Below are 114,058 nucleotides of genomic sequence, written 5' to 3'. Positions count from 1 at the left end.
TAGGTCTTTTTCACACCACCCTCTTCCCTGTTCTCAGCTCTAGGATGCCTTCCCTCCCCCTTGTCTCACACACCGACACACACACACACACACACACACACACACACAAAAGCACACTCATGCGCCTGCGCACACTTTGCGTATAGGTACCAAGCATCAACCACTTATCTGTTTGGAGGCTGAAGGGAATTGCACTGTGGTGGGTGTAGTGGGAGGGGCATGGGCTTTGGAATGCGGTTTCGATTTCAATTTCAATCCTACTTGCTTTTCATGAGCTCTGAAAACCTCATCTTTGTCTCCTGAGGTTCAGTTTCCTGATGGTGACCTGACTTCACCCACCTACTTACACAGCTACAAGGAGAAAATCAGGCCTGGGAATGCTCCTAACAATGGTGGAGACTTACTGGTTATTTAATCTTCATTTGTGTTAACAGTATCAAATGATCCAAAAGAAAAATGAGTCCCTGCTTGGCGAAGGAAAAGGGTCGGTGCGTCTCTTCCCAGCCTGAAGAGTGGGGCAGTGGCAGCGCTGAGGACTGCGGAGGGGAAGGCTGTGCTTCCCAGCCACCCGGAGCTCAGAGGCTCAGGTGGATAGGAGGCAAGTCTGTCCACAGAAAGCCATTGTGTGAGCCTTGGCATGGATGTGCTTGCACAGGGCAGCTGGGCTGTGGTGCTGGTGACTTAGGGCCCTGAGGGATACTCCTCGTCTGCCTCCTCCTCCTCCTCCTCCATGGAAGGCTGGAAGAAGACATCCGAGGAAGCTTTGCTGGCTGCTGGCATCTTGGGGGCTCTGCCAGGGGCTGGAGTCATAGGCAAAGGGGCCACTGTGGCTCGAACTCGATTTGTTTGCAGTGGCCCAGCCTGCAAAGAAAGCAAGAAGAGCTTCCTGTGAAGACCAGACCGTTCCCGATCTGTCCAATTCCCTGCCGGGCCTTCTGTCCTAACTCCTTCATGTGTCCTGTGAGTGACAGCCTCGAGGCCCAGGGCAGTGGAGTCCCCTAGGCTCCAGCCTCCACAGTGCCTGTCTCCTGGCTAAGTGTCCTCCTCTGTTTGCTTGTCCACCAGCTAACTTATGGTCGGTTCTGTTCCCACCTCTAGACTGACTGTAGTTTGGAAACATCTTTCTCTTGTAACTTCAGGTAAGACAAAGTGGGGGTTTTCCTATAGGCTCTGTTATTGAGAAACAAGGAAAAGATTAATAAGGGCACAAAAGGAAGCCCAAATACTATAGAACATGGATTTCATAAAAATAAACACCCCCTGGGACTTCCCTGGTGGTCCAGTGGTAAAGAATCTGCCTTACAATGCAGGGGATGGGTTTGATCCCTGGTCAGGGAACTAAGATCCCACATGCCGCAGGGCAACTAAGCCCGCGTGCCACAATTACTGAGCTCGCACGCCTCAACCAGAGAGCCTGTGTGCTGCAAACTACAGAGCCCACGTTCTCTGGAGCCCATACGCCACAACTAGAGAGAGAAAACCCACATGCCACAACTAGAGAGAAGCCCGTCCGCCACAATGAAAGATCCCACGTGCCTCAGTGAAGATCCCGCATGCCACAACTAAGACCCAACACAGCCAAAAATAAATAAATAATAAGATAAATCTTAAAAAAAAAAAAGATAAATCCCCCCTTCAATTACTCTTCTCTCTCAACCCCTGTCACTAGAGCCCTGTCTCTAAGCTACTAACCTTGATCAGCCTCCCTTTACTCATCTGTAAAATAAGCATAACACTTACCTTGCGGGGATGCTGTGAGGATTAAATGAGAAAAATATATGTGAGAACACATGTCACAGAACCTGGCAAATGACTGCTGCTCAGTAAATGCTAATTCCCCTTCCCTTAGGCATTTCTTTTCCCACCTTCCCTTAAGCCTTTTCTTTCAACAGAGGCTTGTGGTTGTAGTTCCAGTGCCACCAGTTTGCTTAGTGGGACAATGGTCTGTTAAATGACTAATGATTTATCACAAACACTGCAATTAAGATACCTAAACATATGTAAATGCCCAAGCAAAAAAAAAAAAAAAAAAAAGCCCCCTTACCGGGTAGGGGTTGTAATTTTCTTTGTTTAGGGCAAAAGGCTGCTCTTTTTCTTCCTCCCCTGTATGCCCTCTTTCTGCCAGAGGGGATCCAGGGAGGATACTCCCTTGGATGGGGGGGAGTTGGGCACAGGGGAAGAGGACTCTCTGGGATTCTGGGCATAAAGGGGAGGGAGGGAAGTACCTTTCTCAGAGCCCGGCTCTCCCACCTTGGGTGGAGCGGGCCCTGAGGCTTGGCAAAGGTGCTGCTCAGGTGTGAGTACAGGTGGCTCCAAACCTGCAAGGGGTTGTAGGTGGGTTCTAGCTCCAGGTCATCCAGCATGCTCTGAGGAAGAGAGAGGAGGAGCCTCACCTGGGGGTCTTGAGGTCACAGAACCCAAGATGTCAGGCAGAGACCTGAGTGTGAGAAGCTGGAGGAGGTATGATGACCCAGGGCTTCACTGAAGGATGTGAAATAGATGCGTGTCCTGCTGGGTGTTCTGCCCCAGGTCTGAGTGCTTGTGAGGTAAGTGTCAGGCAAGGGTACAAGAAGTAGCAGCAACTGAGTGGTTAGGGACACTGAACACTCTGGCCCTGAGAACAATGTCACAGGATTCTGAGAGGGGCCAGAGCGCTGTGAAGGTTACAAGGGATCCAGTGTGCGAAGCTGTGAGGGAGGGTGTGTCCCGGCTGGGGTGCTCACAGTCTGCAAAGCAAGTACACTGAGTTCTCGGAGGCCTTTGAGGTGAGTATAACCAGAGGACATGCCAGCAGAGCATTCCTGAGCAGTCAGGTTTTCCGGCCACAACATCCTGTGCCAGGAACCACTGGCCCTGAAGTGAGACACTGAGTGAGCCATGGCCACTTGTGCCCACCTCTCTGCATCCCCGTGGCTGCCAAGCCAAGAGTACAATCCCAGGCTCTGTCCTCTCTGCACATAAGTCAGCAACCTAGCAGCAACGATGTGGTTCCAGTTCTCTGTACCCAGAGGACCCCCTCCCCCGCCTCAGCCTGGGGAGGCTGACAGAGGAAATCCAGAATACAGATCCAAGAAGAGAGGAGGGGGAGGAGAAAATGGCCTTCAGAACTGTTCCCTCCTTCTCATCAGAGTCTTATTTTAAAGCTCTTCCTATTCTCGGTGCCTACATTGGCTACCTTTCCCTCTTTTTCTCAGAAATAGATGCACACAAACACAGGTACACACACATGTATACACATATTGCAGAGAAAGACCCATGAGAATACACCGTCACACAGATGCTTGCTTACATCCTTCTGTCTGGCCTCAGTTCCTTGCTTTCTTCTCTGCTCCTCTTACCACACCCTTGGAACCACTTCTGCCTCTGCTCCCGTCCTTTCCTTCAGGGGCTCACTCCTTTCCCTCATCCCTTTCTTCAACTCTCTTCTCTTTTCTCCCCTCTATCTATTCCATGAGATCTGGGCTCACTTGCCTCCACAGTCTTACGGCTGTCATCAGGCATGTCCTCAGGTAGCAGGGGGAAAGGGCTGGGCAGCATCAGTTCCCGAGTGGCCACTGCCTTCACCAGCAGAGTGGGAGAGCGAGATGGCAGGATCACGTAGAAGGTGCTGGCGGGCTCTCTCAGGCTGTGTCCTTGGCTCAGGGGCTCCCCTTTGGCCAATAGCACCCATTCTCTTTTCTAAAACAAAGACATACATAAACGCTGGTTTATCTTTAGTCTTTGGCGTGTTTGGAGGATTAGTCCCAATTGAGGCTTCCCCAAGTTCCTCTGGGGGTGTCAGGGATGGCTGAGCCATTTCACCCTGGCCCTGGGGAGAGAGGGACTTTCTGCCTGAATCACCAGTGCCCCAAGGTACTACTGTTTTTCCCTGATTAGGGACATACACAAAGGGTTATCAATGCAGAGACAAGTTCAGAGACGAAGTAGGTGTTCACCTTAGAGGGGGCTAATATATTACTCAATGATAAATGTGGAGTTTCAAGAACTGAAATCCTTAAAAACAGAGCCTTAAAACAGAGACTTCTGTGGGACACTGTGAAAATAGAGTGATAAATTTTGCTTGTGTTGCACAACTGGGGTTAGAGTGGGCTGATTGGGGAATGTCCCTGGAATGTCCAGAGAGGGCTTAAAAAGAAGGTGGTCAAAGTCACCTGGGAAGAGAGAGGAGGAGGAGAGATCAGGGAGAGGAAAGCTTTGGTACAAGGAGGTGGGTGGGGACAGGGCCCTTGATATCAACTCAGCCCATCACAGGACAAAAAGAAGGGTCAAAATTCTGGGGGTGGCAACTCTTTGAGTGAAGGGTACTGCAGAACAGAGGGGTGATACTTTGTCGTCTGCCATGGAGATTAAATAAGTTAGCATATGGGTAAGAAGAAGAGACAAGCAGACATATTAGCAGATTTTCTGCATGTACCCTTTTAAACCAGGAATGGAAATGAGACAATTTTCTGTGGTAGTTTTTCAAGGAAAACCACAACTCCCGGAACCATGGAGTCAGGACTGTTACAATCATCTTTAAATCTTTAAATTGTGTTCTCTTCCTTGAGGTGATCATCATAACAGGTACATAACAGTCTGCTTGCTACATAAGATGAAAGAAAGCACACTAGTTCTACCCACTCTAACATATATGAAAAGTTGGAAGAAATAATACAAGAGGAAAGGCAAAAAGGAGAAAAAAGATTTTAAGGGAATAGAGGAATTATCAGTGTCTTGTGGAAGACAAGTGGAAAGTGACACAGTGAAGCAGAAAAAACCTGCTGTGGCATTAGAATTATACCCCAGAGCAAATGTGCTGAGGTGGGGGTGGGGCTGGAATTCTAGAAACTTCTTTTTTCCTGTTTTTCTTTTTTTTTTAATTCTTTTGTCCCCTTCTTTCCTCTTCCCCACCCCCACTCCTAATACACACTTTTTTTAAGTAAGGGGAATACCATGATGTCTCTTTAGCCCAGCCCCTGTAGACGTGACCCCAGGGCCTGCTGTTAAAACCACTGTAGAATTGAGAGGGGGAACTGTTGTAGTCGGGGGTCCGGGCTCGGAATCGGACTTGTGGGAAACCCTGGTCTGCTGTGCTCATGCCTGGTCTGTTGGTTCGCTTTGGGATCACCTTGATTTGTCTTCCTCTAAATAGGGAGTCATCTAAGGCCAGGGAAGCCCTCACTGACTGTTTGTCTGAGAACTCTATATAAGCAAACTCTTTGGGATGGCCACTAAATTTGTCACAGAGTATGGTAACGTGGTTGACTGAACCACAGCCATGAAAGTGTGCTTCCAGCTCTTCCACTGCTGCACCACAGTCCACTTTGCCAACGTAGGTGGAGTGGGCATCGGCCTCCATCTTCTCCTCAATGGACATGATCAGTGGGCCTGCATTGCTGGAGGTGGACTCATATTCATTTGCTTCTGTACTTCATTCTGCAGCCCCTTTAGCCTCTCAGCTTCTTCTTCCATCTCCCGACTCAAGCTTTGATTGCTTCCAGTTCCTTCTCTAGAACAACACATCAATCCTGGGCCCCTTCTGGTGGTCGAGGCTGCATCACGTTATTCTCCGCAACCCTGCCCCGCCGGCCAGTCGGTCGCTGGCCTGCTTGCTCGCCCTCCTCTCACCCAGTTCTAGACACTTTAAAGCAGTGTCATCATTTTGTACAGCACAGAACTCTGAGGGGGTCTGGTAAGCCAGGCAGGTGGTAGGTGCCTTCAGAAGTTCATGCTTAACATTTTGCTTATATCTGGAGACGCACTGTCTTCCTGAAGAACAGATACAAAATGTATGGAAAGTCTACCTGATGCTTCCCAAGTCCATCAGATTGGAAATAAATGATATAGAAATCATGGTGTATGTGTGCATGGGGAGAATTTGCTCCTGCTCTGAGGACATGGCCTTTTTTTTTTTAACATCTTTATTGGAGTATAATTGCTTTACAATGGTGTGTTAGTTTCTGCTGTATAACAAAGTGAATCAACTATACATATACATATATCCCCATATCCCCTCCCTCTTGCGTCTCCCTGCCACCCTCCCTATCTCACCCCTCTAGGTGGACACAAAGCACCGAGCTGATCTCCCCGTGCTATGCGGCTGCTTCCCACTAGCTATCTATTTTACATTTGGTAGTGTATATATGTCCATGCCACTCTCTCACTTTGTCCCAGCTTACCCTTCCCCCTCCCCGTGTCCTCAAGTCCATTCTCTACATCTGCGTCTTTATTCCTATCCTGCCCTTAGGTTTTTCAGAACCATTTTTTTTTTTTTAGATTCCATATACATGTGTTAGCATATGGTATTTGTTTTTCTCTTTCTGACTTACTTCACTCTGTATGACAGTCTCTAGTCCATCCACCTCACTACTAATAACTCAATTTCATTTCTTTTTATGGTTGAGTAACATTCCATTGTATATATGTGCCACATCTTCTTTATCCATCCATCTGTCGATGGACACTTAGGTTGCTTCCATGTCCTGGCTATTGTAAATAGAGCTGCAATGAACATTGTGGTACATGACTCTTTTTGAATTATGGTTTTCTCAGGGTATATGGACATAGCCTTTTTAAGCCTGGAAGGGATGTTCTCTGGAAGGGATATTAGGAAATTGTAGGGCACTCCATTTAATTTGGCTCAAGTAACTTCCAATGTGGCTCAGGCTTTGAATTATTATCATTATTTTAATCTTCTTTTTTTCATGCTGTTTCATGAATTTGTTTGTAGATTAGTTTGTTTATTTATTAAGAATTTACTGAATGCCCATTATGTCCCAAGCACTAGGCATGGGTATATAGAAATTCATTAGACATGTTCGTTGCCCTCTTAGAGCTTGTAATACAGTAAGCAGAAGGTTTGTAAATTAATGTTTGTCCAAGATTTAGGATGACCAGCTGTTTCAGTTTGCCCATCTTTAGCACTGAAAGTCCTGTGTCCCAGAAAACACTTCAGTCCTGGGCAAACTGGGGCAGTTGGTTACCTTTCCAAGACTCCATGGAGAATAGAATATCTTGCCACTGTGGCAAGTCCCTGGGGGCTAAAACTATGGCAATATGACATTTCTTGCACCTCAGAGTTATGAAACAAATTCAAAACCACTACACCCTGGGATTACTAAGAAACTTTGAATGTGGCACACAAAAAAATTATGATCTTTAGAATTTGAGTCTATTGACTTTGAGACAATAGCTAAGATTCTGTTAGAGAACTGGTATGCAGAAATACGTGAGGTCTCTCAAAAGTAACTCCTGATGTGGGAACTATCAGAGGACTGGAAAGAGGCTGATTTGAAAGGATTTTACAGAATGCTTTAAAAGTTCTGGGATAATTTACAGAGAGGTTGACGGAAGGCTCTGGAAGGAAGACAGGCAAATGTACTTATTAGAATTTGATAAAGACATTAATTTATCTGCAGTTTCCAGGAGCATTCTGAGACAGTGAGAGATAGGGAAATTGAACTTTATGGCTTCTATTTTGACTCTGAATTTCTAACCTCTTCCTGGACAGTGATAACTTGAAGTCCAGGACCCAAGCTTGAACGAGGTCATGGGTTGACTTGTTTGTACAGGCATTGTACCTGTGATGGAAATGGTTAACTGACAAACCAGGTATCTGAGGCTGAGAAAAGGCAGTGGCATGGTGATGCCCCAGAAGACTAACCTTAGGGGTCCTCAAATTGAACAATGCTTAATGACTGTGGATGACTGCTGAGTACTTTAGAATATGTTTTTTCTAATTCTAAAAAAAGGAGCATGAGTTGGATGCTGAAATTACTGGAAGGCAGGTGAAAATGTGTCTATATTTATGTTGTGCTTAGGGACTTTTCTACAGAAGGTGCCAGGAAGTTTAGATTTTAGGAAGTGGGGATAGATTCTTATTAGAACAGGTGTGACAGGGACAGAATTGAATGCAATGTCATACTCCAAGCTCAGCCTGATTAAAGTCATCCTCCCCCACTTCTAACTACTAAAGCTGTGAAGGAAGGTGTGGCAGCCACTGTTGGTTTCCTGGCCACTGCTCCTCTCTCCCTTGCCCTCTCCCTTCTCTTTACCCATTTTTCAGTCTTTCAGTGATTGGTGTGGGGTGATATGTGACCTACACTTAAATAATGAGACATCATCAGAAGTTGCTGGGTGGGGCTTCTGGAAAAGCTTTGTAATACGCTGGCAGGCTTTTTGCCTCTGCACCCTACCCCTCTTTCTCCCTAGGACAAGACTTGGTCTTAAGGTGCAGCAGCCATCTTGTGGCCATGAGGCAGCAGGCATAAGGATGAAAAGTACACCTGCTGTGGATGCTGCAGTGGGAAAATGGAAAGAGTCTGGGTCCTTGATGGTGTTGATCAACTGTGTCAGCCCCAGAATTGTCTGTCCCTGCACTTCTTGTTACATGAGAAAAATAAACTCTTAATTATTCAAAGTAGAGTTGGGTTGGTTTTCTGTTAGTTACAGACAAATGGATCCTTTACAGATTTCAAAGAAAATGAAGAGGATGTGGTTACTCACTTCCGGGTATATGGGGAAACAGGAGTAGAAGGGACAATTTTAATGGCACTGTCAGAAGGGCAGATGGGAGTTTATTATATCAGGTAAAAGCTCTAATCTCACCAAACCAGCACTCCCTTGGTTTGCCATCAATATGATGATGTGGGACCAAATCCATCCATTAAAGAAGCGTTGACCAACTCCTGAGTGGGAGTGTTCCTGAGGCAGCCGCTGAGAGTGGGGAAGGGCAAGAGCACTCATTTTGCATTGCTTGTGGGAAGAGAAACACTTCATTGTCATAATGCATCTAGGAAGAGAAATCACAGCTAGTTACAGAAAAGCCATGCATACCTGGGGGTTTTGGGGATCTGGAAGGACATCAGGAAGAAGTTGTTAATTTGGCATTATTTGCTTATTCTCTCACTCCAGAAGGCAGGACCCAGGAGGGGAAGAAAAAGAAGCGACAATATCCACTACTCCGCTACTCTCACACTGGCTTCCACAAAGGAGACCAGGGGAAGATGGTAAAAGAGATTTCAAACCCCCAAACAGCAGATTATACATTCTTCTCAAGTGAACATGGAACATTCTCCAGAATAGGCCATGTGATAGGCCATAAAACAAACTACAATACATTTTAAAAGATTAAAATCATCCAGGGCTTCCCTGGTGGTGCAGTGGTTGGGAATCCACCTGCCAATGCAGGCGACATGGGTTCGAGCCCTGGTCTGGGAAGATCCCACATGCCATGGAGAAACTAAGCCCCTGAGCCACAACTACTGAGCCCACGTGCCACAACTAACTGAGCTCGTGCACCTAGAGCCCGAGCTCCACACCAAGAGAAGCCACCTTAATGAGAAGCCCAAGTACCACAACGAAGACCCAACACAGCCCAAACTAACTAAATAAATAAAATTTAAAAAAAAAGATACTGGATTGTATCTGAAGAACTTTAAAAAAAATCATATCATCCAAAGTATCTTCTCTGACCACGGTGGAATGCAATTAGAAATCAATAATGAAAAGAAATTTGGGGAATTCATAAGTATGTGAAAATTAAATAACATACTCCTAAGTAATCAGTGGATCAAAGAAGAAATCACCGGGGAAATTAGAAAATAATTTGATATGAGTTTAGGTAAAAACACAACATACCAAAACTTATGAAATACAGCTAAAGCAGTGCTTAGAGGGACATTTATAGCTGAAAACTCCTCTATTAAAATAAAAAGAAGAAAGATCTCAAATCAATAACTAAACCTTCCACCTTAAGAAACTAGAAAGAGAAGACCAAACCAAACCTAAAGCAAGTAGAAGGAAGGAAATTAAAAAATACGGGAGTAGAAAGAAATGAAATAGAGAATATAAAAACAAAAGAGAAAATCATGGAACCAAAGTTGATTCTTTGAAAAGATCAAAACAAAACAAAACAAAAACAAACAAACAAACAAAATTTGTTAGCTAGATTGATCAATGGAAAAAAGAGAAAATATCTTAGTTACTAAAATAAAAAAAGAGGTGGCATCACTACTCACCTTACAGAAATGAAAAGGATTACAAGACAATATTGTAAACAATTATATGACAACAAATTAGATAACCTAGATGAAAAGGACAGATTCCTAGAAAGACACAAACTGCTGAGATTGACTCAAAAGGAAATAGAAAATCTGAATAAATCTGTGTCAGGGGTCCCCAAGACCACTTCCAGGTTCAGTGATTCATTAAGAAGACTCACAGGACTTAGCATATAGTCATACTCATAAATATTACTTATTACATCCAGAGACTACAAAGGAAAATCAGCATGGAGAAAATCTCATGGGATGAAGTCCAGAGGAAACAAGGTGCAAGCTTTTAAAAGTCCTCTACCTATGGAGTCACACAGAATGTACTTAATTCCTCTAGTGTTGAATTGTGACAACATGTGTAAAATGTTGCCTACCAGGAGAAGTCATTAGAGAGTCAGTGTCCAACATTTTTTTGGAGGCTGGTCACATAGGCACTCTGTACCTAGCACATACCAAAATTCTAGACTCCTAGAAGGAAAGCAGATGTCAGCATATACTTTTGCACAGTTTAGGCACAGTAAGCCACTCTTATTATTTAGGGGATGGTGGAAACACTCCCTAAATCCAAGTTCCCAGATGCCAGCCAAGGGTCAATCTTGCAAGCAGGACTTTCTAAGGAAAGGAATTTCAGGTCTGCTATATTAACTTTTTTGTACAACCTATAACAAGTAAAGACATAGAATTAGCAATCAGAAAATTTTCCACAAAAATGTCAAGGCCCAGATGGCTTCACTGGTGAATTGTACCAAACCTTTAAAGAAATAACACTAATCCTTCAGAAATTCTTCCAAAAAAACAGAAGATAAAGGAACACTTTGCAACTCATCTATAAGGCTAGTATTACCCTGATACTAAAACTAGAAAAAGACATCACAAGAAAATTACAGACAAATCTCCCTTATGAATATAGATGCAAAAATCCTCAACAACATACCAGCCAACCAAATCCAGTAATATATAAAAAGGATTATACATAACAAGAGGGATTTATTCTAGGAATACAAGGTTAGCTTCATATCCAAAAATCAAACAATGTAATAATATATCATGTTAATAGACTAATGGACGAAACTACATAATCATCTCAATAGATGCAGAAAAAGCATTTGATAAAATTCATGATAAAAACGTTCAACAGGATGGAACTTCTTCACCCTAACAAAGGCCTCTACAAAAAACCTACAGCTAACATCATAAGTAGTGGTGAAAGACTGGGTGCCTTGTCCCTAAGATTAGGAGCAAGACAAAGATGTCTGCCCTTGTCACTTCTATTCAACAATACTGGAGGTGTATTGAAGACCAAAGGGGCATTTTCCACATTTTCTGGACTGTTAGCCCCCCTAGGATTATGAGGATGACTGTAGGGAAGGGGAGAGGCACTCATAAAGATATTGAGTGTGTCAGCATCCTAGCACTTGGGGACTAATATTTTTAAAATTTGATTTAGAAAAATATAGTAATGTGACATTTCTCACATCAGAGAGCCAAGGTGCATATTCCTACCATTTATCAGTTCTGTGAAGTTCAAAATAGATGTGGCAATAGGTACATGGGTGGGGAAGGGTCAAAAAGGATGAGTGGGGGCAGGCTATGGTGGGGGGCAGGAAAAGCTTCAGAGTGAAAGTATTTAAGCAGAATCTGGAAAAAAAATTAAAAATTTGTCAGGTTCATAGAGGCAAGGGGAAGGGCTCAGCATGAAAAAGGGTGTGGCTGTGTGAAGCAGTTTAGCATCTTTGAGGAACATTTAGTAATTTATTAGTGTGGCTGGAGTGAATCATAGAAGGGGCATGGTGAAAGATGAAGCAAGAGAAACAGACAAGGCTGGGTCACAAGAAGCCCACTGACGTCGTGCTATCCTGCTATTCTAGCCCCTGTCTGTATCCCCTGGAGGCTGTATATGCTAACTTCATTCTGATCACTTTTTAAAAAATAGCTCCTGGGACTTCCCTGGTGGCACAGTGGTTAAGAATCCGCCTGCCAATGCAGGGGACACGGGTTCAACCCCTGGTCTAGGAAGATATCACATGCTGCAGAGCAACTAAGCCTGTGCTCTACAACTACTGAGCCTGTGCTCTAGAGCCTGTGAGCCACAACTACTGAGCCTGCATGCTGCAACTACTGAAGCCCACATGCCTAGAGCCTGTGCTCCGCAACAAGAGAAGCAACTGCAAAGAGAAGCAACTGCAATGAGAAGCCTACGCACCGCAACGAAGAGTAGCCCCCACTCACCGCAACTAGAGAAAGCCCGCATGCAACTAAGACCCAATGCAGCCATAAATAAATAAATAAATAAATTTATTTTAAAAAAATGGCTCCTGACCTGCCATCACCCCACTCTCAGCTTGGATTCTTGCTCTTGACTCTTCGCCTAATATAACCAAGGAATTTCCATTTCCCCACCCATTTACAGCCCAACCAGGTCATTGCCTATGTACTTAGACTCCTGCTGGGCATATCTTGGCTTGAATCCTGTCACTTCTGTGTCCAATTAGGGCAGACATGGCCCGTAAAACTCTGGAACGTGTCTCCAGAAACTCTGACATTTTAAGTATGAAACTGAAAGATCTAGGTGGTATTTTCATTTCTTTTCCTAGTTCAGACAGACATGACTTTGTAAGAGAAATGAGGATGTGAAAAGTGAGTCACTAGCTACATAACTGGGACTATGTAGTAGGATTTGGTAATTGAAATGATGTTTTCCTGGTGATGAATAAATTCATCTAATAAATACTTAGAAAAATTATATATATAATTCCCTACCACATTCCACAAAGTAGTTATCCAAGTTTAGAAAAAGGCAACAAAAAAAATATAAAATAAACAATTAGGGGGATTAGGCAAAGGAAAAATAAGGGTAGGGTGATAATAGAGCCAAGATTAGATAAGATCATAAAAATGCAAACCACCCATTTTTGCCAGAAGCTATGCTTATACATACTTGTAAGAAAACCCAGGAACCTGAAAATGAGAACATGGTGGAACCAGCCAACTAACTGAGGGTAAACCAGAAAAATGTATTATAGGCCGTCTAGCCAGATAAAGGATGCAAAAGGGAATAAATGAACATTTAATAACCATCAACCTCTACATTTGAGTGGGTTGGAATGGCCAGAGGCAGACTGGTTTTCCTGCCTAGAATAACTAGCAAAGCTGAAAAATATACAGAAACCATTTGTCTGAAGGCAGTGAGAAGGTGCTGAAACAATAAAACTGAGAGATGGCTCCGTCTCTGGAGAAGGAAGAATTCAGAGAGGTGAGGGAGGTCTTGCAATTGCTTTTATCCTGAGGGCATATGTTTATTCTGAGTTGGAGGGAGTGGGGGTGGGAGGTGAGAATCTAGGATTTGTACCTCCTGAGGCACTTGTAAGGGAACAGAGAAACTACCAGAACTTTCTGGTGGAGACTTGGATGGGGTAAGATAGGTGCTCAAGCCAACTTCTTACTCAGCACATTTGCCAAATACTGGGGCTGCATGGAGCAGAGGACAAAAACACCCAAGGAGAAAACCTCTAGAAGTAGAGCATTTTAGCAGACTTGGGAAAGACTGATTAGAGTTGGGATCGTCCAAGGGGAGGGGATACACATTATAGACCAGGTTTTCAGTGGAAAATCCTAGAGGGCAAAGAGCAAACCAGGGGTAGGTTGAGCCTTAGCAGGACTGCAGTCCAACCTCGACTCAGCATAGCTCCTGAGTGGAAAAGGATGATTTGCCAACACTCTATCTGCTTAGTGCAGGGCAGGATGAACCCTCTCAGAAGAGGCCAACACCAACTGGAGCCTCTACAATTTATTTAGACACAATGAGTATCTTTCACCAAAATATTACTGGGTTCATCAAAAGACAGGACCACATGTCTGAAAAGCAAATGAAGACAGAGACAATAGAAACAAGGCCACAGGTGATCCAAGTCCTGAGGTTAGCAAAGTACCTTAAAATAACTATGATTAGTTTGTTCACGAAAATAGGTGAAAATACGGAGAATTTCTCCAGAGAATTAGAATCCATAAAAAATAAACAAATGGAATTTGTAGAACTACTAACCAACCATTATGTACAAATCATATGCCAGATGTATGCTACGTGCTTTACACATGTAATATTACTTAATCATCTTAAAGACAACGTGAGGTATATTTTACGTGAGGTATATCTGTTTTATATGTGAAAGGGACAAGGGTCACTAATATGTTTGTCATGCACCTTCTCCCTTTTTTTCCTTCTCTCCCACTCCACTTCTACTCATGAAAGGAGAAGCTGTGTGGGTTCTATTGCTGGATATTTTAAATAGGTGGAGAGAGACAGGACCTAAGAGGGAGGGGATTATGTCAGAGAGGCTAAGTCAATCTATAGAATATATATATATATATATATATAGCTGAGAGAGGAAGAAGATAGAGGAACAAGGACTGGGGATACAGACAGAGTTTTAGTTTTTGGGTGTGCGTGTGTGTGAAAGGCTCTTGGAACATCTCCAGGTTAGATATGATCGAGGAGTAGAGGAAGAAAATTTGAAAAATGTCATTGTGGGTAATGAACTATTTCCTCTTTGGCATTCTTGGAAAGCACACATAAGTTAATTTTAAAATTGCTTTTTGTCCTCTGGGCAGTGCTTCTTTACATGCCATTTATATAGAGACAAAACCACATGGGACCACTAGATTTGTTAGGGTTACAAATAGATAAAGACACTGAGGCTTAGAGAGGTTAAGTATATGGCCTAACTTCACACAATTGGGAAATAATGAAGCTGTCAGGAACCTAGGACCATCTGAGCCCAAAGCCCATGCTTTTCTCAGACAATACGAATTATACTTTACCACAACAGATTAGAAAACTGCCTGGCCTTGACTCCCAACAAAGAGAGATAACAAAGGGACAGTTTCTACTCTAAACCTAAATTTGACTAAGCCTGAGGAATTAGTTGGTAAAATGGGGAAGTGGTAGAAATTTCAGGAAAAGGCAACCACGTTTTCCTGGATTCTGTGTAGGCAAATTTATATCATAGACTTTAACCAAAATCATAGGATCATATATTTAAAAACTAATTGAAATATGCTTGTCTCCAAAAAGAAACAGAACACACAAAGCTCTAGTGATAAATATAGGCATCCAGAAAGGCCTCATTGCAGAAGCACCATGTGAGCTGGGTCCTTCAGAATGAGGTAGGATTTGAACAGATGGAGATAGGAGAAGGGACAACATGAAAAAAAGTTCAAAGGTAGGGCAATTTAAAGTTTGTGTATTAATTTGGTTGCACTGTATGATACAGGAAGGGGAATAATGGGAGACAAGGATGGAGTCTGAATACCTGCCTAAGGAATATCCACTTTAAGTATGATTAATAGTAAGCCACAAAATAGCTTTAAACTGAAGAGTGCTGTGTTTCAAGAATATTAATCTGGTTGCAGACTGGAAAATGGATTGGGAAGGGGAAACACTAAAAGCATTGAGACAAGTTAAGAGATTATTGCAATATTAAAGGAAAGAGGGAAAATGAGGGAAATATAAATTAAAGGAAAGAGCGGAAAAAATACATACAGTAGATGCTATGGGGTTAGAGCGGGCAAGACTTAAGTCACTGGGTGAACAACATGTGATAGGGTAATGCTTCAAGAAGATTAATCTGGTCTAATGAACAGGGCAAATTAGAAGAGGGAGAGATTGGAGGTAAGGAAGCTAATTAGGAGTTTCTGAAGAAGTCTTGGTGAGAGCAAGCAGCAGGAATGGGAAGGAAAGGACAGTTACAACTTATGAGAAAAAATTTGATATGACTTAGTAACGAAGTGGGCGTAAAAGGAGAGAAGGCTGAAAGTGACTGAGGTTACAAGCCTGGGTGAGTAGACAATGGTGGTGCTGCTATTAACAGAAAGACAGAAGTTAGAATGAGAAGTTAGCTGGAGGGGAAACAGGACAATGAGAAACAGAAGTCAAGAGTCAACTGATTACATCAGATTTTCACAGAACATGTGAAAGAGGTGTAAGAAAGAATATAAAACCAAGGATGGACTTAAAGAAGTGCTGAAAACTTGTAAAAATAGGATCTGGAAGGTTAAAACACTAAATAAGTCTTATCACATAGTAGGGACTCCAAAAATATTTGTTGTTGAATGAATGAACTGAAGCTTGTGAAGAATTCTTCCCTCCATAAGACACCACCTTTCAGGCTTTTTGCTGCTTGGAGATGTCAAGTGGGAAGCAAGAAGGAAGAGCCATTCAAACACGATTTTGCTTCTTCCTTTTCTAGGAAAGGAGAGTGGTCTTTGATCTGGTTGAGGTGAAACACAAGAAGCACAAGATGGGTAAGGAGCTACTACAAGTACCTAGTACTAGTTTAAGTGAATTCAAGTCCAGTGGTGTACAGAAGCTTGGGGTGCTAAGGGAGAAGAATTAGCCTCAGTGCTGTGATCTGTGTTTATCTGGCTACACCTGGAGTAGGAATTTAGCCAAGGAGTTAAAAGTATGAGATATACAGTCAACAGAACTACATTCAACTACATTCTGACTTGGCCACTTCAGTGGCTGTGTGACCACTGGTAAGTCACTTGATCTCTTTAGACTTCAGTCTTCTCCATCTGTAAAAATGGGGACAACAATCTATCTCACAGAATTATTGTGAGAATTAAATGAGGTAAAGTATGCAAAGCACTTGGTTAAGTGACCAGCTCTTAGTAAGTGCTACTGAAAATGGGTATCTTATTAGACATGGGTCAACCACATACTCGTGAGTTTCCATGAGAGAGGAGTGGTAAAGAAGAGGTCTCTTTGGCCCCTACAGCTGTACCTGGCCTGTAGTGCTCAATAAATTTTTGTTGAATAAATAAATAAATACAGATTCTCAAACCCCAAGTTCAGAGACAGAGAGACTCTGATCTCATATAATACAAGCCAGGATGGAACAGAATACTCTTTCCCATCCTTACTATAAACTATTATGGCTACATAATATATAGCCATAATAGTTTATAGTACATACTGTAAACTATTATGGTTCATTGTTTGGCTGAATTATTGTTCCTCTAACTTTCCCCCTATTTCAATTTAACCATTCCTCTATTTAGGACATTTAAATTGTTTCCAGTTTCTTACCATTGTAAATAACACTGAGATAAACATGCTGGTGCCTATATCTTTGCTCCCTTTTCTCATTGTTTTCTTGGGCTATATTCCCAGTAGTGGAATTGAAGTGTTGAAGGGTACCACTTTCCAGAAAACTTACACTCCCTCTAGCAGTGTATTAAAATGCAACTGTCTGTTTAAAATATCATGTACTATAAGAATGCACTGGGCTTCCCTGGTGGCGCAGTGGTTGAGAGTCTGCCTGCCGATGCAGGGGACGCGGGTTCGTGCCTCAGTCCGGGAGGATCCCGCATGCCACGGAGCAGCTGGGCCCGTGGGCCATGGCCGCTGAGCCTGCGCGTCCGGAGCCTGTGCTCCGCAATGGGATGAGAGGCCCGTGTACCGCAAAAAAAAAAAAAAAAAAAAAAAAGAATGTACTGAAGCCCCATGAGAGCAATTTCTCCCAAGTAGGTCTCCAAGATCCTGAGGAATTGGGTAGAGTATAGTAAATGGAGCTCTTGGGCTTTAACAGTTAGGAGGTATCTGTTGTCTCTGCTCTGCAAAGACAGGAGATGGGTGTTCTTCAGATAGAAAACAGGAACTCAGTGGGTGGACCTAAAGGGGAGTGTGGGCTTTGAAACAGGAAAAAAGAAGTGTGCTTCTGATAGTGAAAGGGACACATTACTGTGCTGTCTTGATCTCTCATATCCTACTGGGTCAAACTGCTATTCTATATCCACTTAGCAGTTATACACATCCTTGAATTGTATTTGCAATTGTTTTATTTTGCTTTCTAGGTGTTGTATTACTGTTTCATGTATATGCTCTTTTAGTTTTTTCATTTCAGGAAATGGTAAATCAGAAACCAGGCAGTTATTTGATACTTCGCTATTCCTCACTCCCTACATCCAATCCTTCACATGCTCTCTTTCTCTAAAATACTTCTTTAATTGGTTTACTTTTCTCATCTTGACTTCCAACATCCAAGTCCAAGCCACAATCATCTCTTGCCTAGACTACTGCAGTGCCCTCCTACCTCATTTTCTTGTTTTCATTTTTCTTCTGAAAGTTCATTTCCAAATTTTGGCACAATTAATTGTTTAAAAACTTAAATAGATGATGTCATTTCTAATGATTTCTTTTTGTATGTAAAGTCCCACGTCATTTTTGGACTACAAATCTTTGTATGATTTGACCCCTGCTCACGTTTGGCTCCTCACCTTTTGGCTCTCTTGGTCTTTGCTCTTTTTGTTTCAGTCACAATGGTCATTCCACTCTTGATTTGAGGATCAGCTCTTTCCGGCCTTTGGGTCTTTGCACATGCCTTTCCCTGCACCTGGAATGCTCTTCCTGCCACCCTTCACCTAGCTAATTCCCATTCACGTGGCAGATCTCAGTTTAATTGTCGCTTTCACAGAGAGGCTCTCTTACAGCAACCTCTTATTTTCCCTCATAAAATTCTCACAATTAAGAATATACATATTTAATTCTGTCTCTTTCATTAGAAAGTTTCTTGAGACCATAGATAATGTCTATCATAATAGACTGAATATCTAGGGTTTAGCACAATGTCTGGCACAGACTAAGTGCTCTTCATTGAAATAAACCATAATGTCCAGCACAGTGACAGGAAGAAAATAGGGTTTAAAATATAGTTACTTAAGGAAAATTCCCTGTTGCCATTTAAATGTACAAAATCAGGGATTTTCAGGTTTAGTGTCATATAACTGAGTTCAGGAATTATTCTCTATAGTGTGAAACCAACAAAGGCAAGTCATATTTAATCCACATTTCAGAGTATGTCCAGTTTTCCCCTGTGCTCTGGAAGACGGGGACAGGTTTGGGATCAGGGTAGGATTAATTAGCTGCTTCTCTGTGTTGGGTACTTTAACACTCTTCCTCTTCTTCACTGGGTGACATGGGTACTCACCAGTAGGCTGTGACACAAAGCATGGAAATGCTGCTGATTTGTTTCCAGCTCATCCCATTCCAGCTGCCAACAGCTTGTGGGTCTGAGGATGAAGGGGAGTCCATATGTCAATGATTCACAGACCCCACTGGATTTTAGAGCCCTGGGAAGAGACAATGGCAGTGAAAATCCCCTCAGAGATATCCAGAGCCTTGACGCAGATCCACTTAAATTTAGCTTAAGTATAAGACCCTATTGTGAAATCCTTTAGGTTAGGGCCTGTGAATTATTCACCTTAGTATGGCTAGCACCTATCAGGGTATGTTGCACACAGCAGAGTCTCAAAGCCTGTTAATCAATGAATGGAGCAGCCATCATGAGGCCTCAAGACTGATGGATATTTCCTCTCCTGAGCTCATTCTGTCCCATTCATTCCTGCTGCAGCGACCACATTACACAAGAGTACACTAAAAATCTGCATCCCAGGCCTAGTTCTTCTGTGGCAAGGTGCTGACAGAAGACACATTTAAGAAGAGGGTACGTTTAAGAAGGTTCCCCAGCAGTATCCATGGTCACAAATCCATGGACAAGCTTACTCAGATAACTGTACATGGCTACTGTGATAGGAACTAGGAAGCAGTAAAAATGGTCTTTGCCATCATTGCTAATTCCACCCTGGAACTGATTCTTCTGGAAACAGGAATTCTAGTACTTAAAGAAATGGGAAGGTGGAGTAGATCCTCTGTGTCACTTGCTCCTTGAAGGTCAGATCTCTGTCACGATGGTATTCAATAAACATTTACTGAATGGATAAACATCATTCTGCTGATCTTTTTTTTTTTTCCTCTGCATTCTCAGAGACTATATGGATATCCAGTCCTCATCCAGACTTCAGAATACCCTACTGAGGCACATCTTCCACAATCTCCTCATTCATCTCCACATACTGAGTAGCCTGACCTTACTCTTTTATGCTCATACCTGTAGTTGCTGCTTTGGAACTGACTCTCTGCTGCCTGACACTTGGGGATGCCCTTTACCTCTGTTCTTCCTAGCTGTGAAACCAATAAGAATAAATATTTGCATGGATGGGAGAGGTTCTCTTGGGCCATACTTGATCACCCGGAGCTTGTAACGAGAGGCTGATGACTGGGAAACCATCTGGTAGAGGGTGCTGAAGTCTCCTTTGGGGTCATCCATTCTCAAGGAGCCATCAGCTGTTCCAGGGAGCAGGGATGGGCTGAGAAGTCGCTCTTGGAGATCACATTTCAGGCACACTACGACAAAAACGGCATTGGGGGAGGGATTGTTTTTCACAGGTTACTTCAGGTTATACAGTTAAGAGAGAACATCTGCCACCCAATTCCACCTCCACCCAGCAAGTAGGGCTGGGAGGAGGCCAGGGAGTGACAGAGGAAAGTACAGTTGGTTTGGGAAGGGAGAGCAAGTCTGGAACAGTATTGCTCTACACAACAGGTAACTTATTTTCTGGTTGTGGCATGATCTTTTTCTTATTTTACTTCTGGGCTGGCTGAGCAGTTGTCTCATAGTGAGAGATCTGGCTTGTGATCGAGTCTGAGAGGAACGTGTGTCCTCTGCGGAGGAGGCGGCTAACACTGAAATATGCAGGGCCTTTTGGCAATCACAGAAGGAAATTTTGCCCCTCCTGCTTCCCTGTGGCTAAGCTTTGGCAAGACTGCAGGTCAGATGAAGGAAGAACAGGAAAGCAGAAGTCAGGCAGTCAGCTGACAGCTACTGCTTCTCTGTGAGCTCTTCTAGGGACATTCGAGGGAGGGAGAGGAATAACTTCCTGAAATAGTTTATTTTTTAATTCCCCAAGTGAATAGAATCTTCTGGGCCTTGGAACATGATTGCAGTGCCAGACAACAGTTCTGAGGGGGCTTCAACTAACTGTGTATGGGTTATTCATCTGCTTCTGTATTAAACTTTTGCTCCAGCAGGTACATTCACATGTCACAGTGTACAATGTTCTGTTGCACTAGATTTGAATCCTTGATATTATGAAGGTTTTAAATAAAATGTATATTGGGTTTAAATACTGTTAACAAACTATGAATGTATGAGTGCTGCACACTTGTGAGAAGGCTAGTAGTTGATGTCAGTGATTTATGAAATGACTGTAGTAACTGCAACATGAGGTAAAAATGAAAGTAGAAATAATGTAGAAAAAATAGGATGCCAGAATAGATGTCAGATCTAGCTGGCCCTCCTGGGCCTAGCAATCAGACCTAGACATCAGTTCTGGGTGAGACAGCTCTTGGCCAGGTGTGTCCTAGAGCCCAGGAAGTGCAGGAGGGACTTTGCCTAGGACTTCAGCTTCCCCTCGTTTCCTCTGTGCCTGACTGCTCCATTATTGGGTCCCAGGGCTTTAGGACTAGATGGCTGTGCTCATCTGGCTTAGGTTCTCAACTCTGGTTGTAGTAAGAATCACCTAGTGAACTCGCAAATGGTACTGATGTCTGGCCCCTACCTCACACCAATGAAATTGGGATCTCTGGGGATGGAGCTGATATTGGTATTTTAAAAAGTTCCTCAGGCTTCCCTGGTGGCGCAGTGGTTGAGAGTCCGTCTGCCGATGGAGGGGACGCGGGTTCGTGCCCCAGTCCAGGAAGATCCCACATGCCCCTCATGTGATTCTTACTGTAGCCAGGGATGAGAACTACTGGAGTTGTAGTCTCAGCAATGTTCCAAAGCTGGGAAAAACGTTTTACCAGGGCTAGAGTCTAGAACCAGGTATGCTTCTCACCACTCAGACTCAGGTGCAGAGGTGGCAGACCCCCAAACCCAAGATATGGGAAAAGACACTCAGCTGAGGTAGACTATGCACTGTGAGAAAGATGCCTCTGAGGGAAGCACCTAGAGAGTGGGTGAAGGGCCCGAGGCAGCTACAGAAGCAGGTGGTGTTGGGTGGAGAACCTTGTAAGGAGCAGTCAAAGTGGATATCTGAGGAGCAGTCCTCAAAAGATTCTATAATAGGAGAGCTCAGTGTTTTTGTTTTGTTTTATTTTTTTGTGGGGAACCACATTTCCAGAAATCTACATATGGGGCAATGCATCAGTTTTGTAAATAATGGATAACTATGATATGGTCTTTATTGTGCTTGTTTAAACTCTCATGTGGGTCACACCCACCCCAGAGGAGGCCTACTTTCTCTGGACCTCATTCCAACTTATGCCTGAGCATCTGGATTCCAGTGAAGACCTCTTCAGCACAAGAGTCTGGATCTAAGTTCTACCACCCATCCTTAAGACCTGTGGTTTCCAAAAAATAATTGCAGATGGAGATAAACATTCTGGCTCTGACCCTGGTGCTGAAAGCCATGGAACAAGGGAGGGCAAAGCAGAGAAATTCTCAACACTACCATGGGCAAATGCCATGCAACAGTAGAAGAAAGGCTGGCTGTAGGAGCTCCTGGCTTTGGATGGCCCCAGCCCTCCTAATGAGAGATGTGCCCAGCATGAGGCAGCCCCTTTGCTCAAAATTGCCCAACATGAGGCAGGTTGCACAGTAGGTAAGGGCCCAGGCTCTGGAAGTGATAGACTTGAGTTTGATGAATGTCCTCTAGGCTGAGAGTAGTCAAATGTATAAAATATAGATTTCTAATCCTAAGGGTTAAGAATGGGATATGGAGTTGCCTGGCTTCAAATTCTGGCTTGAATATTAATTTTCTGTGCAGAAATGTTTAATTTCTCTGTCTCAGTTTTCTCATCTGTAAAACAGGGATAATATTATATTTATTCATTTTAAGACACATTTTTTTTCACTTACTAACAGCTCTATATATGTCTTGCAATCACCATCGACCAGACAGGTACTCTTAACCCTTACTTACTACTCTAATCTAAAAGAACTCTCTCAGTAAGAATAAAATAATATTTCTAAGTGATAAAAAAGCAATGTGTCACATTTAATTGGCATTGTTTTTCTTTCTCAGTGGTATATAAAATAATGGTGTATCTTATAATGGACAGCATCTTAGATTCAATGACATATGATAATAGTACTTGCACCATGTTGTTGTTATGAAGGTGAAAGGGGATGATGCAATGAAAGGAGTTAACATAGTGCTTGGGGAAAATAGATAAGAAGTGAGTAATTGGTACTGTTAGTCTCGGACAAAGTGCGTGGAATGGAGGTCCTGGGAAGAAAATTTTACACACAAAAGAAAGACAGTAAAATCAAGTTAAGTTGTTAAAGGCATCCCAGGCCCTAGATTGAAATGTGGGGGAGGGGGAGAGAGATTAAGTACCCAGTGGCTATCCCCAGAAAGAAAGGACCAATGTGTGTCCTCCCCTTTGGGGATGGAAGGAAGTCTGTACCCATTTTTCTCATTGAGTTCCCACCCCTAAAGGGGAAGACAAAATTTAGTCTGTTCCCTTTGGAGCTGTGGCTGACTATACTGATGGGTCCATTTGCGGGCCCTGCCACCCAGGTCCTAGGCCAAGTTTCAAAGGGGATGGAGACTAGAAATGGCTTTAACCCTACAATCTAGTGGGACCTGAATTAAGTAACACTGTCAGCCATAACAATATCCAGGACCTTGCTGACATGCCTGGAACACTGGTTTGACCTCTTGGTTTCTACAGTTGCCAGAACATACTTTGTGAACATGGTATAGGGCCACTAGTTGTACTCCCTGGGGCTTGCCTCTGTAGTTGCTTTAGTTCCCCTCAGTTTGGTGTCTCCCTATTGAGAAGACCTCTATTTAATCATTTAATTTTGGTTCTTTTCCTCTCCTCACAGGCCCTATTGATATTGTCAAGGTACCAGCTTACCTGAAATTATAATGTCAATGATATCTGCTGCATCAAAAATGAAAACTTGAGAAAACATATGATTCACTGTGCTCTTATGTAGTGTAGCTGATGCCCTATTATTGAGGTGTTTAAGTCTTCACACTGAAACTAACTGGCCCTTGCTGTCTGGGCTTAATCAGGCTCAATTTTCTAACTGTGGTGGTTACTTTTTAGAAATTCTTTTCTTACTCCTCATGCTTACATGGAGAGCCTCATCCAATCCTCCTCCAATCCCTAAACCTCAGCTACTCTGTATTCTGATGAGTTTCCAATCTAGAGTCCTAATCCTAGACTAGGATAATTATTATCTATATAATATGTCTTTTGGGGGGTGTGTACTTGGATTATCTCTGGCTCTGGAAATGTCGCTGAAACTCCGTGAAGGAAGAAGAAGGTGGACATGTTCTTGGTCTGTTCCATTGTTATGCAGCCAGGCTTTGAAGAAAATCTCCATGCTGACAATATCATTGTCTATAGTCTGAAGGTCAATATCAGTTCCCAGGATAGAACTCTCTGCAGAAGAAAGGGGAACAGTGGTTAAAGTGTTTAATTCTTTAATTACAAATTTTGAAAAATATAAAATATTAAATGCACCCATTTTTTGATCCATCAATTCCACCTCTAGATATCTAGCCTAGAGACATTCTTGGACAGTACACAAAGAAACATATGCGAAGATGTTCAGTACAGCACTGTTGTGATAACAAATAATCAAAACCCCAAACAGGAAGCAATTCAAATGCCCATCAATAGGGGAATGTTTAAATAAATTATGGCACAGACTGTGGAGTATTATACAGCTGTTAACAAAGTAAAGCTAAATGTACTGACATGGAAAGCTAGGAGATAGTAAGTGAATAAAGAAAGTTCTAGAACAGATGTATGGTATGGACCCATTTATATAAAAATAAAACTGTTAGCCTAAGTGCATACATATGTATGGAAATGTCTCTTACAAAGCTCTGGAAGGCTATTATCAAACTCTTAATAGTGGACAGGAAATAGGGCAGAGTTCTGAGATACATTCACTTTTTATTATTCATACTTCTATAGTGTTTGTATTTTATTGTATTCATGTATTTCTTGTATTGAATATTTTTAAAAACTCTAGAATACAAGAACAGCCAAAAATAATATAGCAATGCAAGTTAAATACTTAGTTAACAAGGGGGACTTCAGTTTTATGTTGTTGTTTCACAGTGAAAATGTATTCAGTTATTATCTCTGTTATAAAAAAAATAAATTTAAAAAAGACTAAAAGAAAAAAAGATGAATTCCTGACCTCCACCTTCTGACACAGATTATACAAGTTTGCTATTGACATACTATATCTCACAAGTGTGATTAGCAGCCAAGAAGACAGGGATGGTCTGGTGGAGTGTGGTTTGACTCCAAATCTGAATCTCCAAATGAGAGTAGGTAGGTGGGGTAATGAGGCTTTGATGGTCTACTTCCTTCTTTAGGCAACACGAGCTCAGGAATTGGGATCTAGGTCTGGAGGTAAAGTTTGTCAGTAAAAGCCAAGTATAAGGTGATGGAGGAAGCACTGAGAGAGGAAATGAGACAAGAGCTGGAAAGAAACTGAAGAGGAGCATGACTTTTTTTGCCTCACCATGAGGGACTCTCTGAAATACTTTTACAAAGGGCCTAAGAAAAGCCAGTTGCTCCAATGAATTAACTTCTATGTATGACTCATGGACCCCAAGGAGAAAGCTGGTTTATTTCTAGAACAACATTCCTGAGGACAAGTCTGCAGAGGTGGCAGACTCTCCACAGGAAACAAAGGGCTTCAGTCCAATGTATTGGCACCCAAGCAGGGAAAGTGTGGTGAGACTTAAGTGACTTCATATTATATTTAACGACTTATTCTGTGGCTGAAAAGGGGCACCAAATGCATTTCTCTTCGACCAGTATAATTAAAACTGTACCATCAGCTGCTCTCGCCCTCTGTGACGGACCACATTCTGCCTATGGAATGTGTATCTCTCTAAATAAACTCGCTTTCACTTAAAAAAAAAAAACTCTACTATCTTCTGTGGATAGTTATGAGGGTTCATTAGCTTACTAGCTATTTCATTCACTGCATCAAGCAATAATATTAATTATGTACTACATGGAAGATGAAATAATATACAAAGGTATATGATATTCTTTGCCTTAAGGAGTTTATAAAGCAACATTATTCTTGACCATTTCTCCTTAAAATCTCATCTGCTCTACTATGTTTTCAGGTACTACAGTGATAAATGTGAAGTCATTGTCAAAGAAACATTCCTCATGAGTGAAGAGAAATGTTCTTTTTAATAATGTGAAACTTATTGTGTCATAGGAAAAACAAGAAGTAATTTTTCTGAGCCTGGACTTCAACTTGAGTAAGAAGTATGGAAATGACTGAACAGCTTCTCTTCAGAGAGGCAAAATGGTTATTAAAGCATAAGGAGGCAGATAAAGAACTAAATAAATGAAATTGAACAAAGGATCTCAAAAAGTAGAGAGGATAATATTGCCCCAAGTTCAAACAACAGAATTTTGGATAAGACAAATAAGTGTTTTTTTTCTCCCCAGGGAAAGGGTTGAAGATTAGAAATTCCTACCATGGGCAGTACATGGGGACAATAGCAAAGTTGAGAATCTGGAAATAAGAACAATAGGTATTTCCTCAAATAATTAAACAATAAAATCAATACAGAGTGATGAGGTCTATGAAAAACAGTCACCTTAAAAAAGGAGAATGGGGATTTCCCTGGTGGCACAGTGGTTAAGAATCCGGCTGCCAATGCTGGGGACACGGGTTCGAGCCCTGGTCTGGGAAGATCCCACATGCTGTGGAGCAGCTAAGCCCGTGCGCCACAACTACTGAAGCCCACGTGCCTAAAGCTCACGTACCGCAAGGAGGAGTAGTCCCCGCTCGCCACAACTGGAGAGAAAGCCTGAGCACAGCAACGAAGACCCAACGCAGCCAAAAATAAATTAATTAAATAAAACAAAACATATAAAGATTAAATAAATTTAAAGAAAAGGAGAATGGCTTACAGACCAGAGCAAGATTTGACTAGAGCCTATGGATGGTACTGGCTTATCTAAAGAATGAATGTGTCCATTAGAAGGGGTTGGCCAGAAATGGAGCACAGAGGAAGGGAGCAACAGTGGCAGTTGCTGGCAGCCATCATCCAAGTGTGGCTCAGAGGAGAGGGAGTGCTGGCTCAGTGAGGCATCCTGATGGCAGGATGTGTTTGTCAAGTTTCTGTTCTTCTTGATGATTATAGTGGTTATGGTTCTTCCTCTAAAATATTCTGGCTAATACTTTAGTCTTGAGCTTGATAAGGTGACTCTATCTCCGAGAAGATGTTGAGAAAATCAACTTTCTGATTCTGTAAAGCTGAAGAACCAGGCCTGAAACATGTTGCCTCTGTGAAGGAAAATGCCAGTCTTCCCTACAGACACTCCATCAATGTTGCTAAAGTTCGTTCCAACTTCTTTTTTCTCTTCCAGTTTTATTGGGATATAATCGACATAGAGCACTGTGTAAGTTTAAAGTGTGCAGTATAATGACTTGGCTTATGCACATCATGAGATGATTACCACAATAAGTTTAGTGAACATCTATCATCTCACAGATATAAAATTAAAGAAATACAAAAAAATTTTTTCTTGTAATGAGAACTCAGGATTTACTCTATAACAACTTCCATATATAATGTACAGCAGTGTTAATTATATTTATTATGTTGTACCTTACATCCCTAGTACTTATTTATCTTATAATTGGAATTTTGTACCTTTTGACCACCTTAATTCAATTCACCCTCCCCCACCCCCTGCCTCTGGTAACCACAAATCTGATCTCTTTTTCTATGAGTTTGTTGGTTTTTGAAGTGAAATTGACTTACAACAGTATGTTAGTTCCTGGTACACAACATAGTGATTTGATATTTCTATACATCCCCAAATGAACATCATGGTAAGTCTAGTTACCATCTGTCATCATACAAAGATACTACATAATTATTGACTATATTCCCCATACTGTACATTTGATACCTGTGACTCATTTATTTTGTAATTGAAAGTTTGTACCTCTTACCCTCCCTCAGCTATTTCTCTGCTCTCCCTACTCTCCTCCCCTCTAGCAACCACCTGTTTGTTCTCTATATCTATGACTTTGTTTCTGTTTAGTTAGGTTTGTTCATTTGTTTTGTTTTTTAGATTTCACATATACGTGAAATTTGACAGTATTTGTCTTTCTCTGTCTGACTTATTTCACTTAGAATAATACCCTCTGGGTCCATCCATGCTGTTGCAAATGGCAAGATATCATTCTTTTTTTTCCTATGGCTGAGTAATATTCCATTGTGTATATATACCACATCTTCTTTATCCATTCATCTATTGATGGGCACTTAGGTTTCTTCCGTATCTAGGCTACTGTAAATAGTGCTACAATGAACATAGGGGTGCATATATCTTTTCAAATTAGTGTTTTTTCTTTGAATAAGCACTCAGGAGTGGAACTGATGGATCATATGGTAGCTCTATTTTTAATTTTTTGAGGAAACTCCATACTGTTTTTCATAGTAGCTACACAAATTTACATTCCCACTAACAGTGCATGAGGGTTCCCTTTTCGCCACATCCTTGTCAACATTTATTATTTGCTGTCTTTTTGATAATAGCCATTCTGACAGGTGTGAAGTGATTGTGATGTTGATTCGCATTTCCCTGATGATTAGTGATGCTGAGCATCTTTTCATGTGCCTGTTGACCTTCTGTATGTCTTCTTTGGAAAAATGTCTATCTAGGTCCCTTACCCATTTTTAAATTGGGTTGTTCATTTAAAAAAAATTATTTATTTTATTTATTTATTTTTGGCTGTGTTGGGTCTTCATTGCTGTGCGCGGGCTTTCTCTAGTTGTGGCGAGTGGGGGCTACTCTTTGTTGCGGTGCACGGGCTTCTCATCTAGGTGGCTTCTCTTATTGTGGAGCATGGGCTCTAGGCACACGGGCTTCAGTAGTTGTGGCTCGTGGGCTCTAGAGTGGAGGCTCAGTTTTGGTGCACGTGGTTAGTTGCTCTATGGCATGTGGGATCTTCCCGGACGAGGGTTCGAGCCCATGTGCCCTGCATTGGCAGACGGATTCTTAACCACTGCGCCACCAGGGAAGCCCCGGGTTGTTCGTTTTTTGATGTTGAGTTGTATAGGTTCACTGTATATTTTGGATATTAACCCTTTTTCAGATACATCGTTTGCAAATATCTTCTCCCATTCAGTGGGCTGGCTTTCCATTTTGTCGATAGTTCCCTTCACTGTGCAAAAGCTTTTCAGTTTGTCGTAGTCCCGTTTGTTTATTTTTGCTTTGTTTCCCTTGCCTTAGGAGACATGTTCAAAAAAATATTGCTAAGATTGATGCCAAAGAGCTTACTGCCTGTATTTTCTTCTGGAAGTTTTGTGGTCTCAGGTCTTACATTTAAGCCTTTAATCCATTTTGAGTTTATTTTTGTATATGGTATGAGAGTTCTTTCCAACTTCTTAACCTACAGGTTCTTGGAAGAGCCACAGAGTGGAGCTTCTTCCTTTGAAAAAGTTCTCAGGTAATCGCCATAGAGGCGCTTTGCTTCAGATTTGAGGGGACCTTCTCACATCATCCAAGCTAAAGACTAATGTGTAAACCAGAACACTTTAGAGAGAGAACTTCTTTTCCGTATTCTCTGCCACTGGTCCAGGCAGCCATTTCCTTGTGCCTGGATTATGGCAGTAGCCTCTTAGCTGTCCCATCAAACTCCATTCTTTCCCCTCTGGTACTTCTTACTACCAGTTAATTTTTCTAAAACATAGTTTCATCAGATCCTTCCTTTCCTAAAGAGCACATACTGCCTTCCTGCTGTCATCTTTATTCCCTTCACTCATTTTGTACCACTTGCTGCTACTCATTATTCCTCATAATACCCCCATTCTTCCCTTACTCTGTATGGCTCATATCAATACATTCCTCCTCTTCTCTGCCTGTTGAGAACCTATCAACACCCCCACCCCTCCATCCCTCAGCTCAGCAGCTTGCAGAGAGCTGAAGATTAGCAAGTGCCTGTTGAGTTAAACAATTGCTCCCTCCTCCTCAGCTCTCATTACTTTTTCCTGTAACTCTTGGGCTTCAACTGAGCTAGTCTCCCTGCCACGTGACTTCCTTCCTTAGTGCTTTTATTACTCTTGTCAATCCATGGCCTGCAGCTCCTCCAGGTTCCAACTCAGAACTGACTTTGTCCAATAAGCTATGCTTAATTATATCCTCCCTATTGGTTTTAATCAGTACCTCCTGGGTATCTGTGGACTCCATACAGGCAATACTAATTATACTTGTTACTTTGTTTCTCCTGAAGGGTTTTCTTAATTTTTTTTGAGTTTATGAAAGGTGGTGGAATGTAGTGGAAAGACCAGGGTTTGAATTGTGGCTTGAAAGTTGTTAGCTATGTGACTTTGGGCAAAGTGGGGATAGCACAACATATTTCATAGTTATAGGAGGCATAAGAAGTGAGATGATTACCTGCATGAATGGCATGCAGTAGGTCTAACAAATGGCATTTTCTTCCTTTTCTCTCATCAACAAAATGATTTGCTCTTATAGGAAAAGAATGTGCTTTCCTTTTTTAAAATTCTTTTTTTCCAATCACTTATCTCGGTGACTTTCTCCCTGCCACCAACATACGTAAGAACATCAACACCTGGTCCTGTGTTCTTCACAAATATAACTAAATGTACTAAACCTGGGGAATGGGAAGGAGACTTCTCAGACGTTGAAGAACAGCTTCCATATTGACTATCTAGCAGGGACTGGTCACACTGTTATGAACTAGAAAGGTTACTGGAGTGAAGGTGGCGGCTCTAAGTGTCTGGGTGTTCCTGACAAAAGAAGGCCTAGTCTGTTGCAGTCTAGCTGCAGCTGGCATTCACATTCAGTTTTTGGACCTACCCTGCCTCCCTGTGGCCATAAGCAGTGACATCCTTCACTGGGCTAAGCTTTTCTGGAAGAGGCACAATAATGGGAAAGACTAAGAAAGCCTAAAGGTAGTAAGGTAATGCCTAAAGCAATCCTTTTCAGAAGTCAACCCTAAAATAGTGTTACAAAATTGAAATGTGTTTAAAATGGGAGAATTTAACACTTTAACACATACTTACATATATAATGGCTATATTTCTCTCTTGACAGAGAATGTCTAAAGTAGAAGCCCAGGAAAATGATGCTCCTGCACATCCTCCCCAGTCCCACAAAGGTCTTGACCTATAGGCCAAACCTATTTCTTTCTATTTTTTATTTTTTTTGTGGTATGCGGGCCTCTCGCTGTTGTGGCCTCTCCCGTTGCAGAGCACAGGCTCTGGACGCGCAGGCTCAGCGGCCATGGCTCACAGGCCCAGCCGCTCCGCGGCATGTGGGATCTTCCCGGACCGGGGCACGAACCCGTATCCCCTGCATCGGCAGGCAGACTCTCAACCACTGCGCCACCAGGGAAGCCCCCTATTTCTTTCTAAATGACCATCATGTCACCCGTCCTTGGGTGTTATGGATGGGCTTCAGGGGTTCTGGGAACCCCTGAAATTGTATACAATTTTGTCTATATGTGTATAGGTGTATTTTGGAGGGGTGGAGGAAGGGGATAGGACCTTAGCTTTTATCAGATTCTCAGAAGAGCTCTGTGACCCCAAAAATGTCAAGAACCACTACAGAAACTGTATAATCATGGTACCTTAGCCTTCCTGGGTCAGTTTACAATCAGTGCTGTGTACCCTGTGAATACAGGAGTGGCTTCAGGATGTTAACAACTAGGATAAGTAATCAGAGCAGACAAAGTTGGCTCAGGAACAACTGTGCAGAGGCATTCAACCACTGTCTTAAAATCAATAACTGCAAGGGGATAGTCTCTGACAGCTCAAAATGTTAGGGGCAGTCTAGCTTGTCTTTCTGAGCTCATTTGCCTCATTTGTGGTGGTAATGATTGGACCCTGGGAAAAAGGAGAAGCCCCTTGAAAGGAGGTGGCAGGGGTAGTGGGGGTTAAGGCAGCGTGTCCTCTGCAGAGAAGTAAGCACAGGACTGACCAAGTGGTGATCATCTTCCTAGGGCCCCAGTCTATAAGTAGAAGTGTAATGAGATAGAGAAAATTTATTTCCCAGAACTATACCCTCCCAGGGAGACTACTGCTGCCATTCATTCATTCATTCACTTATTCATTCATTTAATTTGTCATTCAAATAATTATTTATTTAGTGCCTTCTATGAGCTAGGCACTGCTTGGTGTCAACAAAGAAAAAGACAAATTCTCTGCTTTCATGGTTTACCATTCTAGTGGGAGAACAGAAAATAAACAAAACAGAAAAAAATTACAGATAATAATAATGAAGAAAAATAAATCAGGATAAGTGTGTGTGTGTGTGTGTGTGTGTGTGTGTGTGTGTGTGTGTGTGTGAACCTTTACCTTGGCTGGCCAGGGAAGAAGTATGCTCTAAGAAGGTAATAGTTGAGCAGAGACTTGAACCAAGTGAACAACTGAATCATGAAAACATCTGTGGGAAGACTGTTCTTTATAAAGGAATCAGCAAGGTCAAAGGTCTTGAAGTGAGAATGAGGTTGGTATACTGGAGGAATAGCAAGAAGGCTAAAGCAGAAGGGAGGAAGTGAGGACTGACACAAACTGCTGGGGTGAAGGATGAGACCCCCACAAAGGAACACACTCATGTAACAACAGGTAGTCACTACACCTATTTCTAAGAAGGGTGGGCTTTGGCTCTGCTTAGGGAAGTGTGCAAGACTGGGCAGAACAGAGCCAGTACTCATTTCCTTTCTCTTCCTCTTTGTAGCCTTTGGCTCCTAAACAATTGTTGAATTAGTATTTTAAAAATATTTGTTTGAAGGTGTGCCAAACTATTAGCTTGTGTGGGATGCCCATGTCTCAGCCCAGGCCTCCCACACATGCTTTCCTGTTCTGTGGTGGTAGTGGGCAGTGGTGGAAAGACGGGAGAGGAATCTGGGAGTCCCATGAGCAGAACACAAGCAGAGATCCCTCAGCTTGTAGTGGACATGCCTCTTTTCCAGCCCTAGTCAGCTACCCAGAGAGTTTTATGATGGAGGGTCAAGGCGGTGCAGGCTAAGGTGGGCTAAAAAAAAAAAAGGCTTGACTGTTAACTAAAGAATGAAATACTAATGATTCACGATGGATGATTTACATTATTGGAGACAAAATAGGGACCTGTGGGCACCTCTAGCTCTGAGACATGTCCTAACCTAATTCCAAATATTTCGGCCCTTAGTAAGAAGATGAATTAGGAAAGAAAATGTTTCCAGAGCAATTACTTTGGCTGGGAAAGTAATCTTCTCAGAATTGCTTTTTCTCAGGCCTGTGTGTTTCTAAGGGTGAAGAAGCCTGTGATTGGTGGTAGGGACTTCTCTAAGGGAGAAGCTGCACTGCATCCCCACACATCTGGAGCTGTGGGAGCAACATCCTGTGACAAGGAGTTGACAATATTCCCTGCCATCCAATCTTGCTTTTTTTTTTTGGCCGAGCTGCATGGCTTCTTAGTTCCTGACCAGTGATTCAACCCGGGCCCCCTGCAGTGGAAGTGCAGAGTCCTAACCACTGGACCACCAGGGAATTCCCATCCAATCCTGCTTTGAGGTGCCTGACTTGCCCTGCCCTGGCTAGCCCAAATAGAAAGGAGATCCTGCAGGTGCAGTAAAGAGGGTCTTGCTTATGGAAGGGTGTCTCTATGCCTGTGGATACCAGATGTAGCACCTTATCCACCTCTGCACCCTCAGCACTAGCACAGTGTCTGGAATACAACAGGAGCTCAGTAAATGCTGCACTGCACAGAATGAACTAATCTTAGCCATTCTGCTCCTAACTTGCTCTGTGACCTTAGACCAGTCACTTCATCTCTCTAAGCTCAATTTCTTCATCTGTGAAGTGGGAATGATAATAATACCTAGGCTTAGTGTTCATTTGAGTAGGAAATGATGGCACCTGAAAGCACTTTGTAGACTTTAAAGCATCATGCAACTATAATGGATGAAAGATTAGAAAGCTGCCTCCCAGCTGTCTACACATGAACATTTTAGTTACTAAATGCCAGTGCCATTTCTTTCTTTCTTCTTTTTTTGGTGACATTTTTCTCTTAAATAACGTATATGGGGCTTCCCTGGTGGCGCAGTGGTTGAGAGTCCGCCTGCCGATGCAGGGGATACGGGTTCGTGCCCCGGTCGGGGAAGATCCCACATGCCGTGGAGCGGCTGGGCCCGTGAGCCATGGCCACTGAGCCTGCGCGCCCGGAGCCTGTACTCCGCAACGGGAGAGGCCACAACAGTGAGAGGCCCGCATACCGCAAAAAAAAAAAAAAAAAAAAAAAAGTATATGATTCAAGGTGTAAGAAAAAATATTTTATTTATGGGTCTCAATTAGCTCTATTTTCATTTTACTGAGGAAAAAATGCAACCCACCTGCGAAAGGGGTTGATCTCTACTGATTGAGATTTACCAAAATCTAAAGCATAGTTTGACCTGGGAAACACTATACATAGAAGGTATTTTAAAAGCCTTTTCCTGCACAAACTAATTTACATATTCTATAAACAAAAAGCATTTAATGTAAATTGCAATGCAAATTAGAAAAGTGGACTGGGAAGAAGTGTTTTGATAGGCACTGAGGTGGGGAAGGAGAGTAGGGAAATGGTTATTTAGGAAAAGGAGGAAGTGGGGCTAGGAAGGCATTAAATCTGTTGGTGAGGGCCTGAGAACTAGACCAAGGAATTTTGCCTCTTCAATGCCCAAATGAGCTGAGAGATCTACTCTGAGATGAAAACAAAAGTAGGAGGAACCAAGAAAGAATATAACACTTACTGGGGAGTTAGGTAGAGTAAGGAAATGTTAAAAAAAAAAAAAAGGCACAGAAACTGAAGAAAGTCCTAAAACATATCCTAAACAACAAAAATAAAAATCTAGAAAGACTGTATAACAGCTTTGTAATCCTGTATATATGTATGCATTTTTATATTGTTAGAGGTATATCTTCAGGGTATTGGAGTTTTAGAAGTGGGAATGGTGAGTCAAAAGTAAATGCCTAAGTAGCTTTGTTAGATACCGCCAAATTCACCTCCAAATGTGTTGTACCACTGTGCCTTCTACCGGCAATAAATGGAAATGTAGCCTCACCAACAGAATGTGTTGTCATACTTTTTAACTTTTGTTGATCTAAAGGTGGGAGATGTTGGTGTAGTCTTAGTTTTCATTTTTCTAATTATGAGTGAAGTTGAGCATATTTTTATATGTTTAAGGACCATTTAAAATATGTTTTGAATTATCTGTTTATGTCTTTTGTCCATTTTTCTATAGGGTTTTTGGTCTTTTTTTTCCCCTTGAATTTTTTAAAAAATAGATCTTTACTGGAGTATAACTGCTTCACAATACTGTGTTAGTTTCTGTTGTACACCAAAGTGAATCAGCCATATGCATACATATGTCCCAATATCCCCTCCCTCTTGAGCCTCCCTCCCATCCTCCCTATCCCACCCCTCTAGGTCATTGCAAAGCATGGAACTGATCTCCCTGTGCTGTGCTGCTGCTTCCCACTAGTTAACTATTTTACATTCGGTAGTGTATATATGTCGATGCTACTCTCACTTCGCCCCAGCTTCCCCCTCCCACCCCGTGTCCTCAAGTCCATTCTCTATGCCTATGTCTTTATTCCTGCCCTGGAACTAGGTTCATCAGTACCATTTTTTTTTCTTTTAGATTCCATATATATGCGTTAGCAGGAGGGTTCCCTTTTCACCACACCCTTTCCAGCATTTACTGTTTCTAGATTTTTTTGATAATGGCCATTCTGACCAGTGTGAGGTGATACCTCATCGTAGTTTTGATTTGCATTTCTCTAATAATTAGTAATGTTGAGCATATTTTCATGTGCCTATTGGCCACCTGTATGTCTTCCTTGGTGAAATATCTATTTAGGTCTTCCACCCAATTTTTAATTGGATTGTTTGTTTTTTTGATATTGAGCTCCATGTGATGTTTGTATATTTTGGAGATAAATCCTTTGTTCATTGTTTCATTTGCAAATATTTTCTCCCATTCTGAGGGTTCTCTTTTTGTCTTGTTTATTGTTTCCCTTGCTGTGCAAAAGCTTTTAAGTTTAATTAAGTCCCATTTTGATTATTTTTCTTTTAATTTCCATTACTCTAGGAGGTGGGTGAAAAAAGATCTTGCTGCGGTTTATGTCAAAGTGTGCTTTTCCTATGTTTTCCTCTAAGAGTTTTATAGTGTCTGGTCTTATATTTAGGACTTTAATCCATTTGGAGTTTATTTTTGTGTATGGTGTTAGGTAGTGTTCTAATTTCATTCATTTACATGTAGCTGTCCAGCTTTCCCAGCACCACTTATTGAAGAGGCTGTCTTTTCTCCATTGTATGTTCTTGCCTCCTTTGTTATAAATTAGGTGATATGTGCGTGGGTTTATGTCTGGGCATTCTATCCTCTACCATTGATCTGTATTTCTGTTTTTGTGCCAGTACCATACTGTCTTGATTACTGTAGCTTTGTGGTATAGTTTGAAGTCAGGAGTCTGATTCCTCCAGCTCTGTTTTTCTTTCTCAAGATTGTTTGGCTGCTCGGGGTCTTTTGTGTTTCCATATGAATTGTAAAATTTTTTGTTCTAATTCTGTGAAGAATGCCATTGGTAGTTTGATAGGGATTGCATTGAATCTGTAGATTGCTTTGGGTAGTACAGTCTTTTTCACAATATTTATTCTTCCAATCCAAGAACATGGTATATTTCTCCGTCTGTTTATGTCATCTTTGATTTCTTTCATCAGTGTTTTATAGTTTTCTGAGTACAAGTCTTTTACCTCTTTAGGCAGGTTTATTCCTAGGTATTTTATTCTTTTAGTTGCAATGGTAAATGGGATTGTTTCCTTAATTTCTCTTTCTGATTTTTCATTGTTAGTGTATAGGAATGCAAGAGATTTCTGTGCATTAATTTTGTATCCTGCAACTTTACCAAATTCATTGATTAGCTCTAGTAGTTTTCTGGTGGCATCTTTAGGATTTTCTATATATATATTTGTCTTTTTTCCCCCTGAGATATAAATTGCAAACACTTTCTCCTAGTTTTGCAGTTGTCTTTTGACTTTGTTTATGGTGATCTTTGCCATGCCTAAGATTTTTACTTTTACATAATGAATTTTTTGTAGTTAAATAAATTATTGCACCTGGATTTTGAGTCATAGGTAGAAAACCTTTCCCTATGCTGAGATTATAAAAAACTTCACCAAGGTTTTCTTTAACTACTTTAAAAATGTCATTCTTTACATTTATGTCCCTGATCCATTTAGAATATTTTCTAGATGGCTAACCACTTGACCCAGACAATTTGTGAACCATCTTTGCTCTAGTGATTTGTCACCTTCATTCTACACTAAATTTATATATGTACTTATGTCTATTTTTGGCTACAATCAATATTTGTACTGTGCTAACTAGTGCTCTAGTGCTAGGTATATGATAGGCATGATTTCAGATAGAGAAGCAGCCAGATTGTCCTAAGGTTGGGTGGGGAGCAATATAAGTCATCTGCCTAGTAAAGCAGGGGTGTGTTTGTTTCTGAGTGTCAGGGGATGAGGGGGAAAGAAGAGGAGGAATGAAGAGTTGGGATTTAATTAGAAGAACTTCTTTTAAATCATAATCTCCTAAAGACACAGAGAGAAATGATGAAAAACTTGACCTTATTAACCTGAACAGAAGATGGAAGAAGAGGTAAAAAGAAAGAACCAAACTGATCAAGAGTGAATAAGGGCCTTCCAATCTGGTTAGGTTCCAGTACCTAACAAACTGATCTTCCTGTAAATAACAGACAAACTCTGGATAGTATTAAAAAACAAAACAAAACAAAATAATTACCCGAGGGCTCTTGAGACTGAACAAAGATAGGTTTGTGAGGGGAGCTGAAACTTGGAGTAAGTGACCAGCAAGGAATGAGTTCCCCATTTTTTGCACCTTTGCCCTGAGGGTAGCCTCGATCACAGCTGTGCAGGGGCAACAAAAGCTTCAACAGAAACCCCTCTGTCTTTCACTGGCATTACCAGGGGAAGCAGCCTGGGGCAACCAGAGCCCCTGGAGAGCGAGGAATAAATCCAAGGAAGGAGAAAGCCAGAGCCAGAGAGCCTGAAATTATGTATTTAAACTCAGTCCAGGCACCTAGCTGAACCTAGGTGGGACAAACTGAAAGCAGTTCATAGTTTAGGCTTAAAGAATGGAACTGAGATTTGAGTGAGGGGCCTACTACAGGCCATGAAATGTTGCAGTTTGAGTCTAACAAAGTTAATTGTCTGCTAAAACAAATAATTTTCAGAGTAATACAATAGATTCCAGAGTCTATACAATATAATATTCAGAAAATACAATCCAAATGTTTTTGGCATACAGAGTCAGAAAATATGGCCCAATTTCAGAGGAAAAATACAGTCCACAGATGCAAACCCCAAGATGACAAAGATGTTAGAGTTAACAGACAAGAACTTTAAAGCAGCATAATTAAAATTATGGTCATAAGGAATGGAAAATATGTTCATAATGAATGAAAAGATAGGAAATATCAACAGAGAAATAGAAAATATAAAAAAGTACCAAATGGAAATTTTAGAACTGAAAAGTACAATATCTGAACAAAAAATTCACCACATGAGCTTAACAGCAGACTGGAGATGAGAGATGAGAGTCAGTGAATTTAAAGGTAGATCAATAGAGATCATCTGATCTGAAGAAGAGAGAGAAAAAAGTTTGGACAAAACAAACAAGCAGAATACCACAGAGCCTTGGGGAACTGTGGAAAAATTTAAAAAGGTTTAACATGTGGTAATTGGAGTCCCAAAGGAGTGAAGAGAGGGAATGAGACAGAAAAAAATTTGACTAAATAATGGCAGCAAATTTCCCAAATTGGGTTGAGAATATAAATTTACAGACTAAAAAAGCTCAGTGAACCCAAACAAGAAATCTGTGCCTAGTCACAGCATTGTAAACCTGCTTAAAAACAAACATAAAGAGAAAATTCTTGAAAGCAGCCAGAAAACCGATCCTTTACACAAAGGGGAAAGTGATTTAAGGACTATGACTTTTATTGAGCAACCATGGAAGGCCAGAAGACAGTGGAGCAACATCTTTAATGTGCTGAAAGAAAAGAGAATCCTGTCAACCCATAAGTCTATATATAAGAAAAACCTCCTTCAAGAATGAAAGTGAAATATACATTTTCAGAAAATAACAGCTAAGAAATTTGTCGTTACCAGAACCAAACTACAAGAAATACTAAAGTTCTTTGAGCTGAAGGAAATGATACTGAAGGGAAAGCTGGATCTTTAGGAATGAATGAAGAACACTGGAAACAGTAAATATAAAAACTATTTTTCTCTTAATTTCTTTAAAATACACATGATTGTTTAAAGCAAAAATTTATAATATTGCCTTGTGAAGTTTATAATGTGTATGTAATACACACAACAAATACAACAAAAAGACAATGTGTGTGTATGTGTGTGTGTGTGTGTGTGTGTGTGTGTGTAGGGGATAAATGGACCTACATAGTTGCAAAGTTTGTATATTTTCCATGACATGGTACTATGTTAAGTCTAAGTAGGCTATAAACAAGTTTAAAAATATATTTTAATCCCTACAAGGTTTCTATATTTTATGTGAAGTACTGTAATCTTGAGGTTTCTACATTTTATGTGAAGTTTACTATATTGGCTCTAAGTAGACTTTGAAAAGTTAAGATTGTATAATGTAATCCCTATAGAAACCACTAAAAATAATGCAAGAAAATTAGCTAATGACAATAGATAAAATAGAATTCTGAAAATGTTTAATAATCCAAAGAAAGCAGGGAAAAGATGAAGAAAAATCAGAGAGGACAAAAAAATAAAATAAAATGACTGACCTAAATCCAACCATATCAATACTTATGGTAAATGTTAATGGAGTATACACTCCAAAAAAAAGCAGAGAAGAGCATAATGGATAAAAAGCAAGACCCAATTTTATGCTGTCTATAAGAGATACACTTTAAGTATAAAGACACAAATGCATTGAAAGTAAGTGGATGGAAGAAGATTAACCATAAACACAGTAAGACCCATGAAAAATAAAAACGTATGTCCAGGGCTTCCCTGGTGGCACAGTGGTTGAGAGTCCGCCTGCCGATGCAGGGGACACAGGTTTGTGCCCCGGTCCGGGAAGATACCACATGCCGCAGAGCGGCTGGGCCCGTGAGCCATGGCCGCTGAGCCTGCGCGTCCGGAGCCTGTGCTCCACAACGGGAGAGGCCACAGCAGTGAGAGGCCCGCGTACCGCAAAAAAAAAAAAAAAAAGAAAAAAAAGCAAAAACGTATGTCCATACAGAGATTTGTGTACAGACATTTGTAGGAACTTTAGACACTACAGTCAAAAACTAGAAACAACTGAAACATCCATTAACAGCAGAATGGGTAAACAATACGTGGCATAGTCATACAATATACTACTACTCAGAAATAAAAAAAAAGCTAACAACTACTTGTTGATATAAACAACATGGATGAATCTCAAAATCTAAATGAAAAAAGCCAGACACAGAAGAAGTATATACCATTTATATGATCCCATTTATATAAAATACAAACTAATTTACAGACACAAAACAGATCAGTGGTGTATGCCAAGGATGGAGAGAGGGATTGAGTGTAAAGGGACAAGAGGAATCTTTTGGGATTGATGGAAGTGTTCTGTATCTTGATTGTGGTGATGGGCATATACAACTGTCAAAACTCATTGAATTGTACACTGTGGATGCAACTTACAGTATGCAAATTATTCCTCAAAAGAGGTGAGGAAAAAATTTAAAAGACCTAATTTTCAAATAACTTTAGATTTTCTATGGAACTCTAAAAAAAATTCTTCAATTCAATTTTTGCCATTTTTCTGAGACCATGGTTTCTGTTAATAAACGTCTCTCTGTGTTAAAAATCTTTAGGTATTAAATAAAACAGTGGTTCTAATTTAGTCTTAAAGCCATAGGGACATGACTTTAATGTAGTTTTCAAAGACAAGCTCAATAAACAGCTGCATTTTCTGGTCTATTTTTGAAGACAATGAAAGGAGAAAAAATCAATAAGTGGAGTCTGACAACTGTACTGAAGCATGAATCATAGAAAAAGTTTTTTTTTTTTCTGGAACACTTTAGGAAGCAATGAATCTTTATCTTCTATGTTTGGGTTGTTAACATTTGGTGTTTCCTGAGAACACATATGGATAAAATACCTTTCCAAAAGAGCTTGACATCAATCCCTAGCAAAGACTGGGAGGAAATATTAAACAGATGGTTTGAGCACTTAGAAAGGGAACCTGATATCCTTGTGTACCAAGGCTGAGAAATGGAGGCTGGTTGACAGCATCATTAAGATGATTTGTAAATGGTTGAAAGACTTACATACCCAATGAGTGCAGACTGCTGTCAACCTGGACAGATGCCCTCTGGATGCCAAAATGCATTGATCACAGTGGCCGTTTTAGTTTTGTCATATGTATTACTTAGTCATTCTTTGGAAAGCCATTATAAAATTTTTTATATGAAAATGAATACATGCAACATATATTTAAGCTATGAAGCATAACAGCAAAATGAACACTCATGAAGCCTTTATTCAACTTAAGATGTAGATCATCGACGCTAGTAAGATATCTATATGCTTTGCCCTGATCTTCTCTAAGGGAAACCTTGCTACACTGAATTTTTAAAAATCATTCTTTTCCTTTTAAAACTAGTTTTTTTATTTTAAACAAACACGTTAGTATTTTGTTTTGCTTGAGCTTTATAAAGAGATATCTTATTGTCTATATCCTTGGTTATCTGCTTTTTTCCTCAATATTGAAAAGATTTATCTACATTGTTGTAGGTAGCTGTGGTTCACTCATTTCCACTTTGTGAATAAACCTTGTAATACTTATTCATGCCTCATTCAATGGACATTTGAGTAGTCTAATTTCTGGCCTTTTAAATAATGTCACTATTCACATTCTTGTACATGTCTCCAAGTGCACATTTGTAAAAGTTTTTCTAGAGATATTCTTCTAGGAATTCTTCTAGGGTATTGTGACTGTTACTTTACAATAAAATGACAAGTTGTGAACCAATTACATTCTTTCTGTCAGTCTATAAGAGTTTCCATGCTCTGCTATTGCCAACACTATAGTGAGACTTCTTAATTTCTTGCAAACTAGTGGGCATAAAATGGGATATCATTGTTTTGTGTTTCCCTGATTACTAATGAGGGTAATGAGTAAACATTACTAATGTTTATTTTGAGATTTCCTCTTCTGTGAAATACCTGTTCAGATTTTTTGTTTATTTAAAAATTAGATTGTCTTTTTAAAAAAAATTGGGTTTCAGGCATTCCTTATTCTGGATACCAACTCATTATTGGTCATATGAGTTGTAAATATAGTTATGACTTGTCATCACTTTCTTCATGGTGTCTCTGATGGACAGACATTCTTAATTTTGAAGTAACCATACTTACCAATCTTTTACTTTATGGTTAGCAAACTTTATTCCTCTTCTTTCCTACCTTTGGTGATAAAATTTTCTCCTATATTTTCCTGCAAAAGTTTTAACTTTCATATTTAAATCTTTAATACATTTAAAATATAGTATTGTAAATGGCATGCAGAGGGATCAAATTTCATTTTTCCCATACGGAATACTGATAGTTCCAGTATGATTTAATGACTAGATCCATCCTTTCCATGCTTTGCCATGTCAACTCAGCCACATATCAAGTTTTCATATAATATGGCTGTCTGTTTCTGGGCTCTCTCATCTGTTCTAGACTGGACAATTTGCCTTTCCCTGTGTCAATATAACACTGTCTTAATTAGAACAGCCTTTTAATCATCTTAATATCAGGCAAGGTAAACCTTTAGCCTTAATATATATCTTCGCATCTAATATATATATTAGGATCAGCTTGTCAGGTTCATTAAAAAACTGATAGCATTTTGATTGGAATTGCATTGATAGATCAATTTGGGGAGAACTGAATCCTTATGATATTGAATGTTTCTATCCATTAACATGCTCCACTTAATTATATCTTCTTTAAGGTGCATCAGTAAAGCTTTAAACTATTCCCAATAACTATTCTATGCATCTTTTGTTAAAATTCATTTCTAAATACTTTACTTTTTTATTACTGTAAAAGGTATTTCTTTAAAAATTGAAGTTTCTAAGAGTTTGTTTCTAATTATAGAAATGCTATTGACTTTTTTTAAAAACATTTTTATTGGAGTATAATTGCTTTACAATGTTGTGTTAGTTTCTGCTGTGTAACAAAGTGAATCAGCTATACATATATCCCCTCCCTCTTGTGTCTCCCTCCCACACTCCCTATCCCATCCCTCAAGGTGGTCACAAAGCACGGAGCTGATCTCCCTGTGCTGTGTGGCTGCTTCCCACTAGTTAACTATTTTACATTTGGTAGTGTATGTGTCCATGCCACTCTCTCTCTTCGTCCCAGCTTACCCTTCCCCCTCCCACATCCTCAAGTCCATTATCTACATCTGTGTCTTTATTCCTGTCCTGCCCTTAGGTTCTTCAGAACCATTTTTTTGTTTGCTTTTTAGATTCCATATATATGTGTTAGCATACAGTATTTGTTTTTCTCTTTCTGACTTACTTCACTCTGTATGACAGACTCTAGGTCCATCTACCTCACTACAAATAACTCAATTTCCAGGAAATGCTATTGACTTTTGTATGTTTATCTTATATCCAGCCAACTTGTTAAACTCTTACTAATTTGGTTATTAATGTAGTCAATTAAATATGTTTCAAATAAAAACAGTTTTGTTTCTTTCTATTCAATCTTCACACCCTTTAGCATTTTTCTTATCTTACTAGGCTAGGACAACTATGCTGAATCAAAGTGGTGATGGGGCATCCATGTATTATTCCTGATTTTTGAAGGCAATCCTTCTGGGTATTCTTGGTTATAGGTTATTCCCTTTCACCACTTTAAATATATTGTGCCACTCCCTTCTGGCCTGAAGAGTTTCTGCTGAAAAATCAGCTGATAGCCTTATGGGAGTTTCCTTGTATGGTATTTGTTGCCTTTCCCTTGCTGCTTTTTAATATTCTCTCTTTATCTTTAATTTTTTTCATTTTAATTACAATGTGTCTTGGTGTGTTCCTCTTTGGGTTAATCCTGTATGGGACTCTCTGCACTTCCTGGACTTGGGTGACTGTTCCTTTCCCAGGTTAGGGAAGTTTTCAGCTATTATGTTTTCAAATATGTTCTCCGCCCCTTTCCCTCTCTTCTCCTTCTGGGACCCCTATAATGCGAATATTAGTGCACTTGATGTTGTCCCAGAGGTCTCTCAAACTGTCCTCATTTCTTTTCATTCTTTTTCTTTTTTCTATTCAGCGGCAGTGATTTCCACTACCCTGTCTTCCAGATCACTGGTTCATTCTTCTGTAGCATTTAGTTTACTGCTGATTCCTTCTAGTGTATTTTTCATTTCAGTTATTGTATTCTTCATCTCTGTTTGGTTGTTCTTTATATTTTCTAACTCTTTGTTAAAAACTTCTAACTTCTCACTTGGACATCCATTCTTCTCCCAAGTTCTCTGATCATCTTTACAATCATTACTCTGAACTCTCTTGGGTAGATTGCCTATCTTCACTTCGCTTAGTTCTTCTGGGGTTTTATCTTGTCACTTTGTCTGGAAAATGTTCCCCTGTTGCCTCATTTTGTCTAAGTTGCTATTTGTATTTTTATGTATGTGTTAGGTTACTTTTCTTGACCTTGGAGAAGTGGCCTTCTGTAGGAGATGTCCTATGCATCCCCTCAGCATACATTCCTCTTGTCACCCATGTTATATGCTCTATGGGTTCCCCCCACGAGGGCTGTGTGGGTGCTTCTGTTGTGGTGGGGTATGTGGGCAGTCTGGTAGGCTTTGTTGGTCCCTAGCCAGGTTGGTTGCCAGGCCCTGCCTTGTGTGGATGCTACTAGCTGCTGGTTAGTGGGTTCTGGTCACAAGGTGGCTAATTATAGAACCTCAGGTGGCCCCGGGGCTAGTGCTGGCTCACTGGTGGACAGAGTCAGGGTCCAGAAGACCCTAGGTCTGTTGCCTGCCCACTGGTGGGTGAAGCCAGGTCCTGGGGTTAGTGCAAGTCTATTGGCAAGCAGATCCAGGTCCTGGAGTCTAGCTGCAGGGCCCAGGGATCCCAGAGCTGGTATCATATTGCTGGGGAGTGGGTGGGGAGGGTGATTCCTGTCACAGTTGGGTATGGGGTCTGGGGTGTCACAAAGCTTGTGTTGGCCTGCTAGTAGGCAGGGCTGGGGCCCAGCTGATCCTAGGGTAGGGTCTGGCCTGTTGTCAGTGGGCTGGGTCTGCAGGCTACAGGATTGTGGTTTTCTTGCGTTTAGTGTCTGCCCCCTGGTGGGTGAGGCTGGTCTAGAGGTTACTGCAAGCTTCCCAGAGGGCAGGGCGGGAGCTGGGTTTTGGCCCTCTGGTGAGCAGGGTTGTGTCTAAAGGCATATCTGGAGGTGGCTGTGAGCTCAGGTAGTCTTTAGGCAGCCTGACTGCTGATGGGTGGGGCTATGTCTCTGCTTAGTTAGTTGTTTGGTCTGAGGTGTCCCAGCATTGGTGCCTACAGGTTGTTGGGTGGGGCCAAGTCTTGGTGCTAATGAGCCAGAGGGAAGATCCCATGATGGTGCCTGCCTGCACCAGTGTCCATATGATAGAAAGCTCCCAAATATGGCTGCTGCCAGTGCCTATGTCCCCAGGGTGAGCTGCAGCTGCCCCCCATCTCTCTGGGAGACTCTCCAAGACAAGCAGCTAGGTCTGGCCCAGGCTCCTATCAAATTACTGCTTTTGCCCTGGGTCCCAGTGTGTGTGAGATTTTGTGTGTGTCCTTTAAGAATGAAGTCTCTATTTCCCCCAGACCTTTGGGATTCCTGAAATTAAGCCTGCAAAGCCAAATGCTCTGGGGCTCATCTTTCTGGTGCAGGACTCTGGGCTGGGGAGCCCAATATGGGACTCAGAACTCTCACTACAGTGGGAGAACCTCTACAATATAATTATTCTCTGTTTTGAGGGTTGCCCACCCAGGGCGTATGGGACTTGATTATATTGTGAGTCTGCCCCTCCTACCAATCTTGTTGTGGTCCCTTCTTTATGTCTTTAGTCATAGAAGATCTTTTCTGGTAGGTTCTGGTCTTTTTCATTGATGGCTATTCTACAGATAGTTGTGATTCTGGTGTGCTCGCAAGAGGAGGTGAGCTCAGGGTCTTTCTACTCTGCCATCTTGGCCACTCTCCTTTTTTTTTTCTCCTTTGTGCTTAGTCTAGTTTCACTTGCTCATATGGTGCTGCATGTAAAGGCCTGAAGGCAATCTTTCACCAGTAAAGAACCGTATTGTAGATTTTTGATAGAAACATTTTGCCAAGTTACAGAAGTTATTTTCTATCCCTAGTTTACCAAGATTTTTTTCTTAAATAATGAATGGATGTTAATTTTATCATATGTTTTTCTGTATCTATTAAGATAACATAATTTTTACCTTTATCTGTTGATGTAAATTATATTTATACATTTCTTTCTTTTTTATTGAAGTATCGTTGATTTACAATGTTATATTAGTTTCAGGTGTACAACATAGTAATTCAATCTTTTTACAGATTATACTCCATTTAAAGTTATTATAAAATATTGGCTATTTCCCTGTGCTCTACATTACATCCTTGTACCTTTATACATAGTAGTTTGTACCTCTTAATTGCTTTCCCCTATCTTGCCCCTCCCTCTAAGCCCTCTCCCCACTGGTAACCACTAATTTGTTCTCTGTATCTATAAGTCTGTTTCTGTTTTATTATATTCATTCATTTATTTTTTAGATTCCACATATAATGATAATGTACAGTATTTATCTTTCTCTGTCTGACTTACTTCACTAAGTATAATACCTTCTGGATCCATCCATGTTGTGCAAATGGCAAAATTTCAATCCTTTTTATGGCTGAGTAATATTCCATTGTATATATATATACCGCATCTCCTTTATCCACGCATCTGGTGATGGACATAAGTTGCTTCCATATCGTGGTTTTGTAAATAATGCTGCTATGAACATTGGGGTGCATATGTCTTTTCAAATTAGTGTTTTTGTTTTCTTTTTTTTTTTTTTGCAGTACATGGGCCTCTCACTGTTGTGGCCTCTCCCGTTGCGGAGCACAGGCTCTGGACACGCAGGCCCAGCGGCCATGGCTCACGGGCCCAGCCGCTCTGCGGCATGTGGGATCTTCCCGGACTGGGGCACAAACCTGTGTCCCCTGCATCAGCAGGCAGACTCTCAACCACTGCGCCACCAGGGAAGCCCCCATTTTTGTTTTCTTCAGATATACACACAGGAGTGGAATTGCTGGATCATATGGTAATTCTATTCTTAATTTTTTGAGGAACCTCTATACTGTTTTCCATAGTGGCTACACCAATTTACATTCCTACTAACAGTGTACTAGGGTTCCCTTTTCTCCACATCCTTGCCAACATTTATTATTTGTTGTCTTTTTGATGATAGCTATTCTGACAGGTGTGAGGTGATAGCTCATCGTGGTTTTGATTTGCATTTCTGACGATTAGTGATGTTGAGCATCCTTTCATGTACCTGTTGGTCATATATATGTCTTCTTTGGAAAAAATGTCTATTCAGGTCTTCTGCCCATTTTAATTGGGTTGTTTGATTTTCTGATATTCAGTTGTATGATCTCTTTATATATTTTGGATATTAATCCCTTATCAAATGATATCACTTGCAAATATCTTCTCCCATTAACTAGGTTGTCTTTTCATATTGTCAATGATTTCTTTCACTGTGCAAAAGCTTTTAAGTTTAATTAGGCCCCATTAATTTATTTTTGCTTTTGTTTCCATTGACTTAAGAGACAGAGCTAAAAAAATATTGCTATGATTTATGTCAAAGAGTGTTTTGCCTATATTTTCTTCTAGGAGTTTTATGGTTTCTAGTCTTACAGTTAGGTCTTTAATCCATTTTGAGTTTATTTTTGTATATGGTGTGAGATAATATTCTAATTTAATTATTTTATACATAGCTGTGCTGTTTTCCCAACACCACTTTATTGAAGAGACTGTCTTTTCTCCACTGTGTATTTTTGCCTCCTTTGTCATAGATTAATTGGCCATAAGTATGTGGGTTTATTTCTGGTATCTCTATTCTGTTCCATTGATCTATGTGTCTGTTTTTGTGGTGGTACCATACTTTTTTGATTACTGTAGCTTGGTAGCATAGTCTGAAGTAAGGGAGCATGATACCCCCAAATTTTTTCTTTTTTCTCAAGATTGCTTTGGCTCTTTAGTGTCTTTTGTGGTCCTATGTAAATTTTAGGATTATTTGTTCTAGTTCTGTGACAAATGTCATGGGTATTTTATACAGATTGCATTAAATCTGTAGATTGCTTTGGGTAATATGGACATTTTAACAATATTAATTCTTGCAATCCATGAACACAGGATATCTTTCCATTTATTTGTACAATCTTTAATCTCCTTCATCGATGTCTTATAGTTTTCAGAGTATAGGTCTTTTCCTCCTTGGTTAAATTTATATTTATATATTTCTAATGCAAAATCACCTTGTATTACAGGGATAAATCCAACTTGATCAGTTATATAGTCTCTTTTTGTACATGATAAGATCATTTAAGATGGTTTTATCTATTTTCATGAGCAGACTGGCCTGCAATTTTCTTTTCTCACATTGTTCTTGTCTGGTTTTCTATCATGACTTGGCGGTGGGGGGGTATTTTCTTTTTCTTTCTTTCTTTTTTAATTTCTAGAAGAGTTTGTATAAGATTGGAGTGATCTGTCCCTTGAAAGTTTGATGGAATTTGACTATAAAACCATCTAGGATTGATAATTGGTTAGGGGAACCATTTAGATTTTTATTTCTGAGTCAAAATTTGTATCTTTTAAGTAATATATTGGTTTTTGTCTAAATGTTTGATTCCAATGTTTTGATTCTGCAGTTATGCTCCTTTTTCACAACCCTAACATAGTTTATTGTGTCCTCTTTCTTTGTCTTTTCTTCATTGATTTCACCAAAAAATTCTCTATTTTATCAGTTTTTTTCAAAGAACCAACTTTTGAATTTTTGATTATCTTTATTGCTCTTTTCAACTGAGGAAGTATAGAGAATGGTTAAGTATGTGAGCTTTAGAGTCAGACTGCTTATAATCCCTGTTCTGTATCTTAACTAAGAAACTTTGCGAAAGCTAATTTGGACAAGAAACTATGCCTTAATTTCTTCATCTAGATATATGAGATTAAATAATAGTGGAAACTATTTAAAACAGAAAGTATTTGGACAGAAGGTGTTCAATAAAATGTTGCTGTTATTATAATCTATAGACAACTGTTAGAGTATTTAAGAGACTATGGCTTTTAGTTCACATATCTTTTCCTTGAGGCTCAGAACTTACTTAAAAATAAAACCAACTAGCAGCATTATTCTCTCCATTGATGGCTCTCCTATGTGCTTAATTTTGGCTGCTGGAATTGGAAGGCTCTCCCAGATCTTAAATTTATGATCAAAATCCAGTATTAGAGATCTGCTCTAAAGGTGTCAGGTTGGCTTACATATAAAGAGGGCATATAAAGATAAAGTATTCCATCTTCCCCTGTGAGAAGTATATCTCTTCACATCTCTATTACACAGACCAACATTTCTAGTCCTCTTTTAAGAGCAAAACAGGAACAAAATGGATAAATAACAGAAAAGAAGGCTAAAAAACTATGGAAAAAGTTTTATAATATTATGTTACATGAAAACAAAAAAATTACATACATAAATTATAACTCTGAAACCTAAAAATGATTGTGGACAACTGAGAGGTAATGTGCAAAAACAAAATCAGTGTAATGGAGTAGTGGAATTGTGAATGATTTTGAATTAAAAATTATTTTATAGTCACATTTTCTTTTCAATAAAAAATTATTAGAGCCTGAAATTTTCTCAGTAAAAAGGTATGTATAAATTTTCTCAGTAAAAAGTTTGTGCGAGGACACCATCTCTCACAAACTCTTACTATTACTATTAATATCAACAGAAAACATTTATGCATTGCTCACACGTGCCAGGTACTGTTTTAAGTACTTTACATGCAAGTTATATTTAATCCTTGTAAAAACCCTATAGAATAGCTACTAGTATTAGCCTTATTTTATAAATGAGAAAATTGTGGGATGAAGCATTTAAGTAACTTGTTCAAGACCACAGAGTTCAAATAAAAATTCAGCTGGATGGTTAAATAAATGGTGATGAATTTATACAATAGAATACCTCACAGCTACTAAAAGGAATGGGTTAGAGCTCTATATTCCAATATGAAAAGAATTATTGGATAAATAGCTAAATAAAAAAATGCAGATCAGTGGGTATTATATAGTTCCATTTTTGTAAAAGTGGATGGTATCAAAAACCCTAATAACATTACATGTATGTTCATGTCCAATATATGTGTAAGGAAAGCAATCCAGTAGAATGTGTCCTACACTGCTGATAGCAATTATCTCTGGAGGGTAGAATTTTGGGTCATTTTGAACTGTTTATATTATACTTCTGTATAGGGAGTGTTTACTTGTAATAAAAAATTAAAGAATAACTGGACAAAAGCTACCACAGAGACAGCTAGGCAGGATATTTCAGCTAAATTTTTTTTCAAGTTTATACAAATGACTTATTTCCACACTTGCAAGGGTAAGAAATGGTTCTTTAAAGCAAGCATTTACTTGAGCAAATTTTAAAACAATTCCTATGGGGTTACAGGATGGAGAATACAATCTAAGACCATTCTTACAAGCCTTAACATAACTAAATAAGCTTTTCTAAATTAAAGAAAAACATTTTATTAAAGATTCAACATTGCTTACAACTCCGAGTTTATTGAATGTGTGTAAAGAATGTGTATTTAAACTGGGGATTTATTTGAGGCTTTTATTATAGTGACCACACATATAGTAATAATAACACTGATGATAACTTCATAGATTTTATACTGTCTTTGCATTCAGCTAAGAATGGGGGGGGGCTTCCCTGGTGGCGCAGTGGTTGAGAGTCCGCCTGCCGATGCAGGGGACACGGGTTCGTGCCCCGGTCTGGGAAGATCCCACATGCCGCGGAGCGGCTAGGCCCGTGAGCCATGGCCGCTGAGCCTGCGCGTCCGGAGCCTGTGCTCCGCAGCGGGAGAGGCCACAACAGTGAGAGGCCCCCGTACCGCAAAAAAAAAAAAAAAAAGGAAAAAAAAAAGAATAGGGGTGGATTTAATTTAATTTAATTATTGTATTTCCTGTTGGATGACCACCTAAAAAATTTTAAGATCAGTCAAATTCATTTTCAGCTCCATAAAACTTTGTAAACATATCTCTGTCAAATACATCTGGTGAACTTCTGATGTTCTGAATATCAGCTAAATTTTAAATAAAGAAAAAATGAACAAGTTAGGCTAATCAAGAACAGATGGAAGAAAGTGTCATTTATACACTTGAAAGAAACATATAATAAGCCATAAGCCTGAAAATTTATAGAAAACCTTAACTGATATGAATGTGATTTAAAGTTAACCTTTTCATTAAAATGAAATTATCTTGCTAAAGAACTCTCTAAAAGGTGAGTCTACCTTCTTAGTTTCAAAGTTCGCTTTTTCTTCAACAATTCTGGATCTTGCAGTCTCCAAGTCATCTTTGTAATAATTAGATCTCACTATGCAGGGCTGCACTAAAGAAGGCAGAAATTAGACCAATCGAAGGACATAGTCTCATAGCTCCTTTTAAAACTGATCTGTAATATCATTTCCTTGTATGGTAACCTGTTTCTTTCTTCAAAAGGTAGCGTGTAGACAATTTTTATTTAATTGATGATCATGGTTACCACAGTTAAAAAATTATAAATAGATTCAAAAAGGGTTTGAATCAATTCATGATATTCATGGGCTACGAAGGGAAGCTACAGGTGTTTGGCATATGTCCCTAAATATTTGAGTTGATGTCAGAGAGTGTGACCACCACCTCTCACAAATTATTTGTTTTTTCCCAATCATTATTTATTTATTCAAGAAACATTTATTGAGAATCTACTATGTGCCAGGCAGAATGATATATGCTGGTGATACAAAGATGTATAAGACACAGTCTTATCCTCAGGTAACTCACAGTCCACTTGAGGCCTGGCCATTAAAAACAAATCTCAGGACTTCCATGGTGGCGCAGTGGTTACGAATCCGCCTGCCAATGCAGGGGACACAGGTTCGAACCCTGGTCCAGGAAGATCCCACATGCTGCGGAGCAACTAAGCCCGTGCACCACAACTACTGAAGCCTGCGCTGCCACAACTACTGAGCCCATGTTCCGCAACAAGAGAAGCCACCGCAATGAGAAGCCTGCACGCCGCAATGAAGAGCAGCCCCTGTTCACCACAACTAGAGAAAGCCTGCGTGCAGCAGCGAAGACCCAACACAGCCAAAAATAAATAAATAAAAAACAAAAACAAATCTCAGAAATATTAAACCATCCATATACAAAAATTTTCAAAAATACTAAGAGTAGCTAACTTTCATTTAGCATTTACTGTATACTAAGTAATTAACATGTATGATCTCATTTAACTCCCATAACTACTGGATGGGGCAGGAATTAAAGGCTTACACAGGCTAAGTACCTTCTCCAAAGCCACACAGCTAGTAAGTAATAGAACTGGGATTTAGACTCAGGCATCCTAATTCTAGAGCACTCATCCTTCTGAGAATAAGACTAGTTGCTGTTGTTAATCTCTTGACAAGAACATCAGATATAGCAAAACATTAATGGAATAAAGGAATTAACTTTGAGGAAAGTACAGGCAAACTGGGAAGATTTCAAGCCATGAACCATATGTACACTTAACTCACAAAGAGGAATTACAAGCAATTTATGGGATAATGTATTATTTATAAGCAAATAGGAAGTTACCGGAAGAATCGTTAGCAGTGACACAAGGTAGAAAGCTGCCTTCCTGCATTTAAAAGCTCTTCTGTACAGTGCTAGCCTCTAACCATTTTAAATAAAGCCATCAGGTACCCTCAGAGTACTCTGAGTTTTGTGCCATTAGAGATTCAGTACTTTCTGGGTACAGTCACTGAAGGGAGAAAAGGACATAGTCCATGCCTGATCTGTCCATGATCAAAGAGAAATAAAAAGAGCTTCTCTCTCACAGATTCAGTTTGAGAACCTACTGGGAAAGACTCTGATTAGTAGCCTGGAGAGCTATGATTGCCTCCCCTGGGTCATAGCCCACCCTGTGACCATGAAAGTAGAGGTGTTACCAAAGGGGGATGCAGGGGATGCTGGGCAGACCAAGAACAGACTCCACAGGTATCACTGTCATCAATTCATTCAACAAATATATACTGATAATCTAGGATATACTACAGAGTGGGGCGCAGAAATGAGTAAGACAAATTTGTAATGCCAAGGCTTAATGCTTAAGAGTTAATACAGATAGAAAAGATATCAAGTAGTTTACAGTTTAGGTGAGAAGACAAAATTATCACACAATAAAGCAATGGTATCATCAAAAAATCTACAAACAATAAACGCTGGAGAGGGTGTGGAGAAAAGGGAACCTTCTTACACTGTTGGCGGGAACGTAAATTGATGCAGCCACTATGGAGAACAGTATGGAGGTTCCTTAAAAAACTAAAAATAGAATTACCATATGACCCAGCAATCCCACTACTGGGCATATACCCTGAGAAAACCATAATTCAAAAAGAGTCATGTACCACCATGTTCACTGCAGCACTATTTACAATAGCCAGGAAGTGGAAGCAACCTAAATGTCCATTGACAGGTGAATGGATAAAGAAGATGTGACACATATATACAATGGAATATTGCTCAGCCATAAAAAGAAACGAAATTGAATTACTTGTAGTGAGGTGGATGAACCTAGAGACTGTCATACAGAGTGAAGTAAGTCAGAAAGAGAAAAACAAATACTGTATGCTAACACATATATGTGAAATCTAAAAAAAAAATGGTTCTGATGAACTTAGGGGCAGGACAGGAATAAAGATGCAGACGTAGAGAATGGACTTGAGGACATCGGGGGGGGGAAGGGTAAGCTGGGATGAAGTGAGAGAGTAGCACTGACATATATACATCACCAAATGTAAAATAGATAGTGGGAAGCAGCTGCATTGCATGGAGAGATCAGCTCGGTGCTGTGTGACCACCTAGAGGGGTGGGATAGGGAGGGTGGGAGGGAGCCGCAAGAGAGAGGGGATATGGGGATATATGTATACGTATAGCTGATATACTTTGTTATACAGCAGAAACTAACACACCATTGTAAAGCAATTATACTCCAATAAAAAGACGTTAAAAACAAATAAAGCAATGGTAAACAATTCTATGTGGTATATAATTAAATGCTAAATTGTGTTGTGTAGACCACAGGCTACGTGGTTGTTCTAAGGAGAGGAAAATCAATTCAGTAGTCATGAACCTCAATTAGGCCTTAAAGGATGGGGAGGATTTGGTTGGAAGAGGATAAGGGGAGGAATTCAGAGGAAAGAAGGGGGAATTCAGAGGAAAAGATTACTACAAGTGGAGGGATGGAAATAGAAGCACAGTCAGTGAGGAGACTGCCTTGAGAAAAGCAGAGGGTGTGTAGTAGCTGAGAGCTCATATACCACACAGCAAGGCTAGTTACCCTCCCGCCCCAACCAGAACAATGTCAGTGGTCCATGATGCTGGAAGGATCCACATGTGTCAGAATTTGATGGGAAACACATCCTTAGTTACCAACCCCCTAACCTAATTAGGGCATGAAGGGAAGAGTGAGGTTATTTATATGGAACCAGGAAGAGATCAATGGTATCAGAACAGTGGACACCTCCAGGTGTGTATAACCTTGGAGAAGACCAATATAACCAGAAAGAACTGACAGAGGGTGAACTGTAACTTGAGTGTTGGATAAATTAAAACCAGTCAAAAACCTTTTAAATGCTGTAATTTGAGAATCTCTACTTGATCTCCTGACAAAAATCTTCTCATAAATTTCCATTGCTTTAGCATGAAATCTAAATGTCTTAGAATGGGTTTAGGGCATATATGGACTTTCTTGATCTAACCCTTGCCTACCTTTAGAGCCTTACTCCTGCCTCTGCCTGATAGGCTCCTGACATAAGGAACCATGGGCTCATCTCTGAAAGTTGATTTATCTTGATTTCTCATGTCCCTGGGTCTCCTTTTTGAGTCCCCCTTTCCTCTTCCTCTGCTTGGTTAATTCCTATTTGTCCTTTAAGACTCAGTTTGAATATTTTCTCTTCTAGGAAGTGTATGATTACTGGTGATTTATGGGGGATTTATTAGCAGAGATCTGAGTGCCAGTAGTTACTGGGTTGGGGTAGGCGGGCTGGGGACATCAGGGCTGGGAATCCAGTGACTCAAAACCCATTCTGGGGAGGTAGGAGGTAGGCAGGGCACATATGAACCGAGACTATAATCCCCTGGCACATGTTCCATTGTTCCATCAAACTTCACTTACAAAACACTGATTAAGAATTTCAAGACTGCAACCCAAAAGCATTAAATCCTAAGCATAGGGGCTTTCTGAATGCAGGGCCTTGTGTGACCGCACTGGTCATAGGCCAATGAAGCCAGCTGTACATATAAGTCTCTTCATACAGCATTGGTTATGATAGCAAAATGTAATAAACCAAATTATTCATTAATAAGCGATTAAACAAACTATGGTCCAACCACAAAGTAAAAAAAATCATGTATCCAGTAAAAAACGAGGAATGTCTATAGATACTAACATAGATAGCTGTACAACATGCGAAGAGGATTACAGAATATTATGTATGTCATGATCCCATTACAATATAAAATATTTCTTCCTATTATCTATCTATCTATCTATCTAATGGAGCATTAAGAGTGATACCCCAATCTCTTGAGGAGGAAGGAATTTTTACTTTTTATACCTACCTTTTATACCTATAATGTAATATTTTACATTAACATATATTGTTTCTAAATTAAAAATATGATTAAAAAATTAAACTCTAACATGTAGAAACACCTGTCTGAACCACAGTGAAATCTGTTGGCTTCATTTCATTTAAGAACATAAAAGACCATGGAAGAGATTTCCCTGGTGGTCCAGTGGTTAAGAGTTCCCTTTGCAAAGCAGGTGGTTCGATCCCTGGTAGGGGAGCTAAGATTCCACATGCCTTGCGGCCAAAAAACCGAAACATAAAACAGAAGCAATATTGTAACAAATTCAATAAAGACTTTAAAAATGGTCCACATCAAAAAATCTTTTTTTAAAAAAAAAGTCCATGGAAAATAATCTTCCTGATCTGTAAAAGACTACTCATTAAAATCTTACCATTCTTTTTACCTTTTCTTTTAATTCTTACCGTCGTTGCTGGCCTCTTCAACAGGGGATGCTGAGTCCATACATTCTAGGACTCCCTTTGTGATCTCAACCACCTGAAGTCTCCTGACCCTGACTATGTCTGTATCTTTCAATCCTTCCTCCAATTGTTTGACCACCTCTTTTCCAGGCTGTGAAGTCAGAACAGTAATCTGGAAATAAATAGAAGAATCAACGTGTCTACTTTCCCTGATGTACAGAGGTTAGAATGTAACAGGTTAGATCTGGAGGATTAAACACCCCAGAAATCTGTGGTAGTGGCTATTGTCTTTAGGGCAAAGAAAAAGATTTATATGTAATTTGCAAATCAAATTTCATTTGACATATTCTGGTGCGAGAGGTCTGGTGGGACAGATCATCACAAGACCCTGCCAAACAGGCTGAACCTACCCCAGAAAGTGACCAATGAGAAGCCATCCCTGTGTTTTAGTTTTAGTTTTTCTTTTGGTCGTACCGCATGCAGCATGTGGGATCTTAGTTCCCCAACTAGGGTTCCCCGATTAGGGACTGAACCCGCACACCCTGTATTGGGAGCGTGGAGTCTCAACCACTGGACTGCCAGGGAAGTCGCCCACTGTGTTTCAGTTTTTAAGACTGCTTGAATCATTGACAGTATCCCTCTTGCTCAAAGTGCTTTGATTTCTTGAGGATACAAAGGAAATAGAATCCTTAAATTCCACTCATTAAATGTGTACTAAAGATCAGAGAGCTTATATGCTCTTTTCTCACAGTGGTACTTCCATGTAGATTTCTCTCCTTGCTCAATCTGAATCTGGGTTGAACTTGAAACTCTGGAAGGCAAGTATTAAATACATGCAATTCTCTTTTGTACTTAGACATTTTTAATTGATGAATAAGCATGCAGATGAAAGCATAATTATTTTTAAACTCATTTGTCTGATGCCTGATGTTACTAGAGACTGAATGTGTTTTAACTCACAGTCACTCATGTACCCAATGGAGTATCTAGTCATGACTTTCAATGTGAATGAAACAGAGAACAACAGAAGGATGACAAACAATGAAGGATCTAGATGGACTGAAATGGGAAGATGAGTTAGTGTCCTAAGCCATCTTTTACCTCTAGGGAAGTGTAGGTCAGAGCTGCACTTGTGGTCATGTGTCCGCTGTACTGTTTGAACTGCTGGAGCCCATCCTTTATTGCCAGCTGCAGAGAAGTGGCTTGTGGTCTGAAACAACCTTCTCTTTGCAATATGCGGAGTTCTGAGATGCAGGCCTGCAGCCTAGCAAAGTTCCCTTTCACTTGCTGCAGAGAAAAATGAATCAAAGATGCAAATCTTTAGTGACTCACGTTTCAGATTAACTGGCAGTCTAATTCCATTATCAATTACTCCTCAAGAGTACTTTTCCCTTCCTGAAAATCTGTTTATTTGACCAAGATCTATGGAATGCCTATTATGTTCTAGGCACTGCACTAAAATATTCCCTAGACCAGAGGAAGGAAAATTTTTAGCCAAAGGACTTTGATTATGTGGAATTACTAGAAACAGGAAAGAATGTGTTTTAACTCATTCACTCACCCAAAGGAAGGTTCAGTTGTGACTGCTTAGTTTTACTTTGGGGTGGTCTGCAAATTGGAGGCCTAGCAGCGTCACTCTTAGACATTATCTTCATTTCTCAGTCAGTCTAGGCACAGTGAGCTTCTCTATTCAAGAGTGATGTTTTATCAGAAATGAGGATTTTGATCATTTTAGAAATGATAAGGTCCTACCTAATCTTCCCCTCAGGATCACTTTGAGCAGAGATGCTTGGCTTAGTCAGCAGTCAGGTCAAGGAGCCAACACGTAAATCTCCTGGCTCTCCTCACTTTCCTTCACAAAAACTTGTTCTCAGGAAGTAATCTAATCTAATCTGACTCTAGATCGATGTTACGTCTTCTAAGAATATATGCATTTTGAATAAATGTGGAATTAAAATTTGTGACACTATTTGAAGGAATTCCAAGCATCAATAGCAGGTGGGGGTGGAGTGGGGAGGAATTATATTTGGGATAAGGAAACTTTGCTGATCAAAGAGCAGAATTGAGCAATATTTGCAAAATGCACATAAAATTCATGAGCATGTTACTTTGCTTACATGCTCCTCTCCATGAATCTCTGGGAAAAACACAAGAAATAGTATATAATTCTTACACAAAGAAAACTTGTAATCTAGATAGGAAGATAAGAAACCTACTCAAGTACAGACTAGTAGCCTTTGAGCATTTCTTTTCATGTACTCCCTAAAAGAATATGAAAAATGATATACTCCTTTATACGTTTTTAAGTTGACATCTAGATTTTAAGTAAGTACGTAGTTGTTAAGGATATAACTTCCAGCATATTTAAATATCAATATTTCAAAATAAAACTATACCACTACTCTTTAAAACATAATCCAATAGAATCTAAATATCATAGGGATTTGATACTTGCATTATTCAATTTAAAAAGTACATGAGCAAGCTCTTTTTTCTTTTTAACAGATGGAAATGAATATTATTCATTTTTCTCCTTGAATTCATATTTCCATTTCACTTTTCTCATAGAGTTTTATCATAATGTAATAGAATTTTTTGGTTGGCAGTTTGTTTTTTTTTTCGGTACGCAGGCCTCTCACTGTTGTGGCTTCTCCCGTTGCGGAGCACAGGCTCCGGATGCGCAGGCCCAGCGGCCATGGCTCACGGGCCCTGCCGCTCCGCGGCACGTGGGATCTTCCCGGACCGGGGCACGAACCCGAGTCCCCTGCATCGGCAGGCGGACTCTCAACCACTGTGCCACCAGGGAAGCCCCGGCTGGCAGTTTTTTATTGATCATCTTATCATACTTCTCTGTGTCAAAAATATTTACATGTTGTAAGATTTTAAAATTTCCTATGACTATAGGCTCTAATTAATAATCTAGATTGAGCTATTATTAAAATTATTGCTCATATACAATTGATCAAAACAACATATATATTACCTATTTTGATAATTATTGGCATTAAGCATAAACTTTAATTAAAAATGCATCTCAATGGCATGAGCATGTTGCGTTCTTTTTTCAATTAGTTAAGGTATGTGTGAATAAATTACTGATTGAATGGCACCAACATTCCGTATTAATCCTATTCCTATTTTCTAGGAGGTTTCTAGTGCTGAGAACCATTGTCCTGATAAATATAGAAGTCAATCAAATTGTCAAACTCATTCTGAGCTATATGCCAAAAATTATATAGGGATATAAATACTAATAAAAATTATTTTAATGATCAGCTGCTACTCAGTTGTTTGTTTTTTAAGATTTTTTTTGATATGGATCATTTTTTAAAGTCTTTATTGAATTTGTTACAATATTGGTTCTGTTTTTTTTGGTTGTTGTTTTTTGGCCACGAGGCATGTGGGATCTTAGCTCCCCGACCAGGGATCAAACCTGCACCCCCTGCACTGGAAGGCGAAGTCTTAACCACTGGACCACCAGGGAAGTCCCTCAATTTAGTCTTCCTTCAATTTTGTTAAAATTGGACATCACCTGGTTGCAAAAGTTTTTTGATAATAAGCTCAATATAATAATATACTAAAGGAGGAATCTGATCTATCTCTTCATTGCCAGGTCTGCAGGGCCTAGGACAGTACCTGGAACACAGTTTTATTAAACAAATTATTTTTGAATAAATGGTAAATGGATGCACATATAATAAGTTTTAGGGGGAAGAAAAATATAAGTTAGAAAATATAGGCATTCTCTGTACTGCCTTTGCAACTTTTTGATGAATCTAAAATTATTCAATAATGATAAATTTATTGAAAAAATAAACTAGGAAAATAGTAGAAAAAAAAGGATACTATCTTCTGGTAGGGAAGGCCTTTGGAAACATGACAACAAAGGTAGGAAACCATAAAGGGAAAAATGAAGAGATCTGACCACATTAAAATTTTCTGTTAAGTAAAGGAGAATATGAATAAAGTTAAAGACAAAAAACAAACTGGGTAAATATTTGCAATGTATAAGATTAGCATGACATTAATATTCTTAATATGTAAAAAGCACCTACAAATAAACTAGATATCTGAAACACACTCTTCTACCACCTAACAGTATACATACTAGATAAAACACAAATATCTTTTATATGCATAGTTGAATTCATAAGAAATTAAGGGAAATCCCCAGGAACCAAAGTGGGGACAACAGGAAACTACAGTGTGAGATAGGTATAAAAGCCTTGGCTTTACTTGTTGATCTTGGGAACCTAGGGCTTTGTGTTGTAAAGGAGAAGGAGACAAGGCCTTAGGCCCTCATAAGGAGTAGAATTGGAACTGCCATCCTGGCTCAAAGTTAAGACCACTCAAAAGGTTATTTTCTCAGTGAAAAGGTGGGCTAGAAAGAATCTACTCACTGGTCAAGGGAGGCGACAATGAAACTTGTTAAGTTATGTGAACTCTGAGTAGAAATGAGAAAGAAATCACTGCTGGGACCTAGAAACCATATATCTCCCCTCATGTGGGTTTGGGATTTGTCTTTATCTGCAGGGTCCAGGAAACCCTAATTTTAAAACATAACTTAAAGTGGTCCTGGGTTGATAGCACCTCAGGGCACCTGACTCAAGCAAACATAAATCCTTTCTAGAGGTATACACCCTAAACTCAGGCCCCACAGAATTCTCACACATTAAGATCAGCTTAAGGTAAGCTCATAATCCAAAATTACAAAATCAGTGAGGAAACCAAACATTATGAGAGAGAGTCTGCATAAACAACAAACAGGAGAATTAGAATACCAACAATTTCAGATATTAGAATTATCAAATATATTTAAGTACCTTTAAGATGTTTAATGAAATAAAAGAGGGATTCAACACCATGAACAAAGAATTAAAAAACTATGAAAAAAGGACCAGAAAGATTTGAACATTACCAGGGTAACTGTACACTGAAGTAAAGGGGATAATCAGACATTTCAGGGTCTACTGGACACTGGCTATGAACTGACACTAATTCTAGGAGATCCCAAACATCATTGTTGCCCACTAGTCAGAGTAGGGGCTTGTGGAGGTCAGGTGATCAACGAAATTTTATATCAGGTCCAGTGGGTCCCCAAATGCAGCCTGTGGCTATTTCCTCAGTTTTAGAAAGCATAATTGGAATAGACATACCTAACATCTGGCAGAATCCCCACATTAGTTCCCTGACTTGTGGAGTGAGGGCAATTATGGTGGGAAAGGCCAAGTGGGAGCCTCTAGAACTGCCTCTACTTACGAAAATAATAAAAGTAATACTGAATTTCTGGAGGAATTGCAGAAATTAGTGCCACCATCAAGGACTTGAAAGATGCCGGGGTGGTGATTTCTACCACATCCCCATTCAACTTGCCCATCTGGCCTGTACGGAAGACAGACGGGTCTTGGAGAATGATAGTGCATTATCATAAACTTAACCAGGTGGTGACTCCAACAGCAGCTGCTGTGCTAGATATGGTTTCATTGCTCGAGCAAATTAACACATCTCCTGGTACCTGGTTTGCAGCTATTGATCTGGCAAATGCCTTTTCTCCACGCCTGTCTATAAGGTCCCACAGAAGCAGTTTGCTTTCAGCTGACAAGGCCAGCAATACACCTTCACTGTCCTACCTCAGGGGTATATCAATTCTCCAGCCCTATGTCATAATTTAGCTCACAGAGATTTTTGACTGCCATTCCCTTCCACAAGCTATCACACTGGCCCATTACATTAATGACATTATGCTGAGTGGACCTAGTGAGCAAGAAGTAACTTATTGGTAAGACATTTGTATGCCAGAGGGTAGGAAATAAATCTGACTAAAATTCAGGGGCCTTCTACCTCAGTGAAATTCCTAGGGGTCCATTGGTATGGGGCATGTTGTGATGCCCCATCTAAGGTGATGAATAAGTTTGTTGCTTTTGGAGTAGAAGAGAGCATGTAAAGGTCAAACTGCTTTTTATACAGATGTTCAACATCTTTCTACTTTTAGCTCTACCTTCATTCTTACCTCCAGAAGTACTTGATTTTACCAATTCCCAAGGCTTTTGAGAACTTGGTGGTTTAAAATGCTTTCTTCCTTGGGTTTCCCACTACTGGCTTAAGATTTAGCTCTCTTGGGACTGCTAAGTCAATTGTCACTTTTCACCTGTATTATCGTTTCCAAAATTTTGTTGAGATTTCTCTTCTCACATTCAACAAGCATTCAAGATTCAAAGGTTACAAAAAAATATGTAGAAAAAGTCACCTTCCTACTCTTGTTCTTTAGCTAACCAGTACTTTACTGGAGGCAATCAATATTACTAGCTTATTGGGTATCTTTCCAGAGATATTTCTTTACATGGAAGAAAATATAAATGATAAACTTGATCTTTCTTCTTACCAAAATAGACCAGATTATGATACTCTTTCGTATCTTGATTTTGTTGCAGAGTAAATCTGGGTAATCGTTACATTCAATATATAAAAAGTGTCTTAATTTTTATGGCTACATAGTATTCCATTAATGGATGGACCATAACTTTATTTAACCAATTCCCTATTAATTAACATCAGGTTGTTTCCAATCTTTTGCTACTTCAAACAATGCTGAAATGAATAATCTTATACTCAAATCATTTTTGCACATATGAAAACATATCTGTAGAATAAGTTTCTAAAAACAGACTTGTGAGACTTCCCTGGTGGTCCAGTAGTTAAGACTCTGTGCTCCCAATGCAGGGGGCCCGGGTTCGATCCCTGGTTGGGGAACTAAGATCCCACATACTGCAACTAAGCCCATGCACTCTAGCGCCCATGCGCCACAACTCGAGAAGCCCACGTGCAGCAATGAAGATCCAGTGCAGCCAAAACAAAACCAAACCTATTAAAAACAGACTTGCTAGGTTAAAGGGTATGTAAATTGTGATACCAAATTGCCCACTATAGAAATTGTGTTAAAATATATGCCCATAAATGGCATATAAGGGTGTCTGCTTCTTTATATCCTCATAAACAGTATGTCATTAAACTTAAAAAAAAAATCTTTACCAGCCAAATAAGTGAAAAATAATAGCATCTCAATGTAGTTTTAACTTGCATTTCTTTTATAAGTGAGACTGAACATATTCAATGTTTCAGCATCATGTGTATTTCCTTTAATGAAAACTGTGTACATAATTTCTCACTATTGATTGTTGGTCATTATCATTATTGATTTCAAGGAAATCTTTATGCGGTTAGGGAAATTAACCCTATGTGATATAGAAGCAAATATTTTTCCTCATATTGTCAGTTGTCTTTATTTTATTTTATTTTATTTTTGTGGTACCCGGGCCTCTCACTGTTGTGGCCCCTCCTGTTGTGGAGCACAGGCTCCGGACGCGCAGGCTCAGCGGCCATGGCTCACGGGCCTAGCCGCTCCGCGGCATGTGGGATCTTCCCGGACCGGGGCACGAACCCGTGTCCCCTGCATCGGCAGGTGGACTCTCAACCACTGCGCCACCAGGGAAGCCCTGTCAGTTGTCTTTAGATTTTACACACAGTATTTTTTTTTTTTTGGCCAAGTGTGTATTTTCTATTTTCTATATTTATTCAGCTGAATTTATTAATCTTTTATTTTTGGAATTTTGGGTTTTGTGTTATGATTAGAAAGGCCTTTCTTACTGTTACATTTTCCCCCATGGTCTGTATGTTAATTGTTGATTTATTGCCTCTCAGCTCAAAATTCACCCTTCAGTATATCTCTGCAATAATGGACAGAATTCTACTTTAAGCCTTTCTCCTTTACAGTAATCATGATGTTAAGTTTTCTGAGTAGAGTGTACTGGAGGGACATTGCAGGAGGAAGGTGCACTCCTGCTGAAACCAGTGGGGTATGAAGTTACCTGGTAGTGCTCCACCCACATGCCCAGAACTTGCTGGCCCTTGGTGTTATGGACTGAATGTTTGTGTCCCCTTAAAATTCATAAATTGAAGCCCTAACTCCCAATGTGATGGTACTTAGAGGCAAGGCCTCTGGGACGTAATTAAGTTTAGATGAGGTCATGAGAGTGGGGCCTCCATGATGGGACTGATGCTCTTAGAAGAGGAATAGACACCAGAGCTCTCTCTTCATGTACATGCACTGAGGAAAGGCCATGTGAGCACATAGCAAGAAAGCCGCTGTCTGCAAGATGGAAGAGGACTCTTACCAGAGCCTGACCAGGCTGGCACCCTGATCTTGGACTTTCAGCCTTCTAAACCTTGAGAAAATAAATGTCTGTTGTTTAAACCAGCCAGTCATAGCCCGAGCTGACTAAGACACTGGGAACTTCTCAGCCCTAACCTGATCACCTGTCAGCTGTCCACTCAGCATGGACACTGCATGCTTCAGGCCTCCTGCCTGCACTGATGCCTGATTCCCTTTGCTCACCTGTCCCTCCCCTCAGTTTTGTCTCCTGTAGTCCTCCGAATGCTGCTGTTCTTCCAATACAGACACTGCTTACTCCAGGCCTCCTGCCCACATTGGCTTCTCCACTCTCTGCATGCCTACGCATCAGCCACTGTGCCTACACCTGGAGGGTTGCTTCCTGCTTTCCCAGTAGCCATGGATCAGCTCTGGCTTGAGCGAACCAGTGAACTTCTTTGCATCCAGTGAGCTGCAACCATATATTCTCCAACTGGGTCTAAACCCCAGCCTTGGGAAAGGGGTCCCCTTTCCAAGTTTGTCATTCTTTGAGATCTCTCCCTCAGCCCTAGCGTACCACAAAAAGCTCTCTTATATCTTATAATTGCTATATTACCATAGCTTAATATGTTAAACTATGTTAAAATACTCTATATACTTTTTCCTTGTTTAAATCACTATGTGGTTTCCATATCCTGATTGGACCCAGACTGATAGTCTGTTCTAGTACTTAGATATTTTCAATTTTTACATTTAAATCTTTGATCGATCTGCAACTACTGAGCCTGTGCTCTAGGGCCTGCAAGCCACAACTACTGAAGCCTGCACGCCTAGAGCCCATGCTCCGCGACGAGAGAAGCCACCACAATGAGAAGACCGTGCACCGCAACAAAGAGTAGCCCCCACTCTCTGCAACTACAGAAAGCCGGCGTGCAGCAACGAAGACCCAACGCAGCCAAAAATAAATAAATTTATTAAAAAAATTTTTTTTTGGAATTTATACTGGTGTAAGCTGTGTGTATGACTCTAACTTAATTTCTTCCCACATGGCTATCTAGTTTGTTGAATAATTTTTCCAATGTTAAATAGCATCATTATTATACACTAAATCCCCCCATGTATTTGGGTCTATTTCTGGACTTTAAATTGTATTATATTGCTCTGTTTTTTCAATTTCCAGTATCACACTGTGAATATCTGTTTAATATTTGAGAGGAAGAGTCTCTAGCTATTCTTGTTTGTTTTTTGTTTCTAATTTTAACTTTATTATCAAGATGTCTAGTTCTTCTGTTAGAAATTTTACAGGGAATTGCATTACATTTATAGATTAATTTAGAGATAACTGACATCTTTCTGGTCTGAGTCCTCTCAAGAACTAATGATGTTTCATTTGTTCAAGTCTTCTTTTGTGTTTCTCAATAGCATTTTAATTCATATAAATCTTGCAAATTTATTATTATTTTCATTCATAAGCATTTATTTGATCATTTTGGTTATTGTGATGAGAACTTTTCTGCCATTTTAACTTCTGGTTTGTTGTTCTGGAATAATATAAAGGGTACTTATTATTATTATTTTTTAAAAAATAAATTTATTTATTTTATTTATTTATTTTTGGCTGTGCCTGGTCTTTGTAGCTGCGTGGTCTTTCTCTAGTTGCGGCATGTGGGGGCTACTCTTCATTGTGGTGCACAGTCTTCTTATTGCAGTGGCTTCTCTTGTTGCAGAGCATGTGCTCTAGGCACACGAGCTTCAGTAGTTGTGGCACGTGGGCTCAGTAGTTGTGGCTCACGGGCTCCAGAGCACAGGCTCAGTAGTTGTGGCACACGGGCTTGTTGCTCCGCGGCATGTGGGATCTTCCTGGACCAGGGCTCGAACTCTTGTCCCCTATATTGGCAGGCGGATTCTTAACCACTGTGCCACCAGGGAAGCCCTAAAGGGTACTTATATCTGTATTAATATTTGTACCTGACCATTGTCATGAATTCTTTTGTTGTTTTAAGTAATTTTCTAGTCGATTCTTTTGGGTTTTCTAGATATATTACCATTAATCTGCAAATAACGATCATTTTATCTTTTTCTTCCTTATTTCTTTTTTTTTTTGGCCATGCCGTGGGGCATGTGGGATCTTAGTTCCCCGGATCAAAACCGCGCCCCCCTGCAGCAGAAGCGCAGAGTGTTTTTTAACTACTGGACCACCAGGGAAGTCCCTCCTTTCCTTGTTCCTATATTCTAACTTCTTTTTTATGTGTGCAATTATATCAGTGAAAATCTCTAAAATACTGTTAGATAACAGTGATGATAGTAAACTTACTTGTCTTACACAGGAATATATTCAGTGTCTTTTCATTAAGTAAGATCTGGTTTTTGACTTGTCATAGACATACACTATGGGAATAGCCACCTGTTCCTAATTTTTTAAGTTTTTTTAAAAGAAGATTGGAGGGCTTCCCTGGTGGCGCAGTGGTTGAGAGTCCGCCTGCCAATGCGGGGGGCGCGGGTTCGTGCCCCGGTCCGGGAAGATCCCGCATGCCGCGGAGCAGCTGAGCCCGTGAGCCCTGGCTGCTGAGCCTGCGCGTCCAGAGCCTGTGCTCCGCAATGGGAGAGGCCACAACAGTGAGAGGCCCGCGTACCGCAAAAAAAAAAAAAAAAAAAAGAAGATTGGATGTTGCACTTTATTAAACACCATTTTTTAAGTATGTATGGAAATAAACATGATCATATTTTTCTTAGATATATTAACATAGTAAACTATATTAATAGATTTCAATACTGCACCATTTCTGCATTCCTGTAGATGATTTTTAAAATATGAGCTGGATCCTATTACTTTATTTGGGATCCTAATACTTTATTTGGGATGTTTAATAGATAGTCATAAGTGAGACTGGTCTGTAGTTTTTCTTTCTGTGTAATGTTTGCTGGATTACATATTATTATGTAATTATACATTTGTGAAGATATTACATTATCTTCACAAAAATAATTTGGAAGGATTTTTTTTTCTTTCTGTGGTATAAAATGGTTAAAAAACTTTAACAATCTGTTCTTTAAAAGTTTGGTATTATTCCCCTGCAAAACCATTTGGTTCCAGTACTTTATTTTGGGGGAGGGTAGTTCTTTCATAACTTTCCCTATTCCTTTTATGGGAAATGGCAGGTTTCTATCTCTTCTGAATTCACTTTCGGTAATTATATTTTCATGGAGAATTATGCATTTCACACAAGTGTGGTTACTTTCTCCTTATCTTATTTTGGGTATATGTGCCTTTTCCCCCTGCCCTTTTCCAAAAACTAAGTTAACTAATGGCTGATCTATTTCCTATTTTTTCCCCAAAGAACAAATTTGGATTTATTCATTTGTTCTACCATTTTCTATTTTCATATTCACTACTGTTTGTTTTTATCTTTATTATTTCCTTCCTTTAGCTTTCTTTAAGCTTGTTTTTTCTTTTCTTCTTGAGTTGCTTGCTTCATTTATTTTCAGTTTTCCTGGTTTACTAATATAATTTAAAATAATGAAATTTGTATAAAGATATGAATTTTTCTCAGCATTAACTTTTTTATATCACATAGGTTCTAATATGTAGTGTTTCATTATTATTATTTTCTAGATATACTGCAATTTTTGCCTAATTTCCTCTTTGATTCAAAAGCTATTAAACAGCTTAAAAATTTCCAGGTGGTAGTGACTTTTTGTTCTGTATTTGCTATTTATTCCTAGTTTTATTGCATTGTATTCAGAGAATGTTGACTGATCTACTTGTACTTTTTGTAATTCATCAAACTTTTGAGGTTTATTTGTGGCTTAACATATGGTCAACTTTTGTGACTATTCCATGAGCACTTCAGGAAGGTGCAGATTTCTTTCATACATATAATTATATTTCTTTAAAAAATGTTGATACTATGTTATTTGGTACACTGGTATTCAAAACTGATATATTTTCAATAGACTGTCCCTTCAACAAGCTCTTACTGAATATATTTCTTGTGCTCCTCTTGATAATTCTCTGCTCTTCTCTGCTTTGTGTCCTAGCATTAAAGTGCCATTCTTAGTCATGTTTAGTGATTTTTGCTCTAAATTCAATGATGTTTGATATTAAAATCATGCTTTTTGTTTTTTTATTATGGGGGTGCACTTGCCTAGTATACCTTTGCCCTTCCTTTTATTTTCAACCTTTCTGAATCACTTTGTTGTAGTCTCTTCTGCTGAATACAGCAGAATTTTGTTCTGCAATCAAATCTGTTTTAAAGTACTTTAATAGGTAAGTTTAGTTATTTTTAGTTATATTATTTTAAGGTATACACTGTTTTCATAGCTTTTGAAAAATCACTACACTGTGTAAATTTGTTTGCTCTATATATGTTTTCCTTGTCATAATTAGAAAGGTTTGTATTTGTTTTAGGGGTTATCTTTATAATTCCATGTTTATATAATTCCCTTAAGTTATTTCTTTAATATCCATTAATGAGAGATGAAAATCTCCACTATACAATAATAAAATTTGTATATTTCCTTTTCTTACTCTCCCCACCCTCCTGCAGCACTCAATTACAGTTTATTATCTTTTTTTTTTTTTTTTTTTGCGGTACGCGGGCCTCTCACTGCTGTGGCCTCTCCCGTTGCGGAGCACAGGCTCCGGACGCGCAGGCTCAGCGGCCATGGCTCACGGGCCCAGCCGCTCAGCGGCATGTGGGATCTTCCTGGACCGGGGCACGAACCGTGTCCCCTGCATCGGCAGGCGGACTCTCAACCACTGCGTCAGCAGGGAAGCCCAATATATTCTTATTATTTGCCACTTTTAAATGATTCTATTGAAGGTCTGCTAGTAAGGATAAGAAAATAAATGTAATAGGCAAATTAGACCACTACTGGTCCTCAAATACCATTGTAGATCACATATGATTTAAATAACTTCTTTGTTCTCATGAAAAGGTAAAAGAATTGGTAAAATCCTCACAGTAATGGAATTTTTCTGAAACTGCTTTGAGAGATTAATCATTTTGGTCAAATTTATTTATATTAAGGGCACAATAGATATAAAAGGAATTCTAATATTTTAATTATAATTCCTTTGTCAAGATTTCTCATAAAAAGTTCAGAATTATTTTATTATACTCATAAATTAAATATGAGGAGATAAATTGAGGTGTTCAACTTAGGCAAGATTTCCTACCTGCTGTCTTCCTCCACTTACATTTTGAGCTAACTCTGCAGATAGAAAACGTCAGATACTTATATAGGTCAGAGAAAATGGATTTAAGGTAATATTTTATTTCTTTAAACAAAGATTGGACTGTTCTATACATAAGGTAATGGCATTGTTTCAGTGATTTTCTTGAGCTTTTGACCATGGCTGAACTTACTGTTCGTTTGGATGGAAATTTTGGCTTGCAATTTTTCCTGAGTTACCAGAGGTTGTTTTTAGTCTAGAACTGTCTGTCTTTCCTAATGGAGTGAATAAGGGATCAGGGGTTCATCTAAGGCCAGATGTACTGAGGAGTACCAGAGGCACAGAACATAGTCAATTGAAGAAGGAAATGAAATCCTTTTACTTTTGTTTGGGACATGAGCTCATCTCCCCAAAAGCCTCCTATGCTGAATATCTTCATTTGCCTTTCCAGATCACTCTCAACTTTTCTTTACCCCTATTGCCTGACAGAAGATAGATATCACAGCCAAATGTGGTCATGGGACAGACATGCACAAGGAAAATGGCACAGTAGAGGAACATACTTGCTGTATGGCTGTAAACATCACTATCACTTTCACTCTGTCCTCAGTGTACTCGTAGGAAACTCCAGTTTTATGGAGTGAGAGTTATACATTTTGTTTATCCATTGACCAGTTAACAGACATTTGCAGTTCTGTTGTTTAGTGGGGACACATTTAAGATTGCTGTCTTTTGTTGGATTGACTTTTTTTTTCTTTTGGAATTTTTTTTAAAAATTATATTTGATATACAACGTTGTGTTAGTTTCAGGTGTACAGCAAAGTGATTCAGATACAGTTGTGTTAGTTTCAGGTGTACAGGAAAGTGATTCAGATACAGTTGTGTTAGTTTCAGGTGTACAGCAAAGTGATTCAGATACATATATATGTATACACACACATATATATATTCTTTTTCAGATTCTTTTCCATTATAGGTTATTATAAGATATTGAATATAGTTCCCTGTGCTATACAGTATGCCCTTGTTGTTTATCTATTGTATATATAGTAGTGTGTATCTGTTAATCCCAAACTCCTAATTTATCCCTCCTCCCTTTCCCCCTTTGGTAACCATAAGTTTGTGTTCTCTGTCTGTGGGTCTGTTTCTGTTTTGCAAATTCATTTTGTATCATTTTTTTTAGATTCCACACGTAAGTGATATCATATGGTATTTGTCTTTGTCTGACTTACTTCACATAGAATGATAATCTCTAGGTCCATCCATGTTGCTGCAAATGGCACTATTTCATTCTTTTTTATGGCTGAGTAAAATTGTATATATATACCACATCTTCTTTATCCATTCATCTGTCGATGGACACTTAGGTTGCTTCCATGTCTTGGCTATTGTAAACAGTGCTGCTATGAACACTGGGGTGCATGTATCTTTTCAAATCAGGGTTTCCCCCAGATATATATGCCCAGGAATGGGATAGCTGGATCAAATGGTAACTCTATTTTTAGTTTTTTAAGGAACCCCCATACTATTCTCTATAGTGGCTGCACCAATTTACATTCCCACCAGCAGTGCAGGAGGTTCCCTTTTCTCCACAGCCTCTCCAGCATTTATTATTTGTAGACTTTTTTTGATGGCCATTCTGACTGGTGTGAGGTGATACCTCATTGCAGTTATTTGCATTTCTCTAATAATTAGCAGTGTTGAGCATCTTTTCATGTGCCTGTTGGCCATCTGCATGCCTTCTTTGGAGAAATGTCTATTTAGGTCTTCTGCCCATTTAAAAAATTTATTTATTTATTTTCAATATTGAACTGTATGAGCTGTTTGTATGTTTTGGAAATTAAGCCCTTGTTGGTTGCATCATTTGCAAATAGTTTCTCCCATTCTGTAGACTGTCTTTTCATTTTGTTTATGGTTTCTTAGTTTGATTAGGTCCCATTTGTTTATTTTTGCTTTTATTTCTTTTGCCTTGGGAGACTGACCTAAGAAAACATGGCTACAATTTAGGTCAGAGAATATTTTGCCTATGTTCTTTTCTAGAAGTTTTATGCTGTCATGCTTTATATTTAAGTCTTTAAGCCATTTTGAGTTTATTTTTATGTATGGCATAAGGGAGTGCTCTAACTTCACTGATTTACATGTTGCTGTCCAGCTTTTCCAATACCACTTGCTGAAGAGACTGTCTTCTCCATTGTATATTCTTGCTTCCTTTGTTGAAGATTAATTGACTGTAGGTGTGTGGGCTTATTCCTCGGCTCTCTATTCTGTTCCATTGAGCTGTATGTCTATTTTTGTGCCAATATCACAGTTTTTTTTTTTTTAATTTGTTTTTTGTGGCTGCACCACATGGCATGCAGGATCTTAGTTCCCTGACCAGGGATTGAACCCGTGCTCCCTACAGTGGGAGTGTGGAGTCTTAACCACTGGACTGCCAGGGAAGTTCCCAGGCTGTTTTGATTACTATAGCTTTGTAGTATTGTCTGAAGTCTGGCGGGAGTCGGTGGGGTGGTTATGCCTCCAGCTTTGTTCTTTTTCTTCAGGATTGCTTCGGCAATTCTAGGTCTTTGGGGTTCCATATAAATTTTAGGACTATTTGTTCTTGTTCTGTGACTCTTTTTATCATTATGTCTACTTAATTTGATACATTAATAACGTTTTGATTGTTATCATGGTATATCTTTTTCCGTCCTTTCACTTTCAATGTACTTTTATTGTATTTGAAGTTAGTTTCCTGTAGATAGGCTATAGTTGGGTCATGCCCCCACCTCCGCCAATCTCTTTTATTTATTTATTTATTTCCACACCGTGCAGCTTGTGGGATCTTATTTCCCCAACCAGGGATCGAACCTGGGCCCCTGTCAGTGGAAACACAGAGTCCTAACCATTGGACCACCAGGGAATTCTCTCTTTCTTTTAATTGGTGTATTAAAACCATTTACATTTTTAAAAATAAATTTATTTCATTTATTTATTTATTTTTGGCTGCTTTGGGTCTTTGTTGCTGCATGTGGGCTTTCTCTAGTTGCAGCAAGCGGGGGCTACTCTTCGTTGCACTGCATGGGCTTCTTACTGTGGTGGCTTCTCTTGTTGTGGAGCATGGGCTCCAGGTGCATGGGCTTCAGTAGTTGCAGCATGCAGGCTCAGTAGTTGTGGCTCATGGGCTCTAGAACTCAGGCTCAGTATTGTGGTGCATGGGTTTAGTTGCTCCACGGCATGTGGGATCTTCCCGGACCAGGGATAGGTGCCACCAGGGAAGCCCATAAAACCATTTACATTTAATGTAATTATTGGTATGTCAGCCTGTTGATTTATTTGTTGCTTTCTGTTTGTTCCCTCAGTTTTTCATTTCTGTGTTTTCATTTACCTATCTTCCTGTGGGTTAATTGAATACTTTCTTAGAATTTCATTTTGATTTATCTATAGTGTTTCTGAGTGTATCTCTTTATATAGATTTTTTAAGTGGTTGTTTTAAGTATTGCATTATACAAATACATTCCTATCACAGTATACTGGTGTCAATATTTTACCATTTTGAATGAAGTGTAAAAACCTTAATTTCCTTTAAGTCCTTTTATCCTCCCGTTTATAATGTAATTATCCTAAATAGTTCCTCTAAATACACTAGCATTAACAACCATATCAGACAATGTTATAATTTTTGCTTCAACTGTCAAATATAATTTAGAAGACTCTATAGAAAGTCTATTATCTTTATTCATATTTTATTCTTTCCACTCTTCTTTCTTCCTTCTGGATATTCCAAGAGTCTTTCTTTTATAATTTCCTTTCTGATTCAAGAACTTCCTTTAGCCATTCTGTTAAGGTAGGTCTGATGGTGACAAATTCTCTTAGTTTTCCTTCATCTGAGAATCTTGATTTCTGATTCATTCCTTAAGGATATTTTCACTGGATACAGAGTTCTAGGTTAACAGTTCTTTTCTTTCAGCATTTGAAAAATGTGATACTTCCTCTGGCCTTCATGGTCTCTAATGAAAAGAATCTATCATTACTTGATTGTTTCTCCCTTATAGGTAAGGTGTCAGTGTCCCGCTCTCAAGAGTCTTTCTTTGTCTTTAGTTTTTAGAATTTTGATTATGATGTGTCTTAGAATGGATTTCTTGGCGTTTATTCTGTTTGGGGCTCCACCAGCCTCTTGAATCTTTAGGTTTATAACTTTTGCCAAATTTGGGAAACTTTCAGTGATTATTTCTTTAAATATTTGTCCAGCTCCACCCTCCTGTCCCTTTCCTCTTGGACCGTGATGACATAAATGTTAGCTCTTTGTTATAGTCTCACAGATCCCTGTGGCTTTGCTAATTTTTTTTTTCAAGTCTCTTTTCTCTCTGTTGCTGAGATTGGGTAATTTTTATTCTGTTTTCAAGTTCCTCTGTCCTCTCCATTTTTCCCATCCATAGTAGATTTTTGTTTCTAAAATTATGGGTATTGCATTTTTCAGCCTAAAATTTCTATTTGGTTTTTCTTTATGCTTCTATTTCTTTGGTGAGACTTTATATTTTTCCATTTGTGCAAGCATGTTCATAACTGCTTGTTGGAATATTTTTATGATGGCTGCTTCAAAAGCGTTTTCAGATAATTCTAACACCTGTGTCATCTCAGTGTTGGTGTCTGTTGTCTTCTGATTCAAGTTGGGATTTTCCTGGTTCTTGATAATCATGAGTGATTTTTTTTTTTGTATTCTGGACATTTTGGGTATTATGCTGTAAGACTCTGGATCTTGTTTAAATCTTCTGCTTTAGTAGGCCTATTTTGACACTGCACCAATGGGGGAAGTGAAGTTTCCACATAATTACTGTCAGGTTGGGGTGTGACTCTATTTGGCCTCTAATTACATCCCAGAAGGGAGGGTGCCTTGTTATCTCTGGGTGGGGGTGGATGTTCAGGTGCCTCATATGCCCCCCCACTGACACCCTGGGGGTAGGTAAGCTTCACTACCATTAAGCTTTCCACTAGGAAAAATGTCCTAAAAGTCCTTGTTTCCCACTAGGTCTTCACTGACACCATCCTGCCTTGGAGATAAAAAGATGCCTCACTGCCACTTCCCACATGGCCTCCTCTGACACCACCTCAATAGGGAGGCGGAGAGATAGAAACCTTGTTAATGTTGGATGGGTTGGAGGGCGTCTAGGCTCCCACATGGCTTCCATGGACACTATGTGGGAGGAGGTCTTATTCACACCAGGTAGGAATCAAAGTCCTGGCTCTCCATGAGGTCTTTTCTGACTATCCCAACAGCATGGCTGCCTCAGGAAGAGGATTTACTAGAACCTCTGAAGTCTTTCCCAGCCCTGAGATTCTGAACTTTGTAAAGGGGAGAAAGTGAAGATCTGAATTTGTTTGAGGAGGAAAAGAGATAGCTGTCTATGTGTGAGAGAGCTTTGTAAAAGCATTGCCCTTAGCCCAGCCTTTGCCTTCTGAAACCCCAGGGGGAGTTTCACCTGAGTCCTATATGGAAGTATAGAGAAAAAATATTTCCATATTTCTGCACAGTTGGGGCTTTCTGAGCAAAAAAACCTGGAACCTGGGTTAAAGGAAAAGTCTTAGAAACTTAAAGGGAGATAGAGCAGCCAGAGACCTCCAAAGAAATTTAGAGATTTACTTCCCCATGTTTACATTTCAAAGAGGGATGAAAGAGGTCAGTTCCTTATATTCCAAAGGACTGTAAATGCCAAATTTTCTCTCTCTCTCTCAGGAGTGGAGGTGGGGGGTAAGATGTGGCCTATATATACTCCCATATTAATAATTTTGGGTTTCCTCTTCTGCAGTACAAATCCCCCATGTGTAGGATGACATCGGGCTCTTTCTGTTGCCTGTGGGGTATTGGGTATGGGGAATGGGCACAGTTATTACTGTAAGAATAAAAACTGTGATCTCTGCTCCAGAAACCTCATATCTGCTTTCAGGATAAAATGAACAAGTAGATATACTCACCACAAAGGGGAGGATGCACTCGTGCTGATTTTGTACAATGTATAAGCTGAAGAGGGACATGCGGCTGGGGCCCATCAAGCTGCAGGCTAGAGAGAAAAAATTCTGCAGAGCCTCACAGAGGTTGGAGCAGAGGTCAGCCCAGGATGGTAGAGCGATATGCACAATGAGGAGCCTTGGAGGTTGCTGGTAAATCTGTGTGGAATTAGATGGCCTTTTACTAGTAGTTTGCCCATGATACATGGCAGCCAGACCAGGGGTGGAACTGTAGCCACCACTTAGATATTCTCTACACCTATAGGGAAGAAAAGAGAAATCATTGGCTTTCATAAAACTGAAAGTTGAAACAATGAACACAGGTCTAGGGGACTAAGTCCAGACAAGAGTCAAACTAGGTACTAACTCAAGCTTCTCTACGCTATCCCATCTTAACAGCTGCCAAGGGATCTAGATGTTTGCCTATAATGTAAGGCTGAGAATGCTTAGAGATGTTGAGTGGAACTAATCAAAAAGTCAAACTTCGGTCTCAAAGTAAGCTATCTGCCCTCATGACTTTGTTTATTTTTTTGTTTTTTTTTTTTCCTGTACGCGGGCCTCTCACTGTTGTGGCCTCTCCCATTGCGGAGCACAGGTTCCGGACACGCAGGCTCAGCGGCCATGGCTCACGGGCCCAGCCGCTCCGCGGCATGTGGGATCTTCCCGGACCGGGGCACGAACCCGTGTCCCCTGCATCGGCAGGCGGACTCTCAACCACTGCGCCACCAGGGAAGCCCCAACATTGTTCTTTAAATGGGGTAAAAGGCAGCTCTCTCCCTTATATTGTCAAACATGATCAATTAAGGCACCTGATGTGTCTGGGCATAGTCCTAAGCAGCACCTATTTGTGATCCTATGCTCCCCACTTTTGACAAGAATGCCCACTTATTGGTGTCCCCCTGCAAACCGGTTAAATCTCGGCCTTGAACCACCAAAGGCCATCAAGTTACCCCCTTACCAAAAACCCTTCAATGGCTTCCAATTACACTTGGAACAAAATCTGAAATCCCTACCCTGGCTCCGAAATTCTGCATGTGTCTCCTACCCAACTCTCCATCCTCCTGCCATGCCCTACCTGGCCAACCCCCCCTCCCATCCTCCACCCTCCTAGCCCCTGGCGCGCCCTTCAGCTCCACAAAGGCAGCTGGCCTCTTGCTGTGGAAGAGCAAAAAAGATTTTCGTGGGCCCTTCAATTTCATTTCCGCCCCCCTCACGTAAGGAAAAACATAAAACAAAACCCCTTTTCTTCGGCCCTAAGGTTTCACTGTTTTCTTTTGTCTTCACAAGTTAATATATTTCACGCTCCCCCCCCGCAAAGTGTCTTGGGCCCTCAGCACGACGCCTACGCTGCCTGACGGATTGGCCACCCAGCCCCCAGGCCCGGGAGAGTCGGCGTAGGAGACCCGGCTCTGCCGCTCCATCCTCAGAACCGCTTGCGGAGGGCGGGCTCGGACGCGGCGGACCTGGGCGTCCGGGCGTCAGGCTTTTCCGGCAGCTGCCCGTGTCTGCTCGCCAACACCCTCCCCGCCAACACCCGCTTGAGGGCCGGCCCGAGATCGCCCCAAGTCCTTCCTGCGAGGCGCTGCCCGTGGCCGTCCTCCCCGCCTGCGGCCCTCAGCCCTGCTCCTACCCTTTTCTTCGCGAAGGCAATGGCGCGGCTACCTGGCCCTTCCGGCTCTCCACGTCCGCCTGCACTGCGAGGGCGCCCCCCTCAGGCCGGGCGGCTCATTGCGGGCGCCGCCTCAGGGTCCACCTCAGGCTGCACCTCAGGCCCGCCTTCTTCAAGGCCTGGGTGCCAGGGGAACAACCCTTCCTTGGTGCTAAGGTAGAGTTTTGGATTTCTGTTGAGAATATTATGCTAAACCTGACATTTCGTCAAGCTACCCCTGCCCCATGAAGCGTTCCAGTGGTACCCCCATCATGTTCCTGGGCTTAACCTTTCTCTTCCACGTCATTCATTCACTCATTCAGTCAGTCACTGTTTTTTTCTTCCAACTTTATTGAAATATAATTGACATACAGTACTGTATACGTTTAAGGTGTACAGCATAATGCTTTGACTTATATACATCGTGAAAATTTTACCACAATAAGTTTACTGAACATCCATCATCTCACATAGATGTGAAATTAAAGAAATAAACAACATTTTTTTCTTGTGATGAGAGCTCTTAGGATTTACTCTCTTAACAACTTTCATATATAACATACAGCAGTGTTATTTATATTGTACATTACATCCCTAGCACTTATTTATCTTATAACTGGAAGTTTGTACCTTTTGACTGCCTTTATCCACCACCTCCCACCCCCACCCGCCTCCAGCTCTGGTAACCACTAATCTGAGCTCTTCTCTATGAGTGTGTTTCTGTGTTTTGGAAGTATAATTGACCTTCAACACTATGTTAGTTCCTGTTACACAGCATAGTGATTTGGTATTTCTATACATTTCAAACTGAACACCACAATACATCTAGTTACCATCTCTCACTGTAGAAAGATATTACATAGTTATTGAGTATTCCCCACACTGTGCATTTCATACTTGTAACTCATTTATTTTGCAACTGGAAGTTTCTACCTGTTACTCTCCCTCACCAATTTCTTTCCATGCCCCCCACCCCCCTCACCTCTGGCAACCACCTGTGTGTTCTCTGTATCTATAACTCTGTTTCTGTTGTGTTATGGTTGGTTGTTCATTTGTTTTTTTTTTAGGTTCCACATATAAGTGAAATCATAAAATGTTTGTAATTCTGTCTGACAATATTTCACTTAGTCTAATACCCTCTAGGTGCATCCATGTTGTTGCAAGTGGCAAGATTTCATTCCTTTTTATGGCTGAATAATATTCCATTGTATATATGTGTGTGTATATCTATCTATCTATCTAGATAGATATCTATATATGGCATCTTCTTTACCCATTCATCTGTTGATGGGCTCTTAGGTTGCTGCCATATCTCGGCTATCGTAAATAATGCTACAATGAACATAGAGATGCATATATCTTTTCTACTTAGTGTTTTCATTTTCTTCAGACAAATACTCAGGAGTGGAATTGCTGGATTGTATGGTAGTTCTATTTTTTCTTTGTTGAGGAATCTCCATACTGTTTTCCATAGTGCCTGCACCAACTTACATTCCTACCAACAGTGTATAAAGGTTCTCTTTTGTCCACATCCTTGCCAACACTTGTTATTTGTTGTCTTTTCGATAATAGCCATATTGATAGGTGTCAGGTGACATCTCGTTGTGATTTCGATTTGCATATCCCTGATATTAATAATCTTTTTTAAAAAATAAATTTATTTATTTATTTATTTTTGGCTACATTGGGTCTTCGTTGCTGTGCACGGGCTTTCTCTAGTTGTGGTGAGTGGGGCCTACTCTTTGTTGTGGTGCATGGGCTTCTCATTGTGGTGGCTTCTCTATTTGTGGAACATGGGCTCTAGGTGCATGCTTCTGTAGCTGTGGCTCGAAGGCTCTAAAGCACAGGCTCAATAGTTGTGGTGCACGGACTTAGTTGCTCTGCGGCGTGTGGGATCTTCCTGGACCAGGGCTCAAACCCGTGTCTCTTGCATTGGCAGGCGGATTCTTAACCACTGCACCACTAGGGAAGCCCAATATTAATAATCTTGAGCATCTTTTCATGTGCCTGTTGCCCATCTGTATGTCTTCTTTGGAAGAATGTCTATTTAGGTCCTCTGCTATTTTTTTTTCTCTGCCCATTTTTTAGCTGGACTGTTTTTTTGATATTGATTTGTATATTTTGAATATTATTCTCTTATCAGATATATTATTTCCAAATGTCTCCCATTTAGTAGGTGCCCTTTCTGTTTTGTTAACACTTTTCTTTGCTCTGCAAAAGCTTGTCAGTTTACTGTAAAAGCTTTTCAGTTTGCTGTAGTCCCATTTGTTTAATTTTGCTTTTGTTTCCCTTGTCTGAGGAGACGTATACAAAAAAATTGCTGAGATTGATGTCAAAGAGCATACTGCCTGTGTTTTCTTCTAGAAGTTTTATGGTTTCATATCTTATATTTAAGTCTTTAATCTATTTTGAAATTACTTTTGTGCATGGTGTGAGAGAGTAATCCAGTTTGATTCTTTTGTATGTAGCTATCCAGTTTTCCCAGCACCATTTGTTGAAGAGACTGTCTTTTCCCCATCATATAGTCTTGCTTTTTTTGTCATAGATTAATTGCCCATATAAGTGTGACTTCATTTCTGGGCTCTCTATTCTGTTCCATTGACCTATGAGATTGTTTTTCTGCCAGTACAATACTGTTTTGATGACTGTAGCTTTGTAGTATAGTTTGAAATCAGGGATCATGATATCTCCCGCTTTGCTCTTTTTTCTCAAGATTGTTTTGGCTCTTCAGGGTCTTTTGTGATTCCAGACAAATTTTAGAATTATATTGGTAGGGATTGCATTGAATCTGTAGCTTGCCTTGGGTAGTATGGTCATTTTAACAATATTAATTCTTCCAATCCATTAACATGGTATATCTTTCCATCTGTTTGTGTAGTCTTCAATTTCTTTCATCACTGTCTAATAGTTTTCCATGTACAGGTTTTTTACTTCCTTAGTTAGATTTATTCCTAGGTATTTTATTCTTTTTGATGTAGTGGTAAATGGGATTTTTTTCTTAATCTTTCTGATACAGTAGTTTGTTCTTAGTGTATGGACATGCAACTGATTTCTGTATATTAATCTTGTATCCTGAAACTTTACTGCAACAGTGATGAGCTCTAGTAGTTTTTTGTTGGCATCTTGAGGATGTTCTATATATAGCAGCATGTTATCTGCAAACAGTGACAGTTTTACTTCTTCCTTTCCAATTTGGATTACTTTAATTTCGTTTTCTTGCCTGATTGCTATTGCTAGGGTTTCCAATACTATGTTGAATAAAAGTGGCAAAAGCAGACATCCTTGTCTTGTTCCTGATCTTAGAGGAAATGCTTCCATCTTTCCACCATTGAGAATGATGTTAGTTGTGGGCTTATCATGTATGGCCTTTATTATGTTGAGATATGTTCCCTTTATATGCACTTTGATGAGAGTTTTTTTATAATTTCTTTTTTCAGTTTATTTTATTTATTTTCTTAATCAATTAATTTATTATTTTTCAATGAGAGTTTTTTTAATCATGAATAGATGTTTACTTTTGTCAAACTTTTTCTGCATCTATTGAGGTGATCATATGATTTTTATTCTTCAATTTATGAATTTGGTGTATCACATTGATTAAGTTGTGAGTATTGAGTTATCCTTGCATCCCTGGAAAAAATCCCACTTGATCATGGTGTATGATCCTTTTATTGTATTGCTGAATTCAATTTCCTATTATTTCATTGAGGATTTTTGCATCTATGTTCATCAGTGATATTGGCCTGTAATTTTCTCTTTTTTTGGTGATATCTTTGTCTAGTTTTGGTATCAGGGTGATGCCTGATTTGTAGAATGAGTTTGGAAGCATTTCTTCCTCTGCAATTTTTTCGACTAGTTTGAGAAGGATAGTTGTTAACTCTTCTCTAAATGTTTGGTAGAATTCTCCTGTGAAGCCATTTGGTCCTGGACTTATTTTAGGGGGGAGTTGTTTTGTTACTGATTCAATTTCATTACTGGTAATTAACCTGTTCATATTTTCTATTTCTTCCTGGTTTACTCTTGGGAGATTGTACATTTCTAGGAATTTGTCCATTTCTTCTAGGTTGTCCATTTTATTGGTGTATAATTGTTCATTGTAATTGCTTATGATTCTTTGTGTTTATGTGGTGTCAGTTGTATCTTCTCCTTTTTCATTTCAGATTTTATTGATTTGGGCCTTCTCTCTTTTTTTCTTGACAAGTCTGGCTAAATGTTTACCAATTTTGTTTATCTTTTCAAAGAACCAGGTCTTAGTTTCACTAATTTTTTTCTTTTTAGTTTCTATTGCATTTATTTCTGCCCTATCTTTATGATTTCCTTATATTAACTTTGGTCTTTGTTTATACTTCTTTTTCTAGCTCCTTTGGGTGTTAGGTTAGGTTGTTTATTTGAGCTTTTTTTGTTTCCTGAGGTAGGTTTGTATCATTGTAAACTTCCCTCTTGGAACTGCTTTTGCTGCATCTCATAGATTTTGTGTTGTTGTGCTTTTATTTACATTTGTCTCCAAGTTTTTAAAAAATTTCTTCAGTGATCCATTGGTTGTTTTGTAGCATATTGTTTAGCTTCCATGTGTTTGCATTTTTTTTCTTGTCTCATAGCATTGTGGTCAGAAAAGATGCTTGATATGATTTCAATTTTCTTAAATTTACTGAGGCTTGTTTTGTGTCCTAGCATGTGATATACCCTGGAGAATATTCCCTGTGCACTTGAAAAGAATGTGTATTTTGCTGCTTTTGGATGCAATGCTCTCTATATATCAATTAAGTGCATCTGATATAATGTGTCACTTAAGGCTAGTGTTTCCTTATTGATTTTTTTTGGAGGGTCTGGATGATCTGTCCATTGATGTAACTGAGGTGTTAAAGTCCCCTACTATTATTGTGTTACTGTCAATTTCTCCCGTTATGTCTGTTAATGTTTGCTTTATGGATTTAGGTGCTCCTATGTTGGATGGATATATATTTACAATTTTTATATCTTCTTGGATTGATCCCTTGATCATTATGTAATGTCTTTCTTGTCTCTTGTTACAATCTGTTTTAAAGTCGGTTTTGTCTGAAATAAGTATTGCTACCCTGGCTTTCTTTCTCTTTTTTTTTATTTAAGTATATTTGATTTACAATGTTATGCCAATCTCTGCTGTACAGCAAAGTGACGCAGTTATAGACATATATACATTCTTTTTAAAATATTCTTTTCCATTATGGTTTACCCAGGAGATTGGATATAGTTCCCTGTGCTATACAGTAGAACCTTGTTGTTTATCCATTCTAAATGTAACAGTTTGCATCTACCAACCCCCAATTCCCAGAAAGATATGGAACACTTCATGAATTTGTGTGTCATCCTTGCACAGGGGCCATGCTAATCTTCTCTGTATTGTTCTAATTTTAGTATATGTGCTGCTGAAGTGAGCACTACCCTGGATTTCCTTTAATTTCCATTTTCATGGAATACATTTTCCCATCCCCTTACTTTCAGTCTCTGTGTGTCTTTAGATCTAAAGTGAGTGTTCTGTAGGCAGCATATATATTGGTCTTGTTTTTGTATCCATTCAGGCACTGTGTTTGTTGATTGGAGCATTTAGTCCATTTACATTTAAGGTAATTATTGATGAGTATGTATTTATTGCCATTTTGTTCATTGTTTTTGTAGTTCTTATTTGTTCCTTTCTTCTTCTTTTGTTCTCTTGTGATTTGATAACTATCTTTAGTGTTGTGTTTGGATTTCTTTCTTCTTTCCAGGTGTGCATCTATTATAGGGTTTTGGTTTGTGGTTACTGTGTGTGTGTGTACACACACACACACACACACACACACACATATATATATTCATTGTAAGTTGCTGATCTCTTAAGATCAAACACATTTTAACAACCCTGCATTTTTACTTCCCCCTCCATGTTTTACAGTTTTTGATATCATATTTTACATCTTTTTGTTTCATGTATCCCTTAACTACTTATTGTGCATATAGATGACTTTACTATTTTTGTCATTTAACCTTCCTACTAGCTTTATATGTGATTGATTTACTACCTTTACTGTATATATGCCTTTATCAATGAGATTTTTCCTTTCATAACTTTCAAGTTTCTATTTGTGGCCTTTTCTTTTTCTCTTAGAGAAGTCCCTTTAACATTTCTTATAAAGCTGGTTTCGTGGTGCTGAACTGTTTAGCTTTTGCTTGCCTGTAAAACATTTGATCTCTCCATTGAATCTAAATGAAAGCCTTTTTGGGTAGAGTATTCTTGGTTGTAGGTTTCCCCCTTTCATCACTTTAAATATATCATGCCACTACCTTTTGGCCTGCAGAGTTTCTGTTGAAAAATCAGCTGATACCCTCCCACCCTTTTTTTTGACCAGTAAAGAATTTTATTAAGGTAGAGGCCAAACAACTTGCTTCTTTGAAAATTTTCACTTAGGAGACCAAAATTTAAGAATTCTGTATATGAAAATTATTTTTAAACAATAGGCCAAAAAGAAGAAAATGAAGAAATAGTACTTTCAAATGGAAAAGGCATTTGAAAATTGCCATTTCCCCTCTTCATATAATACAAACTCATTTAAAATATTTTTCCAAATGTTTTACTATTAAAGATGTATATAAATTGCCTAACACATTTTTAGTTTTTTTTGTAACATCTTTATTGGAGTATAATTGCTTTACAATGGTGTGTTAGTTTCTGCTGTATAACAAAGTGAATCAACAATACATATACATATATCCCCATATCTCCTCCCTCTCGCATTTCCCTCCCAGCCTCCCTATCCCTCCCCTCTAGGTGGTCACAAAGCACCAAGCTGATCTCCCTGTGCTATGTGGCTGCTTCCCACTAGCTATATATTTTACATTTGGTAGTGTATATATGTCCATGCCACTCTCTCACTTTGTCCCAGCTTACCCTTCCCCCTCCCCATGTCCTCAAGTCCATTCTCTATGTCTGTGTCTTTATTCCTGTCCTGCCCCTAGGTTCTTCAGAACCATTTTTTTTCTTTTAGATTCCATATATATGTGTTAGCATATGGTATTTGTTTTTCTATTTCTGACTTCACTCTGTATGACAGACTCTAGGTGCATCCACCTCACTACAAATAACTCAATTTCGTTTCTTTATATGGCTGAGTAACGTTCCATTGTATATATGTGGCACATCTTCTCTATCCATTCATCTGTCAATGGACACTTAGGTTGCTTCCATGTCCTGGCTATATTAAATAGACTTGCAATGAACATTGTGGTACATTACACTTTTTGAATTATGGTTTTCTCAGGTTATATGCCCAGTAGTGGGATTGCTGGGTTGTATGGTAGTGCTAGTTTTAGTTTTTTAAGGAACCTCCATACTGTTCTCCAGAGTGGCTGTATCAATTTACATTCCCACCAACAGTGCAAGAGGTTTCCCTTTTCTCCACACCCTCTCCAGCATTTATTGTTGTAGGTTTTTTTGATGATGGCCATTCTGACTGGTGTGAGGGGATACCTCATTGTAGTTTTGATTTGCATTTCTCTAATGATTAGCGATGTTGCGCATCCTTTCATGTGTTTGTTGGCAATCTGTATATCTTCTTTGGAGAAATGTCTATTTAAGTCTTCTGTCCATTTTTGGATTGGGTTGTTTGTTTTTTGATATTGAGCTGCATAAGCTACTTGTAAATTTTGGAGATTAATCCTCTGTCAGTCGCTTCGTTTGCAAATATGTTCTCCCATTCTGAGGGTTGTCTTTTCGTCTTGTTTATCGTTTCCTTTGCTGTGCAAAAGCTTTGAAGTTTCATTAGGTCTCATTTGTTTATTTTTATTTCCATTTCTCTAGGAGGTGGGTCAAAAAGGATCTTGCTGTGATTTATGTCATAGAGTGTTCTGCCTATGTTTTCCTCTAAGAGTTTTATAGTGTCTGGCCTTACATTTAAGTCTTTAATCTATTTTGAGTTTATTTTTGTGTATGGTGTTACGAACTGTTCTAATTTCATTCTTTTATATGTAGCTGTCCAGTTTTCCCAGCACCACTTATTGAAGAGGCTGTCTTTTCTCCATTGTATATTCTTGCCTCTTTTATCAAAAATAAGGTTACCAGGGCTTCCCTGGTGGTGCAGTGGTTGAGAGTCCGTCTGCCAATGCAGGGGACACAGGTTTGTGCCCCGGTCTGGGAAGACCCCACATGCCATGTAGCGGCTGGGCCCGTGAGCTATGGCCACTGAGCCTGTGTGTCTGGAGCCTGTGCTCTGCAGTGGGAGAGGTCACAACAGTGAGAGACCTGCGTACCGCAAAAAAACACAAAAAACAGAAAAACAAAACAAAAAAAAATAAGGCGACCATATGTGTGTGGGTTTATCTCCAGGTTTTCTATCCTGTACCATTGATCTGTATTTCTGTTTTTGTGCCAGTACCATACTGTCTTGATTACTGTAACTTTGTAGTATAGTCTGAAGTCTGGGAGCCTGATTCCTCCAGCTGTTTTTCTTTCTCAAGATTGCTTTGGCTATTCGGGGTGTTTTGTGTTTCCATACAAATTGTGAAATTTTTTGTTCTAGTTCTGTGAAAAATGCCCTTGGTAGTTTGATAGGGATTGCATTGAGTCTGTAGATTCTTTGGCTAGTATAGTCATTTTCACAATGTTGATTCTTCCAATCCAAGAACATGGTATATCTCTCCATCTGTTTGTACCATCTTTAATTTCTTTCATCAGTGTCTTATCGTTTTCTGCATACAGGTCTTTTGTCTCCTTAGGTAGGTTTATTCCTAGGTATTTTATTCTTTTTGTTGCAGTGGTAAATGGGCGTGTTTCCTGAATTTCTCTTTCAGATTTTTCATCATTAGTGTATAGGAATGCAAGAGATTTCTGTGCATTAATTTTGTACCCTGCTATTACCAAATTCATTGATTAGCTCTAGTAGTTTTCTGGTAGTATCTTTAGGAGTCTCTATGTATATTATCATGTCATCTGCAAACAGTGTCATCAGCTGATACCCTTATGGGAGTTCCCTCATATGTAACTTGGTGCTTTTCCCTTGCTGCTTTTTTTTTTTAAGATTTTTTTTTGATATGGACCATTTTAAAAGTCTTTATTGAATTTGTCTCAACATTGCTTCTATGTTCTGGTTTTTTGGCCCCAAGGCACTTGGGATCTAGCTCCCCAACCAGGGATTGAACCCACATCCCCTGCATTGGAAGACAAAGTCTTAATGACTGGACCACAAGGTAAGTCCCTCCCTTGCTGCTTTTAATATTCTCTGTTTATCTTTAATTTTTACCATTTTAATTACAATGCTTCTTGGTGTGATCCTCTTTGAGCTGATCCTGTTTGGGAGTCTTTGTGCTTCCTGGACCTAGATGTCTGTTTCCTTTCCCAGGAAGGGAAATATTCAACTATTAGGTCTTCGGATATGTTATCTGCCCTTTTCTCTCTCTCTTCTCCTTCTGGGACCCCTATAATGTGAATGTTACTATCCTTGATGTTGTCTTAGAGGTCTCTTAAACTGTCCTGACTTATTTTTATTCTTTTTTTCTGTTCAGCCTCAGTGATTTCTTCTACTCTGTCTTCCAGCTCACTGATCCATTCTTCTGTATCACTGAATTTACTGTTGATTACTTCTAGTGTATTTTTCATTTCAGTTATTGTATTCTTCATGTATATTTGGTTGTTCTTCATATTTGCTAACTCTTTGTTTAAAACTTTTAACTTCTCATTCTGTTCATCCAATCCTTTCCTGGGTTCTTTGAACATCTTTATGATCATTACCTTGAACTATTTATTGGGTAGATTGTCTGTCTTCACTTCACTTAGTTCTTCTTCTGGGGTTTTATCTTGTTCCTTTGTTTGGAACATATTCCTGTGTCACCTCATTTTGCCTAGTTTGCTGTTTTTATTTCTGTGTATGTGGTAGGTTGGTTATATTTCCCAACGTTGGAGAAGTGACTTTTTGTAGAGACCTCCTATGCATCCCAGCAGCAACTGCCCTCTGGTCACCAGAGTTATGCTCTGGTGTGCCCCCTATTTGTGCTGCATGGGTCCTTCTGTTGGGCAGACTATTGTGGGCATCCTGATAGGTGTGGCTGGCCCCCACTCTAGTTGGTTGCCAGGCTTGAATTGTGCATAGGCGGCCACTGGTGGGTGAGGCCAGGTTCTGGAGTGGGTGGTTGCAGGGCTGGAAGGGGGGGTTCCTGGATCTAGTGTCAGCCTGCTGGTGGGTGGGGCTGGGCCTCAGGGGGTCCCAGGTCTAGTGCTGGGTCACTGGTTGGTGGAACCAGGTTCCTGGGTCTCTGATTGCAGGGCCCTGTTGGTGGGGGGGTCCCAGAGCTGGTGTTGGGCTGCTCATGGGCAGGGCTGGATCCTGGAGTGGCTGACAAAAGAGCCCATGATGTCCCAGTGCTTGTGTTGGCCTGCTGATGGGCAGGGCTCGAGTCCAGAGTCCTGGGGCTGGTGCCTGCCTACTGGTGCATGGGCTGGGTCCTGATATGGCAGGCTGAGAGGCTGAGTTCCTGCACTGTGGTGGGTGGAGCCAGGTCCTGGGGTCTCTGGGTTCAGGGCTTTGGGTCCTGGAATTGGTATCAGCCCACTGGTGGGCAGGGCCAAGGCCAAGGGGTCCTGGGGTTGGTGCCTACCCACTGGTGGGTGAGGCTGGCCACCGGGCTAGTGCCAGCCTACTGATAGACAGAGCCATGTCTCAGGGTCTCTGGCTGCAGGGCCTTGGGGGGTTCTGGGGCTAGTGCCGGCACACTCGTGTTCAGGGCCTGGTCCTGGGCCCTCTAGTGGACAGAACTGTGTCCAGGGGTGGCTGCAGGCTCAAAGGGTCTTAAGGCAGCAGGCAGGCTGGTGGGTGGGGCTGTGTCTCCACCTGGCTAATTGCTTGGCCTGACACATCCTAGTACTGGTGCCAAAAGGCTGGTGGCTGGGGCAGGATCTTGGTGCTAATAAATTGGAGGGCAGATTCCAAAATGGCACTTGGTAGCACCAGTGTCCACATGGTAGAATGAGCTCCTCAAAATGGCTGCTGCCAGTGTCTATGTCTCCAGTTGCCTCCAGCATCTCAGGGAGGCTCTCCAAGATCAGCAGGTGGGTCTGACTCAGGATACTTTCTTTTTTAAAATAATTAATTAATATTTGGCTGCATTGGGTCTTCATTGCTGTGCGTGGGCTTTCTTTAGTTGTAGCGAGCAGGGGCTACTCTTTGTTGCAGAGCACGGGTTCTAGGCCTGCGCACTTCAGTAGTTGTGGCACGCAGGCTCTAGAGCGCAGGCCCAGTAGTTGCAGTACATGGGCTTAGCTGTTCCATGGCACGTGGGATCTTCCTAGACCAGGGCTCGAACCTGTGTCCCCTGCATTGGTAGGCAGATTCTTAACCCCTGTGCCACCAGGAAAGTCCCAACATACTTTCAAATTACTGCTTCTGCCCTGGGTCCCAGAGCACGTGAGATTTTGTGTGCATCATTTAAGAATAGAGTCTCTATTTCCCACAGCCCTCTGGTTCTCCTGAAAGTAAGCCCTGCTAGCCTTCAAGGCCAAATGTTTTGGGGGCTCATCTTCCCAGCGCAGGACCCCTGGGCTGGTGAGCCTGATGCGGGGCTTGGACCACTTGCTACTTGGGCGGGATCTGAGAACCTCTGCTATTGTAATTATCCTCCTGTTTGTGGGTCACCCACTCAGGAATATGGGTCTTGACTATACTGCATCTCCGCCCCTTCTACATGTCTTGTTGTGGTTCCTTCTTTATATCTTTAGTTGTAGAAGATCTTTTCCACTAGTCTTCTGGTTTTTCTCATCAATAGTTGCTCTGTAAATAGTTGTAATCTTGATGTGCCCAGGGGAGAAGGTGAGCTCAGAGTCTTCCTACTCTACCATCTTTGCCACTCCCCTAGTATAAGTCAGTCACTCTTTTATTCAATAAATATCTGTTGAGGGCAAACTATGTGTCAGGCACTGTGCTAGGACTGGGATATAGTGGACACACAAACAATGGTCCTTGCCTTCATGGAAGTTAGAGTCTGCCCTCAGAAAGCTCTTTTAAGTCTTTTTTCAAACTTCTACATTCCAAGAGGATCTGCCCCTTCTCTACTCATACTCATTTTCATTTACCTGCTGTTGATTCCTATAGTACCTCTGACAAAATCCAGTAGGGATAGGAGCCTCATGGTCCTCATCAGTTATCTGGTCTGGGTCTTCAACTCTATCTGGTTGAATGAGAATTCTTCTCTGAATTAGCCCACAGGAGAGGAAAAGATAATGCTAGTACCAAACCAGAAATGGGCAAGCACTTTCTCCTGTTTCCGTCTTGATTATTGTTTCTTTACTCCTCTCAAGTTATTTGTTTGAGTTGCAGGTTGGGGAAGAGAAGGTCAGCTTACCAATGAGTGGTTCAGGATAGGTTAGAACCAATAGGAAAAGAGTTACTTGCTTATGTTCTAGTCTCATAACCACTTTTCTCCCCTCAACTGCTCCTCATTGTAAAACTAGAAATATTTAACCCAGGTGTCCCAGGTATTGTAATCTAATGTCCAACAGACTTCCTATGTTTCAATATAAAGGATAGCTTCTCAACAGGTCTTCTTTCATACATAGTCCAAATTTATATTCTTGTCTCTAATCTCCAGATTAGACACTTATGTTGGAAATATCTTTCAAAAATATATTTGGTCATGCCATCCCTTGACTTAAAAACTGTGTTTCCTTTTGGTTACAAGGTCTATTATAACTGACACCACCTCCAACAATATGCTTACTAACTCTGCACCATCCATTGCTCCTAGCTACAATAAATTTCTCTATGTCTCTCTATAAGTTGTTTTATCCATCTGAAGTAGCATTCATTGGAAAATGTGCCAAGGACTGTTCCATACATGGGGGAGTATGACTTGATTCCTTGAAGACCCCACTAAAGTCTAATCATACTTATAAACTTTTGCACAGTGAAGGAAACCATAAACAAAATGAAGAGACAACCTACGGAATGGGAGAAAATGTTTGCTAACAATGCAAGCAACAAGGGCTTAATTTCCCAAATATACAAACAGTTCAATATCAAGAAAACAAACACCCAATAAAAAATGGGCAGAAGACCTAAACAGACATTTCTCCAAAGAAGACATACAGATGGCCAACAGGCACGTGACAAGATGCTCAACACCACTAATTATTAGAGAAATGCAAATAACTACAATGAGGTATCACCTCACACCAGTCAGAATGGCCATCATCAAAAAATCTACAAACAATAAATGCTGGAGAGAGTTTGGAGAAAAGGGAACCCTCTTGCACTGTTGGTTAGAATGTAAGTTGGTGCAGCCACTATAGAGAATAGTATGGAGGTTCCTTAAAAAGCTAAAAATACACCTACCATATGATCCTGCAATCACACTCTTGGGTATATATGCAGAAAAACCCTCTAATTTGAAAAGATAATGCACCCCAATGTTCATAGCACTGTTTACAATAGCCAAGACATGCAAATTGGAGTTTGGAGACATGCAAATTTGGAGCGACCTTTGCAAACCTGTCACTCAGGGTCCTGGAGTGACACGTCCAGCCCATTTTCGAGGTAGAACGCCCCACCTACCCCTGGGTCTAGCTCCCTCTCTCTCTGGCCTGGGCTTTTTCTCTCCTTAGTCCGACCTCCACGCAACCCCTACGGCTGAGGAGAAAATCAGCCCCATCATTGGTCCCTTCTTGAAGGGGTGGAGCCAGGTTGTGCTCTAACCCGCCGCCGCAGGCCCAGCCGCACCGAGGAGAGCAGAGTGGGACCGAAGCTGGTGGCGCCGAGGCTCCGAGGAGGCTGCGGGGCGCGCCACACCCTGGCGGCCAGGCGGTGGCAAAAATGCCGGCCTCTGTTGCGCGGCCCCGCTCGCGCCCGGGGCCGTCCCCGGCCTCGCCCTTACCCCTGCTGCTGCTGCTGCTGCTGGAGGTGCTAAGCGGCCCGGTGTGTGGCCGCGTCCCCCCTTCGGTGCCCAGGATCTCGCTTCCTATCTCCGGTAAGGCGCGTGCGCCCTCGCCCTTATTCCTTCGCGCCGCGCCCAGACCCCGCTTGCAGGTACCCGGATCCACTTGCCCTCCCCACCCGGGAAGCCGCACCCGGGCCCCCACAGCTCAGCCCACTGCGTCCCGCGACGCCCAAGCCCCGCCGGGTTGCGGGCGGGACCCCCACTTGGTGCTGCTCCAGCGAGCCGGGCGACTCGGCTACTACGACCAGCCCGGGAGGCTCCCGCGGCCCCTTATTAAGGCAACCGCCCCTCACCGTGCAGACGCAGACCCTGAGGCCCAGGGAGGGGAATGGGGGTTGCCGGAAACCCTCTATTTCGAAGTTTCCTCTCCCTTATTCCGCTCTTCCCTCACATGCACCTGTGTCCGTCACGCCAGCGTGACGCCCATCGTGCCCTCAAACCCATCGGTCTTTCATACTACTCCAAACACCCATCCTTCTGATTACCAGCTCAGCATTTCCATCTGCCCACTTCTCAAATTCATTTGGTTATCATCAGTTCTAACCTCCTCCGAGCCTTTTGCCCCGTTCACAACCCTAATTTCCCTAACTCACTTACCAGTCCTCTCATCTCTGACACCAACTCCCATTTTCCGATCCACCATAACCCTCCTAACTTCCTCAACGTTCCCTACTCCCTCTACCCATTCCCTATATTGAGTAGCTGGGAAACGATTCAATGAGTTGATTTAAAATTCTTTTAAAATGATTTGCAAAGTCTTCAGAAGGAAAAAAGGAGGAGGGAGATGTCCTTTCAAAAGATGTGAAAGAAGCCAGGGGATGCCACAAGGTTAAAAGTGGTCATTGGAGTGATTCACACTTTAACGGCTCTTTGTTGAGGCGGGCATGAGTGTAGCTATGAACCTTGTGTTTTTCTCAGTGGGCAGTGAGTGTTAGCACCTTGGGCAGACAGAACCAGTGAAGCCAAGAGTACATCCTGTTGGGAAAAACTCACAACTGGGTAATAGTAATTTAGAGTTTTCTACATTACTTCTGTCATTTCAGACCAGTGACATATAGGGATGCTGTGAATCCAGAAGACAAAGTTGTGGTCAGAGCCTGGGTTTCAATTTGTGTTGGAGCAATAGCCACAACATGGGGTTGAGGTCGCCAGTCTGGGTTCATATCCAGGAATCCAGAGAGGTCTATATGACAAGGCGAGGCAGAGGCGGGGATATGAAGGGTGGTTGGGTGATCCGGGGCTTATACTAAGCATGGGATAGTAGTCAGGATACAGCACAAACATGAGTATGGGTGTGGGAGGATTGGGTGAGTGGGGCTCCATACATCAGCACATCTAAGAATGCATGGCCATTCTACTAGTCTTGAAGGTAGCTGAGCAGATGAAGCAGGTAGAGCAGAGCTGTATGTGTCAGATGCTTCCACATATGTTATCTCATTTAATTTTCAACAACCCTGGATGGTGGTGTTTACAGATGAGGAAAATGATGCTCAGAGAGGGCAAGTAACTAATTCAAGATCATACATCAGGTAAGTGAAAGAACCACATTTAAACTTGGGCTGATCCATTTCCAAAGCACATACTCTTCTTGCCCCCTCTACTCTCTTACCTCTTTGGGTAGAATTAGGGTGAGATCAAGGGTGGTGGGAGAGAGAGGAGATGATCTCCTAATGTGATGGTGAAAAGAGTGAGACATTTCCCTTCTAAGTAAAAAGGAGTTACTATTAAGTAGTGATTTAAGAAAAAAGGAAATTTACAGAGAAAAGTACTTGTACCTTTTACAGGTATTTTCAAATTATGTATCATGTTGCTATGAATAGAAATAAATATTAAATAGACTTAATATTTATGCTATTTTAATGAAGTGTTCTATTTTTATAGAAAAAGCATACTTTATTGTGTGCTAAATACTCTGGCCTCATCAGTTATCTTTCCCTGGGGAAATTAAATGGATGGCCTGTCCAGGCTTTGTTTTTGCCCTTAAGGCTGCTAAATAAATGGTACTTGGAAGAAAACAAAAATTGGCCCCTTTGGCTTTGCCCTTGTGGACCCAACCCTTATGAAATGATGGCTGATATCACTCTTCACTTTCACCCTCTCTTCCTGCCAGAGGCTGACTCCTATCTCACCCGGTTCACCATCCCTCAGACATACAATTACTCCGTTCTCCTTGTGGATCCTGCTTCCCATATGCTTTATGTCGGCGCCCGGGACACCATCTTCGCTTTATCCCTGCCCTTTTCAGGGGAGAGACCTCGCAGGGTGAGAGATGAGAGTGGGGAGGACCTCAGATTCTAGAGCATGTGATTAGATCCTTCGTTTTATGGCATATGAAGGGGGGTGTTGTGGTAGGACGGGGAATGTTGGTGAAAAGGAATAAGGGTAGGTCGTCAACCTTATTGTCTCAGCTGAGGGTGATGGGGGTGGGTCATGGTGACTGGGGAGGCTATGAGGGAGGTTCATGATTATGGGGAGGAGGCCACAGTGACCAGGGTTCAGGTGGCAGTGGAATCATTAAAATCACATTACTCTAGGGCAATAACTTTCAAACTTTTTTGACCACCCCTTAGTAAGAAATATATGGTACATTTTGACATAGTACACCAACTATGTACTGAAAGAAAACTTTCTTGAAACAATATCTACTCTCCTATATGTGATACATTCTGATATATTCTATTTCATTAAAAATAATGTTGGTTGAGATTTCACAATTGATTTCATTACTCATTAATGGGTAGCGACCTCCAGTATGAAAAACAGTGCTCTGTGGTCGGGGGGTTGTCTCTGAAGTTTCCAAATTGATGGAGGTTGTAGAACTGTGTCACCTAGCCTGACTTGGGAGGAATTCCTCCCTGACTTGGGAGGAATTCTCTCATTTGAGAGAAATGGTCACTCTTCCTTTCTTAGATTGACTGGATGGTGCCTGAGGCCCACAGACAGAACTGTAGGAAGAAAGGCAAGAAGGAGGTAGGTATAAATCCAGGCCCTGGCCTGAATGTCAGTTGAGGACTTGGCCTAGCCCTGACTCTGTGTCAGTCCCCTGCAATGCTCCCATCCCAATGGGCCCAGGCAGGGACTCTAACAACATACCCAGACCTGCATATAACTGTCTTAACACTACTTTTCCTTGTACCTGCTGCTTCTGATTCTCTAACCATCTCTGACCCTTAGGAAGAATGTCACAATTTTGTCCAGATTCTCGCCATTGCCAATGCCTCTCACCTCCTCATTTGTGGCACCTTCGCTTTTGATCCGAAGTGCGGGGTTATTGTGAGTGACAGGGGTGGAAGGATGGGAGGTGTCTTCTGTGAGTGACTGTGACAGGGGTCATGCTTAAGGCAACCCTTGTGCATGATGGCATTGGGGGTGAGGGATGTCCTCATAGGGTAGAGGCTTTGTCCACTGAGGGAGGGTATGAAAGGGAGGGGGAGGGAGGTTGTCGGTAGAAGGTAAGGAATACAAAGTGAAAAGAGGGACGTAGTGGGATGGTGAAGGAAGTGAGGATGCCAGCTGGCCTGTGGGGAGGAACTTCAGAGGCCAGTAGCTCATGTTTTCCTTGTCCTGTGTATGCTTTGTCCGGGGAGCCTGGTACCATTTCTTAATCAGCACTGTCCATACCTGTTTCTTCCTCCCATGGCATGTGATTGTCTTTTACCACCTTCTCCACCTCCGCTGTCAACCTCATTCTGTGTGGGCTGTGACCCTTTGCTCTCACAGCTTCTGAGGTCACTGCGCATTAATGTAGTACCTGTTGGCCCCATACTCTGGATCTTGCCTTCAAGGTGGGCACTCTGTCAACCATGTTTTCTTCTTGGTCCTGTTCATTGCTGCTAAAGCCCTGGACATCTCCAACCTCACACCCAGGCAGGCTTGGGACATGGATACTCCTGATCACATCTAGGTTGGTCATGACCTCAAAAGTCCCTGGGATTGGTGACATCTTAGGAAGCATGTTAATGTTTTGACTCCTCTCCTTTTCTCATCAGTTATCCAGTAGTCAATTACTGTTCCTCTGGCTGCACACATTTGTGACCAGGCCCTGGGAAGAGTCACATGTCCTTCATATCACTGGACACTTTTTATCCCTTTCTGCTGGGGGTAGGAGGGAGTGCAACAACTCCCTTTCCTGACCCTGATCCTTAATGGTAGATCTTGACTTGATCCTTCTGCAGCCTGCAGTAGTCCTTGCCACATGGATCTAGTCAGTGTGTAGCTCCAAACCTCTTTGTTAAGCATCATCCTTATATTTCTGACTTAAGAATGCTATAATTGTATATGCTTGATTGCCTTAGTCCGTCCCTCTGGGCTCTCCTTGGAGTTAGTTGCGTTTATGTTGAGTTATTTTCATAATGCTGGTGATAGACTCCCTTTTGAGGTGTGAATAGCTCCCTCATCCTGGGAAGGTTTCCCAGTTCAGGGTGGTGTTGAAAATCTCTATATTCCTTCAGGTAACGCTGAGGGCCTAGTTTCCCTACAGTTCTCACAAAGCTCACAGAAGTAGCAGTGGAACTGCCATTGACATATTTGTCCTTTCCTAGTATACGTAGGATCAGGGAGCCCATGGGTGTGAATACCAGAGCCATGGTTTACAGATGATGTGATTACTCCAAGTTAGTTCCCCAGGGCCTTCTATTCTTCTTTGGCTCTCTGAGGTGGGACCCTAATGGTTGTTAGATAAGTATCTAGACAGAAAATGTTCTGGACATACCTGTCAGGAATGGTGTGACTTGGACCCCTATCCATTTTTGAGGAATATCAGCAAATAAGAACGAAGCCAGGGGCCTGTGTACTGCACTCCTATGACTTTTAGCTCTTTTTCTGAACCCTCCTATCCCACAGGCTCATGAAATGAAGGACCATCCTTTGATCAAGTCTTGTTTGTAGGAGAATATAAGGTACAGCTAACAACTGTGTTAACCCTTTAAGCATCCTGAAACTGCTCTCTAGACTTCCTGAATGTTCTTTTCTGCCTTTGTCTTATCCTGCCACCTGGCAATCCCCATCTGCTTGAGCAAGTCCTTGCCTTATCCTTAGTGCTGAACTTCTCATGTCCCAGACGGATGACTTTGAGACTGTGTGTAACAATCTGAGAACTTGGACTAGCTGATCCAGATATAACAACTTGCTCAGAGTTGATTGCTCAGAGAAATGAAGGTTCTCACAAAAGGAAGTTTAAGCATAGGACCTACCAGTTCCAACAATGTGGAGTGTTGCCCTTCAGTGACAGCTCATCAGACATTGGGGGAAAATATTTTAATTTGTTTTTCTGAGGGAGCTCCGGCAGTTAACAGAAAAAATGTTAGACTTATAGCAACAGCAACAACAACAATGAGAAGACTTCCCATTCAATTGAGTGTCTACTCTGTTGCAGGCTTGTTGCTTGATACTTTCACAATGGAGTTTAATTCTTATCACCATATCATGATATTTATTTATTATGATAGTGATGACACATCATGAGAGTATTTATTTCCAATTTACATGAATGAAACAGAAGTTCTGAAAAGTTAGGTAAAAGTCTGAGATATATAGCTGGCCGAGGCACAGCCAGGATTCAAACCCAGGTTCGTCTGGCTGTGCTCTGCTCCCTTGTCCCTCTAGTCCAGCCTGCACCCTAGAAGAAGACCTTAGCTGGCTCCAGTTTCTTGTGACATTTGATTTGTTTCATGTTAACAAGGACCACCTCCCCCTACCCCTCACCCTCAATCTCTCAGGAAAGGTCCTTTATATGCCTTGCACTCTTCTTGGCCAAAGTCAAAGGATGGGTTCTAACCCCACAGCTCAGTGAGAGCTTGCCTACATAGCTCTGGCTTTCAACTTGAGGGACTTGCCTTCACTACAACTCATGCTGATAGGACTGTGCTGACACAATGATATAATGAAGAATCTCAACATTCAGATAATGTGGTGGTGTGGTCGTATCCTTTCAGACCCTAATTAAATGTCACTTTGACCGTACAGTAATCATAACCTATGTAGTTAATCGGCTCCCTTGCTCAAAGGCTATAAACCTAGATAACGTGATGATGCCATTTGGGGAAACTGGAAGAGGACGAGTTTCAACATGTTCAGTTTTTTTTTTTTTTTTTTTTTTTTACCGGTATGCGGGCCTCTCACTTTTGTGGCCTCTCCTGTTGCAGAGTACAGGCTCCGGATGCGCAGGCTCAGCAGCCATGGCTCACGGGCTCAGCCGCTCCGCGGCATGTGGGATCTTCCCGGACCGGGGTACGAACCTGCGTCCCCTGCATTGGCAGGCGGACTCCCAACCACTGCGCCACCAGGGAAGCCCCATGTTCAGTTTTAATAGATCATCTCTGTGAGGAAAGGAAGTCCAGCAGTCAAGTGCAAACATGGACTAGAGTTTGGAAGACATCAGGCTTTAGAGAGTTTGGGGAATGATTTGCATAGAAAGTCTGGGCAGAAATGTGAAAATTAATGAGATCTTTAAAGTATATGTGAAAAAGACTAAGGATACATGGTTAGAGGCTGGAAAGGAGAAGAGAAACAACCAAAGGAGATAGAGAAGCAACAGATAGGAGGAGGGGCTCCAGGAGGGTAGAATTTCAAGAGTCAAGAAGTAGATTATTTCAAGGAGGAGAGTGAATCAAAAGTATCCAATGGTGCGAAAAGATCAAAGAGAATGAGAACTGAGAAAAGGCTCATCCTTTATAAGTCCTTGGTGAAATGTGATGGAATAGTTTCAGGCATAATTTGTTTTCTAGGAATAACAGGTGATCCATGTTTGGTTAGAAGAAGTAGTAGTTTGGGATAAAGAGGCAATGGTGAGCCATTTTTGTCATTCTGTGGCTCAAACATTTATTAAGTCAGTGACTAATAGTCTAGGAATATTAATCTGGGGTGGGTATAGAGAGTAAATTGGGGGCAAGGCGAAGCAGTGTGGAGAAAAGGAGGCGATAAGACAGGCCACAGCAGCAGGTAATAACCCCATGTTCAGAGTGCCCAAATGTCTTGGTAATCTCTCACTGAACTGTCATCTTTCTCCTCTGGCTACAATGTGCCCACCACCACACAGGGCAGATGATTATGTTTCTGTGGGGTCCTCCATTCTGGAAGATTCTTGACCCAGTATTCCCTTTGAGGGGACATCAGATCACATCTCATTTTAGCCTTCTTCAAGGCTCTCTCAGTAAAATGAAACCCTGTTTGCCAACTACAGGAAATAAGTGAGCAGTCAGAATGGGCCAGTGGTACACTTATGCTCAGGGGATGTAGATCTATGTTGGTTCTCCAATTACCATCACAGCAATAAGGCTCCAGCAACACCATATGTCCATCCTAGTTTGTGAACTAGAGATATCATGCCTGGTACTTCGTGTCATAACTGATTCCTAACTGGCCATAGTTAACTTCCCTGTCAGTCCAGGTTGAAATCATCTGTGATTTTCATTTTTAGATGTTATCTTGAAGCCTCTCTTAGTGCTGGATGCTCAGCTAAGGTCATGTCTGGCTGGCTCTGTGGAACTCTTACACCTCTTGCCCACCCCCGCACCCCAGGTTAGTCCCTCTGGAGTCCCTGGATGAGGAAGACACTTACCAAATTCTCAGATTCTGACCTCAGCTTCAGTTCTTCACTGACTTTGTAGATTCCCTTCCCTCCTTCTGTGTATCCTTGACTCTGGTTCAGTCTTTTATTCATGGAGTGGGATTAGGTGAGGGATGGCCCTTCTCTCTAGACCCCTGGGCTTCGGATGGTCCTATATCAGCCTGTACTTTTCTTTACCCTTCCTAAGTGCTCCAGCCCTCAGGAGGCCTGCTTTCTTCCCTGGTCCTCCTTATCCTGTAGCACGTTCTCCAACCAGTTGCAAAGCTGGCAGTTCAGCAGCATTTCAGAGGAAAGGTCTGCCTTTCAGCCTCTTGGTGTCTTCTAGTGCCATCCTAGGTGTTCCTTCATCAGAGCATGTGGGTGTTGGGAACTAGGGGAATTGAGGGAAGAGGAATAAACTGATGAAAAGAGGGATGGCAGAGGTAGGAAATGCAGGAATGAGTGGTGGAATCAGGAATAGCAGACTGGGAATATGGGGATGGTAGTGGGGGAATGGGAGATGAATGGGAATTGGGTTTTTTCTTCATCTGACCATCTTTGTAATTCTCACCATGGACTTCCCCATGACCTCTAAACCAATTGCCCCCTTCTGGTCTGTAGGATGTGTCCAGTTTCCAGCAGGTTGAAAGACCTGAGAGTGGCCGGGGGAAATGTCCTTTTGAGCCAGCTCAGCGGTCAGCAGCTGTAATGGCTGGTGAGTGGGGAGAGATAAGCACCTGTGACTTCTTGCTGTAATTGCCTCCTTCCCCGCCCTGCTGTTGGAATTTCTGTGTCCTTTCTTTACTTTCATCAGAATGTCTATTATTCCCACATCTCTTTCTGGCCTTTCCTATTCTTCCCAGAGTGCTTGTGTTCTCCTGCTTTTACCCACAGAGTATCATTTCTCTTGCTTTTCTCTAGAGAATATGTCACTGTTCACAGTAGACTGTGAACATTTCCTCTGTTAACCTCATCTCTGTTAGTCATTTTTTCCTGTTTTTAAGAGGAATCTACTACAATGCATATTATAATAAATTTGAAAAAAGTATAAAGAAGAACATAAGAAATCTTTTAGAACAGCATAGTCCAAAAGAACTTTGTGTGATGATGGAATTGTTCTGTATCTTCAATGTCTAATATGGTAGCCACTGGTTACATGTGGCTGTTGAGCCCTTGAAATGTGACTGGTGTGACTGAAGGGGAGAATATTAAATTTCATGTAATTTTAATTTAAATATAAATAGCCATTCATACCTAGTGACTACCATATTAGCACAGTTTTAGAGTATTCCTACTCTGAAAACCACTGCTAGTATTTTAGGATATTTCCTTCTAGCCTTTTTAATGTGTGTGTCCACATGCATATATACTCATGCACATATATTTGGCTGGCCACTCCTTTGTTGCTCAGAAAAATCAGTAATGACTATTAAAGAAATTCCTTCTGTTACTTCCTTCAAACAAACTGTATATACATATAGAGTTGCTCCAGTGTTCAATGGTTCTATCACAGACTATGCCTAAATCTTTTCTGGAGAATGATTGACTAATTCTTTGGTAGCCACCAAGTGAACTGTTTGTGTGCCACATAGCCTGTATTTTAGGTTAGACTACTCCACATGCACTCTCCAAATTCAGTGAGAACCCAACGATTTTTCTCATGAGAGTATAAAACAAGCAGGTGAACAGAAATTTTATGAGTGTGTGTTTTATGAAACTTCTAAATGTCATGCTACAGGGATATAATTTTGAATATTTGTCATGTGACTTTATATCATAGGCATTTCTATATAATTAAAAAATTCTTTGTGAAGAAAAATTTTAATGACATTATGCTACTCAACCTGTGAGCATACCATAATTTAATTAAAGAATTCCAAATTATTTATGTAAATTTATTTTCAGGTTTATTTAGTTCACTTCAAAGTTTTTGCTATGGTCTCTAATACTGTAATGAACATTTTTGCACATAAATTTTTATCCTCATTTTAGGTTGTCTTCTTAGACTCCTGGAAATGGATGACTATATTAAAGGATGTGAATATTTTACAGCTCATTATCTGTTGCTAATTGAGTTTTTAGAAAGGGTATACCAATTTACACCCTAAATCAGCAGTAGATGAGTGTTTTTTCACATAAATTTCACCACACTGTTTTGTTGTCATTAAACATTTTTGTGTGTGTGTGTGTGCTGATTCAAGGCTAAAAATAGCACCTTTAAAGAATATTTATTTATTTGGCTGTGTCAGGTCTTACTTGTGACATGCAGGCTCTTCGTTGTGGCTGCAGGCTTCACTCTACTTGTGAGGCACAGGCTCTAGAGTGCATGGACTCAGTAGTTGCAGCGCGCGGGCTTAGTTGCCCCGTGGCATGTGGGATCTTAGTTCCCCGACCAGGGATCGAACCCGCTTCCCCTACATTGGAAGGCAGATTCTTAACCACTGGATCACCAGGGAAGTCCCAGCACCTTGTTTTAATTTGTATTTTTTTGAATATTAGTGAAGTTGAACATTTTTCATGTTTTAGTACTTATTTTTATTTCTGCTTTGGTCAATCCTCTGCTTATGTTCTTGGGCCAATTATCAGGTAGGATATTAGTATTCCAATCTACACCTTTTCCTTTGTGATTATATTTTTAAAGCTAAATCCTTCTTCAGTTAGAGAGCAGATAAAGTTTTCCTTCTTAAAATTTTTTTTCTGAAACATTTTAACTCTGATTTATTTGAAACTTATTTTGAGAAACGGCATGAGAAGGGAATCAAAATTGATTTTTCCCAACTAACTATTCAGTTGACTTAGCATCATTTATCACACTGTTTTTTTCTTCCTTCATTAAAGTTGCTACGAACCTTATTATAAAATATTGGACAATATAAATTTTAATTTAAATATTGCACAATATTTTATGAAAAACAAAAATTGGGATATAAGATCTAAACTTAAACTTTGTTGTTGTTGTTATGGACCATTTTTAAAGTCTTTATTGAATTTGTTACAGTATTAATTTCAGTTTTATGCTTTGGCCTTTTGGCCACGAGGCATGTGGGATCCTAGCTCCCCGACCAGGGATCGAACCGCACCCCCTGCATTGGAAGACAAAGCCTCAACCACTGGACGCTAAACTCTTTTCTTATGCATGACTTTATTTGTAGGAAAAGTCTTAAAAGCTGAACAAATTAAATCACTCTTGGGCTTCCCTGGTGGCACAGTGGTCAAGAATCTGCCTGCCAATGCAGGGGATGTGGGTTTGAGCCCTGGTCCGGGAAGATCCCACATGCTGTGGAGAAACTAAGCCTGTGCGCCACAACTACTGAGCCCTAGAGCCCACAAGCCACAACTGCTGAAGCCTGTGCACTTAGAGCCTGTGCTCCTCAACAGAGAAGCCACCACAATGAGAAGCCCGCACACCACAACGAAGAGTAGCCCTCGCTTGCCGCAACTAGAGGAATCTCGCACACAGCAACGAAGACCCAATGCAGCCAAAAATAAATATAAATAAAATAAATAAATTTATATATTAAAAAGTCACTCTTATTCAGTTAATGATTTACCTTTTCTGAAACGTAATGAAATAACAAAAGTTTTTGAAAATGAACATAAAGTATATATCTAGTAAATACGATATTTGAGTTGTCATTTTTATCATTCATCTACAGTTGAAGTCAGTGAGACCTTGTTTATACGCATACATATTTGAATAAAAGTTTAGTCAATAGTTTATTTTTCTTAGCTTTATATCAAGCATCTTTGGCAAAACGCTGAACCAGTCATAAAGATCATTCAGAAAGATTTCACAGGTTTAGCAGTTATGAATGTCTCTTGATTCTACATAATTGTTTATCAACAAAATGACTTCTCAATTGCAACAATCTGAAATAATTAAAATACTTTGTTTCAAGCAGTATCTTTAAGTACATTTAACCATCTGTGTGTAATTTCTCTGTGTTCTCTCAGCAAGTGGAACACAGCATGTAGTTTAAGAATACAAATTTCATAGATAAGATAATTGTATAACAAAGAACATTTTCAAACAGGTTAAGTCTTTTTTTCCCCCAGGTAATGAAATTTAGTGTTGCCTTTCAGCTGATAATTGATGGAGGTGTCAGAAATCACTTTCTAACAGTTTAGAATGGCTAGCTCAAGACATAGAACCCCCATGGCTTTTTCTGTCTCAGATCCAAGTCATAGTCAATATCAATATTATAAGTTTTCCTCTGAAGTTCTTTATAGGGCTATAATTTAAATTTTTTCTTGGTCTGACATAATGGCAATATTTAGTTGGAATTTTTTTTTTTTTTGCGGTACGCGGGCCTTTCACTGTTGTGGCCTCTCCCGTTGCGGAGCACAGGCTCCGGATGCGCAGGTTCAGCGGCCATGGCTCACGGGCCTAGCTGCTCCGCGGCATGTGGGATCTTCCCGGACCGGAGCACGAACCGATGTTGCCTGTATTGGCAGGCGGACTCTCAACCACTGCGCCACCAGGGACGCCCTAGTTGGAACTTTTAATGTTGATCCATTGTGTCCTACTGGCCCTTGTTTTGAAAATAGCAGTATAGAAGATAGTGGCAATGTTATTTAAGAATTAGAACCAAAATTCCCAGTTAGGAGCTATACAAATGTCCTTAAGGATAATAGACATATTTTGAAAGAAAAGAGCTTTTAGTAATGAAAATATTAGAATATAATGGCAGGAGTATTTCTTATTTTAAATTATAAAAATTGCAATGTGCATTGTGGAAAATTGAGAAAATATAGAAATGTATAAAGAAGAAAGTGAAAAGTTTATTGTAATTCAGTCATCATCAGGTAACCACTATTATTATTTTGGAGTATTTTCTTATACTGTGTGTGTGTGTGTGTGTGTGTGTGTCTGTGTGTGTGCGCGCGCGCGCATGTGTGCATATTTATAATAAATTGGAATTGTCATGCATGTTTCACTTATTGTATACTGAACATTTTCTCATCATAGAATTTGTTTAATTATTCAAAACTTGATTTTTAGTGATTGTATACTTTTTCATCGTATGAATGTAGCACACTTATTTAATTATTCCCATATAATTATACATTCAGATTTTAAAATAAATTATTGCTTTTATAAATAATGCTGCATAAGGAATCCTTTTACATAAATTTTAATGTAAATCCTTTACATGAATCTAATTAATTGCATGAGTCAATCCAAAAAGTAGGATTGCTGGGCCAAAGGATATAAAAGATTTTTATAGTACTTGATGGGTTTGGCCAAATTTCTCTCCAGTGAGTCCTACCAGCAGTGATGAGAGGGCCTGTTTCATTACAGCCAGTTAGCCCCCAAAATATAGTTAATAAACGTAAAACAGTCACTTTCTCCAGAGTCCAATTTGATGTTTTTGATTTACATTTCTATTAGTGAGGTCGAACAGCTTTTCATGTGTTTATTGGCACTTGTATTTCTTTAGGAAAAGGTCTCAGATATCTTGTCTTCAAATTTGACATTTATCTGTACTCCACTGAGATAAAATTAACAAAAGTGGTCTCAGTGTCTCTATTTGCGCTATTCCAATTCGGAAAAATGCAAATATTTTGACAGTAACGTTCACATTAGCCTAAGAACATCCGCAATTCCTTCTCAGTCTTCTTTGCAGCATCTTTGTTTTCTGCTCATCCTTTAAATGTTCCTTAGACTTCCACCTAAGATCCTCTTCTCTTGCATTCTTTGTAATTGTGATCTCAGCCAGCTCCATGGATTCTGTTTGCACTGCATTCTGATGTCTCCCAAATCTGACGCCTTCCAGATCTGCCAAAACTAGCCCCATGGATTCTGTTTCTACCAGATTCTGATGCCTCCCATACATTATCTGGAGCTACAGACCACATATCCAGCTGCCTTCCAGACATACATCTCCACTTAGATGTCCCACAGGAATCTCAAAGTCAGCATGTCCCAAACTGAGCTTATCATCTTCACTCACCTCCCCCAAACCTTCTCCTCGACCCGTGTCCCCTTCTCTGAGTGCATAGTGCCATTACCCACCAAGGTACCCAAGCTAGAGGCAGTGATTTGTCATCTCTGGTCCTCCGTATCACATTCAATAGTAAATAGGGCTCTTATAAAGAAGAGCAGAAGAAGGGAGCTTTTGCTTTCTCTTTGGGAACCCGTCTTGTGTTTTTCTTGTCTCCTTTTGGTCTCATTGCATCTTGTGATTACTGCATCTGCTAAGGAGCCCTGTATGTGCACTGGGTGCTGCCAGCATTTTGCGGTCAAGCTTATCTCTTAAATCCGTGAGTGTGTACCCCAAGACAGCATTCACACATCGAAACAAGACAGTTATAAATCCTATGTGCCAGGAGAGGAAAAGGTAGAGTAAACACTGCATCTCCAGTGATCTGTAATTATGTCCTGATAATAGGCTGTTTAAAAAAAAAAGAAAAAAAAGGTATCTAGCTGGCATAAACCTTAGATAAGGAAATAGAGAATATTAGGTCAGGAGCTGTCTATCCTGCAAAGCTCTGACCATGAGAAGAAAAGAGAGTGGAAGAAGGCAGGCTAGGGCATGTTAAAAACCCTCTTTTTAAAGATAATGAGTGATAATTCCTATTATAAACCTTCTTTAAAAGTGAGCATTTTGATACCAGAGTGAAAATTTGGACCCCTTCAGGGTGTAGTGAAATATTCACTGCCATGGCTTATATCCTAGTCTGTCAGTGTTGGGTTGCTAACATATCTGGGAGGTCTATGTTCGCAGGCTTTACATCTGAGCAAGTAGAGATCTGTTTCTGCACATAATTGTCATTTTTCTTTGGCTGTGATTCTTCATCTTTGTGGCTTTCAACCTTGTTTTTCCTCGTATTTCCAAAATGACAGTATCTTAATTTTTGGGGTTATAAAAGTAAAAGGTGCTAACTACAAAAAATGTTCAGTGAATACAGAAAAGTAGAGAGGAGAAAATAAAAATCACTTGTAATTTCATTAGAAACAAACATCAGTAACACTGTCCAGTTGTAGCTCCTTCAATCTTTCCTGTGCCTACAGACATATATACATATTTTTTAAAAATAGGGTTGAATTATACCATGTGTTTTTTTCTAACCACCTTGTTCACTAAACTCAACACCGTGGGCATCGCTCTCTTTGGCATATCATCTTTTGCCAATAGCAGATGTATGTTTTCATGTTTGCTAGCTTGATCTAGTCAGTAATAACTTGCCAAACAACCGCACATACAGGGATATTTTATTGTATGAACAGTGCAACAGAATATTTGAAATTGACTGTTCTGGAAAATTCAGGGCATGTGGTGATCTTGTGTCCTCCTGTGTCCTCCTGCCCTCGTAATTGTGATGGCTGTCGTTCCTTTTCCTCTGTGTGTGTGTGTGTGAAGATTGTGTTGTAAGCCCCTTAGTACTCATGGAACACCTGAAGCCCTGCTACTCCCTCCCAAAGTGTCTGATCCCTCCTGCTATCCCTTTGTGACCCTCGGCTCTCTCCGCTGAGTGAGTGTGCTCTTCAGCAATCCTAGGCTCCAGAGTTGCTGACTGCCCCCATTTAACCCCTTAGAAAGTTTTGGGACTTCACCTCCATCCACCACTGGGTCCTTGCATTGTTGTCTGTGGTCCTTCACCGTTTCCAGAATATTTATGAGTGTTCTCCCTCAAACACATCAAGTCATGCTTCCAAAATATTCATAACTGTCTCTTCCACCACATCTCCCCCATTCTCAGGGTATCCGTGACACAGCTTCTGTCAATTGTTTCAGTTTTAGAGTGTTTTGTGTATAATGCTTTTAGGAAAATTTTTATTCCAATTCTGGCTTCTGTGCCATGTTTTTCCCCCTGGAACTACTGAGGATTGGCTTATTTGCTGCTCCATTAGCTGCCAGAAACTTTGCCCCAAATCTGATTTTCTCCCTCATGAAATACTCTGGAAGGGAATGGGATGCCATTTTATAGTTGCGGCCCCCCTACCTTATGGCAACAAATCGAGCATATGGCCCCCTGAGGTTCCTAACACATATTGAATGCCAGCCGGGTAATTGCCTAAGATCATACTACTAATAAGTATTCAAAGTTCAAACCCAAGCTTTCCTGACTCCAAAGTGCTTGGATTCTTTTCACAAACTCGAGTGATAGTATAGTCTTCCCTCCCACCCAGTAAGGAAGGGGGTTTCTAATTCTTCACTATTGCCCTCAGAGGGCTCCTGACCCTTTTCTTGCTTTGCATTAAGTGTTTTTAAGTGTTAGTGGTTATCATTTCAATGCCTGAGACATGCAGCTTCACAGGAGCATCTATGAGCCCAGGACGTAGTGCTTCCCTCAAGGCGGCCCTGCCCTCTGCTGCCTCCCTCAGTGCACATGACCCCGCAGCTCTTGCTGGGGTTTCTGGGCACCAGCCTCCAGCACTCCAGCCTTGCTTGCTTCTCCAGCCTCTCTGACTCTTCTGAGTCAGTGCTCTTCTGAGTTGCCTTCAAATGATGGTGCCCCAGTGCTCTCTCTCGCTTTCCTTTTCTCCCTGGCTTTCACATTCCTGTGGTAACTTAAGCATGACTCCTAGGTTGCCTGACTCTGGCCCTATTGTCCACACCCTTCTGTTCGATTGCCTTCCAGCGACTCCAACCAGATGTCCCAAAGGTGCGTCAACCTTAGTGGGTCCAACAACTGAACTCACCTCATCTCCAGCCACCTTCTTTATGAGCCTTATGTCATTTCTTTGCTTGGTTCATAATATCATAATCTACTATTATCCATCTTATAAGCGGAAACCTTAGAGACATTATTTTACTCCATTCTTTCACATCTCATATTCAACTGATATTCAAATCTTGTTAATGGGCTCTACCTCAGGAATATCTCCCAAATGCAGCCCCTTTCTTTCCTCTACCAGTGCCTTAGTCCTTCTTTGTTCTTGCCAGGACTGTGTGAAGGCATAACTAGCATTTTCTTCCTAAAAAACAAAACTAATTACGTCATGCCTCCTCAAGAAAATCTCTGCAGTTTTGCCCTCACCTTTAGGATAAAGTCCACATTTTCCTGGCATGGAAGAGCAGATTCATCACAATTGGGCGCCTATCTCTGCACCTGTAGCTTATCTCTGCTCACTTGCCCAGCAGCCCCTGTGCCCTGCTGGAGCTCCAGCCATGGGGAGTGCCCCACATCCCTGAACATGGCTCCCTTATTCCCCACTTGCCTGTCTTCCCCCCGAAGTCCTTCTACCTGGCAAATTGCTCATTCTTCAGAGCCAGCTCAGATGTGACCTCTGAGTTGCTGCTCCCCCAGTTAGATGTGGCTGGGTCCTCCTCTGTGCTCCTACACACATCTGTGAGTCCACGCCTCTTGGTATCTGATTACGTTTGTCTTCTGGACTCAAATGGGAATTCTTGGGGGGGACAGTGATGTGCTTAGCACCCAGCGCAGTGCCTCTTACGTAGTAGGTGGTGAAGGAGTGCTTCTCTGTTCTTCTCTGTTCTCTCCAGGGTCCCTGTGATACTCAAGACTCCACCGGGGGTTTGTGACCTTCTTGTTCCCTGAGTCATTGTCTCCACTCATGTCTGAGCCCTTGGCAGTGTTGCTCAGAGTGGCTATAGTTCTTTCACATTCAGCCCACAGAACTGCACCTCCCTTCCTTCCCAGAATGCCTCTGATTTCTCTCTTTTCCAATCCCCACCATTCTTATAGCACCTCTGCACCTCCACTGAACCAGGAGGAAGGATCTGATTCCTCGTTGTTTCCTCTGGCTGGCTGTGAAATATCCAGAAATCCCCTAGGTTGGTGTTTCTCAAAGTGAGGTCTTGAATCACCCACATCAGAGTAACTCTGACTGCTTGTTTGAAACGTAGTTCTTGGGCCAACCCCCAACCCTACTGAGTGAGAATTGCTGGGCCCTAGGCCCAGGAATCTGCATTTTGATCAATTCCCTAAATGATGCTAGTATACCCTAAAGTTGAGCCTTGTTCCAGGGCAGTATACACCCCCTAATACTCAGAAAGAACAGTAGTTCCCTCAGACATTTACCGTAGTGGGAGAACTTAAGTAAGATGGGAACATGCTGCAAAGCAAACCTCTTCCTGGAAAGTTACCACGTAATTATAGGGTAGAAGAGTCCTTAAAAATGACAACAGCAAGAAACAGACCAACAAAAAAAATCTTGCTTTCCACAGGGATAGCTTCTATTCTTCCTTCATATACATGAACATTCCAGCAGTTTTTCCTTAACACCGGTTTCCGTTACTGCCCCGGAGCACTTTATTTCTGTTTATTTTAAGTGAGGTAATGCATGTCGTGCTTAGCATTGCCTGGCACTTAATGTGTGCTCAGCCCCTGAGGGTTCTTGCCCCTGCTTTGCTCCCTGCTCTGCCTGTGACCCTTTCTGAAAGCTTCCTCAGTGAGTCTGACAGTCCACCTCCTCCCTGTCACCCTGCAGGGGGCATCCTCTACGCTGCCACTGTGAAAAACTACCTGGGGACGGAGCCGATTATCTCCAGGGCTGTGGGTCGTGCTGAGGACTGGATTCGGACAGAGATCTTGCCATCCTGGCTTAACGGTGGGGAGAGGGCAGAGGGGGGGTGGTGCTGCTCTGGGGACAGAGTAGGTGGAGGCTGGGTGGCCCCAGGCTATATCTGTGGGATCTGAGGCCACGGGTCTCCCCAGCCCCAGCCTTTGTTGCAGCAGTGGCCTTGAGCCCAGCCGAGTGGGGGGATGAAGCCGGAGACGATGAAATCTACTTCTTCTTTACGGAGATTTCCCGAGCTTTTGATTCATACGAACACGTTAAGGTCCCCAGGGTGGCCCGTGTGTGTGCGGTAAGACCCTGATCCCAGCTGTCTGTCTTGTTTTCTGCTCTACCTGTCCTCCTGTCTTTTCCTCTGGTCTCTGTCTTTGTATTTCTCCTCTTTCTTCTTTTTTGATGGGCAGTGACTACTTTTCTGGGAGCTTGAGGAATGTGGCGAAAGGGCTCTGGCCTCTTTTACCCACTTATTATCCCGTGTGACACTGTAGTGTAGAGGTTAAAGGCAGGAACTGTTGACAGACCTGGGTTCAAGTCCCTGCTACACTGCTTACTGCCTGTGTGACTCTGGCAGTGTCGATTTGAGGGCTAAACGAGGTAACTTATGTAAAGCATGTAGTGCAGAACTTTATAAGTGCACAATAAACACAATAAACATCATTGTTGTGATCCTGCCCACCCCATACCTCATTGTCCTTCTCAGTTACTCTGTATCTCTGTCCTTGCATTTCTATGCATCTGTCTCCCTATCTGTCTGTGTCTGGGGGAAACTTGTATTGGTCTCCACAGTCCTCCTCTAATGTTGGTCTTCTAAAGAGAACTTCCTATGTACTTGTCACCCCAGGGGGACCTTGGGGGCCGGAAGACCCTCCAGCAGAGGTGGACGACCTTTCTGAAGGCTGACCTTCTGTGTCCAGGGCCTGAGCATGGCCGGGCCTCCAGTGTCCTGCAGGACATGGTCATTCTTCGACCTGAGCATGGAGCGGGGACGCCCATCTTTTATGGCATCTTTTCCTCCCAGTGGTGAGGGGGTCCTGATGTGGAGAGTTACAGGGTGGGAGATACCTGGGGTTGGTGCAGGTCAGTGCGGTCTCCTCCAGTGGGGGTGGACTCTCTGTGGAGCCCTGCTCCTTCTGCCATGAAGCAGGCTGCATAGCTCCCTGTGCGTTTCTCATGGGTCATCTCATTTGACAGGGGATGAGTTGCTTCCCCTAGTTCCCTCTAAATATCCAGCTCCAACCTGTGACTCTTCCAGGGAAGGGGCTGCCATCTCTGCTGTCTGTTCCTTCCGACCACAAGACATTCGGACAGTGCTGAATGGTCCCTTCAGAGAGCTTAAACATGACTGCAACAGGGGACTGCCTGTCATGGACAATGATGTACCCCAGCCCAGACCTGGAGAGGTGAGGGGGCTGGGGCAGTTCTTCACCTCACGCCTGAATTGCCCCATTAGGACAAGAGCCCAACTAAGCATCACAGACACTTCCTGGCCCCTGGGAAGCTTTGTCACTCATCCTGTGTTTCCTTTAGTGCATCACCAACAACATGAAGCTCCAACAGTTTGGCTCGTCACTCTTCCTTCCTGACCGTGTGCTCACCTTCATCCGGGACCACCCACTCATGGACAAGCCAGTGTTTCCAGCTGATGGCCACCCCCTGCTGGTCACTACAGATACAACCTACCTCAGAGTTGTGGCCCACAGGGTGCCCAGCCTCTCAGGGAAAGAGTATGATGTGCTCTATCTGGGGACAGGTATGTTTAATAGCCAAGCAAGTTGCCCATCCAGTGCACACAGGTTGTCGCCATAGAGAGGGTCCCATGCATACAGGTGTCAGAGTCCCAGGCACAGGTACAGTTATGTTATTATGTCTTGCCCCTTGCTTGCTTCCTAGAGGATGGACACCTCCACCGAGCAGTGCAAATTGGAGGCCAGCTCAGTGTTCTTGAGGATCTGGCCTTATTCCCAGAGCCACAGCCAGTTGAGAATATGAAATTGTATCAAGTGAGTTGTAGATTTTGGCGAGTCTGATGGGGAGATATCTGAGTCCAGAGCCAATCTGTGACATTGAAGTCTGGGAGATCCAGCGTGTTTCTCTTCCTCACTCCCTTTCTGTAGAGCTGGCTCCTGGTTGGCTCCCGTACTGAGGTGACACAAGTGAACACAGCCAACTGTGGCCGTCTACAGAGCTGCTCAGAGTGCATTCTGGCCCGAGACCCTGTCTGTGCCTGGAGCGTTCGGCTAGCTGCGTGTGTGGCCCACACTGGAGAGCATGAAGGGTGAGGGTGGTGGCACTGGTTCCTTGCCTGATGTCCCCAGGCTCTGGCCTATCCATATGTCTGTGTCTGTTTCTCATGGGTTAATGCTGCCCTCTCTCTCTCTCTCTCTTTTTCTCTCTCTGTGTTTCTTAGTGTCACTTGTGTGTCCATCTGTCAGTCCAGACTAACCATCTCTCTGTCCTCATCAATGTCCCTGCCTCCCTGCTGGACCTGCCCTGACTGTGTGGTTGATTTCCATGTTGCCATATGCTTCTCAGTTTTCATTTTCTTTTTTTTTTGGCCACACCACGCGGCATGTGGGATCTTAATTCCCCGACCAGGGATCAAACCCGCACCCCCTGCATTGGAAGCGTGGAGTCTTAACCACTGGACTGCCAGGGAAGTCCCTCAGTTTTCATTTTGCAAGTGCTCTTAGAAGTGTTTTCACAGTTGACAACTCCCCTCCTTCCTTCCTTGAAAAACTCTATCCTGTTGCCTTCTATGACTCTGCATTCTCCTGGTGTTTCTCCCTAACTCACTCTCCAGTCTGTCTCCCTTACTGGTTCCTTTTCCATCCAGCTTCTGAATGTTGATATTCCTCAGGGTTCAGTCCTTCTCTTTACACTTTCATGCACTCTCTAGGTGATTTCATTCTTATTGTATTCAGTACCAACTGAGTGCTGGTGACAACCACAGATGTATCTTTAGCTGAGGTGTTTTGTGAAACAGAAAGTCATCTCACTGACCCTCACAGAATTTTGATTAGCTTTGATAGAAAAGAAGTTTTCTCTTTCTTTTAACAGAGAAATTTTTTTTTTTTTTTGCGGTACGTGGGCCTCTCACTGTTGTGTCCTCTCCCTTTGCGGAGCACAGGCTCCGGACGCGCAGGCCCAGCGGCCATGGCTCATCGGCCCAGCCGCTCCGCGGCATGTGGGATCCTCCCAGACCGGGGCACGAACCAGTGTCCCCTGCATCGGCAGGCAGACCCTCAACCACTGCGCCACCAGGGAAGCCCCCCAGAGAAATTTTTTAACAGAGATTTCCAGAGAAATTTTGTGGTTGTGGACCACCAGCTATACTTCTTGGAAGGTTCCTGTGTTTCTTTCAGAGTACCCCACCAAACATCTTTCTGACAGACCTAGTGCAAATTTAATTCTCTGTAGTCTGCTAGAAATATTTGTAGAATTTGGCATGTCATGAGTATAAGAGGTATTGGGGAAAAATTTAGTGATGAAGAGAATGTTGACTGATAATTCTAGAGGTGACTTATGAGATGATGGGAGGTGCAATTGGTGAGTGAATGTTCAGTACGGAGGAGGGTAGAGGGGGTGTTGACACTGGATTTATCAAGTATTCTCTTCTTTATAGGCTGGTTCAAGACATAGAGTCAGCGGATGTCTCTTCTTTGTGTCCTAAGGAGCCTGGAGGTCTGTATGGTTTAGGGAACGTGGGTAGAGTGGATGTAAAGGGCCTAGAAAGTCATGTTTTTGGACCTAGTTTAAAACTTGTATCCTGGAAGTTATGACAGCCTTACTCTCTTTGGGAATCCCCTTTTCAGCTTGGTGCGCTATGGCCCCTTCTCATTTCTCGTGTCACCCCACATTTCTCTCTAACACCTCCAACCTACAGCCTCACCACCTTTTGTGCTTTTGCTGTCTCTGCAGAACACCCAGTGGTGTTTGAAGTTCCTGTGGCTACAGCTGCACATGTGGTCTTACCATGTTCCCCGAGCTCAGCCTGGGCATCCTGTGTGTGGCACCAGCCCAGCGGAGTGACTGCACTCACCCCCCGGCGGGATGGGCTAGAAGTGGTGATATCCCCAGGGGCCATGGGTGCTTATGCCTGTGAATGTCAGGAAGGCGGGGCAGCTCGTGTGGTAGCTGCTTACAGCTTGGTCTGGGGCAGCCAGCGGGGCGCTCCAAGCCGGGCTCACATAGTGGGGGCTGGACTGGCAGGCTTCTTCCTGGGAGTTTTTGCAGCATCCCTGGCTCTCCTTCTGATTGGTCGGCGTCAGCAGCGACAACGACAGCGGGAACTTCTGGCTAGAGACAAGGTGGGCTTGGACCTGGGAGTCCTGCCATCTGGGACCACAAGCTACAGCCAGGACCCTCCCTCTCCCTCTCCTGAAGATGAGCGGCTGCCCCTGGCCCTGGCCAAGAGGGGCAGTGGCTTTGGTGGCTTCCCTCCACCCTTTCTGCTTGATCCCTGCCCGAGCCCACCCCACATTCGGTTAACTGGGGCTCCTCTAGCCACGTGTGATGAAACCTCCATCTAGGGCTGGGCAAATAACCACGAGTGCATGAGTGACCACTGGATGGAATGACCATTGGGACGCTGGGGCTCGATGGTCGTGGAAGATCGTCGTGGCCTCTGAGTTTTCTTTGGCTTTGGAATGATCACTTCAAATTCCCTGTCTGCCTTTTCTGGGCCTGGATGGGCTCAGGGCCAGGGCTTTGCCTGATTCCCATAAGAGATCAGAATTGCTCTTGCAGTGAATCAGGACTTTTCCTGCCCCTGCCCTCTCAACCCCTATGAC

At 41.1% G+C, this 114,058-nt stretch overlaps 3 protein-coding genes and 1 non-coding gene across 6 annotated transcripts; 1 reads left to right on the top strand and 3 right to left on the bottom strand.

Annotated features, from left to right (window-relative positions):
• Positions 1 to 681: 681 nt before the first annotated feature.
• Positions 682 to 5,477, bottom strand: LOC132531927 (polyadenylate-binding protein 2-like). The gene is given in 5 exon segments (XM_060170023.1): positions 682 to 790; positions 2,251 to 2,366; positions 3,472 to 3,678; positions 4,910 to 5,376; positions 5,379 to 5,477. Coding segments are annotated over 5 exon segments (972 nt in total). The 5' UTR covers positions 5,452 to 5,477.
• A 13,520-nt stretch (positions 5,478 to 18,997) lies between these two features.
• On the bottom strand, positions 18,998 to 75,863 carry M1AP (meiosis 1 associated protein). Its single transcript, XM_060169423.1, has 6 exons — positions 75,624 to 75,863; positions 57,454 to 57,639; positions 56,356 to 56,524; positions 24,157 to 24,330; positions 20,115 to 20,277; positions 18,998 to 19,163 (listed from the first exon to the last, which is right to left on the bottom strand). Exons 1-6 carry the CDS (start codon positions 75,861 to 75,863, stop codon positions 18,998 to 19,000), a joined length of 1,098 nt encoding a protein of 365 aa, XP_060025406.1.
• Positions 75,864 to 82,615: 6,752 nt separating this feature from the next.
• LOC132532014 (U6 spliceosomal RNA) lies at positions 82,616 to 82,722 on the bottom strand. Its single transcript, XR_009544276.1, has one exon. It is a non-coding gene; the product is annotated as a U6 spliceosomal RNA (small nuclear RNA).
• An 8,390-nt stretch (positions 82,723 to 91,112) lies between these two features.
• SEMA4F (ssemaphorin 4F) lies at positions 91,113 to 113,797 on the top strand. 3 transcript variants are annotated; one of them, XM_060169177.1, is made up of 14 exons: positions 91,113 to 91,266; positions 93,347 to 93,498; positions 94,147 to 94,206; positions 94,411 to 94,509; positions 99,404 to 99,497; positions 109,182 to 109,301; positions 109,409 to 109,560; positions 110,110 to 110,288; positions 110,521 to 110,668; positions 110,796 to 111,018; positions 111,159 to 111,268; positions 111,383 to 111,543; positions 112,891 to 112,949; positions 113,187 to 113,797. In XM_060169177.1, exons 1-14 carry the CDS (start codon positions 91,113 to 91,115, stop codon positions 113,795 to 113,797), a joined length of 2,322 nt encoding a protein of 773 aa, XP_060025160.1. The 3 variants fall into 3 exon arrangements, with proteins under 3 accessions (XP_060025160.1, XP_060025161.1, XP_060025162.1); XM_060169178.1 differs by lacking the exon at positions 94,411 to 94,509; XM_060169179.1 differs by lacking the exons at positions 94,411 to 94,509; positions 99,404 to 99,497; positions 109,182 to 109,301; positions 109,409 to 109,560.
• Positions 113,798 to 114,058: the final 261 nt, after the last annotated feature.

The sequence above is a fragment of the Lagenorhynchus albirostris genome, chromosome 13, assembly GCF_949774975.1.
Source record: "Lagenorhynchus albirostris chromosome 13, mLagAlb1.1, whole genome shotgun sequence".
Classification (NCBI taxonomy): domain Eukaryota; kingdom Metazoa; phylum Chordata; class Mammalia; order Artiodactyla; family Delphinidae; genus Lagenorhynchus; species Lagenorhynchus albirostris.
This window is presented reverse-complemented; position numbering and strand designations above follow the sequence as displayed.

Bases quoted from the DNA above. Each gene is read 5' to 3' on its own strand.
- M1AP (XM_060169423.1), bottom strand. From the start codon at position 75,863: ATGTATCATGGGCAAACTACTAGTAAAAGGCCATCTAATTCCACACAG. The intron at 57,640-75,623 runs GTGAGTATATCT...TTTTCTCTGCAG, and splicing joins AGTGCATCCTCCCCTTTGTG to CAAGTGAAAGGGAACTTTGC. The intron at 20,278-24,156 runs GTACACACCCCC...TTTTTGTCGTAG, and splicing joins CAGAGCCAGAGATAATCCAA to TGTGCCTGAAATGTGATCTC.
- SEMA4F (XM_060169177.1), top strand. From the start codon at position 91,113: ATGCCGGCCTCTGTTGCGCGGCCCCGCTCGCGCCCGGGGCCGTCCCCG. The intron at 110,289-110,520 runs GTGAGGGGGTCC...TGACTCTTCCAG, and splicing joins GGCATCTTTTCCTCCCAGTG to GGAAGGGGCTGCCATCTCTG. The intron at 111,269-111,382 runs GTGAGTTGTAGA...CCCTTTCTGTAG, and splicing joins AGAATATGAAATTGTATCAA to AGCTGGCTCCTGGTTGGCTC.